General features: G+C 39.3%; 2 long non-coding RNA genes and 1 pseudogene across 2 annotated transcripts; 1 reads left to right on the top strand and 2 right to left on the bottom strand.

The window, feature by feature from the left end:
* Nucleotides 1-18,308: 18,308 nt before the first annotated feature.
* LOC138924785 (uncharacterized) lies at nucleotides 18,309-37,815 on the bottom strand. Its single transcript, XR_011440016.1, has 2 exons — nucleotides 37,647-37,815; nucleotides 18,309-20,814 (listed from the first exon to the last, which is right to left on the bottom strand). It is a non-coding gene; the product is annotated as an uncharacterized lncRNA (long non-coding RNA).
* LOC106783297 (uncharacterized) lies at nucleotides 20,362-103,320 on the top strand. The gene is made up of 5 exons (XR_011440015.1): nucleotides 20,362-20,748; nucleotides 37,788-37,840; nucleotides 46,456-46,570; nucleotides 95,994-96,087; nucleotides 102,329-103,320. It is a non-coding gene; the product is annotated as an uncharacterized lncRNA (long non-coding RNA).
* Nucleotides 21,845-22,243, bottom strand: LOC100630494 (cytochrome c oxidase subunit 7B, mitochondrial pseudogene; annotated as a pseudogene).
* Nucleotides 103,321-104,010: the final 690 nt, after the last annotated feature.

Genomic DNA, 104,010 nt, shown 5'->3' with positions numbered 1-104,010 from the left:
AGAGCGTTCATTAATGCGGAGGAACCTTCTCAAAGAAAAGGAAATAGAGCTTTTGTATGGGAGCTTATAGGAGAAAGTAAACAAGGGAATCCTGTCTGAGTGATTAAGAATGAGGAAGGGCTGAAGCGGTTAGTCCTTGCGATGTGGAAAGCAGGGTATTTCTTTGCCCTTGAAGTTCAGATCTTGGCTCTGCCACTCGCTAGACATACAACCTTGGGAAAATCGCTTAACCTGTCTGTGCTCGGTTTTCTTATCTGTAAAAGGAGAATAACACTGATACTTACCTCACAGGATTGCTGAGATGGGTACATGAATTAGCACATAACTTAGAGCAGCTCTCAGGTAAGGGATTTTCCAGTGCCTAAAGCCACACAAATGAGCAAGCAGGAATGAACCCAAGGGAGAGGGAGTTTTGTTGCCAGAAAGTCTCATACGGACCCCACTCCTGTACAGCCTGAGGAAGCCTTAATGCCCAGCAAGATTTAATGCCCAGGAAGCTACAACTCTATTTGGGATGAAGTTGCTCATCTCTTTGTTGTGTATCCTTGTCTGTGCTTGTGCTGATTTTCTCCTGCCTCCCTTAGAAAAGTAAAGCTTGTCTGATTTTCTAAAAATGTTTGGTCTTTCCACCAACCCTGAAGTACAACTGACGTTCATCAATACAGCAGCTCTGAAGGGTCACCAGCAAGGAGACTTGCAAAGAGAGGACACGATCTCCAGGACCTGAAAGTATGTTTAATCAAGGGCTGGGCTTTACACTGTCTTCTCTTTGAGATATTTACAGCCCAGTTACAAACAAAGAACCTTGTTGTCCGACTTGTCAGGCTGAGGAAAGATTCCCGTGAAAGATTAGATTGCTCTCTGCTGTGTCCCGTATCAAAGATTACAGATCCTCTCCCTGTGTTTCCCAGCATTCAAAAATAAAGTCTCTCCTAGGTAGGTCAAATGACTCTGACTATAGATGCAATCTCGATCTCTCAAGAGCATACTACTTAGCCTCAAGGCTCACTAACTCCTAAACTTATAAAACATGTTTTAGAAAAGTGCATGACGTCATTAGCATGCCTATAGTAAGAAATTATGAGGCTGTACAAAAGATGCCTATTACTCATTTCAGTTGTAAATGAGGTCATTGGTTTGCTTTTTCTTTTCTTGGTTGTCCCCTATATTCTGTTGCCCCTTCCTGTTAGTAATATTTAGCTGAGTGCAAGGTCACATAACTGAGACTACATTCCCGAAGCCTCCCTTGCAGCTAAGGATTCCCATGGTTCAGTTCTCACAGTGACATATGAGCAGCAATGTTGGATGCAACTTCTGCCTAAGGGGATTCCTTGCCCTGGAGTTCCTCTGTCTTTCTCCATTTGCTTGGGTTGGAATGTATTCTTCTTTGGCAGTTCAGTAGTGCTCGTAGACCCATTCTTAGGGTAATGTTTTGGAATGCTTAAAATAAATTGTATAAGATTACACAGGAAATTAATTCAATGTTAAAGTTATCAACATATTTCCAAAAAAAGTGTGATATGGTAATATGTATGTCTTTGTGAACACTATAAATAAGACCTATTAGCAGATCCAAGAACAACTGTGATTTTGAAAGTGATGAACATAAATGATACAGTCATGCACAGCATAATGATGTTTTGCTCAACAATGGACTACATATACAGTGCTGATCCCATAAGTTTAGTACCATGCAGCCTAGGTGTGTAGTAGGCTATACCATCTAGGTTTGCTGAAGTACACTCTGTGATGTTCGCACAGTGATGACATCACCTGACAATGTATTTCTCATAATAGATCCCTGTCATTAAACAACATGACTGTATTTCAAGACTATCTGTATTAACGCTAATAATATGAAAATACCTGTGATTTTTGTAGTGACAAATTTACTATTAATACTGCTATGTTACTGTGGCTTTTTTTTTTTTTTTTTTTGGCCTACTTTCATAATTGAAGGATATGGTACATTTTGGTAAAACGTTAGTGAAAATAGAATTGTTTGGCCATCCACATTCATGGTATTCTGAATTCTATGTATAGATGTGGTGGGCAGAATTTTGGCCCCTGTGACGTTCATCTCCAGGTGTTACTCCATGGTTATGTTACTTACCTGCAGAAGGGACTTTGAAATATAACTAAGATTACTAATCAGTTGACCTAAAAATAGGCAATTAGCTTGGATTGTCTGCATGGACCCAGCCCAGTGTAATCATATGAGCTTTAAAAGCAGAAGGAGGAGATAGAAGAGGAGGCCAGAGAGATAGAAGTCTGAGATTGAAAGCACGAGAAGGGCTGAGCTCACTGTTGCCAGCTTATATATGGACGGGGCCACATGGAAAGCGTGAGAAGGAGATAAATTCTGACAACAACCTGAATGAGCTTGGAAATGGAACTCTGAGATATGTCGGTGTTGTTTAGGAAGCTTGGTATGCGGTAATCTGTTATGTCACCAAAAGAAAACTAATATAGGGCCCAGCCCCGTGGCCAAGTGGTTAAGTTTGCAGGCTCTGCTCTGGCAGCCCAGGGTTTTGCCAGTTTGAATCCTGGGCATGGACATGGCACCGCTCATCAAGCCACGCTAGGCGGCATCCCAAATGCCACAACTCAAAGGACCCACAACTAAAAAAAAATACACAACTATGTACCGGGGGGCTTTGGGGAAAAAAAGGAAAAATAAAATCTTAAAAAAGAAAACTAATATAATGGACTCCAGGTTATAACCCCTGCCCCAGGGAATGTTTAAGGAACAAAATGGAAGGAAAGTAGATACTAGAAGATCTATGGAGAAGAACTCTCCACCAGCCTGGATCGGCTAGACTGTTACTGACAGAGGAGTGAGTTTCTCTCTTTTACGAGTCGGTTAACTTCTGGAGATAAAGGAGTGTTAGCTTATATGAAGTGTAAAATGAGAAAAGAGATCCAGGACCGAGTCTTGAAAAACTCCCCTGTTTGATGGCAAGGGAGGAGGATGTGCCTTAAAGAGACAAGCATAGCCAGAAAGACAAGAAAAACGAGGAGAATGGTATCACAGAAGCAAAGAAAGATTCACCTGAGTAAAAAATGTTCAATCTTGTTGAAGATCAAGTAAGGATAAACTGGAAAATACCCTTTGGGTTTGACAAGAAGAGGATAATTGGAGAGCTGAGCCTGGAATTGCAAAGGACCGAGAAGAGCCAAAACAATCCTGAAGGAGCACCATTGAGGGACTTTCACAACCTGCTTTCCAGACTTACTGTATAATAATCGAGTGTGGTGTTGGTGTAAGATAAACCACCAATTCCTCCTGATCCTTGTGTACTTCAGTACTTTGCGTGCTCATTTGACCATATATTAAATAGACAGAGATTTTAATCACCATTTTATTAAGTAACACATGGCACACACATCTCTGATCCTTGCTTTATTCAACAAGCCACAGCAAGCCCTCCAGATCACAGTAGTAGCTCTACGTCATTTTTAATAATTACTTAAAATTCGTCGTTATCCTATGAAACTCACTTGGTTTCCAAATTTTGCCACTTATGAACAATCCTTCAGTATTGGAAGGACTCCCAGGAGGAGGCTTGCTGGGTTGAACAGTAATTTCAACATAACAGATGCTGCCAGATTACTTCCTTTTAAGGCTCAAGCAATTTTCAGTAACACCCGGAAAGTTATCCTTTCACCATCATTGACAATGTGTATGAACTTCTCTATTGATGTAAAGGGATCTCATTGTTGTGTTTATTTGAACAGTCAAAAAAATCTGGTAAGTTGAATTACCAACTGGAAAACAAAATTCCAGGCCAAGTTGGAAAACAAAGAACAAAAAGTGTAGAAGGTGGCCCCAGGGCTCAGCAATCAAAAAGGAAAATAGCCCAGCCATTCAGGTGCTAAGAGCTTTGAGTTTTGCAGACTGAATATAAGATGCTGCTAACCAATCAATGCATTCTTTGTTGAAACTACTATTCTGTTCAGTTTCACAGTCAAGGGGGACAAATTCTGCCACTATAAGGAACTGGTTTTTAAAGACTGTACCTTAGCCCAGTTGTGTCACATCTGTTCATTCTCAATGGTGATATGCCAGACAATATTGAATGTTGTGAGAGACACTGAAGGATTGAGAATTTTCCGCAGTGGTTCTCTCATGTCCTTGTCTCCACAGCTGTTCCTCCTCACCCCTTCTTACGCGCGACCGTAGCCCCTACCTATCACCCTCCACCTGCCTTCACCAAACAATGGCTACCAATGTGCAAGAATCATTCCTCTTTTCCAAGGACCCACCTTTGACCAACTAGTCCCCAAATTAGCCAAACTTCAACTGACCCCTCCTGCTAAGATGCCTTCCTTTCACAAGTTAGATGCTCATTTGGAGCCTTCTCATACCCAGCATTCCTCAATAAAGGTTTCTAGTAACAATGTTCTGGTCTGTTTTCTAAAATTGTGGTGCCTCAATTCAAATCAGGACTGGACCCTGTGCTGCTCAGCCCCCAGCATCAAGGAGAACAGAAGATGCGCAGGACTCCTTCTCATGTCCGCTCAAGTTGCAGTGACTGGCTGGCTGAGTGAGCCCTGCTCCTGACCTGCTCTCTGATAAACAAATGGTGAGCAATAGGATGTATTGGAGTAGATGAGGAAGCCATTTAGTGTACAACTCATTCGACCTGACTTTGTTTTTCCAAAAGGGCCTAACATGGCTGTTGAGCATGCATTGTATGTCTGCTTAAGCATTTGCTATGTCCCAAAGATAAGAACAAATGGCCCTAAGATAAAGATGCAACTTCCCCCACATTGACATTTCCTTAAGGATAAGCATCTCTCCCTAGGCTAGGAACTGATTGCTGGGCCCACCCTGTGACCACCCAGCTCGAGACAACAGATGGGCTACTGCTGTGGCCACCAAGACAGTGGACCTACTACCTGCTGTGTGAACAGCTGTGCTGTGACGGCTAGGCAATCTCGTGACTCTTGTAAAAGGGCCATTCCTATCATATGTGATGTATGCTCTTTGTTCCAAGATGGTATATAGCCACTCTGTACATCCCACCTCTTTGGTGCCCTCCCTTCCTTGGGGAAGGAAGGCCCTGGGCTAGTCCTCAGATCTGGCTCATAATAAATTCTCCCCAAATTTGACTTATTGATTGGTTATGGATTATTTTTGTCAACATGTCTGTGTTGAAGTGCCACCTGAACCTTTGTTCTTTTTGTTGTCCATTGTGTAACCCTCTTGATTTGTTTTCACTACTCAGGGTTCTCACATATGAGCTGGGCTCATAGTCTCAAGACAGCTTTCCTGGCCAATTATTTCTTGTTTGTTCTTGTCATTTGAATATGGGCTCAAAGTTGTGGGGGCAAAGAGCACTAAACATTGGAAGCTCTGGCAGGATCTTACCAAGGACACTTTAGAACTTCAGTGGCCATTCTGGGGAACTTGTAATTTGAATAAAATAATCCATTTGCTTGACACCTTCGACTCAAATGGTTGAAAGATTCCAAATGTTCAATGGTCAGCATTTTTAAATGGGCATAAAGAGACTTCTAGATGGAAAATTCTAAAATTGTTTCCATTAAGGACTCCTTAGGAAAGGCTAATAAAAATAGGGAGGATCTAAAATCTAACATTAAAGTTTCTCCTCCCTCTCCTGATCCAATCCTGGATTGATTTTCTTCCTGGACCCCTGTATCTCAGCTTCCTCCTCCCCCTGGTTCTGCTCATCCTCTTCCTCCTGTACCTTCCATAGGTCCTCTTCCCTTTCCTCCATTGCTCCTCCTTAAACTCACCTCTCTCGCTGGACACAATCCCTTTGTAATGTCTTACAATGTAGATAAAGATGATGACCAAGCTTGCTGGCCTCATAGCTTTAAACGTTGGTCAAGATCAGGTTTGCATAATCTAGTTAAGAACTTTGTAAATGCTCTTGGGGAAAGAGCAAAATTCATTGAAGAATTTGCAATCATCTTAGAAATTTGTAGTATGGACTCTCTGATCTCTATCAATTAGTTCTCCTCATGGAACCCAGAGATGGGGAAACTCATATAATGTGTGGAGCTTCTGTTATGCTCTCCAAATAGAAAATCTTGTAGAATTTATTCCCTCCACTTGCTGACAGCATTAGCAAATGAGAGACATAACTTCTCAAAGGATAAACTGATAAACTCCAATTTTTTTTTTTGAGGAAGATCAGCCCTGAGCTAACTACTGCCAATCTTCCTCTTTTTGCTGAGGAAGACTGGCCTGAGCTAACATCCATGCCCATCTTCCTGTATTTTATACATGGGACACCTACCACAGCATGGCTTTTGCCAAGCAGTGCCATGTCCGCGCCCGGGATCTCAACCAGCAAACCCCGGGCCATCGAGAAGTAGAGTGTGTGAACTTAACTTCTGCACCACCGGGCAGGCCCCTCAATTTTTTTTTTTTTGAGGAAAATTAGCCCTGAGTTAACATCTGCCACCCATCCTCCTCTTTTTTTTTGCTGAGGAAGACTGGCCCTGAGCTAACATCCATGCCCATCTTCCTCAACTTTATATGTGGGACGCCTGCCACGGCATGGCTTGACAAGTGTTGCATAGGTCTGCACCCAGGATCCAAACCAGTGAACCCCTGGTCACCAAAGCAGAATGTGCAAACTTAACCACTGCACCACCGGGCTGGCCCCAATAAACTCCAATTTTGTCATACCAAAGTGCATTATGTTGGTCATGACCTCATCATACAAAATGGAAAGTCTCTTTCCTTTCAGAGAATGGAAGCTCCTCATGACTTACCTGGCTAATTACCAAAACACGGTTCAGAAGAATTCTTGGACTTGCAGGATATTGTAGACATTGGATTCCTAACTTTCTGTACTGACTGCTCCTTTATATGATCTTAACTAGTTGACATGCCTGAGTTCTTGCCCTGAATGGACTCACTGCCCTTGGACTCCCTAATTGCCATAAACTTTTCTTTCTATTTGTATATAGAAAATCAGGACAAACAGTAGGGGTCTTATCAACAGCATAATGGACATCAGAGACCCATTGATTATATCCCCTCATTTGACCCCATAGCAAAAGCCCACCCACCTTGTTTGGGTGCAGTGGCAGAGCTGCCACAGTCTGATGACTTAGCCTCAGTAGCTGCACTTAACCTCACAGTCCCTGATGCTGTTCAGACCTTATTCTTTTCTTCTTTTGAGGAAGATTAGCCCTGAGCTAACTGCTGCCAATCCTCCTCTTTTTGCTGAGGAAGACTGGTCCTGAGCTAACATCCATGCCCATCTTCCTCTTCTTTATATGTGTGACGCCTACCACAGCATGGCTTGCCAAGTGGTGCCATGTCCAGACCCGGGATCTGAAATGGCAAACCCCGGGGCCGCTGAAGTGGAATGTGCAAACTTAACTGCTGTGCCACCGGGCCAGCCCCAGACCTTATTCTTGAATGAAAATACCTAGCATTTTTCTGCCTCTAGATTGATTTCCTAAAAAATCATCTCCTCTCCCCCTGTACATATTTTATCCATTGCAGGAACTCTCTGGACCCCACCACTGTTCTTTGTCCTTGAAGGGAAGGCAAACCTCATAAGTGTTATGGGCTTATTTGGGAATTTCACCTGTCTCACTTGGACTTTTCTTTGAAATTCCTTTAAATGTCCATATTTAAAGCCATCTGTGGTTGGGTGCTGGTTGAAGACCAAACAAGGAGGCTATCAAGCTGGACATGCTGTCACCACCCACTCAGATTTGCTCCGACCCCTCCCTCTCCTAGAGGCCAAATCTGCACAAGGATGTTTGACAGTCCTTTACTAAACAAATTTCTGTATGGTGTGACACACAATTCATTCAAAATTACATGTTTCGAAGTAAATGATATTTATTCTCTTAATGACAAATTCATCAAATAGAACAGAGAAGGTAATTATTTTTGCTATTTAATGGCTCCAAATTTCAAACTACAAGAGCTAGGCTTTAAAAATATGAATGCTATGGCGTGTGTTTTCCTCCAGGTTTTCAGTTTCAGACTAAGGTAGGCAGGATGGAAGCAATGCAAGGAGTATGATGGCTTTGTGCTATGTCAACTTAGCTAAGCTCAAACTCACTTTCCCAGAATTTCTTTCCTTGCGTGATTCTGAGTTCCAGTTGGCCGCAGGAGGATTATGAGTTTTGGAAGGTCTTAGTGAAGCAGCCGTCATTTTTTTCACACTGAAAGTCAGTATAGGGCGCCTCACATTGTCGCAGGAAGCACATGTTGTCGCTGATCTGCTGGCTCACCTTGTGGGGGAACAGTGGTACCGAGTGCACAGTGCCTCAAGCACACACCATATCTTCTCCTTCAGCTTTTCCTAGTCCTGCACCAGGTACATGGGTAGTTCCATGGTGAAGGGCACCAGTTTCTCCTGCAGGTCACCCAACATAATGGTTTGTCCTTGTGGTTTCTAGATTCTCCATATGGATTCTGATGAGGATTTTAGGCTGGTTAATTTTAAAACTGCAGATGAGAAGCAGGCTCCGAGGAGTGGAATTTGCTTGCCCTTTCTTGGGAGGCATTTGCATTTGTGGGGGGAACCTGCATCTGTGGAGATTCCTCCCTCTCTGTGCCAGTGGGAAGGGGGATGGCCTTGTCTCTGGAAACTCTTAATTGGGAAGGCAAGAACTTAAGTTGGTTGCTGTCTGGCAACCTCATGTAACTGATTTAGGGTGGTGGCTTCTGGCCTTTACTTAATCCGATTTGATTCTTATCTAAAAGTTGTGGGACCACCCAATGGCCAGACCCCACCTGCACTGATACCATTTTAACTTTTTTCCATGTTCTTTCCTTTGTCTTGTAAAGACATGGCTCACATACCTATGCCTTAAATTTAGCCTTACTCTCCAGCCATATGGGCAGCAGGAGCTGGGGCAGCAGAAGTGGTGGCAGCAGCACCTCCTCCTGCCTGTGGGCGCTGTCCCCACGCAGCAGCCTGACTGCCCATGGGTCCTGTCCCCATGCGATTCCACACTATTCTCTAAATAAAAGAGCACTACTGCCAGATCTTGAGAGTCCAAGAAATCTTTCTTTCGACTCCTTGGCTCACCAACCCCACATCAGGTTCCAGTTCTTGCTCTTCCCCACTTCACCTCCAGCTTTCCTGATTGCCAGTCAGGATGACTTCAGGCCCTTCACAATGCAGAGGCAACAACCTTGGATAGACTTCTCAACCAGCTACCATGATTGTCTAAGTTCTAATGCCTGTAATAAACACCTTATTCTATTATTCATAGTGTTTCTGCATCTCTAATCAAAGTCTGCCTGATACAAGGGGTCAGTACACTTAGGAAATAATCATCTTCTAAAGGGAAACATAAAATTATATTTCTAGCATTGATTGTTTGCTACGTGCCAGACATTTCGCTGTGTGCTTTATTTCATGTGATTTTTACCACAACACCATTTTACAGGTGAAGAAATTGAGCACAAAAAGATGACTAAATTTGCCCAAAGTTCACGCTGCTAGAATATGAAAAGCTGGGCAATTAAAAGTTTCTTTTCTTTTCTTTTTTCCTGAGGAAGATTTGTCCTGAGCTAACATCTGCTGCCAATCTCCCTCTTTTTTTGGTATGTGAGCCAGCACCACAGCATGGCCACTATCAGATGAGTGGTGTAGGTCCACACCTGGGAACCAAACCCAGGCCACCAAAGTGGAGCACGCCAAACTTAGCCACTGGGCCACTGGGGCTGGCCTCAAGCAAGAGTTTCTGCTCATAACCATTGTGTCATCCTCCCTCCCCAAAGAGCATAAACTCTGCGCAGCAATTAATTTTCTGCACAGAATGGTGATTTTTTTTTACCCCATAGGTGTTCTGACTTTATTCATTTTTGTTTGAAAGGGATCAGAATATGCTGCCCCAAAATATGTCACTTTGGCATAAGGTTTATTTCAAGCTGAAGGCATTAAGACTCAACCCCACCCCACCCCCAACCACCAGGGAGAGAAAGGTGACTCTTATTATCAGACAGGGAGCCAATAACAAGGTGAGTTGCATAAACAAGACTTTACTAAAATAGCCCTTCTCTCCCATTAGTTTCACTTCCCCCCAATTTATTGCCCCCTGAAGCCCAAACCCTCTTTCTTTTCTTAAAAGGGTATATAAGCTACACTTCTTTGAGTTTCACTTCTTTTCAGTGAACTCTTGGGCATGGAAAAATTGACTGCCTTTTCTCCTGTTAATCTGTCTTTTGTTAGTTTAATTCGCAGCCCCCCAGGCAATAAACCTGAGAGGGTAGAGTTTTTTCCTCCCTACAAGTCTCAGTTAAAAAGGAATATTTCCCAAACAGAGAAACCCTCTGAAGAAGTCCCTTTGATTAACAATTCAGTACAGAAATGTTTTCTTAGTCAAAACTTGCAAGAGACCTACTCTCTATCTAATTCAATCACAATTTAGAGTGTTAACTTGCCCTCCTTTAAAAAACGCCAGCTATCAAATACTCATTGTGTGGGGTGAAAGGCTTCAGTGTGGGAGGGACACTACAAGTTTTTGTAAAAGCCGCAAGAGGCCAATCTATTACACCACCCATCCTCCAAGAAGAGTCAGGGCATGCTGAAGCATGCTGCGTTTTGTTTGTACCAACATTTTCCTTGTTATAAAAATCATATATGCTCATTAGGCAATAAGAAAAACACTGAAAAATATGATCAAATAGCCTATTACCCAAAGATAACTATCATGAATACGTTAGTTTTTCCTCCTATGATTTCTTTTTCTATGCATAGTTTTTGTTTTCCTTTAAAAACATAGTTTTACATGTTATAATATAATCTTCACAAACATAATTTTAATGATTGAAGATTTTTCCAAGGAAAAGAGGCATGATCGTTTCCTAAATCATTTCTCTCGTGGTGAACAGAGTGCAGGGATCATTCAGTTTTCTTTGCCTTTACTTAGACACTGTCACATTTTTTTTAATCAGGACTTTTTAAAATCCACAAGTAATGCAGAAATATAAAAATTCAATTTCCAACTTCCCTCCCCAGAAATAGCCACTGTCCAATTTCTTTTGTGCATATCCTTCCAGAATCTTGTCTGTGAATATACAATTATATTGAAAGGCAAAATTCTTAGATAAATTTGTTAGTATGTGTAAAAAAAGGTTTATTGAATTATGGAGGAACGAGCAGGTGAGAAAAGAGTTGATTTTTTTTTTAAACAATTCAAGCAGATTCTATTTTTTTAAATTTTATTTTAAAGATATACTTTTTCTGGTGAGGAAGATTGACCCTAAGCTAACAACTGTTGCCAATCTTCCTCTTCTTTTTTTTTCTCCCTAAAGCCCCGGTACATAATTGTATATCCTAGTTGTAAGTCCGTCTAGTTCTTCTATGTGGGATGCTGCCACAGCGTGGCTTGATGAGTGGTGTGTAGGTCCACACCCAGGATCCGAACCAGTGAACCCCAGGCCGCCAAAGTGGAGCGCACAAACTTAACCCCTACGCCACTGGGCTGGCCCCAAAAGAGTTGATCTGAGAAGCATTTGAAGAACAGAGTCTTACTTACATGGTCAGAGGGGAAAGAAATGCCAAATAAGATTGCTAAATTAATTATAAAGAGTACTTAACTTTTTCAGAGCAATAAAGGCATATCATATTTGGAGTTAGCATCTCTACCATGTGGTAAGCATCCTAACTTTTCAAGTTTACAAGTAAACTTCTACACTTATAGAGCAGTAGTCTTTCTGCACCTTCATCAGATGTTAATTATTGTCAAATATGTAGTATCACTTCCCAAGAGTGTCACATTAGGGCAAACGGACTTACAAAATATTCTGACATGTATGAAAAAGCAAGCAATTATCATTTAGTCTCTTTCCAAGTTTGGGATAAATTTTCTTTAAATGTATATATACATATAATATATTTATTTAAGGTATATATATATATATATTTTTTTTTTTTTTGGTGAGGAAGATTGGCCGTGAGCTAACACCCATTGCCAATCTTCCTCTTTTTGCTTAAGGAAGAGTAGCCCTGAGCTAACATCTTTTCCCATCTTCCTCTATTTTGTATGTGGGTTGCTGCCACAGCATGGCTTGATGAATGGTGTGTAGGTCCGTGCTGGGATCCAAACCTGCAAACCCAGGCTGCCGAAGTGGAGTGCACCAGACTTAACCGCCACTCTACCGGGCCAGCCCCTTAAAGCATATATTTTTATACACACACACACACAGCTTGTCACTTCAAAATTATAAAGGTATTTCCTTAAACACATAAATATCTTGTCACTTCAAAATTATAAAGATATTTCCTTAAAAATTTTTTTGGTAACCTTATATATTTGTTGATCTTTAGATTTTAAATCTCTCCCTCCCAAAATATTTATTATTTGATGTAATATACGGCTCTTTATTTTCCCCTCAAAACAGACAAAACACCACCTACTGAATAGTTCATCTTTTCCCACTGACTTAAAATAAAACTTCAGGTTAATATCTATCTATCTATCTATAGATAGATAGATAGATAGATAGATATAGATATATCTATATATACGGACTTGGGTCTATTTCTGAACTTTCTTCTCTTTCAGCGGCCATGTTGTTTATAACTGCTTTAAGGTGGTGATTTTGATACCTGGGAGAGCCTGCCTCCTAGGTTTCTTCTTCTATTCAAAAGATGTTATTTATGTGAATCTACTCTTCCAGATGTTCTCTTTTATTAATAAATTCTATTCTTTTGAATTGACAGAAGGAAAATTTTGGAGTCAATGGATGTGTTCAATGTCTAACTGTTTTTCAAAGAAGTTGTACCAATTAACACTCCCAGCAGCAGGCCCCGAAGGCTCCTGTTGCCCACCGTCTCAGCAATATGTAATTTAATCAGTCTTTTTATTTATTTATTTATTTATTTATTACTTTATTTTTGTGAGGAAGATTGGCCCTGAGCTAACATCTGTGCCAATCTTCCTCTATTTTATGTGGGATGCTGCTGCAGTGTGGCTCAATGAGCAGTGCTAGGTCCACGAGCGCCCGGGATCCAGACCTGTGAACCCCAGGCTGCTGAAGCAGAGCACGGGAACTTAACCACGATGCCATCGGGACAGCGCCTTTATCAGCCTTTTTTTCTTTTTTTTTTTAAAGATTGGCACCTGAGCTAACAACTGTTGCCAATCTTCTTTCTTTTTCTTTCTTTCTGCTTTTTCTCCCCAAATCCCCCCAGTACATAGTTGTATATTTTAGTTGTGGGTCCTTCTAGTTGTGGCATGTGGGACACCGCCTCAGCATAGCCTGATGAGTGGTGCCATGTCAGCGCCCAGGATTGGAACCAGTGAACCCTAGGCCACCGCAGAGGAGTGTGCAAACTTAACCACTCAGCCACGGGGCCGGCCCCTACCAGCCTTTTTAAACTCAGTCATTCTGGTGGGTATATAGACATAATTTATTGTGCTTTTACTGATTGTTATGGGGATTAGCACTTTTACCTACTTATCATTTGGAATTCCTGTTTGATGAATTGTCTGTTTAAGACTTTAGCACACTGCCAGCCTGGTGGTGCAGCAGTTAAGTTTGCATGTTCCACTTTGGCCGCCTGGGGTTCACCGGTTCAGATCCCAGGTGCGGACATGGCACCACTTGTCAAGCCATGCTGTGGTAGGCGTCCCACGTATAAAGTGGAGGAAGATGGGCACGGATGTGAGCTCAGGGCCAGTTTTCCTCAAAAGAAAAAAGAAAAAAAGACTTTAGCACATTCAGGGAGGGGAGGTCTATCTTTTCTTTCTTATTATGGTTTTAACTTTACATTTTTGATGCACTTAGAACTAATTTTGGTGTAAGGTAAGTTGTAGGAGTTCAACTATCACCTTCCAGATGGCTAGTCACTTATCACAATACTACTTATTGAATAATCCATTGCAGATAATTGATGTGTAGAATCAATTTTTGTGTATGTGTGTCTGTCTATCTATCTATCTATCTATAGACTATGTGTATATAAATTCTATTAAGAATTTCTTTGTATTACATAGACTGCGTAGATAAATTGGAGGAGAACTTCCTTGCTTTTTTTATGTTGAGTCCTCCAATCCAGGAGCATATTATGCCTCTGCATTTATCCACGTGTTCTTTTTTGCCTTTTTATGAAAACTTATAATTTTCTTCCTAGATAGTCTAGTTTCTTTTGCTGTTATAAAGATTTTTCCAGTATATTTTCTGATTTCTTCTTTTTTTCTGTATACTTTTTAAAGTTGTGGTAAAATATATATAGCATAAAATTTACCATTTTTAAGTGTACAATTTAAGTGGCATTAAGTACATTCACAATGTTGTACAACCATTACCACTATCTTCTGATTTATTCCTATATTTATCGTATTCCTGGCTATATTACTCAAGTCTATCCATTCTGAGAGCTCGTGATAGACGTCAATTGCAAAAACATTGATAACTAAAAGTTTGAAAACATTCACAACAAACTGTTCTATTTCCTATACATTAATTTTGTAGCTGAGACATTTCATCAAGCCCAGGGCAAGGCAATGGAGGCTTTGGTTACTTGGGGAATCTAGTTTAATCAAGAAATAACGAATGATTCAACTATTGTGGGTTGGGAAATGCCTGTGACAAAGCCGGACACAGACTTCTCCTTTGCCCGAATTTGTTTTGTACCTAGCCAACTTCCCATTCTTTGTCTCCTGATTTTCAGCTGAGATTAGAACTATTTGTCCCCCTGAAACTAGCAAATGAGAGAAAAAAACATTTGTTCCATCAACTGGCTGAGACTTCCCCTGTTTGCAAAACAACCTCAACTGTAAGTCACCCCAACTATAGCTTTTTTACCCCTGCCTATGAAACTCTAAGGCAAGACCACCCTGCCAAGATACTCTGATCTGAATCAAATCAATATTCCTTGTCTGGCTTTTGACCACTGCAAATGAGTTATATGTCCTAATAGGAAAAGTCGTGCTTAACCAAGACAAAACCATCTTTCCTTAAAAAGTTTATTTGCCATATCCATTCATTATTTTGCAAGATTTAGGAAGCAAAGGATACATTTATCAGAGTCACCCATAAACGATTTATCTTCTTCCTATGGCCTAGCAAACCTCGATCCTCTTAGGTACAGAACGAATTGGAAAATTGACTACAGCACTCCTGGGAAATATTAATTATATCCTCAAGAATCCATCCAGAGAAATTGTCTTATCCAGAATCATTAAGATGTAGCTAAACATCTTTTTTTCTCTCTCCAGGGTTGTGCTCTCTAGCCCATTGGCTGTTGAACTAAGATGCAGAGGTTGGGGTGTGTAATGAGGCATATTGTAGAGTACCTACCTTTGGTTTGTGAATCAGAAAATCTGAATTATAGTTCCAGCTAACTTCAGCAAATAATTTAACCTTTGCTTCTTTGGTTTATGTTCCTTTAAAAGGTCAAGGAGTTTAACTAGGTGGCTTCTAAATATCTTTGCATTCTTAAACTGTAGCATTGTACAATTAGCCTTTTTTTTTTCTTTTCTTGGTAAGGAAGATTCGCCATGAGCTAACATCTGTGCCAATCTTCCTCTATTTTGTATGTGGGTGGCCACCACAACATGGCTGATGAGTGATGTAGGTCCATGCCCAGGATCCAAACCCACAAACTCGGGCCACCAAAGTGGAGCACACAGAACTTAAGCACTATGCCATGGGACCAGCCCCCCAGAACCAGCAGAGGACTTTTCTCAAGGAAACTCAGAATCTAGACCTCCTTCCTGGACGTCTGTCAGGTTACTGAAGATGATTTCATTTCTAGGCTACTTGCTTTTTCCTTTTCTCATCTCTTTTCTTCCCTTCTTTCCCTCCTTTTTACCTTCCCTGCTTTCTCCCTCTCTCCCTCCCTCCCTTCCTTCCCTTTCTACTCCTTTCCTTTCCTTTCTTTCATCATCATGGGGAAGTTCATTATCTCACACAACGAGAAGTCCAGATGGAGCCTATTCTCCCTTTTAACTTCATATAACATGCACAAAATTTTTTGAGAATCTTTTGGGGAAGGGAAAACACCTTGTGATTTTGATTACCCTTAGGATGTCCTAGGTTTGGCTTGGGGATTTCTGCACCTTTAGGGACCACCCTAGAGTAAGCGTGCTAATTATGGTTACTTTGGTTCACTAAGTTCACAAGTAGCCATTTAAATAAAGCTGCCACCTGAGTCCTCAGTCTTCTAATCCTCCATGGGGATTTATTAAGTTCAGTTGTTAGGGACTCTTTTTACGAGATCAGTCTTTATGCTTAACCTTCTCACCTTACCAAGATCCCACAAGAGGACTCCACTGAACTAACGCCAAATAAAGGCAGATTTATTTTTTAAAATTTGATAGAAATCTGATACTAATTTGCCCAAGAGAATTAGTTTTGTCAACAAGGTAAGTTCTATCAAATTTGGATCATCAGTTACCTCTTCTTGAATCTTTTCCCACATCCGACTTGTCCTGGGTTTACATCAACACTTGCTAACTCCTACCCCGCCAGGTAGTCTATTATCTCTCAGTCTTAATTGTTCCTGTTCCAGTCTGGGCTTCACACTGCAGCCTCACATACCTCACCTAATACCATAGCATGTGCTGTAGGGGGAAAAAACTGAAGTAAACCGTGACCTCACAGAGCTTGGAATTTTAGAGGAAGCAAGATATATAGACATGAAGCTATTACAAATCAATATAAAGAGTTGCTTTGAAAAATGGCAGTTAATGATAAAAAGTAGCAAGTTTCTGGGGCTGGCCCTGTGGCCAAGTGGTTAAGTTTGCGCGCTCCGCTGCAGGTGGCCCAGTGCTTCGTTGGTTCGAATCCTGGGCGTGGACACGGCACTGCTCATCAAACAACGCTGAGGCAGCGTCCCACATGCCGCAACTAGAAGGACCCACAACGAAGAATATACAACTATGTACTGGGGGGCTTTGGGGAGAAAAAGGAAAAGAATAAAATCTTTCCAAAAAAAAAAAGTAGGAAGTTTCTGATCATATGCCCTGAGTACTGAAAGATTTTAAACTGAAAAGATAGAAAGCATAAAGAAGACACGAAAATTCAACAAACTGAAGATTTTTACATATGAAGAGTCTCCAAATTAAAAGACAAACTGAAAACAAAAATTTTAACATGATGAAAGCCTGATATCTTTAATAAAGAGCTGAGTATTGAAAAGTCTTTATGCTTCTAGAAGAAAGATTGACAGTTCTATAGCCGTGGTGACAAATAACCCTCTTAAACCAATTTGCTTTTGTGAAAATGGCTTTGAGAGCCGGCTAATCAGAGACAGCCCAACGTTCCTGAAAATCAGCTAGTCAGCAAGTCTCGCCACTCTCATCTCTGAAATTAACACAAGCCACATTTCTAAGGTTGATGTAACACACTTTGGTCTCTATGAACAGTACAACCACTAGACTTCCCAAGCATCCCATAAGACCAGCAGTTTGATTTCCTCAAGGATACTGTGCCTGATCAGTGTATTCTCCCTTACTTAATCAGTCATAAATTCGTCTTTTTAGTTATGGATATTAAGCGGCAGTCCCCTCCTTTGACCGAACCAGGTATAAATATGCAAAGATGCCATTAAATGAATGTGCAAAGGATGTGAGACAGTAATTCATAAAGAAGGAAATCCAAATGCCAAAAAAAAGAAGAAATGTTCAACCTTACAAACAATCACAGAAATTCAAATTAAAACATTGAGATGTTTTTTTCCCCCACAAAAGATTAATTCTGGTTAAGGGTTAACTGAAATAAACAAACTTAAAGCCTTGAAATATCTGTCTCAGGAGTTTTATTTTTATCCCTCCCCCACCTCCCCAGAGAGAAGGGGAAGGAGAGGAAGAGAGGAAGTGGATGGCGGGAAGTGAAGGAAGGAGGAGGAGGAGGGAGGGGAGAGGGAAAAGAAGAAATTTGAAGGAGAAGAAGGGAGAAAGAAGCTGATGAACAAATCTTTGCTGTGATAATGCAAGATATAAGAAATACCAGCATGTTTTGATGATCAAATTATAAAATGACAAGGATGAGTGAGCCAAGAACAGTCTTATGTTCTTACCTCGATTATAGCTAGCACCAGTGACCCTTATATTTCTAATAATGCTATTTGTATTGAACTCTATTGTTTTCTCATTTTAATGTAGCTATACTGGCTTTCTTTTTGCCTAGCATCTCTTTTCCACCTATTTACTTTCTGTTCCATTCTTTTCCATTACTATTTACTTTCAAACTTAGCAAAGTCTTGCAGGCAGCCTGGAAAGATTTTTAAAATCCAATCTTTTTCTTTTAACTACTAAGGCATCAAGTTCATTTACATTTAATGAAATTAGTTACATAAAAATCTACCATCCTGGTTTATGCTATCTTTTACTTCCTCTTCTTTTTTTCCTTCTTTTGGATTAATTTTATTATTTTTCTACTAGTTTGGAGGTTACACAGTCTACTTGGTTTTGGGATGTGGTTTTTGTTTTTTGTTTTTGGGTGATGGTTACCCTATAAATTGTGATGTGATTACTTAAATTACAACGTCTAAAGTTAATCAATATCTTTATCTCCTCCAGAAGATGGACCTGTCATATATTTTAATATTATTTTGGGTGTTTTTCTTTTAAATTTCATTAAATATGATCATTGTTTTATGGTTGATATTTGTTTAGATTTATCCAAACATTTACGACCTTTTTTACTCTTTCGTTCTTCTTCTATCTTAGACCTTTCAGCTAGGATCACTTTCCTTCTGGCTAAGATTTTTCTATCTTGGAGACTCAGTTTTATTTGTCTGAAAATTATTTTATTTTGCCTTTATTCTTGAAAGATATTTTCACTTAGCTTAGAATTTCAACTTGTCAGTTACATACTCTCAGCACATTGACGATAACATTTCATTGTCTTGTGGATTGCAGTGTCCCTAAACCAGGAGCCACTAACTCTGCTCCTTTGAAGAACATCTCTTCTCCCTCCTGCAATTTTATGATAGACTCTTTCCCATTGTTCTGCAATTTCACTATTTTGGGCCTAAGTATGAAAATCTTTTATATGTACGTAAAATCATAGCCTGAAAAAAACATATACAAAGCAAGGACTGACCAAATCACCAGAAGAAACAGGTAAATCTATAATCACAGTGGAGGAGTTTAACATATCTCTTTAGTAATTGACGGAAAATATTCAGCAAGAACATAGAGGGTTTTTTCCTATATGATTTACAAAATTTGACATAATGGAAACTAGAACCCTATCTACAGCTGCAAAAACACATTCTGTTTAAGCATACCTGAAACTTTTATTAAGTGAAGATGTATAAGGCAATCTCAACAAGGCAAATCTCAACAAGGTTCACAGAATTGAAATCACACATATGACATTCTCTGACTATAATACTATTAAGTTATAAATAGACCATAAAGTGATAACTAGAAAATCTCCTCCATTAGAAGAGATTAAGAAAGACATAAATTAAGAATTCAGAATGAAAATTTTAATGTATCAAATCAAATGATTATAAAAATATTACAAATGGCAAATGTGTGATGCAGCTAAGTAGTAGAGAGAAATGCAGGGCTGGCCTGGTGGTGCAGCAGTTAAGTTCACACATCCCACTTTGGTGGCCTGGGGTTCTCTGGTTTGGATCCCGGGTGTGGACATGGCACTGCTTGGCAAACCATGCTGTGGCAGGCGTCCCACATATAAAGTAGAGGAAGATGGGCACAGATGTTAGCTCAGGGCCAGTCTTCCTCAGCAAAAAGAGGAGGATTGGCAGCAGATGTTAACTCAGGGCTAATCTTCCCCCAAAAAAAACAAAAAAAGAAAGAAATGCTTAAACTTAAAAGTTTATATTAGGGAAAAAAACAAAAAATCTACAAGTAAACATCTACAATAAATCAGTGTAGTGGAGGAAGAAGTTTCCCTTGACCAGGGTCCCTGGTGGGTTTGAAAATTAAACTGACAAAGACAGATTAACAGGAGAAAAGCATACAAATGTGTTTAACATAAGTGCAATGAAGTGCAATAGAATGGACTAGAATATAAGAGAAAAGAATAGAATATGAAATCTCAGAGTGTATTGCAAGATTATCCTGCAATTATCTTGTGAAATTTTTGTTTTGTCACATATTATAAAAGAAAATGGACTCTCTCTTGCTAACTGAGACCTAAATTCTTTTCTGCTGACCCTAGGTCAATTTCTCAGGAGAAATGGAAACTTGAGCAATGTATATGTAATCCTCAATCCCTAACTTGTGACAGTTTGTTTTGCAACTGACATTTTTACCTGTTATGCTGATTAAGATAAAGACAAAGACAGACTGACGCCAGTGGTCAAACCACCAGACCATGTCTGCAGACTCTGTTTTTCATCACCAGTCACTATGGAATTTGGACTGAGGCCAACATCCTGTGGTTTCAACTTGTGTAATCTTTTCCCTGCCCTTCCCCCTTGGAACACCCATTCAAGACCTTCTTGGATTGGTGCTTCCTCAACCTGCAGACAGGAACTGGATCAGATAAACTTCAACTTTCCTTGAACCTCTGACTGTTAGCATTCTTTTCTGAGTTAACATATTTGGTGTCAGAAGTGGGATCTGTGACCCTTCTGCTCTTTTCCTGTCGCTGCGTAACACCAACATAAGGCACATGCACGAGACTGCTGTGCTCAGTTGTCTTCTAGGTGGCTCTGAGAGATTTCAGATAAAGAGTCCACAGTCCTGAACCTCTAGCCTTTGTCAAGTTTCAAGATTGTTTCATCCAGAGAAAGTGCCTTTTTGTTTTTGGTCATAAGGATGCCTACAAATTTTCAGAACCGTGAAGCGATGCTTTCTTAGGTGAGTGCTGTGGGGAACCCTTACTCTGGTCTTCTTTGGCAGAAATGCCTCCTTCAGGTACTCCATCTGGATACACGTAGAAAAAATATGGAAATGTTAGCTGTAAATGGCTAGATCTTTGGACCAAGATAACCTGGGATGATTTAAAATTACAATGGCCTCATTGGGGTTCTTTTGACATTCCTAAATTGGTTTACTTGTGCACACAAATGGAACAATGAAAATATCTTCTTTTCTTTATACAGTTGTCGCCTTGCATGGAAAAACAATGCTATATTACAATACTCACAGTCTTTGAATTCGGCTGGAAATTTAACTGAGTGTTGCATTTGCTACTTCCTTCCCTCTGGGTTGTTTTCTGGGTGTAATGATCCCTTGGTTATTCCCATTACTAATTTTTCCTCTATATTGAGGTATAAGGTTATGTTCCAAACCAGCTTTCAGTTATCTAGTTCAGTTGGTTCCTTTCACTTCTGCAGCTGCCTGTTTTTTCTTGACTAACCCTAAATTTGATCCTTTTCTGACATCCTCAGCAAAATGAGCCTGGCATCTACCTCTGTGAAGGCTTCAGTTATGGTGCCACTTGGTCAGGATATTGTAAAAACCATACCTACTTTTCCTAGCCTATATCCCTCCCATATTTAATATCTAAGTGTTTCAACCAAATTAATAAAGATCACGACACTCCAGTATGTACAAAGATAAGACAAAGAAAAAAATATATTCTCAAGGGTCAGCCACACCTCTATTTGTAATTACCCTGAAGGGACACTCACTTTGCCTCTTTCTGATGCCTAGTTTCAAAATCTTATGGCCTCATTACCGGTAAATGCGTCTATAAAGCTTAAAGAAGATACTGGAATTTTATATGCTCCCTCTGGATGTATCTTTGTGGACAGAGAGGACAGGCATGGGGTTTCCACTGCATACATTCCTGGCATATAGAAGACACCTCTTTGCTTGTCCATTTAACCACACCATTTGTAATTTTACAATCTGACCCTTATTTTGCCTCTAGTTCTTGGGGGAAAAGACAGGTTCTGTCTATTGTAGATGATTTTTCTGACGACAATCCTGCCAACTATGAAGACGACAGGTGTGGTCACTTTCTTTCTTTCTTTCTTTTTTTTGAAGGTTTAAGAGGCACTTTGTTCTTCAATCATGTCGTATTTTAATGGGTACACAGTGTTTTCACTTGGCATCAATTATGAGTTGATTTTGAAACAATTCAATATTACACCAGCTGGGATGATTACTGATCTCTCCATTCCTTTGGGGTGACTCTGCCAACGGGGGACAGGTTCCATTCTATTCCAGTTTGTGTTACTACGTATGCCCATACAGCAACACAAAAAGTGGCTCCACTAGCTAATACAGCATTACCATATTTGTCATGGAAATCAGGCGTCTGCTTCTGGTGGCTCTGCCTTGCCACTGTTTCCTGAATGCTTCAAACTAGGAGACAACTTAGTGCGTTTTTGGCCAGGGAAAACATCTTAAAGCTGAAGTCAGAACTGCAACAACTATAGCTGCTGGTTTGTTGCAACTTCATGTCAAGTACCCTTGTAAAGAGCTGTGGTCACTTTCAACTGTGTAATTTCCCAGGAGGAGTGAACCCTATTGAAGGGGCTGGGTTAGGAGGACTATTGTGATCCTGGCTGGGGATCAGTACAACCTGGAATGAATACATGACAAGAGACCTCTCCCGGACTGTGAGTAGGGTAGCCCAGTGTATAGCCTGAGCCACCTATGCCCAACAAAAATCTTTAGATTCTTAGGCACAGGTCATTATGGATAATAGAATAGCTTTAGGTTATTTGCTAGCTGCTCAAGGAGGAGTATGTATTGTGGTTAACACCTGCTGTTGTACTTGGATTGATACCTCCACTCAGATAGAACTAGAAATTTCTAAAATTTTAAAATTAGCCAAATTCTTACAAGGTCAGTCCATTCCTTGATCCCTTAATTGGTTTAACTTCCATTTTTCTGGAACTGAACAGCTTCAGTTGTTACCTGCTGGTTTGGGTTTACTACTGCCCTCAGGAGGTCAGCTTGTCATAGTAATAATAATTATATGCATGGGATTATGGATTATTATTGAAGTAATACTGATGTGCATCTCACATTGCTTATGTACCACATCTGCTAGAGTTATGCTAATGCAACTATTTGCTGTGTCTAATGTTATATATACTGTTGTATAATGAGATCCCTTCCTCCTTGAGAAACCGTATAGAGGATTTGCCATAATTGGCTCTGATGCCTCTGACATAGGCAGAGAGTAAGTCCCACCGTGGGACATCATGGAACGGGAGCGGGCTAGCTGCCACTCTGGCCTCGAAATGGGACAATTAATCTAATTAAGCCCCATAATTGATCATTTGATCTGCCTATAGGCAGGCATCAATCAAAAGGGGAGAATATTAAATATTATAAAAGAAAATGGACTCTCTCTTGCTAACTGAGACCTAAATTCTTTTCTGTTGACCCTAGGTCAGTTTCTCAGGAGAAATGGAAGTTTGAGCAAGGTATATGTAACCATTAATCCCTAACTTGTGACATTTTGTTTTGCAACTGACCTTTTACCAATGTTCCTGTTATGCTGACTAAGATAAAGGCAAAGATAAACTGACGCCAGTGGTCAGACCACCAGACCATGTCTGCAGACCCTGTTTTTTGTCAACGGTCACTATGGAATTTGGACTGAGGCCAACATCCTGTGGTTTCTGCCTATATAATCTTTTCCCTGCCCTTCCCCCTTGAAATACCCGCTCAAGACCTTGGATCGGTGCTTCCCCAACCTGCAGGCTGTAACTGGATGAGATAAACTTCAACTTTCCTTGAACCTCTGACTGTTAGTGTTCTCTTCCAAGTTAATAGTCTCCACTGGGTGGTGATATAAAATTGAAATTTAGCTATGGGTTTCAATCAAAGTTATAAAATATTAACTTAAAAAAGCCCCCTAAATAAACCCACATCGACTTAGGGGTTAATGGAGGAAGGGGTCTTGACAATATAGAGCCTAAAAAGAACAAGATTCTACTGAGGATATGACCCACATGTCTATTTCACAGGTGAAACTATAACTGGAGGTAAGGTGACAAGAGATTTTCACATACTGAGGTATATGGGGTGACCATTCAGGTTCAAAACTGATTTGGCTTGATCTAAAAAGCCTGACTTATGGCCTGTGAAACATACATATACATCTGCTATAACCATTAAAGTAAGGAATGCACTCTCTTAAAATAAGAATGCATGCTTCCCCTCCTACGCCCTATTGGTAGTGCCCGCCTGGATTAGTCTCTTTCCAGACATCAGGGTCCTGTTGACCTGCTAATTTGCAATTAAATACCTCTTTGAAACTTTGATGAAAATGTATCCTGGGTGTGTTTAATGTATATTCTTTGTTCTAAAAAGATAAAAGACTGTGAAAACCACGCTTCTCTGGAATGCTTTCTAAATCCTTCCCAGGTTATGATTCTCACTCTGGCTCAAGTAAACTCATCTTATTTCTCTTGTCTATAGAATGGTCATCGGTTGTTTTGCGTCAACAAAGGTCATGGAGACAGTGAGAGGGAAAGTCAGGATGAAACATTAAACTGCAAAATCATTAGCAATTATTGGTGTCCTATGCAAGAGTTGCCTAAACAATAGGGAGACTTTACAAAAGATCATGCAAACCAACTCTCACCGCTGAGAATGAAAGCAGGAGTCAAGACAACAGGCATTGTGCCAGGCAATCAAAGATGTACTTTAAGATGTATATTCATCAGTTAGCTGTTACTTTTAACTATGAAGAATGAACAAGTGTTAAAACTGATCATCCAACTACGATATTTCATCATCACCAGTGAGTTAAGGGCTTTCTGAGTATTTGCCCTTCATCACCATAGCCCTCCCTGACTTTGTCTGACTCCACTAAATCTAGCCTCCTTCTTATAATCAGGGTGATTCTTCTAGTTTAGATTCAAAACAACAAATCTGATTGTGTGTGTGATATTGTGATTTATAATAAGAAATATACATTTTGCCTTTGTCCACTGTTTCTGGCAAAATCCTTGTAATTTCCAATATAAAAGCCATAGGGGCATCTTTTATTATACCTGGTTGTCTTCCCAGTTCCTGAAATAGCTCCAGGGCAATGAAGGTTAAATGGGTGTCTTTTGTTATTCATACAACAATCTCCTTTCAATCGCACCTGAGTTCATGTTAATGAGGCACCTTTTGGAAAGCCCCTAAGAGGTTGCCAGAGGAACCAACCACATGATTAGAGGCTTGGAATTTTCAGTGCCACCCCACCCCCCATCTCTGAGGAGGGGAGAGGGGCCGAAGGTTCAATCAAACACCAATTAATCAGTTGTGCCTATATAATGAAGCCCGAACTACACGGTTGGAGAGCTTCTAGGTCAGACACGTGGAGGTGCTAGGTTAGTGGCATTCTAGAGAGGGCCTGGAAGCTCTGCACACTTTTCTACCTTCCCCATATACCTTCCCCTCTGTATCTCTTCTTCTGGCTGTTCATCGGTGTCCTTTCCTATTCTTTGTAATAAACTGGTAATGCAGTAAGTCAACTGTTTGCCTGAGTTCTGTGAACTGCTCTAGCAAATTGATCAAATCCGCAGAAGGGATAGTGGGAACTCCAGTTTACAGCTGGTTGGTCAGAAGCACAGATGACAACCTGGACTTGCTGTTGAAGTTTGAAGAGGGGGTGAGGGGACAGTCTCGTGGGACTGAGCCCTTAACCTGTGGGATCTGACGCTGTCTCCAGATAGATAGTGTCAGAATTGAGTTAAATTGTAGGACACCCAGCTGGCGTCGCAGAATTGCTTGGTGTGTGGAAAACCCACACATCTGGTGTCAGAAGTGTTGTGAAGTGGGGTGTTCTGAGTACTAGAATGCTCTGAGTACTCAAAAATTATTGTGTGTAAAATAAATGAAAATAGAGTTTTCCTTTACAGTCAGACTTCACTTTAAACCTTTTCCATCACTAATAGGGAAAAGAGATTTGAAGCTCCATAGCACCATATACAAGGAAGACTCTTCATAAGCTCTCCAACCTCTCAGATAGCTGATAGTCTTCCAGAGCACTCTTCCCACTTTTCCTTATCCGTCAAGACTCATTCTCGCTTATCATCTCTTGGAAGCCTTCCTCAAACCCTCAAGGGCAGAGGTGACTGAAATTCCACTAGGGGAGCTTTAGGGTGGAAATCTGTTTGGGCCAGTTGGATTGCCTAAGGGATTTATTTTGAAATGTCATTTGCAAAAGATGGACACTGTTTTTTTCTTAAAAGAAATAGTATACTTTCCAAAAAGAAGGAATGGTAAGTGTGAGGTTTCTGAAATGGGAGCAATCTTGATATTGGGGAGTAAATTTAAATTCTGTGAGAAAACAGAAGACATCCAAGTGTCACTTTCCATTTGATACTGCTTCTGAATGTAGAATGAAATAAAATAGATGTAAAAGGAAATCATAGGATGTTGATGTGTTTATCCAGCATAAAGCTGAAACTCATCACCAGGCATCCATGGTCCTCCTCCTTCACCCACACTCCAGCTGTACCATTCAGCTGAAAGGCACCACTCTGATACAGACCCATCTCCCCTCTCCCACAACCCCACACAACACATTTCTTCACCCTCCTAATTTCAAAATCAATTTAGTAAAAGTTCACTCCAAAATAGTAATTCAATAATAGTTGCTTAAAAAGAAAATAGAATTGACCCTGGTTACTCTGCTTTAGGATCTTCAATTAAGACAGCTAAAATACAAAGAAATCCACCATGAAACAGAGACTATCGATAGAACCAGTGAAATAATTGTTCATATAAGGTACAAGTGATGACCTAAGCTATAAATATGAAAGTGTGAAATGAGTGTCAGGTTAGTATTCTAAAACCCCTCTGCATGAATGTGAAATATTCTGCTAATCACCTAATTGATTTCTGTCTTGAAAGGTCATATAATGCAATGGCAATAATATAAAGAAAAATAAACAAGACAGTGTACATCAATAAAGATATCTTCTAAGGAAGTTTCTATTGACATTTAACATTGATTGTCTATGTTAAAGACTATTTTACTTGAGGTGGATTTTGGAGAGGCTAGTGGAGATTAGGGCTCTGCCAAATTGCTTCTTTATGAAGATAATTTGCAATCATTTACTTTTATATGAAGAAAATCTGCCTTCTGCTGATGATACCAGCTCGACACGAGCTTGATATAAGGGAAGCCATTTTGTAGAAAGTGAGCCATATTGTAACTACATACAACCCCTAAATAATTAACTCAGCTGGACATATTCTGGCTTGCACACAGGCTAGAAAATAAATAACTGAAATATACAGAAAACTGTGTGCATTTTGATTTAGGACCCCTGCTTAGCTTTATACCGCCCAGCTGGAGTGAGATGATAACTTTGTTCTTTTGAGTTCCTTAGGAATGCGATGACCCTGGGAAAGAGATTCTGTCCTGGCATCCGTCATGGATGACAGCTGAAAGGTCTGGTGTGGCGTCCCCAGTCTACAGCACCAGATGGTCAACATTCCCAACCCCTTCCTCTACAGCCCACTAGCCCTATATAACTGCTTCAGGATTCTGTATCCCCCTTAAGATGGTTCTTTAAGACCCTAGTCCACCATTTTCTGATCAGCTAGCTCATCACTTAATAAAAGTCCTTTCTCTACCACCATCTTGCCTCTTGATGGATTGGCTTTTGTCTTGCAGCAAATAGATTTTGCCTTTTGCACAGTAACACTGAGACTGGGAATTCTTTAATGACAGGGATGGCTTTGTCTTACTCTTCTTTGTTTCCCCAGCAGATATTCAATAAATATTGACTTGAGCTAACTCTTATTTGGGGAGTAGCATTATAGTAGCACAGTGTTGAGGTAGTGGAAAATGATCAATATTGCATTCTGAAGGATGCTAGAGTCAAAGCTTGGAGCATGAATCAGTCACTGTAGAAACCCTGAGGAGAGGGACGAAAATGAGGGAAGTCCAAAGCAGTGAGAGCTTTAGCAATCTGCCCTGGAAGACTACAGGATAATTAGCACCCTAGATTTATATATTAGCTCTATAATGAGATTACCCAGCCCTATAGTGGAATTAACCTGTCATTTTCCTGGACTAGCCAGGAATTTTCCTTAAGGTATAATTAAGGGAACTGCCTTCAGCAACTCCCTTGTTTCCTTAACAATACTAGGCCACATCTCCTGGTCTGTTTCTTTTTTATTGACTAGATCGGGGGTCAGTAAACTATCCAGTCTATTTTTAGTTTTTTACCTTAACCTGGCTTTACCTTTTTAAATGGCTGAAAAAAAAATCTAAAGAACAATAATATTTAATGATCTATGAAAATTATATGAAACTCAAATTTCAGTGTCCACAAATGGTTTTATTTGAATATAGTCATGCTCATTCACTTACGTATTACCTATTATCAGCTATGTATAAATTGTAGCTTTTGGGCTACGGTTGAGTACTTCCAATGGACACTGTATGGCCCACAAAGCTGAAAATATTTATTATCTGGCCCTTTAAGAAAAAGTTTGCTGACCAGATTAACCCACCCATAAATAGGTCAGTGAGAAGGTACTAGGTCAGCCAGGTAAACATTACAAAAGACAAAGTTTGCAAGTTTTCTTTGGTGCTTTTGCAATAAGAAGGATGCTTTAAACAGACTTCAAGCACCCAGTTCCCTTTAACAAACCTTTTCTATTTCAGCCTGAGACCATTAAATATTTGATCACCTAGCTGCCTTTATGCTAACTGTGCTTTGCTTTGTAGGTAGGTCAGTCTGCAAAGACAACCTTCATATCATAAGGTATCTGAGTGTAGTATTTCCCCTTCCTCTCACTGTGCTTTTACCTTGTAAATGAATGATGGAGCCTCTGATTGTGATTGGCTTCCTGTATAACTTGAGTGCTGGGAAAGAATGTGCTCCTCTTACAGAACTGAGCCTTCTGAGCTCAATGTAATTGTAAATTAATACGTTGACTTTCTAGCTTTTTAAGATAAACCAATAGCCTACTTAAGATAGATCCATTTTTAAGAGATGGACTCACTCTTGGCGAACTCAGGACAGTACCTGGAACATCTTAACTCAGTTAATGGAGACTTCGGAGAGGAAGTAACGCCTGGGCTGAGCCTTCAGGAATGGATAGGGAATCTGGAAAAGAAGGACGCTACTGGGAGTGGAGGAGGTGAAGGCATGAACAAGGCAGAGACCCAGAGAACATTATAGTTTGTGCAAGAAACTATATGCAGTTTAATGAAACTGTGGAGACGAGCATGGGCCAGATCAAGAAAGTCTTTGGACGCCATTCTAAAGAGTTTTACCTTTGACATTTTTAGGATAGTGCTGGAGAGTCATTGAAACTACCACTAACTAACATTTATTGAGCACAGCACTAAGTGTCTTACGTTCTTTAAGTCATTTAATGTTTTCGGTGATGCAGTGCATAGATAGTTTTATTATGCCCATATAATGCAAAAACTAAGGCTTAGAGTGATTAAATAATTGTTCCCCGACCAGGCAGCGATTAAATGGCAGAACAAGGATTTAAACTGAATTCTAACTCCAGAGGCCTTGTTCAATAGAAGCCCTGTGAAATAACGGCAAGCCCATATACTTTAAAAGAAACTCATGCAAACAATTGCCACCCATTCTTTCTGCCTTGATTTCCAGGCTAGACTTTGAAGAATTATTCTCTACCCTCCTGGCCTTGACAACAGCACAAAAGCCCTTTTCATATGATGTGAATCTTCTTGACGGGAATCACACAATTGCCAAGTTTGGGCAAATTTATGTTTCACAAAGTTTGTTTCCATCCTGCCACTGATTGACGATAACCTCAAAGATGGGAAATGTCCCATTTATCTTTTGCCTTTCACTTACTTCTTCATCAAGCTCCACCCAAAAGGCTTCTACTCTTAAATACAGCCAAGGTTTGAAGACTTCAAATTAGATAGGAAAGGGAACGATAGTGTCTTAAGTGGCTTAACGGGATCAATTTTCATCTAAAAGGACTGGGTAACTCCCTTTACTAGTCCATAAATTCCTCTTTTAGGATTCTGTCTGTGAAAGTATTTATGTAAAGTACAGTAGACACTTGAAACTTTTAGATTTACCTTCCTGGTTTGACAAAAGTCATTAGAAATGCACTGTTAGGGCCGACCCGGTGGAACAGCAATTAAAGTTCGCACATTCCAATTCAGCCCTGGGTTCACTGGCTCGGATCCCGGGTGTGGACATGGCACCGCTTGTCACGCCATGCTGTGGTAGGTGTCCTGCACATAAAGTAGAGGAGGATGGGCGTGGATGTTAGCTCAGGGCCAGTCTTCCTCAGCAAAAAGAGGAGGATTGGCAGCAGTTATCTCAGGGCTAATCCTCCTCCTCAAAAAAAAAAGTATTTATCATTATATGTTACCTTTTTTTGGTAATTTATTTATTTATTTATTTGAGGAAGATTAGCCCTGAGCTAACATCTGCTGCCAATCCTCCTCTTTTTGAGAAATGAGGAAGACCGGCCCTGAGCTAACATCCATGTCCATCTTCCTCTACTTTATAGGTGGGACACCTACCACAGCATGGCTTGCCAAGTGATGCCGTGTCCACACCTGGGATCCGAACCAGCCAACCCTGGACCACCGAAGTGGAACATGTGAACTTAACCGCTGTGCCACTGAGCTGGCCCCTGTAGGTTACTATTAAGATCAAGGAGAGGCTTGCTTGAATTGGAATTGATGCTGGTGGTGTCCAGGGCAGGCCATCCCAGAATGTGCCACTTTGGCATGTGGATTATTTTGAGCTGAAGACAACCAAGGCCCAAAAGACTCAGGAAGAGCTTTTCACCTTCCCCTTAACTGCCTAAAAGAACTTATTTATTTATTTATTCTTTAGATCCAATAGGATCTTTTCTGTGTGTGTGAGGAAGATTGGCCCTGAGCTAACATCCATGCCCATCTTCTTTCACTTTATATGTGGGATGCCTGCTACAGCATGGCTTACCAAGCAGTGCTATGTCCGCACCCGGGATCTGAACCGGTGAACCCTGGGCCACCTAAGCAAAACGTATGAACTTAACCACTGTGCCACTGGGCAGGCCCTGCCTAAAAGAATTTAGACAGAGAGCCTGGTCCAGGAAGAGAGCTATCACCAGAGATAACTACAAAGAGTATGGGCTAGGTATGGTAAACTGGGGGGAGCTCAGCAAAGCCTGTTTGATCAAAGTCCTGTTTGTGTCCCAGTGTCTCTGCATGGCATGACAAATATTTGTCTATGAAACATTTTCTCTTCCCATCTTCCTGTGAATTGTCTTCCTTACCCTTTGAAACTCCAGACCCCTACTCCCATTCCTTAGCTCAGGATAGCATATAAGCCTCAATTGCCCAACTTACCCTTGGGTCTCATATTTTTATGGGGGTCCCATACATAAGAAATTAAATTTGTTTTTCTCACGTTAATTTGTCTTATGTCAATTTAATTATTAGACCAGCTAAAGAACCTAGAAGAGTAGAGGGAAATTTTTTCCAGTCCTACAATGCCGTTGTAGAAGATATCTTAATGTACTCAGGGACTCATTTGAAAAATATTTGTAAATATTTCCAACTCTGAGTCAGACTTGAGATTGGGTACAGTTTCCTCCCATAATGCCAATGGGAATTAGAAATTCAGTAAAGGGGCTGGCCCCGTGGCCAAGTGGTTAAGTTCTCGTGCTCCGCTTCAGCGGCCCAGGGTGTTGCCAGTTCGAATCGTGGGTCCGGACATGGCACTGCTCATCAAGCCATGCTGAGGTGGCATCCCACATGCCACAACTAGAAGGACCCACAACTAAAAATACACAACTATGTACTGGGGGGCTTTGGGAGAAAAAGGAAAAATAAAATCTTTAATAAAAAAAGAAATTCAGTAAAGATATCCCAACACTCTTCAGTCTCTACCTTATTTAGATCTTAGATAATAATATGAAACTGAAACCAACATCTTTCCCTGTCTTTGTGTTAAATAATTATGGAATGAATCATTCTTTCCTGCTTTTGTGCTAAACAATACTAGGATCAAGCAAAAAGAACTAAGCTACTCTCTCCAAGAAATACTTACTCATAGAAAATAAAACTCTGAACCAACTAAAATGGCTTATTCATCAAGCTTACTGGGCAATACTTAGCTCAAGACCCTTATCTGGTTCTTCTAAACAATTTAAAACTACTATGGGTACACTTTGTCTAATCCCATTCACTCTCTGCTTTCTGAGGCCCATCATAGAATCACCCTGTGATGGCCTAAAATCCTATAAATATGGTCTCCTGACTTTTTCCTTTTGAGACATTACTAAGTCTCTGTTAAAGCGGTGTCTTTCCTTACTGCAGTAAACCTAATAGACTTAGCTTTGCTGGATCGTTGGGGTTTTTGGTGGTCTTTTAGGAAGCAGATTACAAATTAAGGAGGAAAGTCCTGATTTTACACAGGTAATTTGCCTGCATCTTGCTCCTTCCCTCCCAAAGGAAATACTCTCCTGGTCCCATCCTCCTGATTTTCATGTTAGTCACTCCCTTGCCTTTCTTTATAATTTTTACAATTTACGTTTGTACGTTGTAAAATAGAGAGGGAAAAAACCTTTTAATGAGAATTATGATATAAAGTAATTGGCAGTTGGTTCCCTGCACCCCAGAACTCCCAGCAAGCTAACTATATAGACGAACCTGGTCATTTCATTGTTCTGGCAATAACAAGACGCCAACTCTTATGCAGTTCAATTTTGGGGAACGATTTGTCATGCATTAAGGAAGACTTTACTGTTACGTTTTTATTGTGAAACAGTGAGTACAGCAAGAACAGAACTATCTGGATAAGAAAAATGCAATATTGCCACTGCTTGGTAAAAGCTCCTAAGGCAGAACTGAGTGTCTTCTAAGAGTTTATAAGAACTTTCATCTGAGGCAGTTTGAAGACAGGGTCATGAGTCTTGAAGAACATGCACAGGCTTGTAGTGTAGGTCCAGGAATGGACATCCAGCAGGAATACGGTCAGAGAGTGTGGAATGTTCTGTATTTTCTATTTCTAGTTAACAGTGGCCTACAGCTAGGACTCAGCAGTAGATCAAATCAGAACACCTCTGTGAGGGGAAATGAAGGTTCTCAGATGATCCAGGCAGCGAGGGAGAAGGGGCAAGTGACACAAATAAGTCAAGTGCAGAGAAGATTCTGACTTCAGATTAAACATGGCAGTGGGTATCCTGGAGATGATGTTCTCACATGTCTGTTTCTAGAGTTACATCGCTCCCAATCTGGACCAGTTGCCTTTTACACTTGACACCTGGTTTTCTCCTGTGATTTTCTTTCACTTTCATCTCGGGCATTCCCTTTGCCTCTCTCTCGTTTCTTAGATTTGTTACCTTCTTCTTTCTTAGTTTTCTCATTTTGGTGACACATATCCTCCAGCAGTTTCTTTAGGAAGAGTAAATGGAAAATATTTTTTTACTCTTTGCAAGTCTTTGTATCCACCAGCGCTTGTCTGATAATTTGGTTGAACAGAGTTCTCTGTTGGAATAGATTTTCTTCAGAATTTTTAAAGCGTTGCTGAACTGTCTTCTAGCTTCTCAATGATGGGGTTCAGGATGCACTACCCCAAAATAGGGTGCCTTGGCATATTGACTATCTTAAGCTGAAGGAGTTTGAGAAAACAGCAGAAGCAGGAAGGTCCGTCCGACATTCCCCGCCTTGTCCTTCTTCCCCAAAAGCAGGAGATAAATCTCCCCTACTAAGGGATCCTCTCTGTACCAGGAAGAGGAGAGACATTGGTATCACCAGCGACTGAGAATTCAGGGCCTCAAAAACTGTATAAACAATCCTGCTACTTCTTTACCTTTTACTACCCATAGCCCAAACCGCTTTGTCTTGTCAATTCTTTACCAATTTGTTTCTTTGTCTAAAAGGCATAAAGGCTTCCTGCTCTGGTGGCTTCTTTGGGTCTTCATTCTGTTATGAAGGCTCCCACTGACATGTAAAAGTTCTATTCACTTTTCTCCTGTTAATCTATGTTTGTCAGTTTAATTTTCAGACCCAGCCAGAGACCCTAAGAGGGTGGAGGAAAACTTTTTCCTCCCTTCCACCACGTTGCTGTTGAGAAGTCCAACGCAATTCCAATTCCTATTTCTCCTTTTTGTCCCCCATTCCTCCCCATCCCCTTCTTGGGAAGCCCAAGAATCTCCTCTTTTGTCCTAAATGTTTCAAATTTCACAATCATATGCTTCGGGGTAGAACAAATTTAATCTGTTAGGAGGGATCTTTCAATTCAGAAATTTGTGTCCTTCAGTTCTGGGAATTTTCCTTGAATTATTTCATTGTTGATTTCTTCCTCTCTGTTTTTTCCCTCCAGGAAATCCCATTATTTGGCTGGGGAACATCATAGACTGGTTTAATTTTCTTATCTTTTTTCTCCTATTTCATATTTCCTTGCCTTTTTGTTGTTCTTTCTGCACGATTTCCTCCATTTTATCTTTCAATTCTTCCTTAAGTTTTCATTTCTTATCATATTTTTAACTTCCAAAAGTTCCTTTTTGTTTTATGAAAGTTTTGCTTTTTAAAAATAATGTCCTATTCTTGTTTTAAGGATGCAATATCTTCTCTCACCTCTCTCAGGATGGAGAAATGGAAAACTACAGAAACAACAACTCAAAAAAAAGAAAAACTGCACAGAAACCACAGTTTGCAAAACAGATCAACTATTTCAGCAACAGCTCATCTTGGGCCCATGTGTTCGGGAAAGATAAAACCACAGACCTTTTCACAAACAGCCTCACCTAGCCTATCAAGTAGTCAAAGACTCAGCTCACTTGCATATTCTGACCAATTCTTTCCTGTCCTAGCCCTAGCTTCCTGCCTGACCCTCCCCCCACTCTTGCTAACTTCCGCCCTGAAACCATCCTTTGACAAACTCCTCCCCAACAAAACTTTATAAAGCTCAAGTGCCAAAGCTTCTTGAGAGTCCATTTGACCGATTTCATATGGCCAGCATCTCCCTTGCCAGGCACATTTCTAATAAACCAAGCTTGGTGTTTATCTTAATCCTAACAGATGTTTTTGGTAGTCTCTTCCAGGAAGCTTTGACTGAGCAGAAATTATGTAAAGTTTTCTTTAATTTGTATATTCCGTTTTCTTCAAACTGCTTTTTCTGCTTGTTTGGTCTTTATCTCTCATGATAAAGATTCTCCTTAGAGTTCTGGTAATCTTTGGCTTTCTGCTCATGATTAAGAGTGAAGGACTATGGGGCTGGCTCAGTGGCTCAGAGGTTAAGTTCACATATTCTGCTTCGAGGGCCCGGGGTTCACTGGTTTGGATCCCGGGTGCAGACATGGCACTGCTCAGCAAGCCATGCTGTGGTAGGTGCCCCACATATAAAATAGAGGAAGATGGGCATGGATGTTAGCTCAGGGCCAGCCTTCCTCAGCAAAAAGAAGAGAATTAGTGGCAGATGTTAGCTCAGGGCTAATCTCCCTCAAAAAAAAAAAGAAAAAGAGTGAAGGACTAAAGAGCTCATTGGAAGTTCTGAGTACATGGAGAGCTCTTGCATATTTTGAGTTTACTGTATGGCCATTTATTTGTTGGGTAATCCCAGATGTCAGTTTCTCTACTTCTGTCTTGGGCAGCACAGACTCTCCCAGAGAAAAGTGTACCAATCTCCTGCCTAGAGAGTAAAGACAGGGCTTCCATGCTTTGGGGACTGAACTGATGAGCACAATAGAGCAGGAGGTGGAGCAGGATGCGTATGTAAACCTCCATTTTTGCATGGTACCAATGTCCTCAACTGTGCCTGCTTTCCCCCAGTTCAGAGACGTTCATTTTTATCCTCCCCAGAGATTCCAATTTCTACTGGAGTCAGGGAGAAACAGGCAGCCAGTACCACGGAGTTAGGAAGAAGGTGGGGAGAGGATTCAGATCTGTGGGTGATTCTGTAATATAATCGGATCTGTTTTCAATTTTCTCCACTGTTGCCATAGAATTCAGCTTTCTCGGTTCTTCTGTTAGTTTGCAATCAGTTTGTTTTCCAGCTTCCCAACGTTTGTTGTTGCTGTTGTCCTCCTCATCTTTGTGCTTTCATGGTTTTTAGAAAATACCACTATTGTAGTTTTAAGGAGGGAACAAAATTAGATTGCTGTGTTCTATCCACCATCTTAACCCAGAATGTCTCTAACGCTTTTTTCATTAGCCATGTGGCCCTCCATAGGCATTCCACCAGAAACACATGTGCAGAGTCGATAGTTTTGTAAGGGCTGGTTCACTAATAGCCAAACTATTTTGGGGACATTTAGGCAGGTCTTATGATTAAGTAGTCAAATGGTTTGACTACTGAATGCTGAAGTCTGTTTCATATGCAAAATTAGATCAATGAAAGGTTCAGGAAATAGATGCAGCAGCTTCCTCTTTCAAAATTGTCCTCCTTGCATTTTCAGAATCACAAGTCAAAAGTGTTGTAGTTTCAAGAATGCACTGATACGAGGTGGGGGAAAAAGAAAGGAGAAAAGAGGGGAGAGGAAGAGAGGAAAAGAAGGAGGGAGAAGAACGACATTGAACCTGTAGATGGTGTAGGGGAAAGACTTTCCCTCTACCCTTCTAGGTTCCATAGCTGGGTCTATGAAATAAACTACCAACAGGCAGCTTAACAGGAGAAAAGGCATACCGATTTATTCATTTTTACTATTACATGCACCAGGACATCACAGGAAATAAAGAGTGAGATTTGAGAGCTTATATACGGTCTATTACTAACAGGGGAAAGGGAGGGAGGATTGGGCCTCTTAGAGGAGAGTAAATGATTTTTAGGGAAGATGAACAGACCCTTAGAAGAAAAGATGGGAAATATGATAGTCTGTAACAAAGTTTGTCTGGATGTGGTACTGACTTCTGTCTCCACTCCTGCGATAGTCAATCTTCTCCGGTTGATGAAACTAGGCGGAGGGGATCTATGACGATGGAGTTCTTTTTGGAAGCTCTGTCTTTAGGCAGATAAGGCAAGTTCAAAGAAAGCCTTTTCCTGCATTTGCTGTTTTTCGAGTACCTTCAGCGCAAAATAACACTTATGCCACAGGCATATATTAGGGTGGCATATTCTGCCACCCTCCAAGGGCAAGCTGGCCTGTCCGCAGGCTCCTCACGCTATCTTGGCAGGCTCATCCATTCCAAGGTCTGGTCCCTAGTTTGGAAACTAAAATGGTAAATATATCCAAAGTTGATGGAACCAGAAACTCAAGAGTTTCATTTTTCTATTCTTTCATTAAAGAGTTAGCGTTCTCATATGTCAATCTTGGTGCTGTGTGCTGAGGATACAAAGGTGAAAAAACAGACATGATCCTAGCCCTTATGATGCACATGATCTATATGCAGAGATTTCTGCTTTTATATTTCTTACTTTACAGTGATAAATATCACTATTAACAAGCATGCCAGATGTGAATCTGAAAGCACATCATCTGCTTCTCCATCAAGTCAAACAGGTATTGAATCTCTCCCCTGCATGCTTTCCAGATTTAATGAGAATTTCTTGTTCTTCAGCTTCCCTTTTATAGATGCCCTACAAATCAGCTCAAGACTGTTAAAAACATTCCTTCCGTAGAGAGAGTGAAATACTATTCATCAGATCTCTGCTTTCTAGTTACAATGACATTCCAATCATGCCTTTCTGAGATTACCTAGTGCTGATCTTGATAGGAGTTGGGGTATTCCCAATCTCTTTTTTTTTTTCCAGTATTTAAGACGTGCAAACATATGTAAAGAATAGCTCAGCCGGCACAGGAATACCCACTATTTATCTACAGAGATAAATGATTGCCTATGCATTTAAAGCCCTGGTTTCTGTGCCTCCCCACCTTTAACTCTGGAACAGAGAATTACCTACCTTGAAGTTGATGTTCTATCATTCCATCAGATATTTGTAGAATTTCACAATATGCAAATGCATCCTTAAGCAAAATAGGAAATTGTTTTGTGTGGTTTTTACTTCATATGGTGGTGTCATACTCTACTCATTCCATTGCAGCTCTTTCTGTCGGATGAACAGTATATACCTAAAGATGAAAATGCAGACATAAGGTAAGCACATCTTCAAATTTACTGTATGTTATCAATATGTCCTTCAATATTGCTTTAGCAATTTGCAATCCCCATCACCCCTCTGTCTCATAGTATATAAGAGTTCCCCGTTTCTTCAAAATACCCCCCAAATATGGTATTGTCCAACATTAAAATTTTTTCTACAATGATGAGTTTAAAATTGAATCTGATTGCTGCTTTGATTTATATCTCCCTGATAATCAATGAGATCTTTTCGTACTTTATTGGCTATTTGTGTTCTCCACTTTTGTGAGTTGCATATCTACAAGAATGTAAGTTCCATGAGCACGAGAAATTTGTATTCCCAGCACCATGAGTAATGCCTAATACATTCTACGTATTCAATATATATTTTGTTGAATATTTGTTAACAAGTATATATAAATTGGCTGAATATTGTAGAAGAAGAAAAAGTTTTCCTTGAACCGTCTAGGGTCCCTGGCTGGATCTGACAGTTAAACTGACAAAAATAGATTAAAAGGAGAAAAACACACAAGCTTATTTAGTGTAAGTTTTATGTGACACAGGAGCCTTCATAAGAAAATGAAGACGCAAAGAAACAGTTAGACCTGAGTATTTTGTGCTAGGTTTGAGTGAAGAGTGGATAGTCGAGGAGAAATACGATAGGTAAGGAGTACGAGGTAATTGCAGTAAACTGGGGGACGCTGAGCAAGGCCTGTTTTTCAGGATTCTTCTTGGCATCCCTTTGTCTTTAGAGATAAAGACGCTCATTTCCTCCTGTATAGGGAGGGTCCCTCCCACATGAGGGTTTTATGACCTCTTTCAGGGGAGAAGGGCAAGGGAGGGAGGAGGCCAGGGTGACATTCCTGATTCTGCTGCTTTCTCAAACTCCTCCACCTTAAAATATTCTATATGCCAAGTTATCATATTTTGGAGTAGTATGTCCTGAACTCCAATTTCTTTTTTTTTTTTTTTTCCCCTTTTTCTCCCCAAAGCCTCCCAGTACATAGCTGTATATTTTAGTTGCTGGTCCTTCTAGTTGTGGCATGTGGGATGCTGCCTCAGCATGGCCTGATGAGCGGCGCCATGTCCACACCCAGGATCTGAACTGGTGAAACCCTGGGCCGCTGCAGTGGAGTGTGCGAACCTAACCACTCAGCCATGGGACCGGCTCCATGAACTTACCAATTTCAGTGTCAGTTTTTAGCTTATGCTCATTTTAAAAACCTGTCTTTTTCTTAAGAATTTGCTAGATTTTTTAATATGTTTTGAACACTAATCTTTTATGGGTATGTCTAGCAAATATCTTCTCTCAATTTATGGCTTATCCTTTCCTTTCTTTTTTTTTTTTTTCATTTTGGTGAGGGAGATTGACCCTGAGCTAATGTCCGCACCCATGATCTGAACCAGCAAAAACCTGCACGTGAAATTAACCACTCAGCCACGGGGCTGGCCCCTAATGGGAATATTTTAAATTCATGATTGAAAAATTTTACTGACGATAGAAGTATTTAGGCTTTTTATTTCTTCTTAAGTTTGGGTAAGTTATATTTTTCCCCCAAATTTCAACTTTTGGTTGAAATTTTAAAGTTATTTGTATAATTACTATTTAAGCATTGTTTAAATGTTTGCCAAATCTGCTATTACATTCCCCCTTTTTCTGATCCTAATATTAATTATGTGTGACTTTCCTATTTTCTTATTTCATTCTACCAGAGATTTGTCTATTTTCTTCATCTTTTCAAATAACCAGCTTTTGGCTCTGGAGATGCTTTTTATTTTGTCCTTGCTTTCTAGTTTGTTATTTTTTGCTCTTATTTACTTTTTCTACTTTTGTTTATTTATTCAGTTCTTTTTTTAACTCCTTAAGCCGATTAATTTCTAGCCTTCCTTATTTCCTAATATAAACATTTAGAACTAAGAAATTTTGTCCACATGCTGTTTTAGATGCATTCCAGAAGTTCTGATATTTGGTATTTTCACAATCGCTCAGTTTAAGATTTCTTCATTTCTATCATGATTTCTGCTTGGTCCCATGGGTTACTAAATGGTGCATTTTTAAGTTACCAAATAAAATTTAAGTTATCTTTTTATTAACTTTTAATTTACTTGCATTACAGTCAGAGATTGTGGCCAGCAGAGCTTTCTGAGTACTAGGCATTTTTACCCTCTTTTCTTTCTCTGGCCCCTTTTCCTTGAACTAAACCTGTCCTTCTTAACTCTCTCTTCCTCTGGGAGGAGAGGAGTCTGCAGGAGATTCTTATCTTCCTCTAACACCTGGTCACTAGCCCAACTGACAGGCGACATTTGCCTGAATCCTAGAGTGAGTGGAGTATAGGCTCAAATTGCAACTCACGCCGCATATGTGATTTTTAGCACACTATGCAGTGCATTGCTTGTAATAGTAGTAGATAGCATTTATGGAAGGCTGATCATGTGTTAGGGATAGTTCTAAGAAAGTTACATGCATTATCTTATTTAATTATCTCAATAATACTATTATTAACTCTCATTTTGCTAACAAGGAAATTGAGGCACCAAAAAATGACATAACTTTTCCTAAGTTACACGGCTTAAAATGGGAGCCCCTAGAGAAGAATCTGTGTTTGTCAGAGCCCAGAGACTATGCTATGTGAGCACTCAGAGGAGGTTTGTTGAACAAAGAATTCCCCTTTTTGGTAATTCATGGCCAAAATGAAGTTTATTGCCACTGAGCCATGCATTCACATAACACTCTTTATTATCACTTTACATAAATCCTTCAACACTTGTTGAAGATGCTCAGAAATTTGCAATTATCTTCCTTTTGGACTATTTCAACTCATCTATGAAGCAACAATGTGAAGAATTATATGATAGCTGCTACCTGTCTTTTAACATCAGTGTTTTGGTGTTACATGTTTTTCTGACAAACCAATAGACACCCTCAAACCACATCCTTCTTCTTAATGTTCCCTGTAAATGCTGTTAAAGCTCAAGAAACTGAATTCTCTAAATTGCTTAAGATAATTTGTAATCTCCACCAAAAGTTACTTTTTGTTGTTTCTTCTTGTCATAAATTTTTCCTTTTATTCACAGTAGATGTAATTTTCCACAATTACCTACACATATATTTAAACATTTTTTACTGCATATATATGTTCATGAGTATAAAAAGAAAAAAACCTGAATACATATTACACAGTACATTTTATTCCTCATTTTTCAAAGTTTGTGAGGATTTTCTTTTTTGGTGTCTCCTTCTTGAATTTAATGACAGTAAGGAATATTTGAAATTATCTTTTGATCTTAATTATCTACTATTTCTACCATAAAAATGAAAGAAAAACTTATAACGTAACAATATGCATGTTAAAATAATAAGGTTAATAATATTAATCATCTCCTTTTTTTATTGTGGCAAAATATACATAACATAAAATTTACTGTTTTAACTATTTTTTAAGTATAAAATTCAGTGGCACAAAGTATACTCACAATGTTGCACAACCAGCGTCACTGTCCCTTTCCAGAACTTTTTCAGCATTTCAAATTGAAACTCTTTATCCATTAAACAAGGGCTCCCTATTTCCCTCTCCTCCAGCACCTGGTAATCTCTATTCTACCTTCTGTCTCTATGAACTTGCCTGTTCTGGGTACCTCATGTAAGTGGAATCAGACAGTATCCATCCTTCTGTGTCTGGCTTATTTCACCTAGCACAATGTTTTCAGGTTCATCCATGTTGTAGCATGGATCAGAATTTCATTCCTTTTTAAGGCCAAATAAGATTTCATTGGATATATACCACCTTTTCTTTCTTTTTTTTTTTTTTATTTATTTTTTTTATTAATGTTATGATAGATTACAAGCTTGTGAGATTTCAGTTGTACATTTTTGTTAGTCATGTTGTGGGTACACCACTTCCCCCTCCGTACCCTCCCCCCACCCCCCCTTTTCCCTGGTAACCACCGATCAGATCTCCTTCTCAATATACTAATTTCCACCTATGAGTGGAGTCATATAGAGATCGTCTTTCTCTGACTGACTTATTTCGCTTAACATAATGCCCTCGAGGTCCATCCACGTTGTTGTGAATGGGCCAATTTCGTCTTTTTTTATGGCTGAGTAGTATTCCATTGTGTATATATACCACATCTTCTTTATCCAGTCATCAGTTTCTGGGCATGTAGGCTGGTTCCACGTCTTGGCTATTGTAAATAATGCTGCGATGAACATAGGGGTGCAACGGACTCTTGAGATATCTGTTATCAGGTTCTTAGGATAGATACCCAGTAATGGGATGGCTGGGTCATAGGGTATTTCTATTTTTAACTTTTTGAGAAATCTCCATACTGTTTTCCATAGTGGCTGTACCAGTTTGCATTCCCACCAACAGTGTATGAGGGTTCCTCTTTCTCCACAACCTCTCCAACATTTGTCGTTCTTGGTTTTGGATGTTTTTGCCAATCTAACAGGGGTAAGGTGATATCTTAGTGTAGTTTTGATTTGCATTTCCTTGATGATTAGCGATGATGAACATCTTTTCATGTGTCTATTGGCCATATTCATATCTTCTTTTGAGAAATGTCTGTTCATGTCCTCTGCCCATTTTTTGATCGGGTTGTTTGTTTTTTTGTTGTTAAGCAGTGTGAGGTCTTTGTATATTATGGAGATTAACCCTTTGTCGGATAAGTGGCTTGTAAATATTTTTTCCCAATTAGTGAGCTGTTTTTTTGTTTCAATTCTGTTTTCCCTTGCCTTGAAGAAGCTCTTTAGTCTGATGAAGTCCCATTTGTTTATTCTTTCTATTGTCTCCCTCAACTGAGGAGTTACAGTGTCTGAAAAGATTCTTTTGAAACTGATGTCAAAGAGTGTACTGCCTATATTCTCTTCCAAAAGACTTATTGTCTCAGGCCTAATCTTTAGGTCTTTGATCCATTTTGAGTTTATTTTGGTGTGTGGTGAAAAAGAATGGTCAATTTTCAATCTTTTGCATGTGGCTGTCCAGTTTTCCCAGCACCATTTGTTGAAGAGACTTTCTTTTCTCCATTGTAGGCCCTCTGCTCCTTTGTCGAAGATTACCTGTCCGTAGATGTGTGGTTTTATCTCTGGGCTTTCAATTCTGTTCCATTGATCTGTGGACCTGTTTTTGTACCAGTACCATGCTGTTTTGATCACTGTTGCTTTGTAGTATGTTTTGAAATTGGGGATTGTGATTCCGCCGGCTTTGTTTTTCTTGCTCAGGATTGCTTTAGCAATTCGCGGTCTTTTGTTCCCCCATATGCATTTTAGGATTGTTTGTTCAATTTCTGTGAAGAATGTTCTTGGGATTCTGATTGGGATAGCATTGAATCTGTATATTGCTTTAGGTAGTATGGACATTTTAACTATGTTTATTCTTCCAATCCATGTACAACGAATGTTTTTCCATCTCTTTATGTCATCGCCTATTTCTTTCAAGAAAGTCTTGTAGTTTTCATTGTATAGATCCTTCACTTCCTTGGTTAAGTTTATCCCAAGGTATTTTATTCTTTTCGTTGCGATTGTGAATGGGATAGAGTTCTTGAGTTCTTTTTCTGTTAGTTTATTGTTAGTGTATAGAAATGCTACTGATTTATGCACGTTAATTTTATACCCTGCTACTTTGCTGTAGTTGTTGATTATTTCTAATAGTTTTTCTGTGGATTCTTTGGGGTTTTCTATGTATAAGATCATGTCGTCTGCAAACAACGAGAGTTTTACTTCTTCGTTACCTATTTGGATTCCTTTTATTTCTTTTTCCTGCCGAATTGCTCTGGCCAGCACCTCCAGTACTATGTTGAATAGGAGTGGTGAAAGTGGGCACCCTTGTCTTGTTCCTGTCCTCAGAGGGATGGCCTTCAGCTTTTGTCCATTGAGTATGATGTTGGCTGTGGGTCTATCATATATGGCCTTTATTATGTTGAGGTACTTTCCTTCTATACCCATTTTACTGAGGGTTTTTATCATAAATGGGTGTTGGATCTTGTCGAATGCTTTCTCTGCATCTATTGAGATGATCATGTGGTTTTTGTTTTTCATTTTGTTGATGTAGTGTATCACGTTGATTGACTTGCGGATGTTGAACCATCCCTGCGTCCCTGGTATAAATCCCACTTGATCATGGTGTATAATCTTTTTGATGTATTGCTGTAATCGGTTTGCCAAAATTTTGTTGAGGATTTTTGCATCTATGTTCATCAGTGATATCGGCCTGTAGTTCTCCTTCTTTGTGTTGTCCTTGTCAGGTTTGGGGATCAGAGTGATGTTGGCTTCATAGAATGTGTTAGGGAGTTCTCCATCTTTCTCAATTTTCTGGAACAGTTTGAGGAGAATAGGTATTAAGTCTTCTTTGAATGTTTGGTAGAATTCTCCAGAGAAGCCGTCTGGTCCTGGACTCTTGTTTTTGGGGAGGTTTTTGATTACCGTTTCTATTTCCTTACTTGTGATTGGTCTATTCAGATTCTCCATTTCTTCCTGATTCAGTTTGGGGAGATTGTAGGAGTCTAGGAATTTGTCCATTTCTTCCAGGTTGTTCAATTTGTTGGCATATAGTTTTTCATAGTATTCTCTTATGATCTCTTGTATTTCATTGGTATCTGTTGTGATTTCTCCTCTGTCATTCCTGATTTTATTAATTTGCGATTTCTCTCTTCTTTTCTTGGTGAGTCTGGCTAGGGGTTTGTCAATTTTGTTAATTCTTTTGAAGAACCAACTCTTTGTTTCATTGATCCTTTCTATTGTCTTTTTTGTTTCAATATCGTTTATTTCTGCTCTTATTTTTATTATTTCCCTCCTTCTACTGACTCTGGGCTTTGTTTGTTCTTCTTTTTCTAGTTCTGTTAGGTGTCGTTTGAGGTTGCTTACGTGAGCTTTTTCTTGTTTAGTGAGGTGAGCCTGTATTGCGATGAATTTCCCTCTTAGGACTGCTTTTGCTGCATCCCAAATGATTTGGTATGTCGTGTTCTCATTTTCATTTGTCTCCAGATAATATTTGATTTCTTCTTTAATTTCTTCAATGATCCATTGTTTGTTGAGAAGCGTGTTGTTTAGTCTCCACATTTTTGCACCTTTCTCTGCTTTTTTCTTGTAGTTGATTTCTAGTTTAATAGCGTTATGATCAGAAAAGATGCTTGATATTATTTCAACTCTCTTGTATTTATTGATGTTTGCTTTGGTTCCCAAAATATGGTCAATCCTTGAGAATTATACCACCTTTTCTGTATCTATTCATCTATTGATAGGTATGTGTGTTGTTTTCACCTTTTGGCCAATGTCGATCATGCTTCTATGAACACTGGTGTATAAATACCTGTTTGAGTCCCTGCTTTCAATTCTCTTGAGTGTATAACCAGGAGCGGAAGTGCCAGATCGTGTGGTAATTCTGTTTAGCTTTCTGAGGAACCTCTCCACCGTTCCCTCAGCACTGCATTACTTTACATTCCCACCGGAAATGCGCAGGGTCCCAGTTTCTCCCCAACCTTGTAAACGCTGGTTATTTTCTGTTTTCTTTCCTATGGTAAAAGCTATCCTAGTGGGTGTGAAGTGATGGTTCACTGTGGTTTAATTGTCTACATTCAGACTCTCATTTGAGAGGCAAGGGAATTGAAATTAAGAGAGATAAATAGACTTACTCAAATACCTATTGTTAGTAAGAGGTGAAGGAGAAACTAGAGTCTGAGGTCTCCTAACTTGAACCAGGGCTTTTTCTTCTCCACAATCTTGCCTTATTGTTTCATTCTGATATTTCCTATCCATGTGGCTCTTTACATATTTTGTCTGACTTACATTTAGAGATCAAATCAGGTAGTGTCCCTGTGGTACTAGGTTTAACTACGCAAAATTGTTGTTTTTGTAGGCCAACAAATCAAGAACCAGGAATTTTGTATGGTTCAACTTAGTATTGAAATATGCTCCTTTGATCAAGGATGTATTGGGGGGGAAAAGCAAAATTTCAGAAGAGATCTACAAATATACTGAAAGAAAAGTTGTTTGATAGACTTTGGAGGGTGAAGGAACAGAAGACTTCCTGGATGTGCAGACTAGTTTATAGTTTCCTTTAAATTTGGATTGCGTTATAACACTACCATGTATATTTTAAAATATATTCAATGTATTTCCTTCTAATTTTAAAGACCTCTAAATTTGATTGTATCCTAAGACATATTAATGTCTTTTTTGTTGAATTTTAAAGACTTTTTAACTTAAGCCTACATCATTTTCATAGTTTCAGAATCAACCAATTTTTATTCATGTTTAAAATGATATACGGGAAAGAAAGGATTATTGCGCGGTCAATCTGCAATTAACTCTCTTGTGTTACTGGGAAACACTTCTGGGAAAGAAAGAATGGAGGCACTCTGGTCCAATTTTCTTGTGACCGTTCTAATAAATAGAACTCCTGACAAAGGAGCTAATGGCACTTGCCAGCTGAAGAATCCTTACCTATGGAATGCTTTTAGCAGAATGTATCTGGTTGTTTAGGGTTGCTTATGCTAACCAAACCTGGAATCTATGAATTGGTAGGGAAAGGCTTCCTGGAAAATGTCATGTAAGCTGTACAACTATCTGAGTATAAATGGATGTTCCACGACTAAAATGGCTCTTTTTCATGGGACCTGCACATCTTGCTTAGAAACCTGACATGTGAATCTTGACCAGAGCTGTGTTGATGGTCCTAAATCTCTCCCTGCTTCACCTGTGCCTCATGATTACTTGAACCTTGAAATTATAGTAAAGCTTGATACTAGGTAAGTGTCTGTTTGGTGAGTTTGATTTGACAATCTAATTCTTTGTGTTATCCCATTATGTGAATTTTGGATGTCACCCAAAGTTTCCTCATTCACAGCCACATCATATGTAAGATATATCCAACTTAATACGTATAATGGTCCTTCACTCTTTTTAACAGCTGCATTGTATTCCATTGTGTATAGGTATCATAATTTACTTACCCATTCTCCTATTGAAGACTATTTAGACTGTTTCCATTCTTTTTGCTATAACAAATAATGCTGCAATAAAGATCCTTATTAACAGATCAGCTAGCACAATTGGGAGCACATCTTTAGGGTAAATTCTGAGAAGCGGAATTTCTGGGTCAAAGAATATGTGCATTTTGAATTTTAGGAGCTATTGCCAATTTTTTTTTTTTAAGATTTTATTTTTCCTTTTTCTCCCAAAGCCCCCTGGTACATAGTTGTGTATTTTTAGTTGTGAGTTCTTCTAGTTGTGGCATGTGGGTTGCCACTTCAGCATGGCTTGATGAACGGTGCCATGTCCCCACCCAGGATTCAAACCAGCGAAACCCTGGGCCGCCTAAGCAGAGGGCACGAACTTAACCACTCGGCCACAGGGCCAGCTCCTATTGCCAATTCTTTCCCTATAGAAATTATAAACGTATACTCCCATCACCTATGTGGGAAGGTGCCTGTTTCTCTATATACTCACATCACATTTTCCAAACCAACAGGTGAAAATTTTTATATCATTTTAAGTTTGATTTGCTTTTCTCTTATGGGTACAGTTAAGCACCAAATCAATACATCTTTTTAAACATCTAATATTTCATTTAGGTGTGGGACCTGGATTGGTAGTTTGGCCATAGGTTGAAACACAAAGTGAAGCTGCATTAAAGATGTCCTTCTTCATAGATGTTTTATGCCTGAAATTCTTCCCCAAAACCCCAGTTTCAGTTGAAGCATTAATCTCCTGTTAAAATAAGCTCCCTGTAGAGAAATGATAATTATCAGTCTTTAGGTCTTAGTGTGAAAGAAGACTCAGAGGGTGGAGTTAGATGGGAGGGAAGAGGACTGCTCATGGCAGATAAGGCATTGGGAAAGAAACCTGCTCATTATAAACGCTTTCAACCAACGGGCAGTAGGAAGGATGTAGGGAATAATGACAGGTAGTTTTACAAATGATAGAAAATCATTTCATATTGGTGAAGAAGAAAGTGGCATGCCCAGTTTTTTAAAGAGGCAGCGGAATGATCGAAATATTTAAATACAGGATGACTTTTGAACAGTTAGTAGAGTTGACTACAGAAAGTGGTGCCAAAAACAGGGAAGCCAAATTAGATATTTTATAGGGAGATATACAGAACCTAGACTAAGGCTTATGCACACGAAGAGAAAACAATTTTTTATCTAGAAGGAGATAATCAACACTAGCATCATCACCATAATGTTCACACAATTCTTTCACCATTTCAACATGCTGGCAATGTTCTCTGTTCTCTGTCAAGTTCCTTCTAAAACAGCAGAGTAACTGAGGAGCAAAAAGGCACTATTCATAATGGTGTGGGCAGGGTGAAGAGAAACCAAGAAAGGATGGAGAAACTTCTCAGGGCTAGCAAGAGCCTGGAGATGTCACCACCCTTGGGCCTGAAAGGTCAAGGAGAGGGAGAAGTTACTAGAACTCAGAGAGAATAAGCAGCTCGAGCTGGAAGAGAGGCTGCCTTACAGGAGCCATGGCCTTCAGAAAGGGAGGCAGCAACCAGAAGGGAGGGAGCCAGAGGAAACACTTCACATTTGCTCTCTTCATGCTTTCTAATCTCATCGCTGCCCCCCATTGGCCGAATCCAATTGGAAACTATGATAGGCAGAATATTGACACTCTAGGTTGTCCATGTTCTAGTCCCTGGAACCTGTGAAGATGTTACTTTACATAGCAAGGGACTTTGCAGGTATGACGAGGAGTCTTGAGATGGGGAATACCAGGGTGGGCCCAATGTAATCTTTAAAGTTCTTACAAGTGAACCAACACCTTGATTTTAGCCCAGTGAAACTCATTTCAGACTTCGGAACTTCAGGACTATAAGATAACAATTTTTTGTTGTTTTAAGCCACTAAACTTTTGGTAGTTTGTTATGGCAGCAATACAAAACTAATACACAAACTAAGGGCAAGGAAGCCTGTTGGTGTAGTCCGTAATGATCAAATCTCATGGACACAGAATAGGGTGGAAAAGGACAGGGAGCTGACCCATGGGGCAAAGAGAAACTACACAGCACATTCTATCCTTTTACTCCTTACCATGCGTTCTGTCCTTGGATAAAATGAGAAATTTGTTTCTCAACACCAGAGACATACACAGTCCCATCAACCACCATATCATCGTGGGATGATGTCAATTCAGTCACACTCCCAAATTGAAACAAAAAACATGAGCCATTCCCAGAGCTTTTTATATAAACTGTCCGGAGAGAACAAAGAAGGGAGGGAAATCATTAACATAAAACATATTTACTAATTTCTCCAGTGCCTATTTAGTTACAAAGCTAAGTTGATAATCCTATCTTCTTTCTTCTACTACCTGTTCCATAATCCCTTTGCCTCTGCCAGCACCTCGTTTTAAGACTAAGTCGTTTACCTGATGGAGTGACCCAACCTTTAGTGGTTCTATCTTTATCAAGTTGACACATTTCCTATTGACCATTATGATTGGGCATGGCAGTATTGAAAGGCACCCCTGAGTCTCCTGGGTTCTAGACGTAGTCTTCCTTGCTTCCACTTCTGATTTTCCCCTAGTAATCAGGATCAATCGATCTGGTCAGTAGAGTGAGCAACTTCTCTACCTGGTGGTTCAGTGGCATGAGGAACTCAAGGTGGTCAGGGGGAAGTCTCAGCTTCCAATTTGCCAGAACCTTGACTCTGTTCCCTGGGAGACACTTTCATCTCCCGGGTGCTAGGACATCCAAATCCACTGAGCCCAAGAATTTCAGGTAGGAAGCAAAAACTTCTTCATCGGGTCCTTAGGTGAAATAGTGAGAGGGTCACTCCACTTTAACCCTTTCGCTCCCAGATTTACTCATCGTAGTTGTAGAATAGATGGACTTGAATTACCATAAATAGTTGGATTGTCAAAACAGACTCGCATGAATCACAGATCTTATCAACACCAAACTTTACCAATGATTCAATTGATAGGTGCAGGATATAGACACAAATATAACATTTGTTTCTAGAGGAGCTAAATCTGTCAGACACATATTCCTAATTTTCCCTTTCTCTCACACTGAGATGCATTTTGGTTTTGGAGTAACAGCTGAGCACCTAACAGTGTGTTCTCAGAGAAAGCCATTTGGTAGATAGAAAGGTCTGCATGACTGAATCTCATTACCCAACCAGTCATGTCCACCAACACATAAATTCCGGATTTATTTACAATAAGACATCTAGACAGACAAGGTATATTCTGCTAGAAAGCCATTTTTAGATAGTGAATTCCTATATATTTCCACTTGTAAATGATATTAGCATGTTTACAAGGCAAGATGGTTAACGTCCCTGGTAGGGAGGAAATGCATCACAGGTCTGCTGTTAACTCTTCCCTTCACAGAAACATTTACTAGTTACTGGTTTAAGGTATGTACCCATAGGATGGTGTCTCAACCTCACAGGGTGTCCTCTCCCAGCAAGCACCTTCTGGATGATGGGACATATATTCAGACAGACGAATATTATGGATATGAGCACACTGTCACAAATCTAGTGCTGTAAAGTGAATCCTCTAGTTGAAGTCTGTGTGCGGATACCATACATACAAACGGGCAGAAGCAGTTTTGGCAGGGCAGGTAAAACTATACCAGAAATATATGTCTGTCCCTAAGAGAACAAGTCATTCCATCTCTGTGATGGAAGAGATTCGATGTAATCAATTTGCCGCAGGCTTGGCTGATTTCCCAGGGAATGGTGCCATATTCGGGCTCATCACTGGCTTCTACGGTTGTCTGTGGTAGTAGCCACAGCTTCAACCTGGTGAGAGGAAGATGATGTTGTTGAACCCATGTGTATTAGTTTGCTAGAACTGCCATAACAAAATATCATGACTGGGTGACTTAAACAACAGAAATTTACTTTCTCACAGTTCTGGAGTTTAGAAGTCCAAGATCAAAGTGTGGGCAAGTTTGGTTTCTCCTGAAGTCCCTCTCCTTGGCTTGCGTATAGCTGCACTCTCACTGTGTCCTCACAAGGCCTTTTCTCTGTGTGCACTCATCCCTAGTGTCTCTTTGTACGTCCTAATCTCTTCTTATAAGGACACCAGTCAGGTTGGATTAGGGCCCACCCGAATGGCTTCATTTTAACTTAATTACCTCTTTAAAGGCCCTTTCTCCAAATACAGTCACATGCTGAGGTTATGGGGGTTAGGACGTGAACACATCAATTTTAGTGGAACATAATTCAGTCCATAACACTCTGCCCTCTGGACCTCCAAGATTCATGTGTTTCTCATATGCAAAATACCCTCACCATTATCCCAACAACGCAAAAGTCTTAACCCATTCTAGCATCACCCATATGTCCCAGATTTCATCTAAAGTACGGGTGACATTCAAGGTATGAGTCATCTTGAGGCAAAAATTCCTCTCCAGCTGTGAACCTAGGAAATCACGTAAGTTATCTACTCACTAAATACTATGTTGGGACAGACAAAGGATAGACATTCCCGCTCTAAAAGGGAAAAATCTGAAAGAAGAAAGGGGTCACAGGTCCCAAGCAAGTTCTCAACCTACCAGGGCAAATTCAATTTGATTTTAAGGTTCAAGAATAATCCTCCTTGCTCTGTCCTCTGGTCCTGCCAGGGTGGTGGCCCTGCCTTCTGGGTCCACTGGGGCAGCTGCATCACCTTGGAGCCCTGGAAGGTAGCATTGCTCTTGTAGCCTGGGCAGTAGCCTTGCCCCCAAGGCTCTATCTCTAAGTACAGCCGCAATCTGAGGTATGAGGCTTAGGGCTTCACCATTTGAGTTTGTGGGGGAGGGGCCCAATTCAATCCATAACACCATGCATACCTGCCACCATGGACACTTGTACATGGGACCATTAAGCAAACAGTGGGATGACTGGGGAAAGAAGCTTACCCATAACCAGAGATTGGGCCATCTTGTCTACCTGATTACTGAGCTCTTCCTCTGGAGTGGGTGCACTTACATGGGACAATAATATCATCACACTCTGTACCCATTCTGAGAAGTCCACCCCTACACCTCTACTCCTTGTCCTCTTGTTATCAATCTTCTGATCTTCCTCTTATCAAGTCTCTGCATAATTAGTGAACCATTAGCCACTATCTATCAATCAGTTTAGGTACATATCTCAGGGTACCTTTCTTTCCACATGAAGTGTACAACCAAATATATCTTCCAGATTTCTGCCCCTGGGAGGTTTCCCTCAACCACTCTCAGAATTACTCCCAAGTGGGGCTATAGTACGGTAGCCTTCCATTTCTGGCTAGTGTCAGGCCAGCATTTTTTTCTACTCTGCTTTCTGGGCATAAAAACTCCATGTAAAACCTTGAATGTTGAGATGAAGAGAAGGTAGCAAAACACGCAGTTACCAAGAAGCTGGAACTCACTCACTTGGGCGGTTTAGTTGTGCCTCTTGAATAGACTTGGGCCCAGTCTTATATATAATACTGCCATTCAGTAATAAAATGCTGTTGTACTCATGTAATGTTCTAATTTGATCATCATGTGGCACTTAGTTCATGATTGGTTTGGGTGAACTAAATAATTGCATGTTCTGCAGTCAAGGGCTCAGTCTCTACCAGATCCCAGTAGCGAGTGAGGAGCTACTTTTCAAATGGAGCATAGTTGTCAGAAGAAGAGGATATGGCCTTCTTCCAAAACTCTGAGTCACTGATATGACTCTTCTACTGAGATTTCCTAGAGGCTGAATTCAGCATCTCTGTCTCCCACAGACATTTCCAATATCATTGGGATTGCTATCACCTGCACCAGCGACAGGGTAGATTGCACTATACCTTAGACTTGCTACAGAAACTTCTAACTCTGGGCTTTACTCAAAACTAGAAGCTTTATGGGTTACCTGGTAAGTGAGAAGGAGCAACACATCAGACAGTGTAGGTTGTCAATTCAAAGAGGTCCTCCAAGCATGATGCCTCTTTCTTCCTGGGGGGCGTTGCAACATGAAGCAACCTCTCTCATTTTAGAGGGGTTATCCCCCTCTAAAATGTCCTCGTGACCACTGGACGCACATGTCCTCAGACCACTGGATCCCTAGAATTCCACCAAAGAGGGAGGTCTTGAATTGTGTGGGGTTTATCTACCATTCTCTAGCAAGATTGTGTTCATAAAGGTCAACCATCCAGGGACAGAGCAAGATGGAGAAGAATAAAGAATGCATACGGAGGGGAAAAAAGAGAGACAGATAGCCCAGAAGTAAGATGTTGATGGTTTATTTTTATTACTAACACATGAAGGCAAACTGCTTTTTATTATCTTTGCTAAAAGGAATTGGAGAGAGAGGGGGGCATTATTTTCTAGGTCATCAGTTCATACCAAGTGCCAGAGGCTATACTGATCTGTTGCATAAATATGCCACATCCAGAATCACAGCTGTGATTGGCATCTCTAAGTTTTTGGTAATCTAGAGCCATTCTCTGAAACACATGTGGCTTTTGCACCAGGCAGAGAATTAAGCGGGTTTGTGGTAGGAATCACCTCTCTGCATCTTTCATGTCTATTACGGTAGCACAAACCTTTTGAATTTGATTGGGATGCAGAATTACTTTTGGAACACTATGTTGGTGGACTGGAGAAAGAGGTCCAGTAGCTTCCACTTGAGACTTCTTACTATAATAAGGCTCACTCCATCAATCAAAGGACAGTTACTAAATATTCCTTTTCCTGCCATACCTTCTGAGATGAGGGAAGTAATCAAAGAATGGCTCCATCATGCCATTGGACCCACGGTGGAGCTGACTCTGGACAAGATTCTGTGTATCGCATGACCTCTGTCGGTTTAACTCTGACTGGTGGACTATGGTGGATTTTTTCTTTGTTTGTTGCTTTTGTTTGTTTTGCTTTATCTTATTTTATTTCATGTCTCTGAGTTTAGCTTCAGTTCAAAGCCAATATCAAATAAGCCCAAAAGATATTTACCTCTTTCTAGTTTACAGTCACTCTGGTAAGTGGACTCACTTGTCTCTAGGAAAAGTTGTATTGAAGATACACAAAACCCACCTGTGGTCACATTGCAGGGTCCTTTGGGGCTACACGTCTGTGATCTAGTTTAGTTCTAGAAACTAGATAAGAGGCTGTGAATCTCCACTACACTGACCTATGTTAGGTTTCTGCCCACTAGACCCAAAATCATTGTCTGAATATGTCAAGAAGCACCTTGGTAGGGTGCCCTGGTATTTAATTCCTAAGTCTTGTGACCAATTGTACATTATCACATATTTTATAGGTCACACATTCTGATTACTACTTCAACCCTGTGGGTTATGCCGGTAATTTGTCCTCATCTTGTCACTGAGGCCTAAGCATTGCCTTGCCTCTTCTGCTCCTAAATCTCAGTATCCCATTTGAGATGAGGGGATTCAATTCTTGGCAACATCCTTCACTGTCATCTCCAACTGACAAACAACAGCCACCCATAGCTTTATAAGGATGCTGATGTCTGCCTTACTAATGCATTATGTAATGTATTTGTGTAGAGATTGTCCTCCAGGCTCTCCCAGGGAGGTGTGTGGTTTAGAGTGGCGGAGTAAGTTGATCAAAATAGATTTATGCCATCATTGATATTTCCCTGAGTCCTTAGGCTCCTTCCTCTACACTATGCCGGGGAAGTTCAGGCATCTCAAGTTGATGGACGATGAATTGGGCCCAAGATTCACTTAGTCAACTTAGGAGTACATTCATGCTTCTTCTAGATGCTTGAGTCAACACATTAAATTCTGATTCCCAGGGGAGTGTACCAAACTGGTGACTTCAACCTAATCAAATCTTGTATTTATCATCACTGATCTAATGCCTTTGGAATCTATCCCATACAGGTTCCCCCAGATTCCTTCCAATACAAATTGCTGAGACCCTGCAGTTTTTTTCATGTATTGGCTATCTCCAACTGGGTAAGGTCTTGTATTTCCCAGTCTGGGTTATCATTACAGGCTGAACTGTGTCTCTCCCAAATTTCATATATTGACGTCCTAACCACTGCCTCAGAATGTGACCTTATTTGGAGATAGCGTCTTTATAGAGGCAATCAGGTCAAAATGAGGTCATTAGGGTAGGCTCTAGTCCAATATGACTGGTGTCCTTATAAAAAAGGGACATACAGTAAGAACACCACGTCAACATGAAAGCAGGGATTGGGGCTATATTTCTACAAGATAAGCACACATCTTAACCATAATCCTTTCAACTCCTACTTAAATTCGCAATTTTTTGGACTCCTTTTTTTCCTGTGACATTGTGGCCTGAAAAAGTGGTAAAAGTAGCTCTTAAGTTATCATTAAGAGATCAGGGTGAGGGGCTGGCCCCATGGCCGAGTGGTTAAATTTGTGTGCTCCGCTGCAGGCGGCCCAGTGTTTCATTGGTTCCAATCCTGGGCTTGGACATGGCACTGCTCATCAAGTCATGCTGAGGCAGCGTCCCACATGCCACAACTAGAAGGACCCACAACGAAGAATATACAACTATGTACTGGGGGTCTTTGGGGAGAAAAAGGAAAAAAAAATCTTTAAAAAAAAAAAACCTTTAAAAAAAAAAAGAAAGCAGGGTGGGACAATATACACTGAAAATGAACAAATTAATGCTATGAGACCTAACCGTGCCCCATGATACGAACAGAAACACGTTTTCCATCACTCCTTAGGGTCCAGGTGTGCTGGAGAAGCAGGAGACTCTTCCAGCTTAAAGAATCTTCAAATAAGCAAATATTTATTGGGGTTCCTTGGCAGGTACCATACTAAGTATGAGGATATACTGGTTAAACACAAAACTCACACAGTTCTTGCTTTTGTGGAGCATATTTTTATGAACTTCATGGCACCAGTTAAAGTCGTGGGATCAGCGTGGGCACCGTCTCTAGCCTTCTGCAGAGAAGAAAACTTTTGCACGTATGGTAGAGCTGAGTCTCTACTCCTATTGCAATTGCGTCTCCAACTGCCTTTTAATTCAAGGCTTTCTTCACTACCACCCACATTCCAGAATCAAGACTTAGACTCAAGAGTAGACAAGGCACATCACAGGCCTCGAGACAGAAGGGGAGGCTTGTCAGAGATTCCAAGTTACTCAGATTTTCTATCTCAGATGGGAGGAAAAGGGCTTCTCCATTAATTAAAAAATTCCTTTGGAGATTAGTGAGGAGGGAAGGTAGGATGTACAAGAGGATATTCTCAATTTTAACAGCTCTTAACCTGGAAGAGTAACCTAGAAAAGATGCAGAGTCTTAGTCATCATGATGGTCTCTGGCTACAGCAGAAAAAAATAGGAGGAAGAAAAATTTTAAATATTCTTCCATCCTAATATTTTGATAATCTTGCAGGAAAAAGCCATTTTATGCAAGAGACAAAATCTCTAATCCAGAGGACATAGAAGAAAAAAAAGATTTATGTTTGACAACATAAAAACTGAAAACAGCACAGTAAAACATGATTAAAATGTTAAAAAGCAAATAGCATACTGGGGAAAAATATTTGCAACACTTACAATTGACCAGTGTATACATATGCACACATATATATATATATAAAGAGCTCTTACAAGTAATAAGAGGAAGTCCAACAACTTAATAGAAGAATTGGCAAAGGAGGTGAACATACTGTTAGCAGAAAAATAAATATTAGTGGCATACAAACAAATGAGAAGATGCTTAACTGCATTTGTAATTAAGGAAATGCAAATAAAACAGCAGAATAGCATTTTAACTCAGATGGACAAACTCATGGCCTGGAGAATTTGTTGGAAAATAGACATACTTGTTGGCACTGTAAATCTTTGTAGCTTCTTCGGTGGGCAATCTGGCAATATATATCAAAATTGAAAACACAATACCCTTTGTATCAGCCGTTACCTGTTTGCTCTCTGCCTAATTCCCTACCCTTCGACTCTGCTTCATCTCACCGGGGCTGATCCCTGAACACTACAGTTCCCAGGCTCCTTTGCCCACTAGCTTTCAGGTAGATTCAGCCAATGGGAAGTACTGGCAGGAGATTGAAAAGTAAAAGAACAGAAGAAGCTGGGATATTTCTTTTCCCTCTTGCTTCCAGGGGCATTCCCAGCAGTGGCTGCATCTGTCTGTTAAATGACCCAGCTCCCACCAGGCAGTACAATCCTTCCCTCTATGGTCCCAGGGACCACAAAGTGTCCCCAGCTACAGCCTCTGGTCACACCATCACTTCTCTGTCCCTCTAGCCACTAGTGGCTTTATGCTGGTGCTGATCTTTGAGTGGCTTATTTTGCCCTTTCAGGCTTTCTTCTACTACTTTTGAAACTGGCTCTCCATATTGAATTCCCTCTATTGAAAACAGCCTGGGGTGGGGGCTGCCCAGTGGCTAGTGATTAAGTTCAAAGCTCCACTTTAGGGGCCCAGAGTTCACAGGTTTGGATCCCAGGTGTGGACCTAGCACTGCTTGTCAAGCCATGCTGTGGCAGCATCCCACACAAAGTAGAGGAAGATTGGCACAGATGTTAGCCCAGTGACAATCTTCCTCAGGCAAAAAGAGGAAGATTGGCAACAGATGTTAGCCCAGAGCCAATCTTCCTCACAAAAAAACCCAAAGAAAATAGCCTGGGGTGGGGGTTTTTTGATTGTTGTTCTTTGTTTTTAAACTAGACTCTAATTGATATACTCTTTGACCTTTGTGAGGGATCAAAATTTTCCTCCCCAAAATGTGTCTTTTTGCCTAGATAGAACAAAAGACTCTGAAAGAAACTTTGACCTCCCCGACTAACTACCTAAAAGAATTTAAGATAAAAGTCCTGTCCCTAGGACAGGCCATCACCATAGATAACTCTGGGTATCGGTGGACTGTGAGGGTCCCTGCTAAGCCCACTCTTATCAAAGTTCTACTTACCAAACATTTGCTTTTCCATTTCCATGTGAATTGCCTTCCTCCTCTATGAAGTCCCATACCACCCGCCCCCCCCCCCCCAACAACCTCCTTTGTCTTTACCTGAAGATGGTATTTAAGCTGGCAGCTCTGCCATTTTGGTGAGTTGCTCAGTTTTCCTGAGCGTCTCCCATGTATACATGTTATAAAGTTTTTAAAAATTTTCTCCTGTTATTCTGTCTCATGTCAATTGAATTCGTAGCCCAGCCAGAAGGACCAGGGCGTAGAGGATGTTCTCCCCCCCACACCTTGTAGTAGTTTTCTCTACATTCCTAGATATGTGGGCACCCGTGTGCAAATACCTCAGTACAAGAATACTCAGTGAAGCACTGTTTTTAAGGGCAAACGCACAGAAGTAAACTGGATATTTACTGATTGGTAATTCATACAATGGAATACTGCATGGGTACCTCAAGGTATGAGGTAGATTTATATAAGTGTTGATGTGGAAAGATAGCCAAGATATTATTAAGTGATAACAACAGGATGCAGAACAGTATGTACTAATAGTACAAGATAAAGAAAAATACACATATGCATATATACATGCTTCTTAGTATGGTGGCTGAATGACAGGCTCGAAAGACAGGCTGCCTGGGATTGTATCTCAGTTTCACAACTTGATAACTGCGTGACCCTGGGCAATTTACGTGAGCTTTCTCTTTCCTTACCTATAAAACAGGGATGATAATCCTCATCCGGCTTCTGTGAGTATTAAACGAGTTAACGCTGGAGTTGGAAAGCGATAGCCTACAGGGCAAACCTGGCTGTTGCCCGTTTTTATAAATAAGGTTCCATTGGGACGCAGTCACACTCATTAGCTGACACATCTTCTCTAACTGCTTTCATTCTACAGCAACAGAGTTGACTACTCGCAACAGAGATCAAATGGTCCACAAAGCCTAAAACACTCACAATCTGGTCTTTACAGAAAAAGTTAGCCAGCCCCTGAATTAAATGACAGCTCAGCTGTATCATGGGCATGATGCCGCTAACTGCCTCACAGGAAGATGAGAGCTGAATGAGAGTGATGTGTCTAAATCGTAACCTGCCCATCAGATAGTGTCAGGGTTATAGAATTTATAGTCAATGTTCTTCTACAGCAAGATAAGGAGGACTGTTGGAGTCTCTGGGCTTTGGCATGTGATAAACACTGAAGTGTAGACTCTTAAAGTGTAAGTAGTTTTGAAAGATCCAAAGCTATTGGGGCCAGATAGAGGTGCCTGTGGGGTGGTTTGTCACATCCAGAGCCGCATTCGAGGACTGGTTCATTTGTAAGTTCAAGGGAAGGCGCAGATGACATGACTCAGCAGTTTTCCACAGCAGGTCATCAAGGGCTCTCTCTTTTCCCCCATTTGTTTGGGTGAGATACTTACAGCTCTATAGATGCTCTTTGGAAGAATTCTACAAATTATGGGGAGAGAGCCTTGCCTGGAAATCATGCTAGCATTTTCTCTGTAGCTATCTATTTCAGTTGTCAATTGCTAGATAATAAACCACTTCAAACTACTCATGGTTCTGTCATCCGGACTCCAGGCAGGGTTTGGCTACGTGATTCTTCTGCTCCGTATGGCAACAGCCGCGGTCACTCACTTAAGCTGACTTCAGCTAGAGGCCAGCTAGGCTAGAAGGTCCAAGAAGATGTCACTCACATTTCTAGTGCCTCAGTGCTCCTCCACGTGGCCTTCCTTTCTCCACGTGATCTCTCTGTATTCCATAGTCTCGCCTGAGTTTCTTCACACCGTGGCATCTAGCTTCTTGAAACAAAAATGAAAGCTTCCAGGCCCCTGACAAGCTAAACCTAGAACTATCACAGCTTTGTTGGGAAGAAAATTTTCCTCTACCAGCTTAGGTCTAGTCATGGGGGCCTGCAAATTAACAGATGATAGATTAACAGGAGGGAGAAAAAAACCTCGTTTTATGCACATTCATGCAGGAACATCCAAAAGAAGAGACTCTCTGAACAGTTAGGGGTAAGAATTTATATATCAACTTAACAGGAAAATGGGGAGGGGATATAAGTCTTCTATGGGAAGTGGGCTCTAGGGAGAACAGATGGAATGTATGGTAGTTTGCATAATGTTTCTTTATGCAATTTCTCATCCTGGAATGTTCTGCAGATGAGGGACGCTCAGCAAAGGTTTCTTTCTGCATCTGCTGTATCTCAAATATCTACACTTTAAAATAATCTTTATACCATTTTGGTGGGTTGTGAGTCCTTTCAAATTCCACTTCATTCTATTTATTAATCAAGGCAAGTCACACACCAGACCAGATTCAAGGGCAGGAAATAATCTCCACCTTTACGTGGCTGGAGAAGCATGTGCATACAGGGAGGAGAGGATTAACGGTGGTCATCTTTCAGGACTATCTGCCACAGTAGCTGAAGTTCAAGGACTTGAAAGGACAGCCTGGTTTTGGGCTTCCCTAACTGCTGCTCTAAGGACAATCTTTCACATTAGACAGAAACAGGGAGGCCCCAGGAATGGAAAATGGCCGCTTCCCTCAAGTGCCACCCCACCATTGCCCTGCCAGCCTCTCCAGATGTATCATGAAGAAGCCAAGACTCGGCAAAACGCAAATCAATGTCCCACCTCTGGCACGTGTTAATGAATCAAACTGTTTATTATTGAATGTAGACTGTTACGGTGATGGAGGCAGGATGAAGTGGAACTGGTGGGGGCGGCGGGGACCAGAGAATAATGGGCAGACATTCACCTGAAAAATCTTTTTGAAAGTGTACTAGGTATTTGCTAAATTATTTAAGTGATATTTTTCAATAGAAAATTTGAGAAATAAGCAAGGAGGATAAATTGAATTGTTTAGAAGCAAGCAGCTTGTGAGACATAGGTAGAATCCATAAGATGTTTTAATAATAAATGAGCTCCCTCTGAGGCGTGTTGAACATATCCTGAACAGAAATAGTAAGAGAAGGACCAGCAGCACAGAATATTCATAATCCCCTGGTATTCATGAACACTGGATATACATAACGTACGATGAAAATAATAAGAATAATAAGAAATTTTCACATATTGAGGGGTATGGGGAAGCCATTCTGGTTTAAATCTGATTCAGCCTAAAACTTGTTTTTCCCGCAGCAGCCTGACACATGGCTCACCAAACTCACATTGTACATCTGCTTCAAACACTTTCCCAAAGCAAAGAATGTCATCTTTAAAGATAGAGATGAATGTCTGCCTTTCTCTGATGCCAATACCAGTACTTCTTTGAAGATAAGCTTTTCTTCCCAGAGAACCAAGGTCAAGTCGACCTGCTCTGAACGTGCCAAACTGCGGCAAAACATTTCCTTGTGACTTTAGGAAAAACAATTGTATTCCTGGGGCCAGCCTGACAGCATAGTGATTAGGTTTGTGTGCTCTGCTTCAGCGGCCTGGGGTTGCCAGGTTAGGATTCTGGGTGTGGACCTGGCACCACTCAACAAGCCACATTATGGTGGCATCCCACATAAAATAGAGGAAGGTTAGCACAGATGTTGGCTCAGTGACAACCTTCTTCAAGCAAAAAGTGGAAGATTGGCAAGAGATATTAGGTCAGGGCCAATCTTCCTCACCACACACACACAAAAAATCGTACTCGTGTCATGCTTGATATATGTTCTTTGTTCTGAAACAGCATATAGCCATGCTGTAAACCATGCTTCTCTGGAGTGCTTTCTTTCTTGGGGAAGATAACATTTCTGGGCTTGTCCTCAGCATCAGCTCATTAAATATCTTTCTTATCTGTAGATTGGTTATGGATTATTTGCGTCAACAGGTATGCAAAGCAACAAAAAGTCACGATGCATTAAATACACACAAGACATAGAAGTGCTCAGTATTCATGAAGTCATGGATGGGCCCTCCACACACAGAGAAAAGGCATGGTTGTTCAGGCTAATTGACAAGTTACAGGTGTGGCCAGGTCTACTTACTCCTGGGTCTGCCCAATATGGAAAGGATGAGTCAATGGCTTCAGGTACCTTCCATCTAATTGAACCGCTTTGCTCCATCTTTAAGTCTGATCCTTGAAACCATACGATTAGCATAGAAGCCTGCTGCAGCTGAGAGAGAGAGGGATAATGTACGAACGTCGTACATCCCAGAATTCAGGTGACATGGTCCTTGTACACTGGCACCCTGTCTTAATTGTGTTAATCTTATCTCATCTCTTTCCCCTTGCTTCTTGCTGCTTGTTTCAGATTTACTTACTAAACCAAGTGATTTGTGTATCTTAATTTGTCTGTGAGCCTTTCTGTCCCATGACCTCTGAGTAAGCTTATTGGTAGGATGCTTGGCAATTACAACAGACAGTTTCCCACACAACAGAAAGTTTCCTAAATTTAGATTGAGATGTTGCGTTTTCTGCTTCCATGCTGCTAGCGTGCTAATACATTTTTTAAAAGATTATGAGAATCAGTCTGGTCTCTGTTTCTTAATGTACCCTGGGACCCTAAGGAGATGCTAAGGGCCCATGGTTTTAAAAAGAGAGTCCCTATTAGTCCTACACTAGGTGTAAACAAAGGGCAGTGAGCGTTCTCTTGGAGGATTTATTTCTGGTGCCTACCCCTTCCGTTGCTCATCTACTATTTCCTTTTTTCCTTGTTAAACACTTCAAGAGCAGCATAAAATATTGTTCTCTTTCTTCCCATAACCCCCTAACCTTACCCCATAACCCCCTGTAGTCTAGGCTTCACACTCACTGCCCTGCTGAAATTCATCAGTTGAATGTCTCAATGACATTCTAACGAACAAATCCAAAGGTTAGTTCTCATTTCTTACCTACTTTGTCCTCTTGTGTCTTTTGGCACTCTTGATCACTCCCTACTTGACACACTATCTCTTCCTGGCTTCTCTGGTACTCCAAGCCCTGGTTCTTACCCTTCTACCCCTTCTGCTCATTTCTGAGATATAAACTTTAAATCATGCTTCTCCATCTCCTTGGGTGGTGTAGGGGATCAAAATATGCCACCCCCAAATATGCCACTTTGGCATAAGGATTACTTTGAGCTGAAGACACTTGAGAAAAAGCACAAACCAAAAAAGCTCTCTGCCCCCATCTCCACTTGCCTAAACTCTTTTTTTTTTTGAGGATGATTAGCCCTGAGCTACCTCCTGCCAATCCTCCTCTTTTTGCTGAGGAAGGCTATCCCTGAGCTAACATCTGTGCCCACCTTCTTCTGTTTTATATGTGGGACGCCTACCACAGCATGGCTTTTGCCAAGCAGTGCCATGTCCGCACCCGGGATCTGAACTGGCAAACCCCTGGCCACCAAAGCAGAACATGCGTACTTAACCACTGCGCCACTGGCCGGCCCCTCCACTTGCCTAAACTCTTAATCACCAGATACTCTTACTAGCCCAGAGATGGTGCGAAGAGGATTCTGCATAACAAACCTTACTAAAACAGTCCTTGTTTTCCATTATTTTCCACTATATATTTACCTTCCCATAGTTTGCCATGCTTGGAAGCCTAAAACCCTTTTCCTTTGCCTTGTCACTTCTCTACAAATTTCTTATTCTTTGTTAAAATGCTATATGAGCCAAGGTCTAAGCACTCCTTTGAGTTGCTTATCACTGAGTTTCTCCTGTGTGTATGCATGCTGCATGTGTTAATATACTCTGTTATTTCTTTCTTGTTAATCTGTCTTTTATCAGTCTAATTTGTAGGGTATCTGCCGGAGAACCTAGGAGGGTAGAGGAAAAAGTTTATTTTCTTCCTCTATAATGTTTTTTCTTGTCTCTGTTGGCATCCCTTCCATCTCCATCCCATTGGCCCTAGAGAATAAATGTATAGAAGCAGGCCCAGCAAAGTGAACAGTGGAGAACAGAGGGTTCTTGGTAAGTGGTTTTTGTTCTCTGGTAGAACGCACCTCAGTGTGTGTGGAGTGATATGAGACATGTAACAAAGACCTAGTGCTAATGGCTCTCTCCAACAGACTTGCTACCCCACCACTCTTCAAGCAAAATGCTCCCAGAGATAGGCGTATAGAAGACAGGTCAGGGTAGTGGCAGCGTGGTCAATACAGCACATTCTGCGTTTTGGAGCTGCTTGATAATTTTATGTGAAGAAGCTGACAGTAGATTCAGAGACCATAATCTGAGAGTAGAAATGTGAGTGCTAAACACCACAAGGATTTATTACTGCTACCAGCTGCTCTTGGGCAAATGGCCAAATCAACGTGCCAGGGACCTGTCTGACTGTGACCTTGCCTGTGTGTATGTGTGTGTGTATCTAACCTACTGGGATTCCTAAGAGATAGCTGTCTTAAAAAAATCATAAAAATAAAGAGAACAAGACCACAAATAATCAGTCTGGTCTACTGGCTGGAGGGGACTAATGGGCAGTGATGCAAGAGGGCCATAAAATCTGAATCATATCTCTATATGTAGAATATGTTGTTAAATGCTAAAGATTTTACTTACCTCATTAATTAAATGAGAAAAACCAGGCCAGATGTTACAACTTATTCAAAGAAGTCAAAGAAGAACAAATTTACATAGAGTAAAGGAATGTTGAAATTAATGGGCAAATGAAAGCGAAACTGGCTTGGGGTGAGGCAAATGGGTTGTCCTCCACTTGAACAGAATCTGTCTGCACATCCATAGACAAGAATTATTTTGCACTGTTATCACTTCTTCCGTGGGTCAACCAATTATTTTGTGTTGCTAACAAACCTACAGAGTTGTCAAATAGCTCTCTTAGAGTTAAATCAGATAACCAGGAAAAGTGTGCTCTAGGCAATGCACAGTTTGTCACTGAAGCAAACTTTTCACTACAATGTAAAGTTCTGGAAGGATACACAAAATGCTGTTAAAAATCTTTGCCCTGCAGAAAGATGGGGAAGATCTCCATGTTTTCTTTCAGTTCTGGAAAATTGGCCTGTTTTGTGAGAACGTATTCATGTGAAGTTTGTTCTAAAAAAAAGAAAACAACTTTTAAAAGTTGATTTGAGTCGAGTGCTATATAATCTAAAGGATAAGCACACAGCTCTGCAGACCCAGTGACTGGGTTTGAATCCCAGATTCACCACTTACAGCAGTTTGACCTTGAACAAGTTACTTCCAAGTCAGCTTCTTTGGCTGCAAACTGGAATAAATTGATACCATCCTTCCTGGGATTATTGTGAAGATTAAATGAGAAAATGTACGCAAGGCACTTAGCACAATGGCACATGGTAAACACTCATAATATTGCTTATTAACATTATTATTATTAATTTCTATGAAACTCAAGTAACATAGAAGGGCAAGACCTGGAGAAGGGACTGCGAGGCCAAAAATCATGAGAGTCATTCCTTGAGTACCGTCTTTAGAGGGCCTCGATTGCAGACAATGCAAAGTTCAAATATGTGTTAGTACCCCGGGAAGAAAAGTTATGACTGTGAAGAGGTTCAGAACAGGCTCCCCCAAGATGTGCAATTTGGCATGTAGAATATTTTGAGCTAAAGTCAATCAAGACCCTGCAGGCTCAAGAGAATCTTTTAACTTTCCCTTAAAGAATTTAAATTGAGGAATTTGCCCATAATAAGGGTTATTACCAAAAATTACTTCTTCTGACATATCTGTATGCAGGGTAAACCTCTCATTACTGAACATCTGCTCTTCTTATTGTCCTGTGGATTATCCTTCTCCCCTTTGAAACCTTGGGCCTGTATCCCATTCCTTGGATCAAGATGGCATGTGTACCTCATTTTACCTTTCTTTCTTGGAAGCTCTCGTGTATGTGGGGTCTCTGACTCTGTTGGGTATGTAGGTTCCCATACATACAAAATTAAATTTCGTTTTCTTTAGTTAACCTGTTTTATGTCAATTTAATTCTTAGACCAGCCAGAAGAACCTAGAAGGGTAGAGGAAACTTTCTTCTGTAGGGAGGAAGACTTTTCCTCTACCTAATGTGGGTTCGTCTGGCCAGAGAACGAATTAAATTCACATGAGACAGAATAGCAGGAGAAAATTAAACAAAGCTTTATGAGGACCATGGCCCGGGGCCTTTCCTCCTGAAGGAAGAAAGGGTACCAAAGAAGTGGGGTGCACAGAGTGGTTATAAACCCCCAAACGGGATATTTCACATATGATTGAAATGTCCCTTCCACAATAGTCACAAGATTGCCCCGTCCTTCGGCACAGCACTTGATGGACACAGCAGGTAGTGGGTCTGCTACCTTGGAGGGCGTAGCAGGAGGCAAGTCTATTGTCTGGAGCTGGGTGGTCACAGGTGAGTGCAGCAATTGTTTCCTAGCCTAAGGAAAGAGGCTTAATCCTTAAAGAAATGCCAACATTGGGAGGAGGAGGGAAGTCAGTTACAGGAGCTTACCAGAAAAGCACAATAAACAAATACAGATTTAAGTCCTTGCCTTCCCCGTTGGTTAAGAGTTTCTAGAGACAAGGTCATCTCCTTTCTTCTTCCTGGTACAGAGAGGGAGGCACCTTTACAGATGGAGATTTCCTTTACAACGTAAATGTCTCCTAACAAAGGGCAAGCAAGTTCCACCCCTCAGAGCCTCCTTCCCTGTCCCAGTTTATCAAAAGCAGTCAGCCTCAAATAATCCTCATGCCAAAGAGACATATCTTGGGGTGGCCAAACCCAGGTCCCCACACTTCCTCCCTCACAACTGGAGCAGTTGAAAGTGACCTGTATTAGCCAGTTCATAATATCTTAGAACTTTAGAGTTGGAAGTAATCTTAGTCCAATTTTTTTCTTTGCAGGCAATTTTTATCGACATGTCACTTGCTTTGATGTCACAGTAAAGCATAAAGGATGGTAATGGGAGGGCCATTATAAGTGAAGGAGATCAGAATGTGCTACCCCAAAATATGCCAAAATATTTATTATTTAGAGCTAAAGGCAATTCAGAATCAACAGATGCAGAAAGAAGTCTTCTTGGAGATTCCCTTATCTGACTAAAAGTGAGAACTTCTGAAAAATGAGGACTACCACAAATCCTCCTTCTAGGGGAATTTTATGTCTGTGAAGAAGATGTGAAGTTGGCACTGAGATGAGTCAACACAAACAAACCTTACTAAAATGATCCTTATCTTTCATTAGTTTCCTCATATATATGTATATATATATTTTTTTTTTTTTTTTTTTGAGGAAGATTAGCCCTGAGCTAACATCTGCCACCAACCCTCTTTTTGCTGAGGAAGACTGGCCTTGAGCTAACATACATGCCCATCCTCCTCTACTTTGTATGTGGGACACCTGCCACAGCATGGCTTGACAACAGTGCCATGTCTGCACCTGGGATCCGAACTGATGAACCCCACGCTGCCGAAGTGGAACATGCGAACTTAACTGCTGGGCCACTGGGCCAGCCCCACCTCATATATGTATCTTTCCATAATTTACCACCTGCAAGCCCAAATTTCCTTTCCTTTGTCTAGTCACTTTATCACCCTTTGTTAAAATGGCATATAAGCTCTCAAGTTTAACCCCCTCTTTAAGTTTTTGCTTCTTTTCTGTGAAGCCCCCATGCAAATAAAATTAAAATATTAACATCAATAAAAGTTTGTATGCTTTTCCCCCTATTTCCTGTCTTTTGTCAGTTTAATTTGTAGGCAGCAGTTACAGCAGTTAAGAGAGTAGAGGAGAGTTTTTTTTCCCCTGGAGAAATAGCTGTCAGGAAGACCAGGTTCCATGGCAATCCCAGAGGCCCAGAAATGGGAAAGATGGCTGATTGTGAAAAGGGAGCTGAGGAGCCAAGCTTCCTGTTCCTCTAAAGATAAGAAAGGCTTTCTCGCCAACACCCCTCAACTTCCTCACCCGGCACTTCACTCTGATCGTCCATTTCCTATCTCTCTTCCTTTCTCTTTTCCACTTTCCCTTTGGCCTCTCTGGAACAGATTGAAAATCAAGCAAAGTTTAATGAGTTTCTACCAGAGACACTATGTTTTTGCAAACATTTACTTCTCTGTCTTCTGATGTATCGCACAAATAGAATCCTTCCTTCAGAATCAAGCCAGGAAATAAAAACAGTAACTGGCTTATCCAACCTTGGACATATTTGGAGAAAAACCTTTTTCTCCACTGACTTAAGTCTTGCAGCCAGGGGCCTGCAAATTAAACTGAAAATAGACAGATTAACAGGAGAAAGGAAAACAGGTTTTCTTCCTACACTTGCAGGGGCATTTAGAGAAAGAGGCTCCCTGACTGCTGGAGATAAGGGTTTATATACCAACTTAATAATGGAAAGGGAGTGGGGAGAAAGGCTTCTATGGGAAGAGCAAGTGTGCTTTTGGGGAAACAAACAGAAGGTATGACAGTTTGATGATGTTCGTTTATGCAATTTCTCATTGCTGTGGGAGTGGTCAGTCCTCTCCCTGGGAATGAAGCTCCCCTGCAGAGGGAATTTGTGGCAGCTTCTCTCCCAGATGCCTCTGCCTTTTAGTCAGACAAGGGAAGCTTTGAAAGGCTTCTTTCTGCGTCGGCTGTTATCCTCAGTTTAAAATAATCTTCATATCAAGTCTAGGGATCTGAGTAGGTCTCCACAATGTTCTGATCTAAATGGAAAGAAAGGCACTTGAAAGGAAATTCCATAAATTTGGGGGGTTTTGCATATATAATTTCAGATGACACATTCAAATTTATTTTGTAGAAAATAATAAGTTGTATGAAAATACAGTGATCTTTTTACTGTAAGTTTCTATGAAAAAGGCTGCTGAACTCTGACTATCAAAGTCAGTGGCTCCTGTTTTAAAGAGCACAGAGCATATGTAATAATGACTTTTTCCCATAAGTTTGAATTTCCTATTCTACAGTGTGAAGGAGAAAATTCAGTAGAGAACAAAACATTTAATACCTTTCAAACTTGTCACCTGTCATCCCTAGAATATGGGAACAAGGAGCACCTTGATGTCCTGGGGGCATGCGAGAAGTACCACCATTTTGTGAGAGTGCCGAGCATTCCATCCCTCTCCTGTTGTGTTCACCCTAATGTTTAGAGCTATACTTTCCAGCCCCCTGTATTTTGTGAGTTTCTTCTGTATCTCTGTGCCATGACATTTTCCAGTTTGAGGTACTGGGGCAATCCGACTGTTTTGTGAGCGTATAATAGAAGGCCACCAACTTGCTCTCACAATATGATGTTTTTATCTGGCCAGTCAAGTGTCCTCAAACTGTGATTTAGTTTAAGCTTGTGGCTTCATCCAAGTCTGTCTTCTTTCCTGACTTGCCCTGAACTCTCAAACTCCCAGTGCCTTTCTTAGGACTCTTTTTGGTAGATCCAAGTCTACAATGAATAAGTGCTTTATTGTCTATGTATTCATTCAACAAATATGAATTAAGCATTTATTATTTGCTGAGCATGTTCCAGACTTCTGGAAACACAAAAAGAATAAAACACATTATGGGCTTTCATAAATCTCAGTCTAGTAAAGAAGAAAGACATGCAAATAAACTCTTGATATATGATGTGATATGTGTTATAATACAGATGAGTACAACAGAAACTTCCTTAAATGACCTCTTTTTAACCTACTCACTGGAGTAACCAATGCTCATGATTCCTTTAGTAAAATATTTTTGCTATCCATAGCAGTTTGAACATTTTCAGTCAGTAGATTCAGGTCTACACACTCAACCACTTCTGCTTTTAACAGTCACATTGCATTCTCACTAATGGATGTGCAAGAACAATAAAGGGGCTGGCCCCATGGCCAAGTGGTTAAATTCATGCAGTCTGCTTCAGCAGCCCAGGATTTTGCTGGTTCAGATCCTGGGCATGGGCCTAGCACCGTTCATCAAGCCATACTGAGTGGTGTCCCACATAGTACAACCAGAAGGACCAACAGCTATAATATAGCACTATGTGCTGGGGGCTTAGGGGAGAAGAAGAAGGATAAAAAAAAGATTGGCAACAAATGTTAGCTCAGGGGCCAATCTTTAGAAAACGATAAGAAGAAAAAAGTGAAATTTGCTCAACTGTTATTTATTATAAACGTAAAGTAATTGAAACAATGTATAGCGTAGGGGGATAGAATTTTGATATTTGAAAATGAAGCATGGCAGATCAGTGGGGTAAAGAGAGACTATTCAATAAATTGAGCTGGAAAAATAATTATCCATATAAAAAAATGAAATTGGATCTCTAACTCACACCAACCACAGAGAGATTAAGGATTTGACTGTCAAAGTAAAATTTTAAAACTTTGAGTAGCAAATATATAAATGTTTCTGGCTTTGGGCTAGAGAAGGAGTTCTTAAGACACAGAAAGTACTAATCCTAAAGGATGTGAAACTTCTGCCCATGTTAAAATTAAGAAAATGTGTTCAACAAAAACACCTTAAAGAAAACAAAAAATCAAGACACAAACTCAGAAAAGATATATTCAACACACATAACTGACAAAGGATTAGTATCAACTATAAAAATAACAACTATAAATCAATAAGAGAAGGACCAACCACCAGAAAACAAAATGAACAAAGATCATGAACAGGTTTTACATCCAAAGAAGAAACACTAAGTTCAATAAAAATAAAGAGACACTCAACTTCAACAGAAATCAGGACCACAATCAAGACCATAATGAGATGCTATTTTCTACCCATTTGATTGGCAAAAATGAAGAGATCTAATAATGTCAAGTACTGGGGAGGATGTGGACCAAGAGAATGTCTTAAACATTGCTGGGAAGGATATATATTTGGTTTAGGCATTTTTAAGGGAAGTAACCCTACTCCCAACTATATACCTAAGGGAAATTCTAGCTTATGTACACCAGGACCCAAATGCAGGAATGTTTGCTATACCACTGTTTATAACAGTAAAAACAAACAAACAAAACAGCTAAATGCCCTTCAACGGGAGAGTGAATAGATCGAAAATATTATATAGCAGTGAAAATGAATAAATAAAATTGGGTATATCAATATGGAAGAATCCTGGTAATCTTACATTGAGTGAAATGTTACACTCAATGTAATCTTACATTGAGTGAAAAAGCCAAGACTGATAATATTATATATAACATGATATCCATTTGACAGAAATTCAGAAATTACGAAAATTAAACAATATATTTTGGGGCACACACAGATATATGTGTTGAAAAAACAACTTTAAATGACAACGCGATACAATCAGACACAGAGCATGTGGGGTACTCTACAAGTTAAGAGACGTGTGCTCTGCGAAAGGATTTGAACTGAATACTGCAGGGAGTAGGAGGTCATTGAAAGCTATTAAGCAGGGGACAAACATTTTCAAATTTGCATTGAAAAAATATCATTCCGGTAGCTCTGTGGAAGATGATCTACAAGTGCATAGAAACAAAACCCTCCTTGGTTAAAGCAGAAGAAGAACACGAACAAATGAAAAGCACATAAAACCATGCTCTTTTCTTTCTTTCTTTTTTGGTAACAGTTAAATGAAGTATACAAATATACTCTCAAAACTTCTATTTGAAAAGGAAAGAAAATGTCGAGTGCTCCATTCATTTATTCAACAATTATTTTCTGAGTGCCTACGGACGCCAGGACTACTTAAGGCAATGGGGATGTAGGATTGGAAACAATAAAGCTTCTTCCTTCTTTTTTCTTTTAACAGCTTTGCAAAATATGATCCATATACCATACCATTCATTCATTTAACGTGTATAATTCACTGGTTTTTAGTATATTCACAGAATTGTGGAACAATCATCTTAATTGATTTTAGAGCATTTTTATCACCTCAGAAAGAAAGCCTGTACTCTTTAGCTATCACTCCCGTATCCCCTCAGACTGCCTAGCCTTAAGCAACAACTAATCTACTTTCTGTCTCTATAAATTTCCCTATTCTGGACATTTCATATAAATAGAATCATACAATATGTGGTCGTTTGTGTCTGGCTTCCTTCACTTAGCATAATGTTTTCAAGGTTCATGCACGTTGTAGCATGGACCAGTAGTTCATTGTGTTTTATAGCTGAATAAATATTCTATGGTGTTGTATGGATACACCACATTTTAGTTATCCATTCATTAGTTGATGGACATTTGGGTTGTTTCTACCTTTTGGCTCTTATAGTATTGCTTCTATAAATATTCATGTACGAATTTTTGTGTAGACATATGTTTTCACTTTTCTTGGGTTTATTCCTAGCAATGGAATTGCTGGGTCGTATAGTAATTCTATGTCTAACTTTTTGAGGAGCTGCCAGACTGTTTTCCAAAGTGATGGAACCATTTAACATTCCCTCCAGCGGTATATGAGTATTCTGATGGCTCCACATTCTCAAAACTTGTTAGTACCTGATTTTTTTATTCTATCCATCCAAGTGGGTGTGCAGTGGTTTTGATTTGCATGTTCCTAATGACTAATGATATGGAGCATATTTTCATGTGTTTATTAGCCATTGGTATATCTTCTTTGAAGAAGTGTCTATTCAGATCCTTTGCCCATTTTTAATTGGGTTGTCTTGTTATTACTGAACTGTAAGAGTTCTTTATATTCTAGACACAAGTCCCTTATCATATATGTGATTTGCAAAGATTTTCTCCCATTCCCTGGGTTGTTTTTCATTTCCACAACAGTGCCCTTTGATATACAAACGTTTTTAATTTTGATGAAGTCCATTTTTTCTTTGTTGTTCATGCTTTTGGTGTAATCTCCAAAAATCCATTGCCAAAACAAGGTTATGTAAGATTTACCCCTTTTTCTTCTAAGATTTTTGTAGTTTTAGCTCTTGCATTTAGGTATTTCATAAATTTTGAGTTAACTTTGTATATGATGTGAGGTAATGGTCCAACTTCATTCTCTTCCATGTGGCTGTCCAGTTGTTTCAGCATCATTTATTGAAAAAAACTATTCTTTCCAAATTGAATGATTTTGGCACTCTTGTTTAAAATCGGTTTACCATAGGCACATAGGCTTACTTCTGGACTTTTAATTCTATTCAGTTGATCTATATGTGTATCCTTAAGCCAGTACTACAGCTTTGTATTAAGTTTTGAAATCAGAAAATGTGAGTCTTCCAGCTTTATTCTTCTTTCCAAGATTGTTCTAGCTATTCTAGGTCTTTGCAATTCCATATCAATTTTAGAATCAGCTTGTCAATTTCTTCAAAGAAATCAGCTGGGAGTCTGATTAAATTTATAGATCAACTTGGGGAGTATTGTCATCTCAACAATATTATATCTTCCAATCCATGGACATGGGATGTTTTTCCATTTCTTTAGGTTTTCTTCAATTTCTTTCAATAATGTTTTGTAGTTTTCAGAGTATAAGTTTTACATTTCTCTTATTAATTTTATTCCTAACGTTGTATTCTTTTGATGCTATTGTAAATGGAATTGTTTTCTTAATTTCATTTTTGGATTGTTACTGGAAGTATACAGAAACACAATTAATTTTTGTGTGATGATCTTGTATCCTGCAACCTTGCTAAACTAGTTAATTAGTTCTAGTCTCCCCTCTGAAGGCTTAAACTCTAGTTGGAGATCAAGGCTGGGGAAGGGAAGGACCAAGGACTTATATTTTTTACTGTTCATGCTTCACATTTGATGTATAAAATTAAGCCCATGCATTGCTTTCATAGAGATAAAAATAACACTAAAAGCATCCTGGCACAGTCCCAAGGCAACTCTTTGCAACTGCCACTCTTCAGCCCTTGATGTCTACAGTTAAAACCAGTCTGGGGTTCCACTGTGAACTTTTTCCCTCCCTAAAGCTGCTTTGGGGCTCTTCACTCTGAGGAAAAAAGAAAGAGAGAGAAATGTTTTTAAATTCTAAAAATATTTTAAGGTAATATTCTACAAGAGCTTAGCCATTAAAAGTAAGAAACTCTCTTCATCAAACATCAATAGGTATCTGACAAAGGTGGCATCTCAAATCAATGAAGTAGAAGACTTTTAAATAAATGGTTCTGGGACAACTGGGTAGCCACTTGGAAAAATAATAAATTCAAATGGATTAGGGATCTAGATGTAAAAAAAATGAAACCATTCAAGTACTAGAAACAAATGTGAGTAGATTCCTCTTTAACTTCAGCGTAGGTAATGGCTTTCTAACTCTAACTCAAAATTAAGAGGTAAGAAAAGAAAAGATTTTAAAATCACATGACCATCTCCAAAGATGCAGAGAAAGCATTCAATAAGATATAGCATCCCTTTATGATAAAAACTCTGAATAAAATGGGTATAGAAGGAAAATACCTCGACACAATAAAGGCCATTTATGACAAACCAACAGCCAACATCATACACAACTGTGAAAAACTGAAAGCCATCCCTCTAAGATTAGGAACAAGACAAGGATGCCCACTTTCACCACCCTTGTTTAACATAGTATTGAAAGTCCTAGCCAGAGCAATTAGTCAAGAAAATAAATAAAAGGGACAAAAATTGGAAAGGAAGAAGTAAAATTGTCACTATTTGCAGATGACATATTTTTATACATAGAAAACCCCAAAGAATCCACCAAAAAACTATTAGAAATAATAAACGAATACAGTAAAGTTGCTGGGTACAAAATCCACATACAAAAATCAGTTGCATTTCTATACACTAACAATGTAGTAACAGAAAGAGAAACCAAAAATACAATCCCATTTACCAGAATGAACAAAAAGAATAAAATACCTAGGAATAAATTGAACCAAAGAGGTGAAAGATTTGTACACTGAAAACTAAAAAATGTTTTTGAAAGAAATCTGAGAAGACACAAAGGAATGGGAAAATTTTCCATGCTCATGTTTTGGAAGAATTAACATAGTTAAAAGTGTCCAAACATCCTAAAGCAATCTATAGATTCAATGCAATCCCTATCAAAGTTCCAACAACATTTTTCACAGAAATAGAACAAAGAATCCTAAAATACATATGGCACAACAAAAAACCCTGAATAGCAATCCTGAGAAAAAAGAAAAACCTGGAGGTACCACACTTGCTGATTCCAAAATATATTACAAAGCTATAGTAATCAAAACAGCATGGTATTGGCACAAAAACAAACACACAGATCAACGGAACAGAGTCCAGAGTCCAGAAATAAACCCACACATCTATGGACAGCTAATTTTCAACAAGGGAGCCAAGAACATAAAATGGAGAAAGGAAAGTCTCTTCAATAAATAGTGTTGGGAAAACCAGACAACCACATGTGAAAGAATGAAAGTAGACCATTATCTTACGCTGTACACAAAAATTAACTCAAAATGGATTAAAGACTTGAATGTAAGACCTGATACCATAAAACTCCTAAAAGAAAACGTAGGCAGCATGCTCTTTACCATCAGTCTTAGCAGTCTCTTTTCGTATATCATGGCTACTCGGCAAGGGAAACAAAAGAAAAAATAAGCAAATGGGACCACGTCAAACTAAAAAGCTTCTGCACAGCAAAGGAAACCATCAGCAAGATGAAAACACAGCCTAACAATTGGGAAAAGATTTTTGCAAATCATATGTCTGATAAGAGGTTAATATCCAGAATATATAAAGAACTCATACTATTCAACAACAAAAAAAACCTAATGAAAAAATGGGCGAGGATCTGAACAGACGCTATTCCAAAGAAGATAAACAGATGGCCAACAGGCGTATGAAAAGATGTTCAACATCACTAATTATTAGGGAAATGCAAATCAAAACTACAATGAGATATCACCTCACGCCCATCAGAATGGCTATAATTAATGAGACAAGAAGTAACAAGTATTGGAGAGGGCATGGAGAAAAAGGAACTCTCATACTCTGCTAGTGGGAACTTAAACTGGTATAGCTACTGTGGAAAACAGTGTGGAGATTCCTCAAAAAATTAAGACTAGAACTACCATATGATCTAGCTATTCCACTTCTGGGTATTTTTCCAAAGAATATGAAAATACTAATTGAAAAAGATATTTTCCACCCCTATGTTCATCACAGCATTATTCACTATAGCCAAGACTTGGAAACAACCCAAGGATGCCCACCAACAGATGGATGGATAAAGGTGATGTGGCATACATATATAATGGAATACTACTCAGCTATAAAGAAAGATGAAATCTTGCCATTTGTGACAACATGGATAGACCTTGAAGGTAGCAGGCTAAGCGAAATAAGTCAGATGGAGAAAGCCAAATACCATATGATTTCACTCATATGTGGAAGATAAAAAACAACATTAACAAACAAACTCATAGATATAGAGATTAGATCAGTGATTACTAGAGGGAAAGGTGGGGTGGGAAGAGGGACACAGGAGTTGAAGTGCACATGTGTGCAGTGATGGGTTATAATTAGTCTTTGGGTGGTGAACATGAGGTAGTCTACACAGAAATCAAAATATAATGATGTATGCCTGAAATTTATATAATGTTGTAGACTAATTTAAAAAAAAAGAAAGACTGATAAATTTGACTACATGAAAATGTTTAAATGTGATGACAAAAAAACACCATGAACAAAGTCAAAAGACAATTGACAAGCTGAGGGAAAATGTTCACAACATATACTGTAGACAAGCGGCTTATATCCTTAACACGCAAAGAACCCTCAAAAATTAAAGGAAAAAAGACCAAAAACTCAATAGGAAAATAGGAAAAAGACATGGACAAGTCACACAAATCAAAAAAAAGATAGAAAAATGGGACTCAAACATAGGAAAAAATGTCAAACTCACTCATTATTGGAGAAATGCAGATTAAAATCACACTGAGATACCATTTCTCACCTGGCAAAATTTAGACTTGCAAAAATTTAGAAACATTCTGACAATACATTCTGTTGCTGAGGCTATAGGAAGTACACGGTTTCCTACATTAGTGATGGGAATGCAATTTGGTAGGACCCTCCTGGACGGCAATTTGGTAACACCTAACAAAACTACAGATGCACTTATCTTTCAACCCAGCAATCCCATTTCTAGGAATTTACCCTGGAGATACACCTCCAGCAATATAAAAATACATATCCACAAGGTTATTGCAGGTTTGATTGTAATTACAGAATATTGGGGCAGGCCCAGTGGCACAGTGGTAAAGTTTGTACATTCCACTTTGGCGGCCCGGGGTTTGCCCATTCAGATCCCAGGTGTGACCTACACACTGCTTAACAAGCCATGCTTTGGCAGGCGTCCCACATCTAAAGTAGAGGAAGATGGGCACTGATGTTAGCTCAGGACCAGTCTTCCTCAGCAAAAAGAGGATTGGCGGCAGATGTTAGCTCAGGGTTAATCTTACTCAAAAAAAAAAAAAACCCCCGAAATATTGAAGCAATCTAAATGTCCATAAATAGGAGATTAGTTGAATCAACTGTGGCACATCCACACAAGGGAGGACTATGCAACTTTACAAAAGAATAAGGAAGATCTCTACAAACCAATATGAAGTGATTTCCAGAACATGTAGTTAAGTGGGAAAAAGTCCAAAAGAATATCTATAGTATGCTTCACTTAATGTAAGAAAGAAGGATATATAAGAAAACACACATACACAGGCTCTATGGGCAAAATAAATACAGGAAAGATAAGCTGGAACCTAAACAGCTTTGTTACAGGGAATGAATGGGAAAGGGTGGAAATGAGTAGGGAGAATGAGATTGTGGTAGCGGGATGAGGAGGAAGTAAGGGAGCTGCGAGCGTGATGCTGGAGCCAGACTGTCTATGTTTGAATCCTGGGCTCCGGCACCTGCTGTGCATCTGGAACAGTCCCTGACACAACGCACATGCTCAACTAACGCTACTTATTACTAAATGCATTCCTAAGTATTTTACAGTCTTTGTCAACTATTGTGACTAGACTATTTTCCCATTTCAATTTTTGGATTATTACTTCTGGAATTATGAAAACATATTGATTTTTATACCTCTGATATATTTATCTTGAATGCAACTACCGTATCATTGCTTTGATTGATCCCAGTAGCTTTTTTCCTTTTTACTAAAGTCTTTGGGATTTCCAGGCATAATCTAATAATCAGCCAAAAGGGATCATTTATCTTTTCTTTTTTAATATATATGCCAGCTATTTCACTTTTTTTAATCTGAGTGAATTTAACAGAAGATTTAAGATAGTAAAAATTATAGTGATGGATGGCGTCCCTATCTAGCTTCAAATTTTAATATTGCACCATTTAAAATAAGAAAAAGACAGAAATAATATAAAGGAAAAGACTGATAAATTTCATTACACTGAAATGAAAAACTCTGTTCACATGAAAGTGAAGACACAAGCTTCAAATGGGAAGAGATTTGGCACACATATATAATCCGGACAAAGGATTAGAAGGATCAGAATCCAGAAAATGTAAATAACTTTTACAAGTAAGTAAGAAATACCGAACAACTCATAAGGAAAATGGGGGGAAGGTATTGGGGATGTTTGGATTTCAAGGGACAATAAATTGTGGGGAAGTGATTAGAAAATACACAGGGGAAACTAATGGAAGATAAGGGTTATTTCAGTAAGGTTTGTTTATGCAAAACCTTTTTGGTGCTGGCTCTCCATCTCCACCGACGAGCTACTCTCCTCTTCCTGGTACAGGAGAAAGGGGGACACCTTCACAAGGGAAATTTATGCCATACTTTTAGGCAGTAAAGGGGAAGGCAGAGAACGGTTTCTGAATTTGTTGATTTTTTATTGCCTTTAGCTCAAAATAATCCTTATGCCAAAGTGACATATTTTGCTGTGCCATATCCTGATCATCTTCAAAGGCTTATACAGATATTTCACAAATGAACAACCAATAAAAAAATGAAAATAAGCACAAACTCACTGGTAATCTGGGAAAGGTAAATTAAAACCATAAGGAGATATAATTTTATACCTACCATATTGCCAAAAAAAGAAAGTAAGTACTGCCAAGGATGAAGAGCAAGAGGCAATCTTATACACGGCTGACGGGAGTCTAAGTGGTGTGTTCAATTTTGAAACCAATTTGGCACTATCTGGAAAAGCTGAAATGGATGTGCCCTATGACTCAGCAATTCCACTTCCTGGCTGTGTACCTGGAGAAACACTTGTATCGGGCATGAGAAGGAATACAAAAATATTCATAGCTGGATGGTTGATAATAGCAAAATGCTGAAAATTGTCCATATATCCTCAAGTAGAATGGACAAATAAAGTCTGAGAGAATATAATAAAATACTGACAGTAGAGAAAATAAACAACAGTTACATCAGCTAAAAATCTATACATTTCATAGACACAATATTGAGTGAAAAAAGCAGGCTGTCAGCAAACATGTGTAGTATGATTCCACTTAAGTTAAAAATGTAAAAATAAAACTATATGTTTTAAGGATGCATGCATATTTGGTTAAACTATGAAGACAATCAAGAGAATGAGGAAGATCAAAACCAGGATGGAAATACTTTCAGGCAAGATTGGATGGTTTCAAGAAGATGCCCACTGGCTATTTCTCAAAACTGAGTATTTCTCAAACTGGGTGGTGGGTGGTATTAGTGTTCCTTTGATTGTTATTTTCAGTATCACTGGTTCCTAAACTCAGCTGCACACTGGAATCACCAATGGAGCTTTTCAAAAATATTGATGCCTAGTTTCACCTCAGAAATTCTGATTTAATTGTTATGAGATCTGGCAAAGATTATCCTAATTTTTTTCTAAAAATGTGTCACTCTAAAGATAGTTGGCCTCATTCGTGATTTTCTTTCAAACTTTTTATTTTGAAATAATTTTAGACATGCTAAAGTTGCAAAAATAGTACAAAGCTCCCATATATCTTTCACCCAGCTTCCTCTAATGTTAACGTCTTATATAACTATAGCATCATTATCAAATGCAGGAAATTAACATTGATACTGTAAAGGAGGAAGACGTTTTCCTCTACCCTTCTAGGTTCTTCTGGCTCATCTTAGAATTAAATAGATGTGAGACAGAATAACAGGAGAAAAGCAAACAAGTTTAAAAACATGCATACATGAGAGAAACCCAGGAAAACTGAGTAACTCACCAAAATGGCCAAAGCCATCACCGTCTTCGGCTAAAGACAAAAGAAGATGTTGGGGTTAGTGGTTTGGGACTTCAGAGAGGAGGAAGGCAATTCACATGGAGATGGAAAAGCCAATGTTTGGTAAATAAACCAGGCCTTGCAGAGACAATGGAACATGGAGAGGACTTTGATCGTGAGCCTTGCTAGGTTCCTGCCTGTCTACCACACCTAGTTCATATTATACTAGAGTTACCTACCATGATAGCTCCTTCCTGGAACAGGCCTTCCATCTTAAATCCTTTTAGGCAGTTGGGCAGAAGGCCAAAGTTTCTTCTGGAGTCTTTTGTTCTTAAAAATAATGAAGCCAAAGAGATACCATTTGGGGTAGAAAACTCTACTCCCCTGCAATAGAATACTATGAACTATTCTACAGCTCTTATTCGAATATCACCAGTTTTCCCACTAATGTCTTTTCTTTGATCCAGGACCCAATCCAGGATCCTGCATTTCGTTTAGCTGTCCTGTCTTCTTAGTCTACTCATCAGTGATGTTTCCTCAGTCTTTCTTTGTCTTTCATGACTGTTATACTTTTGAGGAATACTGATCAGTTATTTTGTAGAAAGTCACTCAGTTTGGTGTGCCTGACATCTTCTCATAATTAGATTGAGGTTATGCATTTCTGGCAAGAACACCACAAAAGCTATATCATGCTCTTCTTGGTGCATTATATAAGGGACTATGTTAATTAGTATGTCTTATTACTGGTGATGTTAACTTTGATCACTTGATTAAGGTGGTATCTATCAATTCATCCTGTTTTCAAGTCTCTCTTTTTTTATTCTCAAAAACTCATAAATTACAAAGGATGCTTGACTGTCACTCTAATGCACCAATCAAGAAGTGCTGGATCAAAATACCTAGACACACAGATATGCATCTGTGTGTACACACACATACAGACACATGTTAAAGAAAAGATATTTAAACTCCACTGTATTAGTCAGTTATTGCCACATTAATGCTGTGTGACACACGTCTCTAAAACTCAAAGACTTATCACAAGCTCATGGGTCTTCGCATGAGCTGGAGCCACTTTGCTTTAGGCTGGAGTTTGTCTGGGTTTGGCTCTGCGCTTCTACTTGGGTTCAGGTCTGTTTTACATGTTTCCTCAGTCTCTTGGGACCAGCAGCTACCTGGGGGTATGTCCTTCTTGCAAGAGATCACAGGAACATATTGGGATAGTATTGTCTCTTGGAGCAAAAGCTGTCACACTGTCCCTTCAACTCACATTTTATTAGCCAAAGTAACTTTTGGGAAATACAATCCATCTTTAGTTGGAGGAATTGCAAAGTCATATAGCAAAGGGTGTAAAGGTAAAATTCAAATACAGGGAGGGTACAAAGAACTGAGAATGACGATCTCATCTACCTCATTGACTGTATGTTTTCTCTTTAAAAAAAGTGACACGATGTTCAACACACAATATTAGCCTGTAAAATAATTAGAGAAAATGTGCATGTCCTACAGTCAAAGACTGGACAAAAGGGCTCTCGCTAGATTGAAAGACTACCAAAAACCCCTGAGATAGTTAAATAGGGTGTGCATAATTCAGCCGTCCCATCCTTTCCCTTCTCCCCACTGCTCTAAGAGGATTAATTTTAATTTGAGAAACTTCTTACTTTTTCTTATATGTGCCTAAAATAATGTTGAAAATGTACAAGCTTCCTCATCTACTTCTAACCTGTTTCAAAAAACATAATTTGGGACATAGTGTAAATCTTGATCTTTCTCAATGAAAATGTGTATCACTTTTTAAAATGTATCCTATGTTATCTAACTAATATATGATTTTGATAAACACCATGTTGATCAAAAGTCAAAAAAAAGAAACTCTTCTTCAATAGGCATACATTTTGTATAATTTCTCTTTTCTCCTTGAACACATATTTCCATTCCTTTTCCCCACAAAATTTTATTCTAATAATATATGTTAGATATATTTACATATATTATATATGTAATATATGTTTGAGTATTTTATTCATCATTCTGTCATATTTCTCTGAGCAAAAATATGTATATACATTGAAATTATTTTAAGCTTATTATTTCCTATGTCTTAAAGTTCTAAGTGTTAAATTTTCTTCTGAATTAAATTATGACTAGAGTTATGAGTAGTAAATCATTGATCAAAGAAAGCAAATAGATTATGCTTTTTAAGAAATAACTATTAAACATTGCAAGAAAAAATTTTTTAGTGAATTGAAACTCTTGTTCCAGGCCAAGGGACACTCGGAAACTGACCTTGAATTTACTTTCTTGCAACATTAATTCCTGGAATGTTAAGATAAATGTGGAATGGGGTGCAGATTGTGCTTTTTCTGCATGAGATGTATCTGGTTGTCCAGATTATTTGTTTTATGACCTTTCACTGATATGATTCAGCTGGCCCAAAGAATGTTAGTAAGTTACAAACACCCTGAGGAACAATATGACCAGTAGGGTATGAAAAATTGAGGAGCAGAAAGTGGAATAGCTTCCCAAAACCAAGGTGGTCCACCCTGCTTTACCTTCATCTCTTGTAACTGAGCATGACCCATGAAATGGGAGGTCTTGGAAGTTGTGTCTGGGATATAGCAAGGCCATCACTTTTGCTAAAAGTGATGCTTGCTTGCATGCTGACTTTACCTGTCCTACATGCTTTGAATAAAATAAGTAAACTGGTATTGGAAACACGTTACATTTTGTTAACCCTTCTATCAATCCAGATTTGTACTGGAAGTGGCAATTGATGTGCAGATCCCTAACTCCATTTGGAAAAACTTACGCAATAAGAAAACAGAAGGGAATAAAGAATTTTGTTTTTCCTTTTTCCCCCAAAGTCCCCCAGAACATAGTTGTGTGTTTTTTTAGATGTGCGTCCTTCTAGCTGTGGCTTGTGGGATGCCGCCTCAGCGTGGCCTGACGAGGGGTGCCATATCCGTGCTCAGGATTCGAACCAGTGAAACCCTGGGCTGCTGAAACAGAGCACGCGAACTTAACCACTCGGCCCCGGGGCCAGGCCCGGGAATAAAGAATTTTGATTATGTCAAAGTAAAAGGCTTTTGCACAGCAAAGGAAACAATCAACAAAATGAAAAGGAAATCTACAGAATGGGAGAAAATATTTTCAAACTATCTATCTGATAAAGGGTGAATGTCCAAAATATAAATAAACTCTTACAATTTAAAATAAAAGATAAGCTAATTTTTAAAAATAGGCAAAGGAATGAATAGACAATTCTCCAAAAGAGACGTACAAATAGCCAACAGATATGCAAAAATGTGCTCTCATCATTAATCCTTAGGGAAATGCAAATCAAAATCAAAGAAATATCTACACTCCATGTTCACTGCAGCGTTATTCACAATAGTCAAGACATGGAAGAAACCTAAATATCCATTGTCTGATGGATAAAGAAAATGTGGTATATACATACACTGAAATAGTATTCAGCCTTAAAAAAGAGGGAAACTCTGCCATTTGCAACAACATGGATGAACCTGGAGGACATTATGTGAAGTAAAATAAGCCAGACACGGAAGGACAAATACTACATGATCCGACTTATGTGAGGAATCTAAATAGTCAAACTCATGGAAACACAGAATGGAATAGTGGTTTCCAAGGGCTAAGAGGAGAGGAAAACAGGGAAGTATTAGTCAAAGGGTAATAAAAGGATAAAAAGAGAAATTGGATGACTGAAAAGTTGCCAACTCATCGTGCTGTTTGATATGGCTAACATTTTAGAGTCCCATCCAAGAATGGATCTGATCAGTGGCATTTAAAAAGCATTGATCTAATTCACTAAGAACTGATTAAATGACACCTCCTAGTGTTGACAAAGAGAAGCAGCTGAGGAGGACAGGCTAAAAATATCATCTCATGGTTGCTGCTTACAGCATTGTTGGAGACGAGACCACTCAGAGAGAGAAGGAAAAGGAAGAGCCAAGAACTCTGAGACCAGTGTTTGAAACAAAGGCTGATCCTCACAGCTTCCCTAATGCCCAGCTGGGGACATGGGAGGACACTATAGTTATTTGTGTTGCCACCCCACTGAGATCCCTCACTAATCAAACTATCCAAGGTCCCAATGGGAGTTTGCAAGTTATCACAGAAGTCCAGCATTACAGTATGAAGAAACTGGGCTGTTTTATTGAGAAAATACCAGCAGCTGCCTAAGGAATCCTTGCCATCTTGGATCCTTAGCTAAAACTATCAGATGCCAACAATTTAATTATGGATACTGCAGAATGGAGCAGTTGCATCTATAGCATGGGAATAAATTATATTTAGGGAGTCTTTCTATTGGTCCTGAACCTAACACTAACCAATAAATGAGCTGGTGGTCACTCCAAAATGGAAGTAAAATTTTATAGGGAATACATATCTTAGTGAGAAGGGTGCTCTTTGGTTTTTTAGTTCAGGTATCTATGAATAATTATGACTTATTAGGAAAATGGCTGGGGCCAGCTCCATGGCCTAGTGGTTAAGTTCAGCATGCTCTGCTTCGGTGGCTTGGGTTCAGTTCCTGGGCGTGGACATACACCACTTGTCAGCAGCCATGCTGTAGTAGCAACCCACATACAAAATAAAGGAAGGTTGGCACAGATGTTAGCTCAGGGTGAATCTTCTTCATTCTAAAAGGAAAATTGGCAACAGGTGTCAGCTCAGGGCAAATCTTCATCAGCAAAAAAAAAAAAAAAGAAGAAGAAGAAGAAAATGGCTTAGAGTTCAGCGTCAATTCTGTGTGAACTTTTGGTAATGTTGAACTTTACCTGAGCCCTGTCTTAGAAAACGGCATAGTTAAAAAAAATCCCCCCACTCTTTTGTGTTCCAGGAAATGGCTTACTGCCAAAAGCCACTCTTCCCCAATGAAGTAGATAAGACTTATGGATGACCCCCTTGTTTACCTATGACAAAGCCAGACACAGACCCTCCAATCCCCATTCTACCTTTCATAAATTTTTAGCTGAACTGTTTGCACAACTAATCTGAAGAAAATGCCACCAATCTGATTTTGCCAAATTTTAGTTAGCTTCCCTCCTTCCCCCAGGGGCCTGAACTTTGGTGTACCTGAGCTTAAACAAGCACTGGAACATGGAACAACTTCCTTGATGGCCCTTCCAGAGTTGGCTGTCCAACTGTGCCCCCTGCTCAGTGTGACATCTGCCAATCCCATTCCCCGACACTCTTCCTTCTGACCTTGTTTACTATGTGGCATGGTCTCTCTTGCAATATCTTCCTCCCCTATCACAACAGTCTTTTAGAAAAAAGTCTCTGCTTACCTAAGTCTGGACTTGGTTTTATTTGACACCTAGTAACATAAATAAATGGATGAGAATGGAAAAGGTTTTGTTATAGTGATATCATTCAATTATTTGAACTCTTTTTGAGATACATGCCCCAAATTACATAGTTATCAATCATCAAATGTTGATTTTTAATGCAATTTTGGCTGTTGACTTCTTTAGATCTTCCTTCAATTTTGTTGAGAGCAAAGAAATTGGATACATCTGACTTGCAAAGGATGTGTTCCTCTATCATCTGAGTCATTCACTTTGATATCGAACCTGAAGTGAGTTTGCTCACCCATTGCACAGCAAGCCAATGTCTGACACCGGGGGTAGTGGAAGAAAGTAGGACTTTATTATTGCACAGCACTGAGCAAGGAGAGAGGGCAGCTAATGCTGAAATCCCAAACTCCCTGAAAAGCTAAAAGGAAGGGCTTTTATTTGGGGTTTTAGGTAGGGGAGGGGGAGCTTATGGCCTTGCTGGTCAGAGCTTTCCGACCAGCCTGTCTTTGGCCTTGAGACTGCTTGCAGAGAGGACAGAGCCCGTGACCTTGCTGGTCAATAGCTTTCCCACCCGCCTATATCTCTTTGTGGGGAGGAGATAATGAATCCAGGTGCTTGTCCTTGGCCATGTCTGTCTCCATGGAGAATAGTGGATTCTGGAGCCAGGAAGCCAGGGAGTAAGGAGGGAATGAGTGCTTTGATTTTAACCCCATATGTGATGGGTTTAATGTAGGGAAACTGATATCAGGGCTGGTATCAACTTCCTCAATAGTCGACATTGTGTTTGGAAGTGCATCCTTCCCAGGGTCCTGGAGCCTTTCTCTCCCCCAAGCAATACACAATGGTATTTTCATAAAAGTGGGAGGAGAGCAGATGCAAAGGGGAGCTTGAAAGGTAGGACCTGAATAACATCCAAGCACCAGCATGATGCCTTGACTCCAGCCAAGTTCTCAGGCAGATCTAGTTTAAGAAAAAGTATATATGGAAGTTGAGGCTTTCAACCAAAGTGACCTCAATAAAAATAAATAAATAAATAAGAAATTGAGTCTCTGGAAGCTCGTTTTCTTAAAACTAGCTGCCTCCTTTTTCTATCTTCAGCAGAGTAACCATTTTGCTATTGTCACCTACTGGTGTTGAAAGAGGTTTCCGCTTCAGATTGACCAGCAACATGAATCAAGAAAAGGTGGGCCAGCAGTGGTGTAGTGGTTAAGTGCGCATGTTCTGCTTCAGTGGCCCAGGGTTCGCCAGTTCAGATCCCAGGTGCAGACATGGCAACACTTGGCAAGCTATGCTGTGGTAGGCGTCCCACATATAAAGTAGAGGAAGATGGGCAAAGATGTTAGCTCAGGGCCAATCTTCCTCAGCAAAAAGAGGAGGATTGGCAGCAGATGTCAGCTCAGGGCTAATCTTCCTCAAAAAAAAGAGAAAAGAAAGAAAGAAAAGAAAATGTAGCCAGACTTCAAGCTCAGATCTGGAATGGAGACAGGACACACTTTACCCTGCAGAAACAAGGTGGTGTGTAGAACAATAACAACTCACGACAAAAAGCTTCAAGGTTTTCTTTTTCTTTTTTTTTTATTTTTTAAAGATTGGCACCTGAGCGAACATCTGTTGCCAATCTCTTCCTTTTATTTTTTTTTCTTCTTCTTCTCCCCAAAGCCCCCCAGTACACAGTTGTATATTCTAGTTGTGGTCCCTCAGGTTGTGCTATGTGGGACGCTGTCTGAGCATGGCCTGATGAGCAGTGCCATGTCTGCACCCGGGATCTGAACTGGCGAATCCCTGGGCCACTGAAGCAGAGCGCATGAATTTAACTGCTGTGCCACATTATCAGCCCCAGAGTTTTCTTTTTAAAAATAGCTATAAGTAACATTACTGGAGTGGAGGAGATAAACCTAATTAAAAGCGAAGGGAGAATCTCAGGACCCAGGCTTTCCTCTCTGATGCCTTTGTAATGACTCATCATGCAAAGGCCAAGTGGTCTCAGAAATGCTCCCTGGAATATGAAGACAGCTGGGCGCTGACAAAGTTAACGTTCTAGGAGGCTGGCCAAACAGTCATTCCCACGGCAAGTGTTGACTAGCAAAGACTTGAATAGAAGACACTGGTGATGAAAATAATAATGGCCTTGTGGAAGTAAACAAAGACTACCCAAATGAGAACAAGCAAAGGCTATTTAATCTGAGCTTGCTATATCAACTCAGCCACCATCACTCGTGTTTGGTAGAAACTCAAAGGCAGACAGAGGAGTGGGAAAGCTTTCTAGTGGGAAAAAAAGAAGGCTTCGGGTGTGTCCTGACTGGAGATATTGGCATGGGGGAGCTGTAGGTGGACTAACTAGAAGTGGAGCATGCTACGTGATTGGTTAGGGGTGCATATTTGGCTTCCTCTACTTGGTCCTAAGTTGGAAAACCTAGGAAAGCTATCAGATATTGATCAAGTCCTAGACATTTTGGGCTGATTATTACAGGAGTTATTGTTTCACTTCCTGGACTGTTTTCTAGAGATAGTGGTCTGACTTCCTACAAGTCTGATTTGTAGATAGTAGGTTGACTTCCTGAGCTATATTGTAGGTGATGGGTTAATTTCCTGGGCTGGTTGCTGTAGATTGTGGATCGGAATTCTATTTTTATGTGTAGTCTAGCTGTTGTCTGTTTGTATGTTCTGTCTAAAAGTCTAGTTGCCCTTGGAATTTTTGATGTGTGACATCCAAGAATGACAGTAAAGTCTCCTCTGGTTCTTGGAGCTCAGATGGAGTAGATCTAACAAATCAGCTCCGTGGTTCCAAAGTTGAAGAGAAGCAGAGAACATCATCTATTAATACTTATGTAGCAGGAATATTTTGTATACTAATAATGCTGTTTAGTCATCAGTTTTCCTTCAATTAACTTTACATTTTGCACTCAATCCCAGGAGCTTTGTTTATTTGCTTAAATACAAAGTGCACATGTGGCTTGAGGGATTATTTTGTTGTTGTTGTTGTTTTAATTTGGGGAGGGAGTATGTTTTTTGGTGAATGTGAGTTTGTGCAAGTATGTGCATATGTGCAATAAATAGTAAATTGGAGAATATTCCCATTGATTCTCCTCCTTCCCCAGTTAAAACAAATGTTCCCATTTGTATGTTTTTGCCTGACAATGCAGACAATGACTGAAAAGTAGGTGCCTTGTGTTTTGAATTTAAAGACATTCAAGACTTGGTTTTAATTTGCTGTGTTAACCCTTGTATTCGAAAAAACTTTTTTCTATAAGGTGTCTACTTTCAGCTTTGTGCTCATATATGAGTAGAATATCTTTGGTCCACTTGCCTTTGATTTAGTTACCCAACCAGACATAGAAGAATTTCTTTCACTCTTTTTCTTCCTACTTTTCACCCTGGTTCTCTCCTCCTTTTGTTCTCAAATAGCTTGTCCACTCTTCGGTAATATGCTTCCTGTTCTCCCATCTGGAGAAGGGGTCAGCAAGCTTTTTCTATGAAGAGCCAGACAGTAAATATTTTAGGCTTGGCAGCCCATTACAGTCTCTGTTGCAACTACTCAGCTCCATCCTTGTAGCATGATTGCAGCCATAGACAATATGTAAATGAATGCGTGTGGCCATATCCCAATAAATCTTTATTTATGGACATCAAAATTTGATTTTCTTATAGTTTTCATGTGTCACAGAGTATTAGTCTCCTTTGAGTTTTTTTCCAGCTATTTAAAAATTTAAAAACCACTGTTAACTTGTGGGCTGTACAAAAACAGGCAGGGGGTCAGATTTGGTTCACAGGTCATAGTTTGCCAATCACTGATTTAGACTAAGAAAATAACAGGGTAACTTGAGTGCTGAGGCCTCTCTCTGTTAGGATTGTCCTCTCTTCTTGAGTGATAATTGAGACCACCTGCATCAACATAGCTTAACTATTGGGACAGAGAGCTGAAATATTTGTCTCAGGAAATTCTTCCCCGGAAAGATATGATGATAATCAGTAAATAACTTCACCATTCATCTGGGAAATTTTTGCAAAGCTAATTTTATCTAGGTAGGCAATTTGTTCACCTAGGCAAACAGCTCTTCTCTTAGGACAACAGATGGCCCACCTGGGAAAAATTTTATCAAGTAATAATTTACATACCATGACTCGTTTCAAGGCCCTCACCTCACTGTGTCCACCAAACCTAAACTATGATGTCCGATCCCAGCCAATTTCCCTTCTTTAAAGACCCATCTGAAACACTTGAACTCAAGACTCCACAACCCTGTAAATATCTTCCTTTGACTTCACTCTTCTGAAACATTACTGAGACTCTATCAAAGCGGTATTCTTCCTTACCTAATTCTTTAGCTAATAAATAAAGCTTTGGGGGCCGGCCTGGTGGCACGGCAGTCAAGTTTGCACACTCCACTTCGGCAGCCCAGGGTTTGCCAGTTTGGATCCCGGGTGCAGACCTACCCACTGCTTATCAAGCCATGCTGTGGCAGGTGTCCCACATAGAAAATAGAGGGAGATGGGCACGGATGTTAGCTCAGGGCCAATCTTCCTAAAAAAAAATAATAATAAATAAGTAAAGTTTTGCCTGATTAGCAGGTTTTTTTCGAGTAGTCTTTTGCAAGACTTGACGGTTGACCTGAGGAATATCCTCTATCTTCAATTTCTGCTTTTGTTTTTTCTTGATTGGTTTTTGGATTTCAAAATGGGCTAGCTTACATGTACTTACTAAATAATTCTATGTTGATCTTATCCTGTATCCTAACTGTTCTTACTAGCACATGCAGAGTTGTCTCTTTGTCAGCAAGGTTGAAATTGTGAATGTTCTTTTGTAAAAAAATTATTTTATTGCGGTCATATTGGTTTGTGAATGTCCTTTGTTTTTTAAGCAGCTTTGTTGAGATATAATTCATATACTGTACAATTCACCTATTTAAATTATACAGTTCAATGGTTTTTGGAATATTACATTATTCATTTTTAAAAATGATAGTTAAAATATTTATAACATAAAATTTGCCATTTTAACCTTTTTTGGCGTGTGTGAGGAAGTTTGTCCCTGAGCTAACATCTGTGCCAATCTTCCTCTATTTTGTATGTGGGACTCCTGCCGTAGCATGGCTTGATGAGCAGTGTGTAGGTCCACGCCTGGTATCCAAACCCGTGAACCCCGGGCTGCCAAAGTGGAGTGCACAAACTTAATCACTATGCCACCAGGCCTGCCGCCATTTTAACCATTTTTAAGTATGCAATTCAGAGGCGTTAATTACATTCACAATGTTGCACCACTATTACCACTATCTATTTCCGTAACTATTTCATCACCTCAAACAGAAACTCTGTAACCATTAAGCAATAACTCCCCATCCCTCTCCCTCTAGCTTCTGGTAACTTCTAATCTACTTTTTTCTCTGGGAATTTGCCCATCTAGATATTTCATGTAAGTGGAATCATATAAAATTTATCTCTTTGTGTCTGGCTTATTTCACTTAGCATAATGTTTTCAAGTTTCATCCATATTGTAGCATGTATCAGAACTTCATTCTTTTTTATGGTTTGATAATATTCCATTGTATGTGTATATACCATATTTTGTTTATCCGTTTATCTGTTGATGGACATTTGGGTTGTTTTCATCGTTTGGTTACTGTCAATAATGCTGCAATGAATACTTGCTTACAAGTATCTAGCTAAGTCCCTGCTTTCAGTTCCTTTGGGCATATGCTTATTAGCGGAATTACTGAGTCATATGGTAATTCTATATTTAGCTTTTTGAGGAACTGCCAAACTGTTTTTTGTATTGGCTGTACTATTTTACATGCCCATCCGCGACTCTGAGCAATTTCTCTGCATTTTCACCAACAGTTGTTATTTTCCATTTTTCTTTTAATTATAGCCATCCTAGCAAGTGTGAAGTGATGAACGTCATTTTAAATGCAAAAAAATAGTCTTAAACTCATCCTCTAGCACTAACTGGGGCAATTAGCGACAATGACTTTGTTCTACCTTCACACTGGATTGATCATTCAGTTGGGTACAGAATTTTATGCTGGAAAAGAAATATCCTCAGAATTTTGAAGACATTGCCAGGATACTTTAAGAATATCCTTTTCATTCTTGTTTCATCACTACAGTTATCTTGAGTCCAAGACAAGGAAATGGAAAGATATGGACACAAAGAAACCATTTAACATTATGAAGATTACCCTTATCTATATCCTGAATCATTTTGGGCTGTCTTCTTAAGACAAATGGTAGCACTACAAGAGCCAAGCCAAACATATTTAAGGACTCTGCTAAGGTCCATCTGGTAGTATTCCATTGGCCAACGCAAGTCATGTGGCCAAGCCCAAGAAATATAATCTATCCACAGTAGAAGAAGGGAGTGAATACTAACTGCATGATAATCCAAACTATTGTACCAACCCATCAATTGCTCAATAGCCTTTCCATAGATAACTGTTATTGGTGTTTTTGTTATGCTTACATTGATATCCATACACACGAAATTACATATATAATCTTTCTTTATTCCTGTTTTTACACAAATGCTAACATTTAATACAAATTCTTAATATCCAATATAATAGGCCATCTTTACAATAAATCGTGAGAAATTTGGAACTTTCCTACCTCCTCATTTAGCTAGAGATTATCATCTGAAACACCATCTATCATTGTGCTTTCTGCTAAAATATTCTGATGAACACTTTAAGTTTGCTGCCCATAGTGGTTTGATATTGAGGAAATTAGCAGCACTTGACTGGGGAGCCTTCACAATCAAAATCGTTGGAAAGGATGAGATTTTTTAAAGGGAAGTGCAGTGGAATGTTCAAAGACAGAACTTTAGGGCAAGACAATTTAAGGACTATAAAAAGGTAATTTTCCATGAATCTGCAGTGCTCTCTCCCACGTGTTCAGCCCATGTGCTCCTGGACTATCTGTCCTTGTGCAAGCAGGTGGCCCTGGAAAGATAGAGACAAGGACTCCCCCTGGAACAAATGTGTTTGCATTCCTGGGCAAGTAAAGATCAAAATGGTGACTCCCTCCAAGAGATTTACAGATATCTTTCCCCAGAAACATTGACTTACATTCCAGGATAACAAAATAACGTCTCTCTCTAGAAGGGAGGATGGGCAGACTTACCAGCAGAGTATATAAGATCAGAGTCTCCTAAACTCGGACTTCATCTCCTATATTGCACTCTGAAAGTGTGTGTAGGTATCATCTGGGCCCCCATGTCACCCTGCAAGGATTGGGACTCGGAACCAGAGCTATGATGTTGCCTTGGCTGCTCCCTTTGCTGTGAGTACACCATCTTTGTCTCTGACACAGAGGTCTCCAGTTTTCTGCCAGTGTGTATATGAAAACCTGTGGAAGGGTAACTCGTTAGCTTGCAAGCAGCTTAAAATCTCATACCTTTCACAGTTTTTGACTTAACAAGAAGAGATTAGAAAAAAGAAGAGTCAGAAAAGGGTAAATATCTGAGTATCATTTGAATAAACTGAGGTGTCTGTCCCCTCCTAAAGTGACAGAGTGACTCTTTTGGTTTAAGAATAATAGGATTCATGTAATTGAAGGTGGAAATGTGGGAGAATGATAGCGTGCTGTGTTCTTATAAGGTGACATAAGAAGCAAAAATGTAAAGTATGGTCTTTGCCCACAGGGTGTGCACTATTCCATGAATGCAAATGGTAAACACTTATCGAAGAAAAAGAAAATAGGCCTTTTTAAACATCCAGAGAGGTAGTGACTAGAGTGTCATTCTGGTGCTGGGAGAAGGAAACAATGAGATGAAGCCAGCTGCCACTAAAAATCACTGAAGCATGAACACATACCTTTCCTGCAACCAGCATTTTTCATTTCCAAGGCTGCTCTTAATGTTTATTTCAATTGGAACATGAATTTGCAGCTGTGGGTGTTGGCAGTTGAGGAGGGGGTGAAGACTGAAGGCCACATGATCATGTAATGTGGTCTGTCCCATCCAAGCAACCCTAAAAGAGTCCTGCACACACGCAGCCCTTGGAAAATGATTGTGGGTCTCCTGGGGAGCTTGAAAGGCAGGACCTCCATGAGTTAATTTGAGAAAGACTCACCGGAGATCTGAAGAGTTAGGAGGTTTGTAGAGACAGGGGGCTTGCTCGGGGATGACAGTGGTAGTAATAAGAACTAAGGGACAAGCAGTGTAGAGAGTTAAGGGAAGGGAGGCAGAGATTCATGATTCTCAGATGGTTAGAAATCAGCCATGTGCCAGGTATCTACTAAGGGCTGAGTAGCCAAGAGTTTTCATAATCTGCATTGTAGGTAATATGCATAGGTTTAACAGTGTGGACTACTTTAATCTCCTCCTCTTCATATCCTATGATGCAATATCCAGGAGAAGATAGAATCCTTTCCTTCTGGGTGCTCAGAAGACCTCTAGATACACCATTGGGGTATCTTAAATCTGATGTCAACAGCTGGTGGAAGAGAGCAAGAAAACATGGGGGAGGTGCTAGCAAGAGAAACAAAACTTACATGAGGAGGAGGAGGGTGAAGAGGAGAAATCAACTACAGTAAAAAAGCTGGAAAAGTCACAAATGTGTGGAGACTAAACAACATGCTACTAACAACTATTGGGTCAAGGAACAAATCAAAAGAGGAATAAAATAATACCTGAAGACAAATGAAAATGAAAATTCAACATACCAAAATCTATGGGATGCAGCAAAAACAGTACTAAGATGGAAGTTTATAGCAATACAGGGCTACTTCAAGAAATAAGAAAAATCTCAAATAAACAATCTGACATCACACATAAAAGAACCAGAAAAAGAACAAATGGAGCTCAAAGTCAGCAGAGGGAAGGAAATAATAAAAATCAGGGCAGAAATAAATGTATTAGAGACTAAAAAGACAATAGAAAAGATCAATGAAACTAAGAGCTGGTTCTTTGAAAAGATAAAATTGACAAACTTTTAGCTAGACTCACTAAGAAAATAAGAGAGAAGGCTCAAATAAATAAACTCAGTAACAAAAGAGAAGTTACAATGAATACCACAGAAATACAAAGGATTACAAAAGACTACTGCAAACAGCTATCTGCCAACAAATTAGAAAATCTAGAAGAAATGAATAATTTTTAGAATCATACAACCTTCCAAGACGGAACCATGAAAAAATAGATAATCTGAATAGACAGATCACTAATAAGGAGATTGGAACAGTAATCAAAAATCTCCCCCCAAAACCAAAGTCCAGGACCAGATGGCTTCCCTGGTAAATTCTACCAAACATTCAAAGAGATTTAATCCTACCCTTCTCAAACCCTTCCAAAAAATTGAAGAGGAGGGAATGCATCCTAACACATTTTATGAGGCCAACATTACCCTGATACCAAAACCAGACAAGGACAACACAAAAAAAGAAAATTACAGTCCAGTGTTTCTGATGAACACAGATGCAAAAATCCTCAACAAAATATTAGGAAATCAAATATAATACGTTAAAAGAATCATACACCATGATCAAGTGGGATTTATTCCAAGGATGCAAGGATGATTCAACAACTGTAAATCAATCAAGGTGATACACCACATTAACAAAATAAGGGATAAAAATCATACAATCATCTCGATAGATGCAAAAAAAAGCATTTGACAAGATTCAACATCCATTTATGATAAAAACTCTCAATAAAATGAGTATAGAAGGAACGTACCTCAACATAATAACGGCCTTATTTGATAAACCCACAGCTAACATCATACTCAATGGTAAAAAACTGTAAGCCATCCCTCTGAGAACAGGAACAGGGACAGGAACAAGGATGCCCACTCTCACTACTCTAATTCAACATATTACTGGAAGTGCTAGCCAGAGCAATTACGCAAGAAAAAGAAATAAAAGGCATCCAAATTGGAAAGGAAAAAAATAAAACTGTCACTATTTGTGAATAACATGATTTTACATCTGGAAAACCCTAAAGACTACCAAAAAACTGTTAGAAATAATAAACAAATACAGTAGAATTGCAGGGTATAAAATCAATACACAAAAATCTGTTATAGAAAATAAACTAACAGCAAACTAGCAGAAAGAGAAATTAAGAAAATAATCTCATTTATTATCACAACAAAAAAGTATGAAATATCTAGGAATAAATTTAACCAAGGAAATGAAAGACCTATACACTGAAAACTGTAAGCCATTGTCAAAAGACGATTTCAGAAAAAAAGGGGCTTTCATATCAGAATCATATTTTCTTCTGACAGAAATATACCGTGTTTCAATAATTTTCACCTGAGAAAGGGTCAGATCCTGCTAGTCAGAAATGTACTTGTTAAAAGAAAGTTAAATGCTTTACATAATTTGGATTATAAAGGGTAATCCTTAACCAGTGATCCAGGGAATGAAAAGATAGGTCTTAAGTAGGACCCAAAATTAATTTTCAATATTTAAAAATGAATTTTAACATTTTAAAATACTTAATTTAACATGGATTAACCTCTGTGGAGTATACTATGTGCTCTGTAAATTGTTGTAAAAACCACTGTGAGATTTAAAACAATATTGTAGGCATTTTCACTAACATTTATAAAGAGATAAGGCCAACTTCTGAAGCTGTCCAAGTTTTCTGCATGCCAGAGATAATTTAAATTTTTCTCCTTGAACATCTGGAAAGTATGATAAGAGGATGTTTGTTCCAAAAGACTGGCTCAGTAAAACACTTATTCTTCTACAAGATTATCTCCCTTGTTCCCATTGGTAATTAGCCACATTTGTGGACAAACATAAACCCTTATGTTTTGCTCAGTATTACAAACCTTTTTCAGGATGCAAATGTCTTATTTAACTTGTATGTTGCTAAAATACATTCAAGCCCATTTCAAAGAACTTCCCACACGTGGTATGAATCTATATTTATTGGGATTCTTTCAGGAAAATGACAGAAATACAAGTCAAGCTAGTTTAATTAAGAGGGCACATGTATTGGTTTATTAACTGGAAATTCCATGAGTAGATCTAGCTTCAGATACTTCATAATCTAAGAACTCAACCAGTATTACAGTTTGCAATTGCTCTTGCAAACATCCGTTCTATTTCTTTTTCCTTCCATTTCTCTAACTTGCTTTCCTCTGTAATTTGGTGATGTTCTCTCTCACTACAGATGAACTTTTTTATGGGGAAACATCCCCTATCATCTTCATATCATCCCAACTCCAAGAGACTGATTTCCATGCCAGCTCTGATATATATGTCTGGTAGGTACGTCTACTATACAAAAATGTTAGTTAATGCTTGTATATAAATGTTGACTAGAAATTTTCTGTTTTGTTTGTGAATTATCCCTAGAAAAATGACTATGAGGAAACAATTCTCAGAGACTAAATTATCTTCACATGGACTTGAGGCAATGCCATGTCTTAAATGAAAGAATAATGTATTCAATAAATGTTGATTGAGTACCTACTATGTTCAAGATACTGGAGATAAAGTAGTAAAGAAGCCAGATATAATTACTCTCCTTTAGGAAATATTATAGTAAGAGTGATGGGTGTTAAACAATGAATGATAAAACTAAGTGTTAATTTACAGTTGTAATAACGCTCATGTTAAGTATTAGTGCTGCTCAGTAATACATGATTCTCCTCTTCTTCCTGACACATAGGGTTGAATTGGGGTTGGGTTGGACCAAGTTAATAACTCTGGCCAATGAGTTATGAAAAAAAGGGACACATGTCCCTTTTTTGCAGATACGGAAAAGCCAATCCTAAAATTCGTACAGAATTGCAAGAGGCCCTGAAGACTTACTACAGTATCCAGAAAGAACAAAGCTGAGGACTCATGCTTCCCAATTTCAAAACTTACTACAAAACCATAGTAATCAAAACAGTATGATACTGGCATAAAGATAGACATATAGACCAATGGAATAGAATTGAGAATCCAGAAACAAACCATGCATTTATAGCCAATTGATGTTCAACAAGGGTGCCAAGGCCATTCAATGGGAAAATAGTCTCTTCAACAAATGGTGCTGGGATGACTGGATACCCATTTACAAAAGAATGAAGTTGGACCCCTACCTCATACCATATTCCAAAATTAACTTAAAATGAATTAGTAACCTAAATATGAGCTAAAACCATAAAATTTAGAAGAAAACAGGGGTAAAGCTTCATGACCTCAAATTTGGCAGTGGATTCTTAGATATGATATAAAACGTACAAGCAACAAAAGAAAAAATAAATAAATTGGACTTCATCAAAATTAAAAACTTTTGTCCATCAAAAGACATTATCAAGACAGTGAAAAAACAACCTATAGAGTTAGAGAAAATATTTGCAAATCCTATATCTGGCAAAGGCCTTATTCCCAAAATATATAAAGAACTCTTATAGCTCAGGTACAAAAAGACAACCCAATTTAAAAATAGCAAAGGAGTTGAACAGACATTCTCTTGAGAAAATATGCAAATGGCGAGCAAGCACAGGGAAAGATGCTCAACGTCATTAGTCATTAGGGAAATGCAAATCAAAACCACAGAGAGATGCCACATCATACCTACTAGGATGGCTATAATTTAAAATATAAGAAAATAAGTGTTGGTGAGGATGTAGAGAAATTGCCTCTCTCATACATTGTTTGTGGGAATGTAAAACAGTTTAGCCACTGTGGAAAACAGTTTGACAGTTCTTCAAATAATTGAACATAGAATTACCATATGACCCTGAAATTCATTTCCACATATATACCCAACAGAATTGAAGACAGAGACTCAAATAAATACTTGCAAACTCATGTTCATGGAAGCACTATGATGAATAATAAGATGAATAATAAGATGAATAAATAAGAAAAAAATTGTGGTATGTACATACAATGGAATATTACTCAGCCATAAAAAGGAATGAAGTACTACTATTACATGCTACAATATGATTGAACCTTGAAAACATTATGCTAAGTGAAAGAAGCCACACACAAAATGTCATGTATTGCATGATTCCATTTCTATGAAATATCCAGAAGAGGTAAATCCATAGACACAGGAAGCAGATTGGGGGTTACCAAAGACTGGGAGGTGAAGGGAGTGCAGAGCAACTGCTTAATGGGTACAGGGTTTTGTTTTGAGGTGACGAAAATGTTTTGGAACTAGATAGGGCCTGTGGTGGGATAATATTGTGATTATACTAAATGCCATTGAATTGTTCACTTTAAAATGGTTAACTTTATTTATGTGAATTTTACCTCAATCTTTTAGAAAAGTGACATGCATCATATCCAGGATAAGCTTTTAGTTGCCCAATGCGAGAAATTAAAGAGCTTTCCTCCCTAACATGGCAACTGAACGTTCAAGATAGTGAGTGCTCCATCAGCCTGGGTGACTGAATGATTGAGTGTCTAAGATGAACAAAGTCTCACCTTGAGGGACATGTCATTAGAATGTGAAAACCCTTGCAGTTTTAAGCCACTGAGATTTTGGGATTGTTTGCCGTGTAACATAACCTAATGGATCATAACTAATAAAGTGCTGCTAAGAAGTACAGGGTGGGTGGTTTATGTAAAGAGCGGGCTGGTCTGAGAAGATTCCCTGGGGAACTTGTGTCTGAGCTGAGCTCTGAAGGGCCAGTCAAAAAGACAAGGAAGAACGTTTCAAGGAGAGAGAAGTTTATGTGCTAAGGCTCTAGGTGGATGAGAATGTGGCACATTCGTAAACGTGGTCCAAATTTTGAAAGGGAAGGGAAGAATGGTCTTATCGTGAACACAGCAAGGTAGAAACGGGAAGATCAGGCAGGGTTTTGCCAGCCTTGTTAAAGGTTTGGGGTTTTTATGCTAAGAACAATAGGAAGTCTAAATCGTGTTAATAAAAATGGCGATCATACCTAATACCTCCGAACACTTATGTTCCAGTTACCATTCTAAGAACTTTACAAGTATTGTCATTTAATTCTCTGCAGAAACTCTAGAAACTAGGTATTATTATTGTCTCCTACTTTACAGATAAAGACATTCAAACATGGAAAAGTTAATGTTTTTTGCTCATTTTTCACAAAATTTGCAAGTAGTAGAGCCGTGATTTAAAACTAGGAAATATAATTGCAGGGTCATAACAAGATATTCTATGCTTGCATTGTATTTTACCACCTCAGAGCTGCAATCACTCATTTTTCCAGTTAAAAGGCAATGACTCCTTTTAGTGGGGAATGGTGTTTAGAAACTACGATCTAGGCACCAGTTATGCTCGATGACACTGGAGTGTCATGGCTGCTAGACCACTTTAGTGAACAAAATTAGGAAATGATATAGTTTTAAACCGTGAGTAGATATTAATATTGCCAGTTCAAATTTAACATTACTGTTTTCTCATTTTATTTTTGTATCTTAGTTCCCTTAAACTTTACTATTAATGTATTTTCTTATTTGCTTTACCCTATTATATAAATAAAATAATTATGTATAGTCTTCAAAAGTCAATGTCACAAAGAACAAACAAAATGATGGGGTGAATGTTCTAGATAAAAGTGACTTAAAAGACCGGAGAACCAAATATAGTTTATGAACCTTGATTGGATTCTAGTTAGGAGAGAAAAAAAGGAAAAACAGCAAAAAAAGGCTTTGGGAACACTTGGGGAAAACTGAATATCGACTAGATATTAGATGGTATAGAATTATAGTTAATTTTCTTGGGTGGGATAACAGATTGCAGTTATGAGGTGGACTCTCCTTATTCCTAAGAGATGCTTGCTGAGACATTTAGAGGTGACGTGTCACAATATCTGCAACTGACTTTAAAATGGTTAGATGAAGAAGCATACACACACACACACACACACACAGACAACAAGAAAGTATACATTAAATGGAATAATTTCCTTTTAATTGGAAAATTGGCTGATTCCATGGAAGTATGGGGCATGGAAATGTCAAATAAAAATAAATCCGGACTTACATAGGGGGAGACTTAATCAGAAGGAAAGACTATTGCAATAGGGAGAACGCTGTGATCTCAGATATCTGCAAGTATTTGAAAATCAAACAGGAAATGTTTTCCTTTGATAGGATAAAGGAAAGGAAGCAGAGATAAGCAGAATCTTAAGGGGAAGCTAGAGAAGAAGGAGGAAAGACCAGAGGGGTCTGACAGGAAAGGTTGATTCCCAGGAGAAACTGATAAGGGCTGGGGAGGAGGGGCAGCACATGCCACTCTCCTGGTGTGCTTGCTCAGGCTTGGGGGCAGGCAGAGTTCAGGGGCCTGTAGGAAAAAGCCTGACTAAAGTGTGGTCAAGACAGAGCAGAGGGTAAGAAATGGGCAATGGTGAACACCTGGTCAGAAAATACAAAATTAGCTTAGAATGTCTTGATGGGACCCTAACGTGAGATTTCCTAGTTTTCGATGATGATGTGCCACGTGCAAAGTTGGTGAAAATGGCACAACAAAAAGAAATTACACACAGACGTTAAAACAAATGCGACAAAATTAACAGTGATTGATTCTACATGAAGGGCACGTAGATATTCATTGCATTATTTCAACTTTCCTGTGTATTTGAAAGTCTTTCATAGTAAAAGTTGGGAGAAATACACCCAAAAAAGACATATTTTATAAGAAATTTCAAGTGCTTAGGAATAAATCTAACAAAAGGTATACAAACTCCTTTTGGAGAAAATTATAAAAACGTATGAGATACATTAAAGAAAGCCTAAATAAGTAGAGACATACCATGTTTTTGGATAAGAAGGATCAATATCTCTAAAATTTCCTAAGATTAATTTATGACTTGACAAACTGATTATAAAATTATTATTGAAGAACCAAGAGCCAACCTCAGTCAAATACTCTTTTAAAAAATGTATTATTAGCTATGAGATTTTTAAAAAATGCATCAATGGAACAGAAATGAAAGCCCAGAAAAAGTCCCTTGCATATATAGAAACATGACATATGATGGAATAATACTACACATCTGTGGGGAAAGGATGGCTCCTGAGTAAATGGTGCTGAGATAAAAAAAAGTTCTAAGTAAATTAAAGGTTTAAACGTGAGAGACAAAATTATAAAACTTTTGGAAGACAAAATATGAAAATATTTTGTCTTTAAAGTAGGCAAGTGTTCCTTAAACCATGCATAAAAAAACGCTTGACAAAGGAAAAGACTAACAAATTGAACCACATTAAAATTAAGAACATCTATTTATGGCAAGACACTATAAAATAAGTGAAAGAATCCATAAACAGAAAGAAAACATCTGCAAATCATAGAACTGAAAGGACGAATATCTGGAATATATAAAGAATTTCTACACATAAAAAGAAAGTAAATACACAGGAAAATGGGCGAAAGGCTTTCATAGAATAGAAACCATGAACATACGAAAAAATGTTCAACCTCATTAGAAATAAAGAAAGGTGAATTAAAAACGCAATGAGATAGCCTTTCTTAGGCACTGGATTTGCAAAATTTTTTTAATCTGATGATACCAAGCGTCGGTGAGGATGTGGAATAATGAGAACTTTCATACCACGCTGCGGAAAACCGGTACAACCACTTTGTAAAATAGTTTTACGTTACAATAAAGTTGAACATCTGCATAACCTAAAGCCCAGTAATTCCACACCTAGATCATAACCCAAAAATTCTGAACATGAGCGTCAGGAGACAATATAAGAATATTCTTAGCAACATTGTTTGTGATAGCCCCCAACTAAAAATTGCCTTATGTCAGTCAACAGTAGAATTGTTAAATTGTGGTGTATTCATCAAAGGAATAAAGCAGAAAAATTTGTGAATGAACTACAGGTATTCATATCGTGGGTAAATGGATAAATCTCAAAAACATTGTTGCACGAAAGAAACATCTCAGAGTAATATATGTGGTATGATTCAATGATTTATATTATGCCTGGTATATGATTGTATATGATTTATATAATGTGATCATATATATGATTTATATTATGGTTAAAAACAGGCAAAATGAAACAACATATTATTTAGGAATACATACATACTATAAAGAAACAAAAAAAAAGAAACACAAAATTCAGGGTAGAAGAGTATACAGTCTGAGTGAGACACACAGAGGGCCTTAAAAAGGGTGGCCATGTGTCCTGATTTGCCTGGGGAAGTCCTGGCTTACACTTCTTGTCATTGTATCCTGTCCATTTAGCACACCCTTTCACTCTCAAAAGTGTCCCAGTTTAGAGAAAAAAAGTATTCGGTCATCCTTAAAGGGACCGGTAATGTTCTATTTCTTAAGCAGAATTCTGAATATGTGAGTGCTTATTGCTAGTAAACTGCATGCATATGTTATTCTCACTGTTTTGTATGACTATTTCACAAGAAAAAAATTAAAACAAACAACAGTGGGACGGAAGTTCTGCACCAAAATAAAGTAGAATCACCAGGAAGTATGAAGATCCTTAGAGTCTAACAAACAGTCAGGTTTAGAGTTTACGACTTTAGAGTGGTACCAACACGGCTGGTTTTATTTTCTCCACCAGGGCTTGGATAAAAGGACCACCCAGGTATAAGAAAAGAGAAAGAAGAGCAATGGGTTCCTCTAGAGTTGGACCAGCAAGATGAAATAAGAGGACAGAAGCATGAGGAGTTTGATACTTGCAAGAAACCCTAGGAGTGACTAATCATGGAACCTAATCCGGATGGGGGTCAGTATCGTTAGAAGAGGACTGATGAACAGGGGCAAAAGGTAGAGTATGGGTGTCAGTAGAGTCTAGATGCCAGGGAGTTAGAAAAAGATTGAGTGAGAACATTTATGTACTGAATATTTATCTTTTTGAGTGCTTACTAAGGGCTAGGTGCTGTGGTAGACACTGGGGAATCGGTGTTGAGTCAAAACAGACACAGTTCGCCCCCTTATGGAATTTATATTCTAGTGGAGAAGCCAGAGAGTAATCAAATAGTCACAGAAATAAACAGAAAATTGCAACTGTAATAAGGAATAAGACAGAAAGGATGGAGAATACGACATTTAAGGGATGCTCTAACAGATCATCTAACTCAATCAAAGAAGTCAAGGAAGGCTTCTCTGAGGAAGTGACAAATGATTTGCCCCTAAAGGATCAATAGGAGTTTAGTAAGCTAAATGACGGACTATGTGTATTTGTGCCTGAGTTGAGGAGCTAATTGAGACCTTTTTAGGCAAAATGCAAGGAAAGAAATTGTGTTTGGGGACTGAGATATTTGAGATTTTGGAGGTGAGGAAATTTCAGGCGATGACGGGCCCCAGAGCACCACAGTGCAGCAGAAATAGAATGTGAGCCCATATGCAATTTTCAATCTTCTGGTGGCCACGTTTAAAAAAAGTAAAAAGAAAGCGATGACAGTAATTGAAATTAGTTTTAATAATATATTTTACTATTATATATGTCCAAAATATTGTCATTTCAACATACGATCAGTTAAAAAAAATGAGTGTAACTCAGTGACTGACGGCATGGACTCTAGAATCTAATAAAACTGGGTTCAAATCCTTGCTATACCACTTGCTATGTTTTATCAAGTGCCAGCCAATATAAATAATTTAGTCCTTACAACTACCCTATGAGGAATATATTATGATCCACACTTCACAAATGAAGATACTGAGGCAGAGAGAGGGTAAACAACTTACCAAAGGTTATGGAGCTGGCTAAGTGTAGAGGCAGGAATGCACCCAGTCTGTCTGGCTCCTGGGCCCCTATTCACAACGACTATACATAGGGTCTTTGTATAGCATCAGGCATGGCATCCCAGTGGAGATGCCCAGGACATTGAGACATGGATCTGGAGCTAGAAATGTACACTTTAGAGTCCTCAGCCAGTAACCGGCCTATATGAGTTCTCAACTCAGTGGGATGCATATATGAAAAACACTTTTTTTCTTTAAATCAGTGCTTTCAGTCATGCTCTGTTGAATCTCCTTTTCCTGTCCTTAGACAACATCATGGACAAATTCCATGCTTTTCCATTTGGATTCCGCACTTTCAGTTATGAAAATGGTCCAGTCCAATTGAAGCTGTAATCATACATCTAATTCAAAACTTCCCTATCCTTCATTTCTTGCTAGACTTATGGCTCGAGGAACCAAAATTGTCGGCAGTGGGGGAGGCGGGCCTATAGTCAGCTTCATTCTTTCCTCTACCACACTGAGATGAGATCGGGCTTTCATTTACCTCTTCCACTC

This window comes from Equus caballus, chromosome 6, assembly GCF_041296265.1.
Source record: "Equus caballus isolate H_3958 breed thoroughbred chromosome 6, TB-T2T, whole genome shotgun sequence".
NCBI lineage: Eukaryota > Metazoa > Chordata > Mammalia > Perissodactyla > Equidae > Equus > Equus caballus.
The sequence above is the reverse complement of the archived record's forward strand: the minus strand, read 5'-3'. Positions and strand labels throughout refer to the sequence as shown.